This window comes from Salvelinus namaycush, chromosome 22, assembly GCF_016432855.1.
Source record: "Salvelinus namaycush isolate Seneca chromosome 22, SaNama_1.0, whole genome shotgun sequence".
Lineage (NCBI taxonomy): Eukaryota > Metazoa > Chordata > Actinopteri > Salmoniformes > Salmonidae > Salvelinus > Salvelinus namaycush.
This window is the reverse complement of record NC_052328.1, coordinates 7326736-7470914: the sequence shown is the minus strand read 5'-3', so window position 1 is coordinate 7470914 and position 144179 is coordinate 7326736. Positions and strand designations below refer to the sequence as shown.

General features: G+C 42.4%; 4 protein-coding genes across 4 annotated transcripts in view; 3 read left to right on the top strand and 1 right to left on the bottom strand.

The window, feature by feature from the left end:
- Nucleotides 1-81123: 81123 nt before the first annotated feature.
- Nucleotides 81124-91807, top strand: LOC120017378 (growth/differentiation factor 10-like). Its single transcript, XM_038960128.1, has 3 exons — nt 81124-81208; nt 89685-90790; nt 91616-91807. The coding sequence occupies exons 1-3, from the start codon at nt 81124-81126 to the stop codon at nt 91805-91807; spliced, it is 1383 nt and encodes a 460-aa protein (XP_038816056.1).
- Nucleotides 91808-106789: 14982 nt separating this feature from the next.
- Nucleotides 106790-108887, top strand: LOC120017377 (pyruvate dehydrogenase E1 component subunit alpha, somatic form, mitochondrial-like). The gene is made up of 7 exons (XM_038960127.1): nt 106790-106797; nt 107256-107331; nt 107413-107586; nt 107631-107702; nt 108111-108178; nt 108513-108619; nt 108730-108887. Exons 1-7 carry the CDS (start codon nt 106790-106792, stop codon nt 108885-108887), a joined length of 663 nt encoding a protein of 220 aa, XP_038816055.1.
- Nucleotides 108888-119711: 10824 nt separating this feature from the next.
- On the bottom strand, nt 119712-121998 carry prdm8 (PR domain containing 8). Its single transcript, XM_038960126.1, has 3 exons — nt 121783-121998; nt 121165-121396; nt 119712-120829 (listed from the first exon to the last, which is right to left on the bottom strand). The coding sequence occupies exons 1-3, from the start codon at nt 121996-121998 to the stop codon at nt 119712-119714; spliced, it is 1566 nt and encodes a 521-aa protein (XP_038816054.1).
- Nucleotides 121999-125474: 3476 nt separating this feature from the next.
- The window catches only part of LOC120017504 (anthrax toxin receptor 1-like), a 55538-nt gene continuing 36833 nt past the window's right edge, over nt 125475-144179 (top strand). Inside the window, exons 1-11 of the mRNA XM_038960296.1 lie at nt 125475-125845; nt 129340-129411; nt 129571-129642; nt 129815-129896; nt 130000-130030; nt 130172-130245; nt 131036-131104; nt 131344-131424; nt 131618-131678; nt 142035-142133; nt 143121-143190. Of these exons, the coding sequence (XP_038816224.1) occupies nt 125649-125845; nt 129340-129411; nt 129571-129642; nt 129815-129896; nt 130000-130030; nt 130172-130245; nt 131036-131104; nt 131344-131424; nt 131618-131678; nt 142035-142133; nt 143121-143190 (908 nt within the window). The 5' untranslated portion in view covers nt 125475-125648. The remainder of the gene's footprint in view (nt 125846-129339; nt 129412-129570; nt 129643-129814; nt 129897-129999; nt 130031-130171; nt 130246-131035; nt 131105-131343; nt 131425-131617; nt 131679-142034; nt 142134-143120; nt 143191-144179) is intronic.

Below are 144179 nucleotides of genomic sequence, written 5' to 3'. Positions count from 1 at the left end.
AACATGGTGGGTTATTAACCCTAGGTTCCGGAGACTCGGAAGACCAGGAAGTAGCTGGTGGCACGAGACGAAGACTCTGAAACTGTCCTGAGAGATCGGAGACATGAGCGGCCAGGGTCTCAACGGCATGACGAGCAGCAGACAATTCCTGCTCGTGTCTGCCGAGCATTGCTCCCTGGATCTCGACGGCAGTGTTGCGAGAATCCGTAGTCGCTGGGTCCATTCTTGGTCGGATTCTTCTGTTATGCAGGTGAATGAGGACCCAAAAGCGACGTAATAGAAACAGAGTCTTTATTCCAGTCTTAAACAAACAATGATTCTCCTGGATATTATCAAAGGTAAATCCAAAACAGGAAACTGAAATCCTCTCGTCAGTAGAGAGGAACGACTGGAGACGCGACCACAGACTGCAGGTCGCTTCAGGAAGGCACAGGCCGTAGCTGACATAGACACCTGCTCACACGCAGCATCTGAAGAAGGCAAAAACACGACAGGGCGGAACAAGGACACAGAACAGCAAACATCAAACAAGAATCCGACAAGGACAGAAGCGGAAAACAGAGGGAGAAATAGGGACTCTAATCAGAGGGCAAAATAGGGGACAGGTGTGAAAGAGTAAATGAGGTCGTTAGGAGAATGAGAAACAGCTGGGAGCAGGAACGGAACGATAGAGAGAGAGAGCGGGAGAGGGAGAGAGGGAGGAGGAGAGAGAGGGATAGAAAGAGGGAAAGAACCTAATAAGACCAGCAGAGGGAAGCACAGGGACAAGACATGATGATCAAAGACAAAACATGACACCATTTTTCATTTTCCATTGGTTTTGTCTTATCTTCCTTCACACCTGGTTCCAATCCCATCAATTACATGTTGTGTATTTAACCCTCTGTTTTCCCTCATGTCCTTGTCGGAGATTGTTTGTTTGTATGTGATGTGTATATATTATGTTGGTGTGCGACGGGTTTTGTATCCACTTTTGTTATTTTGTAAATTTTGTTTTTTTGGAGTTTTATCAGCATTTATTAAATAACTCAGTTTTTACCAAGTTCGTGCCTGACTTCCCTGCCTGACTTCCCTGTGCCTGACTTCCCTGCCACCAACACGCACCCTTTACACAGGGTTTCTCTATCAGACCACCAGAGGCAGCCGGCACTTTTCTGACAGAGGTCCGTTACTGGGCCGCTGGTTCATAATAAGTATTTGTTGGCGGTCCACGGTCGGTCCACCGTTCATATTATCAGTATCTTTCCACACAGTAATGAATCCAAAATAATGTACACCACTCTCAATAATTGTTGCAAATTTATTGTAAAACACATTACAATATAAAAATATCTACATTGAATACATGGTCATGAGGAATATGCATTGTATTAAAAAAAATATATAAGTATTATACAATTAGTAATAATAATAAAAAATAATAATAATAACTAATATATATATATATATGCTTTCTAATTGTTATTGCAGAAAATCATGTCCTGTACTACAAAATAATTAATATGTACAGTACAATAGAATATACACAAACAATATACCCACTTCTCTGTCAGCAGCTCCCTTCAGAAATTTCACGACCACCTCTTGGAGGTTCCCCTCTGTTGCCTCTTTTGTAGAGGGGTTCTTTCTTATCGCTCCTGAAACCACAGAACAATTCTTATCAATATATTTGTTCTTCATGAACGAACAAGGTCAAGAACTAATTAAACACACGTTTCAGATTTAAAACTGTCTCCAGGTTTAATCAAAGATTATGTTAATTCATAGACTAATGAAAACGTATTGTGAACAATGCTTTTTAAAGCTAGCTGCCTGAAAGAGATCTTATGTCACAAGCCGGTCCAGTTACAAAGCCTGGACAGGTCGTTGGAGAAAAGTCATCCTCCTCACTGACTCTTTGACAGACTTGCCCCCTTTAGCAGCCAAAAACCTCACCTGTAAAATGTATTGTCCATAGAGTAGTGAACCATGCAGAAACTAAAGGTCTAAAGTCCCTCCAAAGAAAAGCAGTGGGGAGCTCTTCCGAGTCACAGACTTCATAAGCACCCAATTACTTAACATGTACACCATCCCAAGAGTTCTCTCTTTATTTAATCCCATAGACAGAGCCCTAATGATGATAAAGAAGTGTCGCTGTCCAAAAACCTCTGGTGTTAACTGTATGTAGTGTTATACCATGTCTTGCCAATTACCAATTTCTCCTGAAGCTCCTCATTCCCAGCAAGCTGATGTTCAAGCTCCTCCAGCATCAGCCTGTCCTTCAGAGGAAACACAATGTCTTCTGGTAGAACCATGTCCCCATGAGACCCATTGGTCAGTTGCATTAAGAGGTTCCTGTTTACTGTGGTCTGGTATTGCAACTCTCTGACATCTTCTGCCAATTTCCTCAGGTGCTGAAGAATCTGCCTGTGGAAATCTTAACATATGAAGTGGGCAAGCTATAAACTTTGGAAACCTATTCCTTTCGAATAACAAGATGAACGCTCTATGAAAACAGGTTTGATTCTGAGTTATGGAACGCAAGGGCCAAACGTGCACAACCAATGCTGACACTGTAAGCCTGTGTAAGCCACTGTCATTTACAGTAAATGTAAATGACATCTTTTTGTAAAAGATCAACATCGTATAACATTCCACTCTATGTTATTATGGAGCCCCTCACACTATAACTAAGTAGCACATATTGCAGTTACCTTCAGACTGATGAGCGGCAGGGCCCAGTGATTAGGATTGAGCTGTTTGAGATGAGAATTTTCAAAATAACTACCTAAGAATGCAGCTCATAAGAATTATAATTTTTATTTAAACGTGTACAGAATTGCTGCTGGTAGTAGCCAGACTTTTCTAATGGACTGTATGCATTAACAAGTGTACATTGGAATACTTTAAATGACCGTGGACTGCTGCCAGAAAATCTTCTGACAAAGAGACTCCTCAGTCGGTCTGATCAAATTTAGGATTTTGAAAGACGGCAAGCATGAAGTTTTTCAAGTAGTAGTGTAGTGTTTCGATTCCTTTTATTTCAAACAGTAAATATTACTTTCTTTTTCTTTGGGGAGATTCTGGCTCTGTTTCCAGGCTTTAGCCTTTTTCTGCCCAAACCAGGCACTCATGGGCTTTTTCATATGAATCTGAAAACATCACAAAACAGGAGCTTATCAGTTCATCTGTAAATGTCTGCAAACGAGACATTTAGTATCTTAATATAGAGTTAAAGTACTCACTCTTTGTCTTCAGTAATTTAATTGAATATACTTCCCATGTATCAAGGTCCGGCTGTTCGTGCGACATCACTGCCTTCCTTAACCTCTCTTGGCTCTTGTATGGAGGCCAATAACATTTGTCCTTGGTGCACCAGGTTTTTGAGACGACAGGTAAAATGTCATCTTCATTGGGGAAATTAACCACAGCAAACATGGTACTGTGAACAAAAAAGCAAATATGGGCACTCAATTAGATTAGTTTACTCAAACATTTCTCAATAGTAACATCTAATTGTAGGAGTTTAAGAAAATCCCTTCATGTAAACAATACATTTTCTGTAATGTTTTTTACTGACAATTTAACTTGAAAAGAGATAACGAGAAAACAGAAAAATTATATTGGTGCTTTGCATCCTACAAATGGTATCCCAGCAAAGCCCTCTTTGCACGGGGGTAGAACAAACTTCCGTAGCACATTTGTGGCTCGAGTGAAAAGAAGTTCATCCTTCAATCCAGAGAGATGAAAAATATCAAGCAGTGATGATGGCAAAAACATTGTTCCTAAATGTTTTGTACACAATCAAAGTGTCTCCATGTTCCTCCACCAGCAGGTTTTACACTAGGACAACCTTGTTCCTCAACTGGACATAGTTATTCCCAGTGGACATCTGCACGGAGAAGTGAGTAAACTGCAATTTTTTATACTGCTCCTTCACTGTTAGACCATTTGGTACTAGTCCATTGTCATGCTGCTTATCTATTGTTTATCTGCATCTTACTCTGTTGCTTTCATGGCCTCTCATTCTGACAGCCTCCGTATAACCTGCTCTAAAAGGCTTGTTTGGTTTTCTTATCATTCTTTTTTAACTGGCCAAGAACATTCTCGAAGGGGAAGGAAGAGATATTGTCAGGAACACCAAATGCTTGTGCTTCATGACTGAGCTGGGTTAGGCAATACATGTTATATGTTATGTTTCCCTTCCCATACAGGCAGCTGCATTGGTCCACAAACAAAACCAGGAGGTTTACGGCATAGTCTGCATGGTCTGCACACAAGAATACACTTAGGACGATGGTCATGGCAACTGCAAGAAACATGAAGGTTTCATATATCACCTTTGGAATATTCCCTTTTAAACAGACAGGCCCAGTGTACAAGAGACATTTATGGAACTCAGTTGCCTTCCAACAGTCGGCCTCATTCAGTGATCTGGGTTTTGCTGTTGGAGTGTGAGGTCAGTCAGCTGTGAAGATACGTTTAGGTCCAGCTGTTGTCAGAAATGTGTTTCCAGTGGACCTCTCTGCCATAGAGTTATCAGTTTCCGGGTAACTCCCAAACATCCCAGGTGCATGTAGTCAAGAGGAAATGGTGTCACCAAACCAATATACAATGATCCTGAAGGTGTTGTCCCACTGTGATGAGTCATCAATCAAGTCATCAAAAGTGTCACGTTTGGATCTCAGAGAGGCTGTTGTTTCTGGGAAGGTCATCTGATTCAGGTAGTGGACTCACTTTTGACGGCATTTGTCACAGCCATTGTAACCTTCTGCATTTCTGACAACGGCCCTTGCTGGTGTTTAAAGAATTGGACACTTTCAGTTTCCAGCTGCTGCATTTCCTCAAAGAAGTCGTGCATGAAATCGAGACTGGTTGGTTTCTTCTCCCCAAAGAACATCCCAATGACAAATGGTGACTTGTTTGTCTGGACCACGCCTTTGTAGATTTCTAGTAGCCCCAAGATAGGCCAGAATTGAGCATTTGAACTCTTGTATAGAGGACGGACATCAATATTAATTTGGAGTGACACTGACTCAGACAACATTGTATGAATAGATGTTGTAAGATGGGACAGCACACCATGTTTAATGCCAGCGTGCAAATAAGTTCCCCCAGAGACTTCTTCAGTTTCCACCACTGGTTTTGTTTTCAACAAAGTCCGTGAATCTTTTGGTAGGCCTAATTTGGGTATTTCCGTGAATAGAATTTTGAGTAGTTCAGTTAATGACGAATGTGGAATTTGTTTCGTAATAGCCCGATCCAAAAGTTACTTTCTGATATCATCCTCCTCGTCTGAACTTTCATCAGTGCTCTCCTCTACCACTACCACTTAGTGTGCAAACATCAGCTGGCTCAATCCTACTATTTGACTCCTATGTTGGAAGAGCCACTTGCACAAAATTGCTTATGCCATAAGAATCATGCCTCTCTTCCCTTTCCACAGATCTTGACTTTAGTTTTTGCAGATCTTGTGCAACTGCCCTCTTAAATGTTCTATGTTTACTCCAGTAACTGGACATTTTACCTGGAAACTTTCGATATATAGACTGGATATCTGCAAAGAAAATTAAATGATACAATCAATGCTGGAATGTTCAACATCACTTTAAGTCAACAACAAAACAATGCAAGATTGGTCACTGGTTATCTAAGAAGGGCAACAACAGGGAAATGTAAAATAATGTAGTTTACACCAATCTCCATGGTATGTTTCTTTGTGTGTGTGTGTGTGTGTGTGTGTGTGTGTGTGTGTGTGTGTGTGTGTGTGTGTGTGTGTGTGTGTGTGTGTGTGTGTGTGTGTGTGTGTGTGTGTGTGTGTGTGTGTGTGTGTGTGTGTGTGTGTGTGTGTGTGTGTGTGTGTTTCTAAGGATGGTGGACAATTTTTACTCTGTGCATGCAGAGAATACGACACTGAAAGTATGGCACCAGTACTAGACTGATGTAGTCCTAATTAATAACTAAATATAGAATTGAAGACAGTATAATTACTTTAGTCAGTATATTCACTATTGTTGTATAAACTTGTCAATTGTAAACAAATGACAATGCATCAGCATATTTCGTGGACACAATAGTTGCACATCAATTAATCAAATACTGTGTGTAGGTTAGACCTGATGTCACTTGTTTAGTGCATTTTCTCCAAATATGATGTTCCCTCAGCTTTGTGGAGCTAAAAATATATATTTGACGAGCTGGCTGATCGCAGAACAGTGTTAAAAATATGTACAGTTAATTATATTGGTGCGTAAACCAGTGAAATGGTGATTATGATTGGTGCTCATTGTTGTTGACCAAAGGACCTTTCACCCAGTATTTAAATATGCGTGTCTCTGCTCTAAGCTCTAAGCTCTAAGTTAAAGCGACAACAAAGAGCTATGCTAGACGTGATGAGGACGCCTCTGTGCAGCTAGATGAGAACTACAGCTAGCTTAGAGGTAAGTTAGATAAATTAAGGTACATTTGGTGAGTGACAAGGGCTAGCTAATTAATGTAGCAATAATTTTGAGTAACCTAGCTTTAAGGTTGCTCTTTACAATTTAGCCGAGCTATCGTTACAACAAGGCAGTTCCAACGGCCACTCACGAGACCCCTGCAGCTTGTTAGTTTGTTCTGAAGAACATCTTGCGACCCTGATTGACCGTTGAATAGCTAGTGTAGCTAGCTAACTAAGCAAATATTTTTTATTGTTTTTAAACTTTTAGCTGGTTACTGTTTGTAACTTGATAATGTTAACTTTATGGCTCCCTTTATTGTTCATGTTACCGGACAACTGTAGAGCACTTTTATCGTCCATGTAATGTTAGTTGGCCAAACCTAAAGTTGTCTGGCAACTTAGTTAACTATTTAACAAGGACCATAGGAACTGTCATGTGTAAATAATACCTTCAGGGTTAACGTTAAGGACTTCAAGTTTGTTGACGGACGCTAACGTTAGACTAGCTAATGTAACGTAACGTTAGCTAGTCTAACGTTAGCATCCGTCAACTAACTTGAAGTCCTTAACGTTAACACTTAAGGCATTATTGACTTATTCACACAAGACAGTTCCTAGGGTCCTTGTTAACATTAACCTTAGCCATACTGTTTGTCATGATATAGCATATCAAACAATAACCATAACTTACATTTCTCTTAACTTACATACATTTTTAGGTAACATCAACTCACCTTAGCTTTCTACTGGAACCACAAAGACACCCTCTGGGTTTTTATAGAGACAGATGCACAAGCAAGGTGATCCAGATGATGAGCTGTTCTCTCCAGAGGATTCCACAGGACAACGCAGGTAAGGGGCGCCTTTTAATGGTGATTCGCAAACCACACAGAGGGTAAGAGCGCCTATTATCGGTTATTCATAACCTTTTGAGATTTAGGGTGCAGGTCCGCAATCGAAGACCAATCTCCGAATTATATATCGGAACGACTATAAGGCTTGACATGAATTTCACATGAAGTTTTACAATGTTTACACTTCTATATTCTTGGAAACAAGCAGTAAAAGGTACTCATACCAACTGTATACAACACCATAATTCTCAAAAGGTTATGAATCACCATTAAAAGGCGTCCTTTTCCTTCTGTGTGGTTTGCAGATCTCCATTCAAAGGCGCCCCTTACCTGCTGTGTGGTATCACATATCCCCATATGAATGGCATGATTGGTACACCCTTTTGGACCATTTCTTATTGCATTTGGCAATGGTTCACTGACTTTTGACTTCCTATGATAGCATATTGCAAATGGACAAAACATATGCCTTATCGACAACTCAATAAAATATGACAAAGGTATGTTCATACAGTTCTTATACATGTACAATTGACAAAAAAAAATCTAAAGAATCTCAAAAAATGGTCCAGAAAGCACTTTTTTAGAGGGTGATACATTTTTTGATTTTTTTTCTTCAATTTTTCTAAATTTGACACTTGGGTCTTGACTTTATGTCCATTTGCAATATGAAAATTTACGGTGGAGCGCGCTCGCCATCTTTGGGATTTTTGCTGTTTGACACTTGGCATTTGCAATATGACATTTGCCAGAACCTTTGAATGAATTGCCGGCATTTGAGTGGTATTTGCAATTGTGTATATGTTTCACCCAATGGCAATAAGATGCCATTCATTTTTGTCCATTTCATGGCGGTCTTCCCTTACCAATGTAGATACCCAGCCTTTTTTGGGGTGGCATGCCGTAGACCATCGGCGACCTGATAGTAGGCAATTGCTCATCGGTCCACTAGCGTTTCTTGAGCGGCAAGCCACTATGCTAGGTGGAGGTCTGACCTTCAGTGGAGGAACTTCGACATGTCAATATTTGGACCTGTGCATGCGACCTGCTCTAACACCTTCTCATAAATTGAATAAGTACTGCTACTATTGCTGAAAACATTATCAATATTTTTTTTATATAAACCACACGGATTTGACAAGAATTTAACTGTACCATTCAGCTTTGTCTGGAAAATGGCCATTGTATGAAGTTCCACATTTTGTAATTGCATAATGCAATTTCAATGTAATAGCAAGTTCCACTACTATGTGTTCTTACAAGTGTCAGGATTTGGCCAGGACTGTTCAGGTTTTGGTCACTGGATGTCCCCATTGCACCTTTTTGAACCTTTTGTTTTTTCCTTGCTCTAATTATTGTTTGCACCTGTGTGTCGTTTCTTTGTTGGTATTTAAACCCTGTGTGTTCCTCAGTTCTTTGCTCTGTGTTTGTATGTTAGCACCCAGCCCCAGCCCAAGCCTTGCTGTGAACATATATTTCTCTTGTTGGATTTTCCAGAGGTTCTCTGGTTTAGTTCTTGTTTATTTTTGATTAGTCTTTTGAGGTTTGTTTGTTCCCTGCTGTTTTTACCACTTTGTGGAGTTTCTTTGTATTTTGGAGGATATCCATTTTTGCCTCTTGGCTTTATTTGGAAGTTGTGGATTTTTATTCTTTGCCTAAAGAGCTTTTTCTTTTATTAAACCACCATCTCTAGTACTGCTGAGTCTGCCTCATCTTCTGGGTTCTGCCGACTATTAGTGACTGTTTCTCACACCGGGTCCTGACAACAAGTACACCACATTTAACATGGTCTTGTGTAACAACCTTTAGAACAAACCTCAGTGTAATGTATTTACATAGATGTTACAGACTTACAAACAGTGCAGGCTCTAGACTTAAGAGGCCCCTAGGCAATATTTTCTGTAAAGTCTTCCTTAGTTTTCAGTTTCAATTAAGTAAGGTTATAATGTTCTAAACATTTTTTTTTTAAAGATACATTTCTCTCAATCACATTTCTCTCAATCTTTGGGGGAATAACTTGATCAGAGATGATGAGTCAGTAAAATGTTCTAACTGAAGATTCATGCCAACCAGGGAATGCATTCAAACTGAATATGGGCACAGCCAACACTACGTGTCTATGGGGATACCATTGTGTGTGTTGCTTAGGGTATTGAAGATGGACAGGAGGGTTTCATGTCTAATGTTGTGTGGCGCATGTGCTAGTGGAGCTTGAGGGTGAGTGATGTCATCAACATCTTTCAGGAACCAGACAGCAGAGAGAAGTCCTGTTGAGGAAATGCTACAATTATCACAATTATTGTTTACGTATGAATTTCCCCCTTCTCCCCTTCTCCCCCCATCATGATATTCTAAGAAATTTAAAGATGACAGGTAATGTTAACCTGTTTGGGCTGCAAGGGGCAGTATTGAGTAGCCAGATAAAAGGTGCCCATTTCAAACGGCCTCGTACTCAATTCTTGCTCGTACAATATGCATATTATTATTACTATTGGATAGAAAACACTCTCTAGTTTCTAAAACTGTTTGAATTATTTCTCTGAGTGAAACAGAACTCATTCTGCAGCACTCATACACCTTCCCCTGGGTGTCAAGAGGCTGTGAGAGAAGAAATGAGGTGATTATCTTGGTCTGAGATAGAACACATCATCTTGGAATGACGTGTCCCCCATTTTCGGTACTCTGAAGAGCGCGAGGTGGACAGTGGGATTGCCTTTTGTTTAGCTGCCGTTATAGGCGACTACAATCTCCGGCTTTGATTTTATTTGATACATGTCACCATATCATCGTAAAGTATGTTTTTTCAATATAGTTTCATCAGATTATTGAAATTTTTTCGGGAGTTTTGCCGTGTTCCGTTCTCTTCCGTTTGTTGACATGGAGAGCTTTGTGCCACTAGGCTAGCGCGCTTGCTAAATGAAGAGGGAAAGTTGCCGTTCTAAATCCAAACAACGATTTTTCTGGACAAAGGACACCTTGTCCAACATTCTGATGGAAGATCAGCAAAAGTAAGAAACATTTTATGATACTATTTCATATATCTGTCATAGTCGTCGGCGCCCAAGTGTTTCTGGCTATTGTGGTAAGCTAATATAACGATACATTTTTTTTCCGCTGTAAAACACTTAATAAATCGGAAATATTGTCTGGAATCACAAGATGCCTGTCTTTCATTTGCTGTACACTATGTATTTTTCAGAAATGTTTTATGATGAGTAATTAGGTATTTGACGTTGGTGCCTGTAATTATTATGGCTGCTTTCGGTGCAATTTCTGATTTGTAGCTGCAATGTAAACTATGATTTATACCTGAAATATGCACATTTTTCTAACAAAACATATGCTATACAATAAATATGTTATCAGACTGTCATCTGATGAAGTTGTTTCTTGGTTAGTGGCTATTTATATCTTTATTTGGTCGAATTTGTGATAGCTACTGATGTAGTAAAAAACTGGTGGAGTAAAAAAAGTGGTGTCTTTTGCTAACGTGGTTAGCTAATAGATTTACATATTGTGTCTTCCCTGTAAAACATTTTAAAAATCGGACATGTTGGCTGGATTCACAAGATGTGTACCTTTCATATGCTGTATTGGACTTGTTAATGTGTGAAAGTTAAATATTTAAAAATATATCTTTTGAATTTCGCGCCCTGCACTTGAAGTGGCTGTTGTCATAAGTGTACCGACGCCGGGCTGCAGCCATAAGAAGTTAAACACAATATGTAGTGTTGATTTGACACTTTACATACCAATTCAGTTTGTAATTTGTACTTATGGTTAGAACCTGCTTGACAACAAAGCAACAGCTTTCAATGAAAAATCTTAATTTTTGTTCCTGGGCTGTCCTCTCCTGCCCTTCCTCACCGCAAGATATCTATCTCTAAAATAATTCATCCTAGTTGTCATTCCTGAGCCTTGAGCCTGAGGAACAAGGACAAGAGTCCACAAATTCAAGCTTACACTAACCCTACACCAGATCAAAACACCCCAAAATGTACTGTCCATTTGCAATATGTTTCAATGGGCATTTACCATCACGAATTTGACATGCTCAAAAATACTGCAGAAATGCAAAATTGACTGGCCCGATGAACTCGGGATGGCCGGGCAGTGATAGTGGTTCCTCTCCATCGCTCGTTGTGATGGTTTTTCACTGTTTAAACTTATTGCAAATGTACAAAAGTCAGCCAGCAAGTCAGCATCCATTAGTCAATAAGATATCGTTCTGACACCAAACTGATACAAACTGACACCAAACCCACTTTGTCCAACCCGGTTAGAAGCCAACTATCACATATTTCAGGGCAGGCCCAAATTTCACAGCACCTTCTGTTTAAACCATAATAAAAACATTAAAAACTTAGTTACGTTCTAGCTGCGGGTCCAGTTCTGACACTATGTGTAAGCCTAGCTAAGGCGTCCCCGAATCCCGAGTTTCGGCTCAATAGGTTATTCGGAGCCCGAGCAGCGACCTTAATTTGTGCTGAAAATCCACTTTTTCAGGGCATTGTTACCGGGTCCTTGAATGAGCTATTGGACAGAAACGTTAGGGTCCATCTCTATGGGACGAGGCGGTTTCAATGCACCTAGTCTTGCGACTCTGGGACTTTTCTAATTTCATCATTTTCGCGGTGGTCAAAATTAATTGAAGTTATTGCAAATGTATGAGGCTGTTTCACGGTCTGAGAACCATCTAGAGCCACATAACTCACCGTGCACTATCTACTTGAGCTCTAGAAAAGGTTTCTAAAGTTTCAGAGCTCTAGGTCTGACGGTTCTATGATAGTTTGAACGAAGGAAACTATTGCAGGCTCTGTGTGTCTGTAAGCCCCACACTGTGTCACTCCATCCTTGCTGTGTGTGTGTGAGTTTTTCTTGGAAATTTGAAGGGAGAAATGACTGATTTACAGGTCATGAGGGTTGTTTAATCACACATATGAAGTTTTGGAAAGATCTGACCTTTTTAACCCTTCGAAACAGCCCCTATGACCCCAATTTAAGGCACCTCCGGTTGGCACAGGAAGCTGAAAGTAAACACAAATCCTCATACGGGTAGGCTTTTACAGAATCCAGAGTTTAAAGTCTTTACGTTAAGAACTGACTGTTTTACAGAGGCTTGAATGCAATGTTTTTCACAAACTGCAGGTTGGGCATACCAAAACACCTTTAGGGTGAATTTAACCATTTCCGGTTTCTCCAGGAAGCTTAGAACCAAGACAGGTAGACCTCATAGTGGCCTGATGAATTGTCATCAAAGACAGGTTCATAAGGCATTCATAACCCACTTAGGCTTCAGGTTGAATTTGGGGGAGCAGGCAATGTATTCCTATGGGGAGAGAAGCCATTGCAAACTGTTTGATGTAAACACCCTGTTTTCACTGTTAAGGGTTAATGCCACATGGTCAATGTTAGGCTTGCACATATCGGGAGGACCTTAGGAACGTTCCTGTGGTTGAATTGTCCTTCTAACCCTAACGGTTCTACAACTGTCATCCAAAAGTTTATCTGCTTGTGAACCTTCTAGAGCCACATAACTCACTGTGCACGATCGAGTTAAGCTCTAGAACATGTATATAAAGTTTCAGAGCTCTAGGTCTGACGGTTCTTTGATAGTTTGAACGCAGGTAACTATTGCAGGCTCTGCGTGTCTTTAACTTTCACACATTAACAAGTCCAATACAGCATATGAAAGGTACACATCTTGTGAATCCAGCCAACATGTCCGATTTTTAAAATGTTTTACAGGGAAGACACAATATGTTAATCTATTAGCTAACCACGTTAGCAAAAGACACCACTTTTTTTACTCCAACAGTTTTTTACTCCATCAGTAGCTATCACAAATTCGACCAAATAAAGATATAAATAGCCACTAACCAAGAAACAACTTCATCAGATGACAGTCTGATAACATATTTATTGTATAGCATATGTTTTGTTAGAAAAATGTGCATAGTTCAGGTATAAATCATAGTTTACATTGCAGCTACAGTCAGAAATTGCACCGAAAGCAGCCATAAAACTTACAGACACCAACGTCAAATACCTAATTACTCATCATAAAACATTTCTGAAAAATACATAGTGTACAGCAAATGAAAGACAGGCATCTTGTGATTCCAACTAATATTTCCGATTTATTAAGTGTTTTACAGCGGAAAAAAAATGTAGCGTTATATTAGCTTAGCACAATAGCCAGAAACACTTGCGACTACGACAGATATATGAAATAACATCATAAAATGTTTCTTACTTTTGCTGATCTTCCATCAGAATGTTGGACAAGGTGTCCTTTGTCCAGAACAGTCGTTGTTTGGATTCAGAACGGACACTTTCCCTCTTCATTTAGCAAGCGCGCTAGCCTAGTGGCACAAAACTCTCCATGTCAACAAACGGAAGAGAACGGAACACGGCAAAACTCCCGAAAAAATTTCAATAATCTGATGAAACCATATTGAAAAAGCATACTTTACGATGATATGGTGACATGTATCAAATAAAATCAAAGCCGGAGATTGTAGTCGCCTATAACGGCAGCTAAACAAAAGGCAATCCGACTGTCCAGCTCGCGCTCTTCAGAGTACCGAAAATGGTGGACACGTCATTCCAAGATGATGTGTTCCATCTCAGACCAAGATAATCAACTCATTTCTTCTCTCACAGCCTCTTGACACCCAGAGGAAGGTGTATGATGTGCATGTATACTAATAAGTCTTGTGCCCATTTATAGGCAGGAAGAACAGAGCATCGATTTCAGGCTTTCCACTTCCTGGTCAGGTAATGTGCTGCAGAATGAGTTCTGTTTCACTCAGAGAAATAATTCAAACGGTTTTAGAAACTAGAGAGTGTTTTCTATCCAATAGTAATAATAATATGCATATTGTACGAGCAAGAATTGAGTACGAGGCCGTTTGAAATGGGCACATTTTATCTGGCTACTCAATACTGCCCCTTGCAGCCCAAACAGGTTAAACCACTTCACACACCAGCCTCACTCGGCATGTTTTGGTCTAATGTACATTTTGTTGGAAGTGGGTTTTATACTTTTAGTAAAAAGGTGGGTGTTCCATGATGCCGATGTAAATGTCTGATGTCACGGGGTGTGGTCACTGACTAGTTAAAACTGTATATGAAAACCAATACTCTCATTTAGAAGGCTAACATCACATTTCATCTTTTCAAAAGTATTCCTATACTCAATCATTTATTTTATACAACATTCAGATGCAAACCTCATAACTGAGAAGTGTATACAAACAAAGAAACACCAAATGAAACAAACTCGACATGGCTGTTCCTTAAGTGTCCACGGACCACTCCAACAGCTTGGAATACAGAAATAATGTTAAATTACTCAACCTTTCGATGTTACCATACTGCAAAGTCTTTCTCTGTGGGAACAAAGAGATTCTCAACCTTTATTTTGGCCGAGTGGGGTAAAGAGTTTTAGGTATTTATGACCGTGGTAAACCTGTGGTGGGAGAGAAAGAGAGAGAGAGGGCTATGATCCTCACCCAAAAAGGGCACGTCGCGACACAAGCCTCACACCTAAGCATTCTAAATTGGGTTCCTGCGGTACTATCATAATAGCTGACACTTTCACTTATCCTTTCTCTTGCTTTATGCTTATATTTATTCACGCTCGACCCTGCTCTGCTCTGCTCCTCATCATTCATTCTCTTTTCATCCATCCTACTCAACCCTCTGTTTCACTCATCTCCTTTCTTAAGTTATATAAAGGGTCTATCTTTCCCCTCTATGCTACACTGGTCTTACATTTCAGAACTGGAGCAGTAACCACGGCAGCTACATTAAGTAGAGTTGAAGTCGGAAGTTTACATACACTTAGGTTGGAGTCATTAAAACTCATTTTTCAACCACTATACACAAATTTCTTGTTAACAAACCATAGTTTTGGCATGTCGGTTAGGACATCTACTTTGTGCATGACACAAGTAATTTTTCCAACAATTGTTTACAGACAGATTATTTCACTTATAATTCACTGTATCACAATTCCAGTGGGTCAGAGGTTTGCATACATTAAGTTGACTGTGCCTTTTAAACAGCTTGGAAAATTCCAGAAAATGGTGTCATGGCTTTAGAAGCTTCTGATAGGCTAATTGACATAATTTGAGTCAATTGGAGGTGTACCTATGGATGTATTTCAAGGCCTACCTCCAAACTCAGTGCCTCTTTGCTTGACATCATGGAGAAATCTAAAGAAATCAGCCAAGATCTCAGAAAAAACATTGTAGACCTCCACAAGTCTGGTTCATTCTTGGGAGCAATTTCCAAACACCTGAAGGTACCACATTCATCTGTACAAACAATAGTACGCAAGTATAAACACCATGGGACCACGCAGCCATCATGCCGCTCAAGAAGAAAATATAACTGTTATGTTTGGCGGAAAAAGGGGGAGGCTTCCAAGCCGAAGAATACCATCCCAACCGTGAAGCACGAGGGTGGCAGCATCATGTTGTTGGGGTGCTTTGCTGCAAGAGGGACTGGTGCACTTCACAAAATAGATGGCATTATGAGGAAGTACAATTATGTGGATATATTGAAGCAACATCTCAAGACATCAGTCAGGAAGTTAAAGCTTGTTCGCAAATGGGTCTTCCAAATGGACAATGACCCCAAGCATACTTCCAAAGTTGTGGCAAAATGGCTTAAGGACAACAAAGTCAAGATATTGGAGTGGCCATCACAAAGCCCTGACCTCAGAATTGAAAAAGCGTGTGAGCAAGGAGACCTACAAACCTGACTCAGTTACACCAGCTTTGTCAGGAGGAATGGGCCAAAATTCACCCAACTTATTGTGGGTAGCTTGTGGAAGGCTACCCGACACGTTTGACAAAAGTTAAACAATTTAAAGGCAATGCTACCAAATACTAATTGAGTGTATGTAAACTTCTGACCCACTGGGAATGTGATGAAAGAAATAAAAGCTGAAATAAATCACTCTCTCTACTTATATTCTGACATTTCACCTTCTCAAAATAAAGTGGTGATCCTAACTGACATAAGACAAGTCATTTTTACTAGGATTAAATGTCCGGAATTGTGAAAAACAGAGTTTAAATGTATTTGGCTAAGGTGTATGTTAACTTCCGACTTCAACTGTATAATTCCACCATCACTCTCCAGCAACTAGGTCACTGGCTTTGCTCTGCTACACCTCACTTGTTTGGCCCAATCTATTTGACCTCTTCTCAGCAATTGCTCCTTACCGTAGCTATCAATAGCTAATTTATTTGGTTTCCGATGATATGCATGTATGTGGCCGTCATTCATTTTACACCCGGCTCTTGTTTACTGCATGCATGACTGGGTTTGAAGCAGCAAACATCTCATATTTGACAAATCACATTACAGCATGTGTGTTTGGGTGCTACGTAACATTTCTTCTCAATAAATCAGCGTAAGACAAGGCAAGTGACAGGTCAGCATTGGGCCGGGACTCGGGCAGGTGCCCATATCTTCCCGCATTTCAATGTGCACTGTTGTGTCTAATGCTCAGTTAGCGTTTCATGTCAATCACACATATAGCATTACGACATACACTGTCGGGTTCAACGCTCGGTTAGCGTTTCATGTTAATCATGCATATCTCTTACGGCATGCGTGGCTGGGTAGACATACACACAGATGTCTCATTTCAACCAAAAACATTCCATATGATACTTTCCATTACAGCATAATTGAGCTTTTGTTCTATTCTTCTCATGCATCTCTTTTACATCTATTTATCTTGTCTTCAACCTTTAGATCCAACCATTGCTCCACCGTGTCCCTTCTCCCTGGTGAGTAACTTATTTATTTTGGGTGTTTCGATGCCAGCTGCCCAGTATACGGTAACCTGTCGTCAACATCTGGCTCTGAAGAGAATTTCTCATAGACGAGGCCTACCCCAAACTATTCAATAAAATTCCTCATTATATTCTGTCTCGGTTGACATTCAGTTAAGCCTGTACTTGACTGAAAAGAAAGGAGAGAGAAGAGAGAGTAGTTTAGGGGATGCTCCAATCACAGGAGGGTGGTTAAAAAGTTCATAGTGGGTGGATTCGATTATGCTGAGCCGTGGGACTCCGGGCAAAGGCCCGTCATGTCATCAGACAGTAAGTAGCGAGGAAGGAGGAGCGCCATTCTCAAATCAAACAGTAATTTGTGCTGCATTTTGTCAACAAGGCAGCATGGTGCATCGTCCAGAGACATACATCTCTTTTCCATAAAATAAACGTTTGAATTGTCTAACTATTTTTCATTGGGAAGGCATATAAAGCGGTTTTATCCTCAGCAATCACTTTTGCATGGGGAAACATAATCCTACTAATTACTACACGTGCTAAATTACGTCACTTTTGTTTCGAGCCGACTTCACCGTGGGCTTTGAGTGAGGCACCTGGCAAATCGAATGCAATCAGCTTTCAGCCGGTGCAAAACACACCTACATGGGTATTTATATGTACATATTCTTATTCCATCCCTTTAGATTAGTGTGTATTAGGTAGTTGTTGTGGAATTGTTAGATTACTTGCTAGATATTACGGCCCTGTCGGAACTAGAAGCACAAGCATTTTGCTACACTGGCATTAACATCTGCTAACCGTGTGTATGTGAACAATTAAACTTGATTTGATTTGATGGATGACTATTTCCTGTTTACATTCTAAATGGGTCCACGTATGCACCTGAACTTGACTGGTCCACAGTGATTGTTTGGAAAACTGTTAAATGGTCCTACTTACACTCACTGTCAACATAACTAATGGTGATTGAGCTGGAAGTTAACTGTTATGAAGTTTTTGTCTCATAAGAGAAAATGTTTCTATTCTACATATGGCTTATAGCCTCTCATGTTCTAGGTTTTATTTCAGGACAGTTTGGCATTGATACAGATGCATATTGACAAGCCATCTGTAGCTCTGTGTGTGTGTGTGTGTGTGTGTGTGTGTGTGTGTGTGTGTGTGTGTGTGTGTGTGTGTGTGTGTGTGTGTGTGTGTGTGTGTGTGTGTGTGTGTGTGTGTGTGTGTGTGTGTGTGTGTGTGTGTGTGTGTGTGTGTGTGTGAGAGAAAGATTAAAAGCACTATTTGCGCGGGACTAGTACTACTATAGAATGTCGGTTACGTAATTATTACCCCCAGCATGTCTGTTTATCCCATGGGCGATTCGGACGGGATTAGTTTTACCAAACTGCCCCCATAATATATATGTTTTCTCATTGAAAATGTACCGTTATGACGGAAGCCTGGAGGCTGTTCTAGGCGTGAAGATATTTCAACTTCTCTAGGGATATAGGCTAATATTGTCTTTCAGTTCGAAGAAAGACAAAATAATATCATTAAGAAACATGAACTGTATGCAGACATTTAGTGAAGTGACGTATTTGGCAATTTATCAATTCATTGGCAAAATATCATCAACTTAATCTTTTAAAAGAGAAATAGGCACTGGGAAATATATGACATAACAGATCATTCATCTGTAGGCTACATACATAGCACGTTGTTTTAAGCATCAATTTGTTCCCGTGTTCTTACTCAAACTGTGTGCAGCATCTGTTCAACTCTGTAATATCCCTTAAAACGCAGGGATGTTGATACACACAGGATAAGAATATCCTGGGAGTTTGCCGAAAAACGGTACGTTTTTGGGGCTGGAATAATACACTCCCTGTTATGGGTCCGGATCCGGTTCGCTTTCCGCCAGTTGAGTATGGAGGATGTGGGCCCTCTTATATATAGGCTATACCCAGCACTTCATTCAATTTATCTTTGGAGTTTGCCAAAAAACAGCAGGTTATTCTGTCTGGAATTGTTACTCGCCTGCCATGTAAAAATTACTGACATGGCAGATTCGGACAGGAATGAAATTACAAATGTTGTGTTTTGTGCTCATACACATAATTACATTACCCGACCTCCCCCAGTAAAACTAATCCCGTCCAAATAGGGCTAAAGAGTGAGTGAGTTACTGGCCTCCCTGGTGTTTGTCCGAGCCTGTCCAGGTTTTTTCTTGGCAAGGTTGCGAATGGAGAGAAACACGATCAGCCTGCAGTGCTGTTCTCTCTCTCTCCGTCCATCTCTCTCTCCTCATACCTCCCCCCTCACATTATCCCTATAACTCCATCCATCTCTCTCCCCCTTTTCCCTTCTCTCTCTTTCTCTCTCTCTTTCTCCCTCTCCCTTTCTCCTCCTCTCTTGATCTATATCTCTGTACCCCACTCTCTCTCTATCTCTCCACTCCCCTCTCCATTACAGCTCTCCTTCACTGTCTTTCCCCTCTGTCGGTCCATCACATCAAGGGCTTTTCCTTTTCCTTCCTTATGCATAGCTCTTGGCGTCAGGGTTAGTTTTACGGCTCCAAGGGCCGCAAAACCTTCAATGGACAGACCTCTGTGCCAGCTAGACCTTACAATACTGATTGCCTAGGATTTGACTTTTCCTATGATTACTTTGACTAGATGTAGTTTTCTCGGTGAAGTTCTGTTACTATGGCTCAACATTGGAATGTCTGTTTGCCTAAAACATCAGAAATGAATGTTCCCCTTCAATTTGCATTCCCTTTCAAGTGATTCACTCAAAAGCCCTTATTCCCTTGTCGTTTTATACACCTAGAATACTGATCATCTAGCCTGGTCCCAGATCTGTATGTGCTGTCTGATTCCTCACTAGAGAGGTCAAAATTGGCAAACTTCAGTTGGTGTTTATATCAAGCTCAATTTATCTCCTCAAATACAGCAGTCTTACTCAGGTCAACCAATATCAGGTTCTACAACAGTCTTCAAACATGTTGCACAACTGTTTCTTGGGAAAAGTTTGTGTTAGTGCCTCTCTTTTCCCCTTAATCCTTCTCTCTTTACAGTAGAATGAAAGAGGTAAAGGTAGAGTCTATGTGCAAGCGTTCAGGCCAAGCATAGGGTTTTCCATGGCTGTGTAAGTCATCCAGCTTAGCATAGGTAGCTGGGGAGGAAACTATGATTTCAGGATATACAGTCCCTATAGAAAGTCTAAACCCCTTTGAAATGTTTTAATATTTTGCCGCCTTAAAATTAAATATATTTTCTTACAGATCTACACAACCTGTTCCACATTTTCAAAGTGAAAGAAAGTTACATAAAATGGAAATATCATAATTGGACAAGCCTCTACCCACCTGAGTTTATACTTGGTGGAAACAACTTTGGCAGCTATTACAGCTGTGATTCATTTTTATTAAGATTCTGACAACTTTGTTCAACTCTTAGGGTGACATATATCCATCGTTTTTGTCAGAATTGCTCAGGCTCAGTAAATTTGGTTGGGGATCATTGATGGACAGTGATATTTACTTGTCTTTATTTTATGCAGATTTACAGTTGAAGTTGGAAGTTTACATACACTTTAGTCAAACACATTTAAACTCAGTTTTTCACAATTCCTGACATTTAATCCCAGTAGTTTTAGGTCAGTTAGGAGTGCTTCACGATTGGGGTGGTGGTCTTCGGCTTGCAAGCCTCCCCCTTTTCCCTCCAAACATAATGATGGTCATTATGGCCAAACAGTTCTATTTTTGTTTCATCAGACCAGAGGACACTTCTCCAAAAAGTGTTAGATCTTTGTCCCCATGTGAAGTTGCAAACTGTAGTCTAGCATTTTTATTGCGGTTTTGGAGCAGTGGCTTCTTCCTTGCTCAGCGGCCTTTCAGGCTATATCGATATAGGACTTGTTTTACTGTGGATATAGATACTTTTGTACCTGTTTCCTCCCGTATCTTCACAAGGTCCTTTGCTGTTGTTCTGGGATTGATTTGCACATTTTGCACCATATTACGTTCATCTCTAGGAGACAGAACGCGTCTCCTTCCTGAGCGGTATGATTGCTGCGTGGTCCCATGGTGTTTATACTTGCATACTATTGTTTGTACAGATGAATGTGGTACCTTCAGGCGTTTGGAAATTGCTCCCAAGGAGGAACCAGACTTGTGGAGCTCTACAATTGTTTTGCTGATTTCTTTTGATTTTCCCATGATGTCAAGCAAGGAGGTACTGAGTTTGAAGGTAGGCCTTGAAATACATCCACAGGTACACCTCCAATTGACTTAAATTATGTAAATTAGCCTATCAGAAGCTTTTAAAGCCATGGCATCATTTTCTGGAATTTTCCAAGCTGTTTAAAGGCACAGTCAACTTAGTGTATGTAAACTTCTGACCCACTGGAATTGTGATACAGTGAATTATAAGTGAAATAATCTGTCTGTGAATAATTGTTGAAAAGTACTTGTGTCATTCACAAAGTAGATGTCCTAACCAACTTGCCAAAACTATAGTTTGTTAGCAAGAAAATTGTGGAGTGGTTGAAAAACAAGTTTTAATGACTCCAACCTAAATGTATGTAAACTTCCGACTTCAACTGTATGTTAGGACTGAGACTATACCACTCAGGAACACTCAACACCTCTTGGAAAGCCATGCTGTTGTGTCTTTTGCATAATGTGTGTAATTGTCCCACCGAAAAAAATATATAAAACCCTATCCCAGGGTTTTCAGATGACTGAGGTAGGTTTTCCTCTAACTTTTTACCTGGGCTTTGCTCCTTAGAGTCTTCTCAGTAGAGTCTACTGACGCACCTGTTAGCAGTTGATGTTACTCTTCAATAACACAGACCCCAAAGCAAATCAGGGTGAGAAACGTAGGTTTAAATAAAGAGGACAAATCATAGATGTTATGCTGAGAGGTAGATGTTCATTCTCCCCTGTCATCAGTGGTTCTCTCCACAGAACAAAGAGACAGGACGTAGTTTTTATAACCTAACCCTAGCCTGTGATTGACCAATTAGAATTTCTTGCAATAAAACTGAGCCAATGGCCAAATGGCCAATAGAAAATAAGTATTTGGTCAATAACAAAAGTTTATCTCAATACTTTGTTATATACCCTTTGTTGGCAATGACAGAGGTCAAACGTTTTCTGTAAGTCTTCACAAGGTTTTCATACTTATTTTCCACCATAATTTGCAAATAAATTCATTAAAAATCCTACAATGTGATTTTCTGGATTTTTTTTCTCATTTTGTCTGTCATAGTTGAAGTGTACCTATGATGACAGGCCTCTCTCATCTTTTTAAGTGGGAGAACTTGCACAATTGGTGGCTGACTAAATACTTTTTTGCCCCACTGTATTTTCTTGAGACCTCATGGGGTCCTAACATTCAAAATCAAATAGCTAAATGATCCATGGTATGACCAACTTAAAACTCACTGAGCCATGTGACTGAGGCCCACTGGGGCCTATAGAAGGCTAGAGATAATGAAATGAAGAGATAATTGAATGATGGGATGATTTAGCCCTGGTGGAGGGCTGCAGCAGTGATAATCTGGCAGTAGTGCTGGTGGACTGCAGCAGAGAGTCTATTGTCCCTCTCAGGGGAGAGACAGCTGATAAAGCCAATAAAGTTCACCCATGCTGTCTGCTCCCTGGCCTAGACCCAGCCCTATCTACCAGATTCATAGTCTTTTCGCACTACTGAGCCAAACCAACCCGAACCAAGCCAAGCTATGCTGTGCTGTCCTGGTTAAGGAGCCGCCATATTTACACTGGAGCTGTGCTGGAAAATACTATGTTAAAAAATAAAATGTCAGAGCCAGCACAGTACGGTTTGGGTCACCATGATAGTGTAAAGAAAATTATCAGATCAAGAACCAGAGCCAGACCCAGAGTCAAGACCCAGCGCTGCACTCTGTCTACCTCACCCCTCTCCCCCTGGCTCCTTCCCCTCCATGCTGGGTTCAGGAATGGCCAGGACCAGCTTTGATCTGGGACTGGCAGTCACTCAGCGTTAGTCACCCCCAGGAGAAGAAGCCATCCTTGGGCACAGGAGCAAGTCTTGAGGGGTCCAACCCTGGAACAAGCAGGCCTCTATGTGTGATACTAGAAATCTTGATGTCTGTGTCTAGACTCTCTCTCTTGGCCTGCTAATCTCGCGGGTTCCATATGTCTCACTGTGACGCTGTCACTGTCAACAAGCCAATCAGCCTTCACTTCACAGCTCTATCTGTCTACCCTATGTCTAAATCTAAGAGGAGACACATGGCATATGCACAGATAAAGCTTTTTACCATTGGCCCTTTAAAACTAAAGTGGGGATTTTAGCCTTGAATAAACGTGATTTTGTCTTTTTAAATATCTCAGACGTGTGTGCTATACTATAGTATTACAGTATATAGCGTGTAGACTTAACTGTGAGTCCCAACAAAATTAGCTAATTCGCCATTTCCTTCTAATGACTGGTTGGAGAGAATATTGTTTTTGCTCCAGGCCTTTCCTCACTGCCAAACATGATATCACCAGTCTCAAATTCAAAACTCTGTCTGTCTATCTTAGGTCTGATAGACCTCTCGCTAATGTGTGAGCAGTGTGGTGGGGAGTCTGTGTTAAGTTGGTGTGTGTTAAAGGCTCAAACCTTTTTTAGGTGCTGTTAAAGAGGAGAGAGACAGACAAACACACACACACACACACACACACACACATACACACACACACACACACACACTGTCATCTGATACGGCTAGCCCTCTCTTCCCAATGTGTCAGAGGAACGTCCATTCATTTCAGAAAAACTCCTGGACACTGCATTTCGATTGGTGTTCAGTTTATAAGCCAACAGGAAGGGTTAACAGCCTGTGTGTCACGCCCTGGCTATAGCGAGGCTTTTTATTCTCTATTTTGGTTAGGCCAGGCTGTGACTAGGGTGGGCAGTCTATGTTCTTTTTTCTATGTTTTTGGCCTGATGTGGTTCCCAATCAGAGTCAGCTGTCAATCGTTGTCTCTGATTGGGAGCCATACTTAGGTAGCCTGTTCCCACCTGTGTTTGTGGGTAGGTGTTTTTTTTGTTTCGTATCTGTAACAGACAGAACTGTTTCGGTTATTCTTTTTGTCATTTTTCTATTTAGTGTTTGGTTGCTATTAAATTAAATATGAACACGCACCACGCACCACGCTGCACCTTGGTCCTCGTCTTCTTCTCTTGAATGCCGTTACACTGTGTCTGCTACATACAATGAGCAACAACAGCTCAGCCGCGAAGTGGTAGGCCGCACAAGCTCACAGTGTTCTGAAGCGCATAAAGCGTAAAAAAATCATCTGTCCTTCGCTTGCAACACTCACTACCGAGTCCCAAACTGCCTCTGGAGGCAAAGTCAGCACAAGAACTGTTCGTCAGGAGCTCCATAAAATGGGTTTCTATGGACAAACAGCCGCACACAAGCCTAAGATCACCAATGCGCAATGCCAAGCCTCGACTGGAGTGGTGTAAAGCTTGCTGCCATTGGACTCTGGAGCAGTGGAAACTCGTTCTCTGGAGTGATGAATCACGCTTCACCATCTGGCAGTCCGACAGACGAATCTGGGTTTGGCGGATGCCAGGAGAACACTACCTGCCCCAATGCATAGTGCATGTGCATGTGTAAAGTTTGGTGGAGGAGGAATAATGGTCTGGGGCTGTTTTTCATGGTTCGGGCAAGGCCCTTAAGTTTCAATGAAGGGAAATGTTTACGCTACAGCATACAATGTCATTCTAGACTATTCTGTGCTTCCAACTTTGTGGCAACAGTTTGGGGAAGGCCCTTTCCTTGTTTCAGCATGACAATGTCTCTGTGCAAAAAGTGAGGTCCAGAATTGGTTTGTCGAGATTGGAATAACTTGGCCGGTATGCACAGAGTTCAGACCTCAACCCCATCGAACACCTTTGGGATGAATTAGAACGCTGACAGCAAGCCAGGCCTAATTGCCCAACATCAGTGCTCGACCTCACTAATGCTCTTGTGGCTCAATGGAATGGAAATTCCCGCAATATTCCAACATCTGGTGGACAGCCTTCACAGCAGCAAAGGTGGGACCAACTCCATATTAATGCCCATAATTACAGAATGAGATGTTCGACAAGCAGGTGTCCACATACTTTTGGTCATGTTGTGTATGTGCCTCATCACAATTCTGTCTCGGAGATCTATGGACTTGGACTTCACGGTATTATTTCGGCTCTGACATGCACTGTCAACTGTGGGACCTTATATAGACAGGTGTGTTTCTTTCTAAATCATGTCCAATATATTGAATTGGTCATAGGTGGGCTCCATTCAAGTTGTAGTGACATCTTAAGGATGATCAAATGAAATTGGATACACCTGAGATCACTTTGTCATTATTGGGTATTTTGTGCAGATTATTATTATTTTGAATATGTTATATATTTTGAATTCAGGCTATAACAAGGTGTATGAATAGTTTCTGAAGGCACTGGTAGGGGTAAAGTGACTAGGCAACAGGATAGATAATAGATAGATGTGTGTGTGAAATCAGTATGCATTTGTGCTTTTGTTTTGTGTGTGTGAGCATATGTGGTGTGTGTTAGCATGTCAGTGTGAATATGTGTGAGTGTATCGTTAGAGTCCAGTGTGTGTGTCAGTGCAAGAGTTAGTGCAAAGAAGGGTCAATGCAGGTAGTCCGGGTAGCCATTTGATGAGCAATTTAGCAGTCTTGTTTAGCAGTCTTATGGCTTGGGGGTAGAATCTGTTCAGGGCCCCGTTGGTTCCAGACTTGGAGCAATGGTACCGCTTGCTGTGCGGTAGCAGAGAGAACAGTCTATGTCTTGGGTGGCTGGAGTCTTTGAAACATTGTGGGGCCTTTCCCTGACACCGTTTGTTATAGAGGTCCTGGATGGCAGGGAGCTCGACCCCAGTGATGTACTGGGCCGTACTCACCACCCTCTGTAGCGCCCTGCAGTTTCCGTACCAAGTGGTGATGCAGCCAATCTCTCAATGATGCAGCTGTAGAACTTTTTGAGGATCTGAGGGCCCATGCCAAATCCTTTAAGGCTTCTGAGGGGGAACAGGTGCTGTCGTAACCTCTTCACACCGGTGTGGGTGTGTGTGGATAATGTTAATTCCTTAGTGATGTGAACACAAGAAACTTAACCTCGGCCCGCTCCACTACAGCCCCATCGATGTGGATGGGGGCGTGCTCACCCCTCTGTTTCCTGTAATCCACGATCAGCTCCTTTATCTTGCTGACATTGAGGTAAAGGTTGTTTTCCTGGCACAACACTGCCAGGTCTCTGACCACCTCCCTATAGGCTGCCTCATCATCAGCGGTGATCAGTCCTATAAACGCCTTGTCATCAGCAAACTTGATGATGGTGTTGGAGTCGTGCGTGGCGATGCAGTCGTGCGTGGCGATGCAGTCGTGCGTGATCAGGGAGTACAGTAGGGGACTAAGCACACACCCCTGAGGGACCCCCGTGTTGATGGTCAGCAGGGCAGATGTGTTGTTGCCTACCGTCACCGCCTGGGGGCAGCCCATCAGGATGTCCAGGATCCAGTTGCAGAAGAAGGTGTTCAGTCCCAACACTGAACTTAGTGATGAGCTTGGAGAGGAGTATGGAGTTGCATGCTGGGCTGTAGTCAATGAACAGCATTCTTGCATAGGTATTCCTTTTGTCCAGGAGGGTGGAGTGCAATAGAGATCATCTGTGGATCTGTTGGTGCTGTATGCGAACTAAAGTGGGTTGATGGTGTTGATGTAAGCCATGACCAGCCTTTCAAAACATTTCATGGCTATACTGTAGATGTTGGTGCTGGGGGGCAATAGTCATTAAGGCAGGTTACCTTGGCGTTCTTGGGCACGGGGACTATGCTGGTCTACTTGAAACAAATTGGTATTACAGACTGGGTCAGGGATAGGTTGAACATGTCAGTGAAGGCACTTGCCAGCTGATCAGCGCTTGCTCTGAGTACACATCCTAAAATCCAGTCTGGCCCCGCGGCCTTGCGAATGTTAAACTGTTTCTTCTCCACGATGGTGTAGCAGTCGGACGTGTGTCTTTGTCTTGTCCCGTCCTGTCCCATGTATATATCGTTTTCTTCGTGTATATTTTAATCTCACTTCCCATCTACGGACTGAATATACTCTCCTGCAATCCGCCTCACCCAATGTGGTACGGATCTGCTTTTTTTATACTTTAGAAGCGAACCCCCTTCAGGAGCTAGCCAGCTCACTAGCTAGTAGTCAGTTAGCCACTGTTAGCGGTCCTCACCGTTAACTCGGACATCAGCCAGCCTCAACCCGGTCGATTCCTGCTAGTCTGCACTATGCGATATCAACCCAGAGCATATCAGACAATTTTTTCTCTACCACATCTCCGGATTGCTACCGCAAGCTCTAAACCTTTACACCGGAACATCGCAGCTAGCTAGCTGCTATCCGAGTGGCTACTCCTGGCTAACGTCTCTGTCCCGAAGCAAGCACCATTTAGCCTGGCGCTAGCCTCAAGCTAGGCCCATCTCCTGGCTAGCCAAAGAGGTCAACCAGCCAATTCTAGGGTTACAATGCCTCTTTTGCCAATTGGCTTGGACCCTTTATTGCCGACACGGAGCCCCGCCGATCCATCTGTCACGCCCTGACCATAGTTTGCTTTGTATGTTTCTATGTTTTGTTTGGTCAGGGTGTGATGTGAGTGGGCATTCTATGTTGTATGTCTAGTTTGTCTGTTTCTATGTGTTTGGCCTGATATGGTTCTCAATCAGAGGCAGGTGTCAGTCGTTGTCTCTGATTGGGAGCCATATTTAGGTAGCCTGTTTTGTCATTGTGGGTTGTGGGTGATTGTTCCTGTGTCTATGTTTTACCATACGGGACTGTTTCGTTTTCATTCGTTCACTTTGTTGTTTTTGTTTCAGTGTTCTATTTTCTTTATTAAAATATGGACACTTACCACGCTGCGCATTGGTCCTCCGATCCTTCCTACTATTCCTCCTCAGAAGAGGAGGAAGACGAGCGTTACACCATCACGACTGGTCTGCCGACATAACCGTCCGAGGTGGTCTCAACACTGGATGCCCATCTGCTAGCCCCGGCCCGCTAGCTGTCTGAATTGCTGTGTCTCCAGCTCGCCTAGCGTAGCAGCGACTACGGAATTGGCTCCCTGACTCATCTAGTGCTAATCAGTGGACCCTATGATCACCCGGCTACACATGCCTCTCCCTAATGTCAATATGCCTTGTCTATTGCTGTTTTGGTTAGTGATTATTGTCTTATTTCACTGTAGAGCCCCTAGGCCTGACCAATATGCCTTAGATAGCCCTGTTCTTCCACCCCCCACACATGCGGTGTCCTCACCTGACTTAACTGGTGCCTCTAGAGACAAAACCTCTCTCATCGACACTCAATGCCTAAGTTTACCTCTACTGTACTCACATCCTACAATACCCTGTCTGTATATTATGCCTTGAATCTATTCTGCTGCGCCCAGAAATCTGCTCCTTTTACTCTCTGTTCTGAACGCACTAGACGACCAGTTCTTATAGCCTTTAGCCGTACCCTTATCCTACTTCTCCTCTGTTCCTCTGGTGATGTAGAGGTTAACCCTAGGCCCTGCAGACCCCAGCACCACTCCCATTCCCCAGGTGCTTTCATTTGTTGACTTCTGTAACCGTAAAAGCCTTGGTTTCATGCATGTTAACTTCTTCTGGCTGCAAGCCCGAAGCCGGGCACAATATGACAACAGCCACTTCAAGTGCAGGGCGCGAAATTCAAAATATATTTTTTTGAAATATTTAACTTTCACACATTAACAAGTCCAATACAGCATTTGAAAGATAAACATCTTGTGAATCCAGCCAACATGTTCGATTTTTAAAATGTTTTACAGCGAAAACACCACGTATATTTATGTTAGCTCACCACCAAATACAAAAAAGGACAGACATTTTTCACAGCACAGGTAGCATGCACAAAGCCAACCTAACTAACCAAGAACCAACCAAACTAACCAAGAAACAACTTCATCAGATGACAGTCTTATAACATGTTATACAATAAATGTATGTTTTGTTCGAAAAATGTGCATATTTGAGCTATAAATCAGTTTTACATTGCAGCTACCATCACAGCTACCGTCAGAAATGGCACCGAAGCAGCCAGAGTAATTACAGACACCAACGTGAAATACCTAAATACTCATCATAAAACATTTCTGAAAAGTACAGCAAATGAAAGACAGGCATCTTGTGATTCCAGCCAATATTTCCGATTTCTTAAGTGTTTTACAGCGAAAACACAATATAGCATTATATTAGCTTACCACAATAGCCAGAAACACAAGCCATTCCCCAGCAGCAAAAGTTAGCGATCGTAACAAACCAGCAAAAGATATATAATTTTTGACTAACCTTGATAAGCTTCATCAGATGACAGTCCTATAACATCAGGTTATACATACACTTATGTTTTGTTCGACAATGTGCATATTTAGAGCTGAAATCAGTGGTTATACATTGTGCTAACGTAGCATCTTTTTCCCACAACGTCCGGATATTTTTCTGACACTCACATATTCTGACCAAATAACTATTCATAAACATAACTAAAAAATACATGTTGTATAGGAAATGATAGATACACTAGTTCTTAATGCAATCGCCGTGTTAGAATTCTAAAAATAACTTCATTACGATATGCAGTTTACGTTATGGCGAGAGCGTGCCCAAAACCTGGCCGCAAACTACTAGTACAACATGTTCGACAGATATATGAAATAACATCATAAAATGGGTCCTACTTTTGACGATCTTCCATCAGAATGTTGTACAAGGGGTCCTTTGTCGGGAACAATCGTTGTTTGGATTTAGAATGTCCTCTTCTCCAGTCAATTAGCACGGAAAGCTAGCAAAGTGGCGCGAAGCTCTCCTTCCTGAACAAACGCAGACAAAGCAACACGCCTAACGTCCCGAAAAAAATTCAATAATCTAATAAAACTATATTGAAAAAACATACTTTACGATGATATTGTCACATGTATCAAATAAAATCAAAGCCGGAGATATTAGTCGTCTATAACGACAGCTGTACAGAAGGCAAAACCAGGTCCCTTCACGCGCTCTCCAGAAAACAGGAAACTGGTGACACGTCATACAAAGAGCATTTATTCGACCCCAGATCAAGTTATACACTCCATTTCTTCTCTCACTGCCTGTCGACATCTAGTGGAAGACGTATGAAGTGCATGTATAGTGATATATATCAAGGACATTTATAGGCAGGCCCTAGAACAGAGCATCGATTTCAGATTTTCCACTTCCTGTCAGGAAGTTTGCTGCAAAATGAGTTCTGTTTTACTCACAGATATAATTCAAACGGTTTTAGAAACTAGAGAGTGTTTTCTATCCAATAGTAATAATAATATGCATATTGTACGAGCAAGAATTGAGTACGAGGCCGTTTGAAATGGGCACCTTTTATCCGGCTACTCAATACTGCCCCTGCAGCCCAAACAGGTTAACATTAGAAGCCTGCTCCCGAAGTTTGTTTTATTCACTGCTTTAGCACACTCTGCCAAACATGATGTCCTAGCCGTGTCTGAATCATGGCTTAGGAAAGCCACCAAACATCCTGAAATTTCCGTCCCTAACTATAACATCTTCCGACAAGATAGAACTGCCAAAGGCGGAGTTACAATCTACTGCAGAGATAGCCTGCAGAGTTCTGTCATACTATCCAGGTCTGTGCCCAAACAATTCGAGTTTCTACTTTTAAAAATCCACCTTCCAGAAACAAGTCTCTCACTGTTGCCACTTGTTATAGATCCCCTTCAGCCCCCAGCTGTGCCCTGGACACCATATGTGAATTGATTGTCCCCCATCTATCTTCAGAGTTCGTACTGTTAGGTTACCTAAACTGGGATATGCTTAACACCCCGGCTGTCCTACAATCTAAGCTAGATGCCCTCAATCACACACAAATTATTAAGGAACCTACAAGGTACAACCCTAAATCCGTAACCATGGACACCCTCTTACATATCATCCTGACCAACTTGCCCTCTAAATACGCATCTGCTGTCTTCAACCAGGATCTCAGCGATCACTGCCTCATTGCCTGCTTGCGTGATGGGTCCGCGGTCAAACGACCACCTCTCATCACTGTCAAACGCTCCCTAAAACACTTCAGCGAGCAGGCCTTTCTAATCGACCTGGCCCGGGTATCCTGGAAGGATATTGACCTCATCCCATCAGTAGAGGATGCCTGGTTGCTCTTTCCTCGTCATCTTAAATAAGCATGTCCCATTCAAAAAATGTAGAACTAAGAACAGATATTGCCCTTGGTTCACCACATACTGGACTGCCCTTGAGTAGCACAAAAACATCCTGTGGTGGTCTGCATTAGCATCGAATAGCCCCCGCGATATGCAACTTTTCAGGAAAGTCAGGAACCAATATACATAGTCAGTTAGGAAAGCTAAGGCTAGCTTTTTCAAACAGAAATTTGCATCCTGTAGCACTAATTCCAAAAAATGTTGGGGCACTGTAAAGTCCATGGAGAATAAGAGCACCTCCTCCCACCACTGACTAGCATCACTACTCTGGACGGTTCTGACTTAGAATATGTGGACAACTACAAATACCTAGGTGTCTGGTTAGACTGTAAACTCTCCTTCCAGACTCACATTAAGCATCTCCAATCCAAAATTAAATCTAGAATCGGCTTCCTATTTCGCAACAAAGCCTCCTTCACTCGTGTTGCCAAACATACCCTCGTAAAACTGACTATCCTGCCGATCCTTGGCTTCGGCGATGTCATTTACAAAATAACCTCCAACACTCTACTCAGCAAATTGGATGCAGTCTATCACAGTGCCATCCGTTTTGTCACCAAAGCCCCATATACTACCCACCACTGAGACCTGTATGCTCTCGTTGGCTGGCCCTCTCTTCATTTTCGTCGCCAAACCCACTGGCTCCAGGTCATCTGTAAGTCTTTGCTAGGTAAAGCCTCGCCTTATATCAGCTCACTGGTCACCATAGCAGCACCCACCCGTAGCACGCGCTCCAGCAGGTATATTTCACTGGTCACCCCCAAAGCCAATTCCTCCTTTGGCCGCTTTTCCTTCCAGTTCTCTGATGCCAATGACTGGAACGAACTGCAAAAATCACTGAAGCTGGAGACTCATATCTCCCTCACTAGCTTTAAGTACCAGCTGTCAGAGCAGCTCACAGATCACTGCACCTGTACATAGCCTATCTGTAAATAGCCCATCCAACTACCTCATCCCCATACTGTTATCTATTTTATTTATTTTTGCTCCTTTGCACCCCAGTATCTCTACTTGTACACTCATCTTCTGCACATCTATCACTCCAGTGTTTAATTGCTATATTGTAATTATTTCGCCACCTGTGGCCTATTTATTTCCTTACCTCCCTTATCTTACCTCATTTGCACACACTGTATATAGACTTTTTTTCTACTGTATTATTGACTGTATGTTTGTTTATTCCATGTGTAACTCTGTGTTCTTGTTTGTGTCACACTGCTTTACTTTATCTTGGCCAGGTCGCAGTTGTAAATGAGAACTTGTTCAGGACAATGAACCAACACACCTCCAGGCTGTGTAAGGGATATTTGACCAAATGAGAGTGATGGAGTGCTGCATCAGATGACTTGGCCTCCACAATCACCTGACCTCAACCAAATTGAGATGGTTTGGGATGAGTTGGACCGCAGAGTGAAGAAAAAGCAGCCAACAAGTGCTCAGCATATGTGGGAACTCCTTCAAGACTGTAGGAAAAGCATTCCAGGTGAAGCTGGTTCAGAGAATGCCAAGAGTGTGCAAAGCTATCATCAAGGCAAAGGGTGGCTACTTTGAAGAATCTGTTTAACACTTGCTTGGTTACTACATGATTCCATATGTGTTATTTCATAGTTAGATGTCTTCACTGTTTTTCTACAATGTAGAAAATAGTTTTTTTTTTATTAAAAAACTTGAATGAGTAGGTGTGTCCAAACTTTTGACTGGTACTGTAAATATTTTTGTTTAATATCAACTCCATCAGAGTGCTGAAAGATCTGACAGAATGGTTATGTTTTGGGGGGGTGATTTTTCAAATGAATAATTTTCCATGTTTTACAAATGTTTGTATTGAACTTTTATTTTTAGAGGCAAAAACATGTCTGTTTTGAGTATCTGAAAAAAAGTATTGTAATCACTGTTCTGCAGCATGTGCAATTTAAGCATTTTCTGTGCTAGACCTAAGGGAAAATGTTTGCCTTTTAAATGTTTTTTTTATGTTCTAAATCTGGAAACGAAATTTGCCCTGGAGCATCAAAAAGTGCTATAAAGCAACTATAATATGTTTGGAGATTTGTATTACATATTTGAATAATCTATTGACATAAATCAAGTTAGTTGCATTTTATGAAAGAGGGGAGATAGCTGATACCTTGGTCTATCAAAATCTTTATTTCAAATTGTGTTAACATTACGACCCTGAGCTCTTAAACAGCAATTTTTTGTCTCTGACCCATGGCAAAATAATAATCATATTTTTTTGTTGGGGGATGGGCCTTGCTCGAACCTTGCGGGGTAGGGGGGAGGGGGGGGCAGCTGCTAAACTGCGTTACGCCACTGGGCAAATTAACACACACACACACACACACTGGCCAGCAAAGAAATTGGAGACTCGAGCGATGTAGACCGAAGGTCATTCAGATAGACATATCTATCCAGTTATGAGAAGAACTTGACAGATTATCCCTAACACATATTCTATATTTGCTGTTCTTAGGGAGCCAAAGCCGTGGGATTTTGGCATTTGGGGAACCTGGAGGCAGTCAGGTTGGAGTCATAACAGCCAGACAGAAACAATGCCTGGGTAAATCTCTACAGGATATTGTGTTGAATGTGTGTTGGCATATCACACGTTGGTACACACACATATGCAGACGTACACAAACACACATGAACACACAATTCACATATCATATTCTAGTAAAACACACTCTTCTCTCTGCGTCCTCCTCACTCGTCAGAAACCAAAGTTGTAAAAACATGAGAGAAGTGGAGAGAGCAGAGGAAGTGACAAATCTCTGGTGTTTGATGCCTTTTACAGTAAAACATTAAAACGCAATACCATGTGTTTAATTTCTGTTTTCTGTCAATATTATGAAATACTCATTTTTTGTTTAATCTAGAAAACATGAGGTCCTATAGTGAAGTCAGTGGAGATGTTTTTGGGGGGTGTTATCAAACATTTCTGTATTCTTAGTTTGGCTGAGACAGTCACTCTGGCCCTGTTGTGAAATCCAAATAATTAAAAGATTTAGCCAATCAATCTCCTGTGTAAATTCCTCCTTCTTGGCTGTAGCCCGATGGGGTTTGAGGGTGAAGGTCACGAGCCTATGGGACGAGTTCAGGAAGTGTCTCAGCCTGTAATGAATATCACGGCCGTCAGTGTCAACGCAATACCACCAGTCACGGGAATAATTTTGTTTGGGAGTCTGTGGTGTCATTTAACATGAGAAAAAACATGTTAAAATAAAGTAAAAAACATATTTGTGCTGCATACCCAAATAATTTGAGAGACTAGGCCATGTGTATCAGTTTGTACACCAGAGGTTTTAACCTGTTTGGCGTGCAAGCCCGACGTCGGTACACTTATGACAACAGCCAGCTCAAAGTGCAGGGCGCGAAATTCAAAATATATTTTTTTTAAATATTTAACTTTCACACATTAACAAGTCCAATACAGCATATGAAAGGTACACATCTTGTGAATCAAGCCAACATGTCCGATTTTTAAAATGTTTTACAGGGAAGACACAATATGTAAATATATTAGCTAACCACGTTAGCAAAAGACACCACTTTTTTTACTCCACCACTTTTTTACTCCATCAGTAGCTATCACAAATTCGACCAAATAAAGATATAAATAGCCACTAACCAAGAAACAACTTCATCAGATGACAGTCTGATAACATATTTATTGTATAGCATATGTTTTGTTAGAAAAATGTGCATATTTCAGGTATAAATCATAGTTTACATTGCAGCTACAGTCAGAAATTGCACCGAAAGCAGACAGAAAAATTACAGACACCAACGCCAAATAACTAAATACTCATCATAAAACATTTCTGAAAAATACATAGTGTACAGCAATTGAAAGACAGGCATCTTGTGATTCCAGACAATATTTCCGATTTATCAAGTGTTTTACAGCGAAAACACAATATAGCGTTATATTAGCTTAGCACAATAGCAAACATAACAACAGCATTGATTCAAGGCAAAAATAGCGATAACGTAGAAACCACCAAAATATATTAATTTTTTCACTAACCTTCTAGGAATTCTTCAGATGACAGTCCTGTAACATCATATTACACAACGCATATAGAGTTTGTTCGAAAATGTGCATATTTAGCGGCACAAATCGTGCTTATACAATGAAAATAGTGTCCAAATACTCAAGCAATCTGTCCGGCGCCATCTTGGAAAGGCCCCTATTCTTATCGAAAACTATTCATAAACTTGACTAAAAAAATACAGGTTGGACAGCAATTGAAAGACAAATTAGTTCTTAATGCAATCGCTGAATTACATTTTTTAAATTAACGTTACTGCGCAATGCAGGGTGCTACACTGCAAGTAATGGCGTCTTATGCATTTTACTTTTTCCAACAGAACAATGAATTATCAGCATAAATAGTTCTTACTTTTGGATGAACTCCCATCAGAATCTTGGGAAAGGTGTCCTTTGTCCAAAATAATCGTTGCTAGGTTGGAGAACGTTGTCTTCAACGTTGCAATTAGCAGTAAACAATAGCCATGTGGGCCAGAGATACCCAACTTCCTACAACGTCACGAAAATAAATACCCGAAAATTGCAATATACTGACATAAACTGATATAATTCGGTTTAAAATAACAACATTACGATGTCTTTAACACCTATATCGAATAAAAACAGAGCCGGATATAACTAGGAGCTAAAACAAGAGCTTCTAACATGACATGCCAAGACCCTCCCTGCGTCCGAGCGAAGAGTGGAAAGATGGGATACCTCGATTCCAAGCAATTTATAACCTTTGGGAACTACGTAGAAACTCCATTTCAAGTCTCCCTATTCGCTGACACCCAGGGGAAGGCGTATGCAGTGCATCTCAACCAATAGAGGACAGGCAAATTAATACACAGGTCTCAGAACAGCCAGCAAAATTCTGCATTCTGACATACACATAGGAAAATTGCTCTAAGTCGAGTTCTGTTTCACCCACAGATATAATTCAAACGGTTTTAGAAACTAGAGAGTGTTTTCTATCCAATAGTAATAATAATATGCATATTGTACGAGCAAGAATTGAGTACGAGGCCTTTTTGAAATGGGCACCTTTTATCTGCCTACTCAATACTGCCCCTTGAGCCCAAAGAGGTTACCCCCTAAAGTCTAGCTCACTCAAAATACTAAAGATATTTGAGACCAACTCGGTCAGTCGGAGACATGAAGCACAAGTGTGTGTGTGTGCGTGCATACGTGCATTCATGCGTGCATATGTGTGTGCTCGTGTAACATAAAGCAAAATAAGAGTCTTTATTCTTTAACCGTTTTCTGGCCAGGGCCGGAATACCGAATGGGCATCCAGGGCACAATATGTAGGATTGCAGGAAATTGGCTTTAAAACTGAAACAAAAATGATCTGCCTCTTGACAAAATGTGTAGAATACCATTATAAAACTGCAAATTCTTCTCTCTGCACCATGAGAAAATGTGTTGAAATGCAGTAAGCTGATTTCCAGCTCCAGGGGTAGGGGCCCCCGAATGTCGTAGCCCCAGGGCCCCAAATGCAGTAGTCAGGCCCTGTCTCTGGCCAATATAGACAGAATTGAACCATGAACAAACAGAACAATTACAGACACACCAATTAAGCAAGATAATGTTAAAGGCCAACCTATGTGGAATCAATTTGAGTTAGAAACATTCATTGTGGTATCAAAATTGATTACAAAGTGTAAATGCATACATTTTTAAAGTCAGTCTCATCCCGAAACAGAGTTTCATGACTTCGTCACGACTTACTGAAGGGTTGGGTATGAATTACAATCATGCCCACTTGCCCAGTGCCCACTACCACGAGAAAAGCAGGTGTGCTGATTGCGCTCTATCAGCTTTGCACACTCTAACCAATCATAGCAGCCAGAACCTCCAGACAGTGAGGAAAAACCTGCCCATTACGCAGTGCCTCAGACTTGTTTGACAACACGTCGCCAATGTTATGTGAAATAACCCTTGGCCCTAAGGCCTTTTTGGAGTCGCCACTTGATGATGTGTTTGATAGTGTCAATCACTCGAGTCTGCCCCTTTTTTTGGGCAAAATGAAAATTGAACCGATCAGAGCGCACTTGTATCCCAACTGCAACTTGTCAATATTCCAAAACCCATTCACGAGCATCTTGTGTCCGCCCACGACCTGATTTGTAACATGATTCCCTATGTAACACTGCCAGACAGAAGAATACTCTGGTAATAGACAGTGAGAAAAACTTAACGACACCGAAGCACACACCTCGCCACTCTCCAGCTGATTGTGGCCTTGCTGCTCAAAGTGCCTGCCAGCTACTACTTGCTAGCTTCATTGACAAACACAGAGTTGAAACTTAGCACTGATAAAGGGTGTAGCATGTGCTTTCTTTAAGATAGTTTGACATCTTGCAGATTAAGTTGTAGACATCTTATTGTTCTCAGAAATCAGTCCTGAGCGCATTGCCAGTCTTTCCCCCGACTCGATAGACTCCAATCAAATAAAATAAAATGGTATTAGTCACATGTGCCGAATACAACAGATGTAGGTAGACCTTACAGTGAAATGCTTACTTACGAGCCCCCAACCAACAATGAATGCAATTAATTAAATAGCAGCAGTAAAACCACAATAGCGAGACTATATACAGGGGGGTACCGGTACAGAGTCAATGTGTGGGGGCACCAGTTAGTCGAGGTAGTATGTACATGTAGGTAGAGTTATTGAAGTGACTATGCATAGATGACAACAACAGAGAGTAGCAGTGGTGTAAAGAGGGGGGGGGGGGGGGCAATGCGAATAGTCTGGGTAGCCATTTGATTAGATGTTCAGGATGGCTTTGGGGTAGAAGTTGTTTAGAAGACTCTTGGACCGAGACTTGCCGCTTGCCGTGCGGTAGCAGGTAGAACAGTCTATGACTAGGGTGGCTGGAGTCGTTGACCATTTTTAGGGCCTTCCTCTGACACCGCCAGGTATAGGGGTCCTGGATGGCAGAAAGCTTGGCCTCAGTGATGTACTGGGCCGTATGCACTACCCTCTGTAGTGCCTTGCGGTCGGAGGCCGAGCAGTTGCCATTCCAGGCAGTGATGCAACCAGTCAGGATGCTCTCGATTGTGCAGCTGTAGAACCTTTTGAGGATCTGAGGACCTATGCCAAATATTTTCTCCTGAGGGGGAATAGGTTTTGTCGTGCCCTCTTCACAACTATCTTGGTGTGCTTGGACCATGTTAGTTTGTTGGTGATGTGGACACCATTGAACTTTGTTACGAATCCCTTTGGCCCGACAGTCTAGGGGGGATGGTAATGGGACCCGTAACACAACTCATGCAAATTATAGTAGTGGAAACGTAACAGTGAGAACAAATAACAGACAACTTAATTACCGTCAAACACTAAATGTTTATTTATAAACACACGGTAAATGGGGGGGGGGAGCAGGAAAAGGGGCTGAGCGGGACCCAAGGAATGAAAGAATAATAATTCAAAAACACCCCTAAGCTAGACTAGCCTACTTCACAAACAGCTAACTAACTAACCAAAAATACAGGGGGTGGTCCGCCCAGTTCTAACTAGTGTTTTTAACAATGTTTAACTACGGGTAGTGTAGCCCAAGGGCAACTTGTCTGGTTACCCCCTTTTCCCACCATCAAACAAACACTCAAACACCATAACCTAAACAATACTCACAGGTGGGGACAAAGTGACATGTAGCTGCAAAACACACAAGCGATCTACAGACAGAAGGCATGTTACAAAGAGATTGAGCTGGGGAGACAACAACTGACAGGGGTTTTAAACCAAGGGAAAGGGACTGTGATTGGGTAAGGGAAAAGGAGCAGGTGTCTTCCGATTAGCGACTGATTGATGACTGATTGGGGAATGATTATTGTCACCTGTGAGTAGGGGAGAAGGAGAGAAAAGAAATACACACAGGATACACACAGAACACTTGTATCCGTAACACTCCCACCCTTAAAAGCGCAACCCTAGGGATTGCGAACACATTTACAAAACATACAAACATCATTATTTTTACACACGTGACAAAGCATCTGCTAATACATTTTCTGAACCCTTTTTGTGGCGGATCTCCAAATTATAATTTTGCACAATCAGGGCCCAACGCATTAGGCGCTGGTTCTGATTGTACATACGGTGGAGAAACACTAAGGGGTTGTGGTCCGTATATACAATCACTGGTAGGGCACTGGAACCAATGTACACCTCAAAGTACTGCAGAGCCAACAACAAAGCAAGAGCTTCCTGTTCTATTGTGGCATAACTTGTCTGACATTTGTTAAACTTCTGAGAAAAATAACACACTGGATGATCCACTCCACTCTTGTCCTGCTGCAGTAGAACAGCACCAGCACCTCTGGCACTAGCATCTACCTCAAGTTGAAACGGTTTTTCAAAATCCGGAGCAGCAAGTACAGGGGTATTACACAAGAGGGCTTTCGCAGATTCAAAAGCTATTTTACAATCCGGAGACCACACAAATGATTTAGCCGGACTGAGCAAATCGGTCAATGGAGCAACTACCGCAGAGAAATTTTGACAGAAACTACGGTAGTAGCCAACCATCCCTAAAAAGCGGCGTAGCTGTCGTCTGGTGGTAGGTGCGGGAAATGCAGTTATAGCCAAGACCTTGGCATCAACAGGGCGCACCTGTCCATGGCCGACCTTTTTTGCCAAGATAAGTAACAGTAGCTTTTCCAAACTCGCACTTTGCCAAGTTCAGGGTTAGCGAAGCAGCTGCCAACCGTTCACATACTACCCTGAGAGAGTCAACATGATCTGACCACTCAGACGAATAAATCACCAGATCATCAAGATAAGCACTACAGTGGGGTACTCCAGCTAATACGGAGTTAACCAGTCGTTGGAAAGTGGCTGGTGCATTTCGCATCCCAAAAGCCATGACTGAGTACTGTAGGAAGTTGTCTGGGGTTACAAAGGCAGAAATCTCCGAAGCACGTGAAGTTAACGGAACCTGCCAGTAACCTTTTAAGAGGTCCAACTTAGTAACATACTTAGCAGCTCCAATAGTGTCGATACAGTCGTCCAGTCTGGGTAACGGGAACGAATCTGGCATTGTGACAGAATTAACCTTTCGATAATCCGTACATAACCTGGACGTACCATCAGGTTTAGGAACCAGAATGCAAGGAGAACTCCAAGGGCTTGAACTTGGCGTAGCCAGGTCATTCTCCAACAAATATGTCACTTCATCCCTCATTATCTTCCTTTTGGAAGCGTTGATACGATAGGGGTGTTGCTTGATAGGTGTAGCATTTCCAACATTAATGTCATGTTCCAACACGTTTGTGCGAGTAGGAACGTCATTAAAGAGACATGGAAAACTGTGTAGTAGCCTCACAACATCGTCGGCCTGTCCGTCCGTTAAATGAACCAGACCTGACTGGATAGACAGCAGCATTTCTGAGTTGGGCAATCTAACGCACTGCTGCTGAGTATTGCGCAACTCTAATCCATCCCTCTCAACATTATCAATATGACAGTCCACTATCATAGCAGTAGAAGCAGCGGAGACAGCCGTACCTTCCTCTGTTTTTGAACTATCCACTTGGGTGATGGGTCGGGTGTGGTATGCTTTTAACATGTTAATGTGGCACACACGAGATTGGCGTTTTCTATCAGGCGTTTGAAGCACATAATCAGTTTCACTTAATTTCTTCTCAATGAAATAAGGACCAGAGAAACGAGCTGACAGTGAAGATCCTGGAACAGGCAATAACACCAGTACTTGGTCACCTGGCTGTAGTGGACGAGAAACAGCCTCTTTATCATAGTGTCTTTTCATGCTCCTTTGGGAGGAAGACAGAGCTTCCTTTGCAAGAGCACAGGCTTGGTGTAGGCGCTCCCGAAAGCGACTAACGTAGTCCAACACATTTTCATCTCCTGTACACAACTCTTGGGACAAAAACTGTTCTTTAAGAACTTTCATTGGTCCTCTCACTGTGTGACCAAACACTAGTTCAGCCGGGCTGAAACCTAGGGACTCCTGTACAGTTTCACGAGCAGCAAACAAAACTAGAGGAACTCCCTCATCCCAATCTTTCTCAGATTCCAAACAATATTTACGTAGCATAGACTTCAATGTCTGATGCCAACGTTCAAGCGCACCCTGAGACTCTGGGTGATAGGCGCATGACACACGGTGCGTAATTGACAAGGATTTTAACACCTGCTTGAAAAGCTTGGACAGGAAATTGGTACCTTGATCACTTTGTACCACCTTAGGTAATCCGAATGTCGTGAAGAATTTAATTAAGGCTTTACTCACTACCGGGGCTGTAATCCTTCGCAGAGGAATGGCCTCGGGGTATCTTGTTGCCATACACATAATTGTCAACAGAAACTGGTTACCCGATTTTGTCTTCGGTAACGGTCCAACACAATCAACCACCACATGTTCGAATGGTTCACCTATGACAGGTATTGGACAAAGAGGAGCGGGAGGAATAACCTGATTTGGTTTTCCTGTTATCTGATGTGTGGCATGTACGACAGTACTGAGCCACATCTTGTTTTAAACCTGGCCAAAAGAAATGGCGAAGAATCCGATCATACGTTTTTGTGATTCCTAAATGACCAGACCACTGGTGATCATGAGCAAGGGATAACACATTTTGTCGAAAGGCTGTAGGAATCACTATTTGGTAAACAGCATTCCAATCTCCGTCCGCGTCATCATGGGATGTCCATTTACGCATGAGGAGATTACCATCAATGAAGTAAGCCACGTTTTTCTTCTTTACCTCTTCCAATGAGACAACACTAGAAAGACATTTAGCAAGCTTGGTGTCAACCTTTTGGTTAGCAACCAGCTGCTCACGAGTGACTGGTAACTGTATTGCATCAGCAATAAGTTCAACATTCTTCGCTTCTTTCCTGGGCTGTTTGTCAGAGGTGATCAGCTTCCCAGAGGTAGCGCACAACCCATCCTCTTGATCACACTCTTTGAACAGAACAGTGTTCGACAAATCTATCACGTCACTCTCTTGTCGTGCCTGAGCACGAGTGACAGCACAAGCAGGGAACACATGTGGATAACTCTGTGCCAGCTCATTGGAGAGAGAGTGGTCACTTTTATCCAATACTTCCAATACGGGTACTACCTTTCCTCCGGCAATATCGTTACCCATTATAAAGGTCACACCTTTTACTGGCAACATAGGACGTACCCCCACTCTGAATATTCCACTGATTAACTCAGAGTGTACTTTCACAAAGTGCAATGGCACTGGGACAAAACCCATTTCTATACCCTGAACTAACACACTGGAACCACAGTATGTATCGTCGGATAAGGGCAACACATCAGACAATATAAACGACTGCGCCGCACCAGTATCTCTAAGGATTTTAACCGGACGCTGAGACGCTTCGTCATTCGCTAGGGACACAAACCCCTCGAAAATGAACGGTTCATAACTACGGTCGGGAACTGGGTCTTTCAAAATACATTTACCCTTAGGCACCTGTTTCGTTTCAGACCTCACAACCGTACGAATTAGACCAACACCTGTTGGTGGCTTGGCACGAAGAGGCATCCCTTGTTTACGTTTTAGCAGGAAGCAATCATTAATCATATGTCCCACCTTATGACAATAGAAACAGGGACGCTCATTTTTCTGGCGTGCTTGATATACTGCTGGCCGACTAGGGCTATAAGTAGGCAATTCTGTAACTCTACTCTCAGTATGAGCCGAAAACACACTCTTGTGCGTCAACACAAACTCGTCTGCCAACACAGACGCTTCTGACAGGGAGGATACTTTCTGTTCGTTTAGGTACACTACAATGCGTTCAGGTAAGCAATTTTTAAACTCTTCCAACAAAATTAACTCCCGGAGAGAGTTAAAATCAGTTACCTTGCTAGCAGCATGCCATTTACCAAACAGATTTCCCTTCTCTCTAGCAAATTCCACATAAGTCTTACTAGAAGACTTCTTATGAGACCTAAATCTCTGTCGGTATGCCTCAGGCACAAGCTCATAGGCGCGAAGAACAGTAGCTTTGACCACTTCATAATTTAAACTGTCTTCAAGAGGTAGCGCTGACAAAACCTCTTGGGCTTTACCAGTTAATTTACACTGAAGTAATAGGCACCATACCTCTTTAGGCCATTTCAAGGCTACAGCTATACGTTCAAATACACAAAAATAGGAGTCAACCTCTGACTCTCTGAACAAAGGTACCAAGGCAATCTGCCTACTAATGTCAAAAGTGTTGGGAGCTCTAGTTGGTGAGGACGGCTCACTAACAGTCACTGCAGGAACGAAGGCTAGCCTCGCTGTCTCTGCCTCCAGTTCCATCTGGCGCATTTTTAACTCCATCTGCCGCTGTTCTCGTTCTGCCTCAATTTTACACATCTCCAAATTTAACTGCCGCTGTTCTCGTTCTGCCTCAATTTTACACATCTCCAACTGGAGAGTCTCTCGCCTAATTTGGGCTCTCTCTTCCGCCTCCAATTGGAACTGTATTGACCGGCCATCCCTCCTGGTATCACCGGTTGACTGTGGGGAGAGTGGATCAAAACGGGGCAATGTGGCTGGAGCTTTAGCCTCGCCCTCAGACACCACTGGGCTTAGAGGAGCAGCAACATCCCCTACAGGGGTAGTAGGCTCAGGCAGCGGTAATACAAGCACCTGTTCTTCCAACAAAACATTCAACACTAATTGTTTAACCTCCGCTTTAACTACATTCTGTGGAATCAATACTGAATAATGGTCAGCCACGGTCATTAAATCAACTCTACGACACCTATCAAAAACCTCCCACGAAGGGTTATCCAAAAAGGACTTCAAAACAAATGTAGCCATTTTTAAATACTACACAGAGCCAACAAATAGCAAACACTAATTCTACTTTAGCTATAACGTTCAACACTGAACTAGACCACTAAAACAATCTGCACAAGCGGTATGGGTGTCAGTAATGACAGATCCCGGATGATACACACAGAACACTTGTATCCGTAACAAACTTGAAGCTCTCAATCTGCTCCACTGCAGCCCCGTCGATGAGAATGGGGGTGTGCTCGGTCGTCTTTTTCCTGTAGTCCACAATCATCTCCTTTGTCTTGGTCACGTTGAAGGAGAGGTTGTTTTCCCGGCACCACACGGCCAGGTCTTTGACCTCCTCCCTATAAGCTGTCTCGTCGCTGTCGGTGATCAGCCCTACCACTGTTGTGTCATCGGCAAATTGAATGATGGTGTTGGAGTCGTGCCTGGCCGTGCAGTCATGAGTGAACAGGGAGTACAGGAGGGGACTGAGCACGCACCCCTGAGGTGCCCCTGTGTTGAGGATCAGCGTGGCGGATGTGTTGTTACCTACCCTTACCACCTGGGGGTGGTCGGTCAGGAAGTCCAGGATCCAGTTGCAGAGGGGGGTGTTTAGTCCCAGGGTCCTTAGCTTATTGATGAGCTTTAAGGGCACAATGGTGTTGAACGCTGAGCTATAGTCAATGAATAGCATTCTCACATAGGTGTTCCTTTTGTCCAGCTGGGAAAGGGCAGAGTGAAGTGCAATAGAGATTGCATCATCTGTGGATCTGTTGGGGCGGTATGCAAATTGGAGTGGGTCTAAGGTTTCTGGGATAATGGTGTTAATTTGAGCCATGACCAGCCTTTCAAAGCACTTCATGGCTACAGACGTGAGTCTACGGGGTGGTAGTCAATAGTATGCAGTTCACTGAAAACTTTTCATTCACATTTTTTTACTTGAGAAATACTGCACCAAACACCTTAGCTAGATGTACAATTATGTGACTAAGACCTCCTCAGCAAAAACTTCAATTAATTACAGATTACTTCATTTAACCATAGATTAATTCTGACTATTTTAAGGGGGTGACAACGTTTAGGAAGGAGCTATAATGTTGTTACGGTGTGTCACGTTCTGACCATAGTGCTTATGTGTTTTGCTTGTTTTAGTGTTGGTCAGGACGTGAGCTGGGTGGGCATTCTATGTTGTGTGTCTAGTTTGTCTGTTTCTGTGTTCAGCCTAATATGGTTCTCAATCAGAGGCAGCTGTCAATCGTTGTCCCTGATTGAGAATCATATATAGGTGGCTTGTTTTGTGTTGGGATTTTGTGGGTGGTTGTTTTCTGTGTCAGTGTTTGTGCCACACGGGACTGTGACGGTTAGTTTGTTTTGTTATTTTGTAATTGTATATTGTTTTCATGTTATTAAATCATGGAAACTTACCACGCTGTACATTGGTCCTCCGATCCTTCTCGCCTCTCCTCGTCCGATGAGGAGGACGAAATAGACTGCCGTTACACGTTGACTCAGGAGGGACAAACCACCCCCAAGACAACTCTTGTTTGGCGTCAGTTATGGCCACTAGCATTTCTTTACGAACAATCTTCAAACCGAGGCCAAATCAGGAAGTGCCGTCACCTTTAACACTGAGGTAAGGATGGGCCCCTGAGTAATCCAATGACTACGGATCTGAAGTCCATACCCAGTGGTAGACACTTTTTTTTTACCCTATCCAAAACCTTAACCCATGACTCCGGATCCTGTTCAATTCCAGTGGAAGTCACTCGTTTTTAACCCTATCCCAAACCATAACCCTTAACTTTGACGTTTGGAGAAACGTGGGAAAACGTCACAATCTGAAGTAAAATTATTAAAACTGTGAGATCTTGTTGTTTTTCCAAGGATGATAGGACATCACACATGCGCACACACACACACACACACAAGCCAGGCTATCATACGGAGAGCCCTTGTAATTGAAGTCAATCTCTGCATTTTCCCACCACACTTCAACACAAGAGGCCTTTTTCTTTGTAGGTACCATATTCTCCCACTGTGTGTGTGTGTGTGTGTGTGTGTGTGTGTGTGTGTGTGTGTGTGTGTGTGTGTGTGTGTGTGTGTGTGTGTGTGTGTGTGTGTGTGTGTGTGTGTGTGTGTGTGTGTGTGTGTGTGTGCACGCATGTGTGTGTGCATAAGTGCGTGTGTTAAATCTTATCAAGTTTATCGGTTGCTTACACAGTTTAGCAGATGTTGTAGCGGGTGCAGCAAAATGCTACTAGTTACTAGCTCCTAACAATGCAGTAAAATGTCGAACAGTACACAATAATAATATTGTCTGAACAAATACATTTTACAACCAAATAGCACTGTAACAGTAATCCAAATGCAATCTATACGTATAAACACCGGATGAATTTACACAAAATATACTAAGAATGATATGTACAGTAGATATATTATTGGGCTATGTCAAGAATCCAGTATATAAACAAAAATGGAGTGTGTAACTTAAGTGTGTGTAACTAAGTGTAACTAAAATGCAATGTACACAATGTGCAGAAAGTTTGGGAAACTCTGGGGTAGAGTACCGGGTGGTAGCTGGCTAGTGACAATGTCTAAGGTTCAGGACAGGGTACTGGGCGGAGGCTGGCTAGTGATGACTATTTAACGGTCTGATGGCCTGGAGATATAAGCTGTTTATCAGTCTCTCGGTCCCAGCTTTGATGCACCTGTACTGTCTTTGCCTTCTAGATGTTAGCGAGGTGAACAGGCCATGGCTCGGGTGGCTGTGGTCCTTAATGATCTTCTTGGCCTTTCTTGTGATACCAGGTGCTGTAAATGTCCTGGAGGGCAGGCAGTGTGCCCCCGATGATGTGTTGGGCTCAGAGCCGGATTAAGAAAACATAGGACCCGGGGCTTTGTTTTTTTATATAGCACATAATACCACACAAATGACTGAAATTACACTGACAAACTGAGATCAATCTGGTCTTGAATTCAAACGAACAATAGCCCAGACCAATGAAGCGACACACAGATTGTACAATATTAGAAGGCAATATATATACAATATACACACTGAGTATACCAAACATTATGAAACACCTTTCTAATATTGAGTCCCCCCCCCCCTCAATATTCATCGGGGTATGGACTCTATAAGGTGTCGAAAGCATTCCACAGGGATGCTGGCCCATGTTGACTCCGATGCTTCCCGCAGTTGTGTCAAGCTCTCTAGTTCTATTTTCAGCAGTAGGCATTTGCTTTCCAAACTACGTTTTTCCCTCGATTGTATTTTGAAATCTGCAAAAGCCGCAACAAACCATAGAAATGTAATACCTAGATGGCATTTCCCATTCAAGTCAGGACTGGCATCCATTGCTAGTGTACCCATGAGTTTAACAGTCAAATTGCCAGGGTTATATGTTACAAAACCCATCTATGGATTATATGTCTATGGCCACAACGCAACAAGCTGTAGCCTATATTTGGCTCACATGCTGCCCAAAATGCAGCCATCCGGACTGTAGGCATACGGTAAATGCCAACATAAAGAAAATGGTTGAGCAAACAAGGGATACAAAGTATATGTTATGGTGTGGGGTGCATTTTCTGGCATGGTTTAGGTCCACTTGTAGAATCTATGCCAAGGCTCATTAAAGCTGTTCTTGTTGCTCGTGGCGGCACAACAGCCTTTTAAGACACTATGTTGGTGTTTCCTTCATTTTGGCAGATGTGATAAAATCCACAGTTATTTTTTTATCAACTATTGATCCTGTGTGGCTAAATTATACTCTTTGGTGTATTTGTAACATTAAGATATATATTTCTTTGCCTCTTAGACCCTCTACAGGCTTGGGCCCAGTCCCTGACAAACACAATTGACCAGTCACATTTATTTAGCAGTTTATTTGTATTTTTGTATTATTTAGTTACCCAAATTCATACTGACTCTACACACATGCACACACACTCACATACAATCAGCATATACGCTGCTGCTACTCTGTTTATTATATATCCTGATGCCTAGTCACCTTACCACCTTACCCCTACCACTCCAGTATTAATGCACATTGTAAATATGGTATTGGCACTGACCCTGCACATAGCTTACTTACTTACTCAGGTTCATCTTATTTCTATTTCTTATGTGTTTTTGTTCTACTTTACTTTATAGTACTACACATATTGATTACTGCATTGTTGGTAAAGAGCTTGGAAGAAAGGCATCTGACTGTACTTGTGCAAGTGACAATAAAACACACTCAAAACTACACTCTTGGAAATAAAGGTGCTATCTAGCACCAAAAAGGGTTCTTCGGCTGTCCCCATAGGATAACCTTTTGAAGAACCCTTTTTGGTTCAAAGTAGAACCCTTTTGGTTCCAGGTAGAACCCTTTCCACAGAAGGCTCTACAAAGAACCCAAAAGACTTCTACCTGGAACCAAAAAGGGTTCTACCTGGAACCAAAAAGGGTTATTTTATGGGGACAGCCGCGGAACCAATTTGGAACCCATTTTTCTAAGAGTGTAGTCCATAATCAGCTCCTTCGTTGTGTTGATGTTAAGGGAGAGGTTATTTTCCTGGAGACACTCCGGCAAGGCTCTCACCTCCCTGTAGGCTGTCTCGTTGTTGTTGGTAATCAGGCCTACCACTGTTGTGTTGTGCAAACTTAATGATTGAGTTGGGGACATGCTTGGCCACACAGTCATGGGTGAACAGGGAGTACAGGAGGGGGTGGATTTGTTGCCTACCGTCACCACCTGGGGTCGACCATCAGGAAGTTTAGGACCCACTTGCAAAGGGAGGGGTTCAGACGCAGGGCCTTGAGCTTAGTGATGAGCTTGGAGGGCACTATGTTGTTGAAAGCGATGACCAATATTCTTACATACTGTAAGTATTAATCTTGTCCAGGTGGGATAGGGCAGTGTGCAGTGCAATAGCGATTGCGTCATCCTTGGATCTGTTGGGGTGGTATACAAATTGTGGTGGGTCTAGGGTATCGGGTAAGGTGGAGGTGATATGATCCTTAACTAGCCTCTCAAAACACTTCATGATGACAGAAGATTGAAGTGCTTTTGTTCAAAGATCGAATGTGTGTGTTTGGTTTTACTATCCTTGTGGGGACCAGAAGGATAGTAAAACAAGGACAATTTGGACAAGTGGGGACATTTAGCTAATCCCCACAAGGAAAAAGTATATTTTAGGCTTACCGTTAGGGCTAGAATTAGGGTTAGTGGTTAGGGCCTGGGTTAGACGTTAGGGTTAGGGTTAAGGTTAGATTTAGGGGTTTGGGAAAATAGGATTTTGAATGGGAATCAATTGTTTGGTCCGCACAAGGATAGTAAAACAAACGCATGTGTCTGTGTGTGATAGCTCAAGGGGGTTCATGGGTGCTCTGTCAAACACACGGTAAACCAGAGGAGAAAGAACAACTCAAACGCTGCACTATTTATTGAGACAAATTCAGAGCAGGAAGATAAATATTTGGTTAACTCAGTGGCGAACGGTCAGCGGTGCTGGGGCGAACCACGGTTGATGTGAAGGGAAACAGCCATCCCTTTGTTAGTCGACAGAATGGAACGCTCCGTGTGGTCACTGCAGGAGGCCGAACATCACAGACAGAGGAACACAGACACTCTCTCTCGTGCTTACAGTCACTGAGACATACACAGGGGAACAGAAAAGCACACATAGAAGCTCTCATGCTCACTCTCACACGCACACACAGAGAGGAAAACTATTCCTTGCCTGCTATGAATGTTTTATTAGCCATGTGAACAGGTCATAGAGCTACACACTCCACTACTCTACAGCAGTGGCACACTCACTCACACATACTCACATTTCATTGGCTTACACCTACACATACACTAATCATATGTGACTCGTTTCAGGAAACTAGGCATATGTCGCGCGTCACTACTTCACAGGAGCGCCATTTGAACTAAAACTTTTTTAGCATTTTTGGGCAGAAATAACAAACTTGTGTGCCATCTGTAAATACGAATACATTTGTTAAATTACGAGCCTTGTTGGTTTAGCCACAGAAAAATACAACAACCTTCCCGCTAGCCATGATTTGCTGAGAGATGAGTTTGGATTGGTCTGCCATGTAGCTCACTTCTGTCTACAACATGAGCTGGTCAGTATGTGTAGGTAATCCTTTTTAACACTGCTTTTTTGAAAGATATCTCGTAGTGGAACTGCCAAAGTGTTGCTCTCCACTTTCTGGAGGACCGAGTTTTGAAATCAGTGGAATTCGAGTATGATAGCTAAGGAGATGGAGAAAATACTGGCATTTGATTGCAAATATGCAGACAGAGTCAAAAAGAGAACACACAGAAGGCTATTGTATAAAACACCTGTCTCTGGATTACATCTTCAAACTAAGGGAAACCATGGCATCTGTGACAGAGAGTGAGAACTGATGAGATAGTCTAGCTAGCTACATTTTCAGATGTTACACGTTTCTAATTTTGTCAGAAAGTAGTTTTCATTTCAAGTTAAAGTGCACTGTTAGCTAGCTAGCTAACATTAGCTGAATGGCTCACTAGCTAACGTTACGTGTATGATCTGTGTAATAATATTATTTGTATCTCAGAGCCATTTGCATTGCTAGTTATAGCCTAATGTTAGCTAGCTAACATTGAACCTGGTTGGTTAGCTACCTGTAGATTCATGCAGGGTAGTAACATCATGAGTTGGGATTATGGTTCGTTGTTTAGCTAGCTAGCTAGCTATATGTCGAAACAAAAGACTCCACAATGCAAGTACCTACTTCAATAGAATGTTTATGATGTCACTGCAACAACTGTCGATAGACGTAGAGGTACATTCGCTCTGGCTATCTAGTCTGATTTCAGAGCACTCTCGCCTAAGTGTGCCGGAGCGCAGAATAACTGACACATTTACGAACACTCAACACCTGTTGAATATGGCCGGTGTCAGTAAACATGGGCAAAAAAGCAGAATTAAATTGTTGCCAACAGCACAGTTGCAGTCACAAATGCTCTGGATAATATAAAAACAGCCTAACCAGCTCTGCTAGGATGAGTAAAATGTGATCGACCGGCTCAAATGTAGCAACATTTGAAATTGTGTTTTTTACATTGGATAAAAGTAGAGACTCAGAACTACAAAATGGTATATCATAACTACATTTGAGGAACACTGGAAAGTAATTTTGCTTTGAAAGTTAACTCACTTTTGAGAAAATGACCTTTGAATGTTATGGTGCTGCTATTGGAGAGCCCTTCTTTGTCAACACCCATTCAACATTGTTCACACCCTCTTAAGCTTTAGCCCCACACATCTCTTTAAGGGTTGATCTGAATGTACTAACAACAGCAGTCAAGTCCCAAGCTATCTTGCTAGCTACTTCCGGACAGCTAAGTGAGAGAGAACTCACCCTAGCAGATCTGGTTAGGCTGTTATGCTATCCAGAGCGTTGGTGACTGCAAATGGGCTGTCAGATTGTCCGTTCGTAAATTCAGAACGTTTTGCGTTCAGAGCGCACACCAGACGCTCTGGCAGATGACTTTACTGACGTTTACTGACACTGGCCATATTTAACAGGTATTGAGCATTCGTAAATTCATCAGTTATTCTGCGCTCTCTGGCACACTCAGACGAGGGTGCTCTGAAATCGGAGTAGATGGCCAGACTGAATTTACGAACACACCCGAAATGGTTACTTGCATAGTGGAGTCTTTTGTTAAGACATGTAGCTAGCTAGCTAGCTAGATAAACAACAAACCGTAATCACAACTCATGACGTTACTACCCTGCATGAATCTGCAGGTAGTTAACCAACCAGGTTCAACGTTAGCTAGATATCATTAGGCTATAGCTAGCGAAGCAAATGGCTCTTTCTGTCAAGTTACAAACGTGTAATATCTGAAAATGTAGCTAGCTAGACTGTCTTACCTGTATACATCATTCATGGTTGGACGGGTCTCCTGTTGGATGCCATTGTTGCCCTTAGTTTGAAGACGTAATCCAGAGACAGGTGTTTTCTCCATCTCCTTAGCTATCATACTCGAATTCCACTGATTTCAAAACTCAGTCCTCCAGAAAGTGGAGAGCACTTACGCAGTTTTAATACACAATAAAAAAAACATTTAAAAGCCGCATTAGACAGAATTACCTAGACATACTGACCAGCTCAAATAGACAGAAGTGTGCTATATGGCAGACCAATCCAAACACATCTCTCTGCATTTCCAGCCTACTCATTATCTCAGTCAATCATGGCTAGCGGGAAGGTTGCTGGCTTTTTCTTTGGCTAAACACACTAGGCTTGTAATTTAACAAATGTATTCGTATTTACAGATGGCATTCAAGTTAGTTATTAAGGCACATGAAAGTTCACATGTTCGAGAAGAAATTTCTGCCAAAAAACGCATTTTGATTTAAAAAAAGTTTTAGTTCAAATGGCTCTCCTGTGAAGTAGTGACCAGCGACCTCCGCCTAGTTTCCTGAAACGAGTCACAGATGGTCAGAGTGAGCTGTTCTCTCATTTGTGTCTAGAAGTAGCTAGCAAGCTAGCCAACGTTAGCAGGTTAGCTTGGGTGCTTGACTGCTGTTGTTAGGTCAGATCAACATTACTCCTCGGCCAGAGCGTCCAGTGTGCACTCTAAATGGTCCGAGAGCGAAACGCTCTGAATTTACGAACGGACAATCTGACAACGCTCTGAGTTTCCGAACGCCTAGAGCACACTCTGGCACTCCAGATTAAATTTACGAACACACCCGTAGTATACGCCAGCCTTTAGTCTTGAAATCTTTGGTTGTTTAGTACATAGCCCCACGCGTGAATCCTGAAAGAGACGGGATGTGAACGATGCTGAATGGGTGTAGACAAAAAAGAGCTCTCCAGTAGGTACCAAATTATTTTAAGGGCCATTTTCTCAAAAGTGAGGTTACGAGTTTATCAACTTTCAAACAGAATTACTTTCCCATTGTTCCTCAACTGTAGTGTATGATATACCATTTTCTAGCTCTGAGTCTTTACTTTTATCCAATGTAAAAAACACAATTTCAAATTTCGCTACATAAGACCAAATCAAGCTGGTCGGTCACATAAACACTGTACGATGCTGCTACTCCATTTTTCATATTTCCTGAAACTTATTCACCTTACCTTATACATACTGTATCTACCTCTACCAGTCAGAGGGAGCGAGAAAGAGAGAGAGATGCCATACAGAGGTGTTAGACCAGGAGAGTTTCCAGAACCAACTCCAATATTACACGCACACACACATACTGTACAGCACACTGCACACCCATCAAACCGGGAACATTCCCAGAACATTAGCAAACATTCCCATTAAGTTCTAGATAGGGTTTTATCTAACATTAGGATGACAACGACCCAAAAATATTAAAAAAACAAAATGTTTTTGTTTTCTATGTTTAAAATGAAAGATCCTTGGAATGTTCTCCTAACATTCACTAAAATGTTCCAAGCAAACCAAAAATGGCTCTGTGAAAGTTCCCAGAACATTTGTTAGGTTGTGGCAAATGTTCTCATAAAACAAAAACTGTCCAGTTGTGCTGATGATTATACAATGTTTGTATAAAACATTAGCCTGATGTTGCAAGAACATTCCCAGAACACAATTAGTCTGTTCTTGAAAGGTTCCCAGAATGTTTCATTGGGTTGTGCGAACAGCCTTGTGTGAACTTACCAGTTGTGAGGATGATTATAGTTTATTTTAGGGTTCAGAAAACATTCACCGGATGTTACCAGAACGTTCCCAAAACACATTTTGTATGTTATTTTAAAGTTGCTAAAACATTTCTTTAGATTGCGGGAACATTGTGGGGATATGACAAGAGATAGGTTCCCAAAACACTAAAACTGTCCAGTGGTGCTGACATTCAGATAATGTTTGTATGAGGGTGCACAAAGCACCCTTTTTATGTTGCAAGAATGTTGACAGAACAGCCTTTCAGAGTTCTTTAGAGGTTCCCAGAACATTTAATAGTTATATTTGTTTTAGGTTTAACACAATACAGTGGGAAGAAAAAGTATGTGAACCCTTTAGAATTACCTGGATTTCTGCATAATTGGTCATAAAATTTGATCTGATCTTCATCTAAATCACAACAATAGACAGACACCGTCTGCTTAAACTAATAACACACAAACAATTATAATTTTTCATGTCTTTATTGAACACACCATGTAAACATTCACAGTGTAGGTTGGAAAAAGTATGTGAACCCTAGGATTTAATAACAGGTTGATGACCGTCATTTGGCAACAATAACCTCAACCAAACGTTTTCTGTAGTTGTGGATCAGCCCCCCACAACGGCCAGGAGGAATTTTGGACCATTTCTCTTTACAAAGCTGTTTCAGTTCCACAATATTCTTGGGATGTCTGGTGTAAACCACTCTCTTGAGGTCATGCCACAGCATCTCAATCGGGTTGAGGTCAGGACAGTGGCCGTCATCTTTGCAGGACGGCCACTCCAGAAGGCATATTTTCTTCTGTTCAAGCCATTCTGTCGTGGATTTACTTCTGGCTTTTGGGTTTTGGGTTGCATCACCTAACTTCTGTTGAGCTTCAATTGGAGGACAGATAGCCTTACATTCTCCTGCAAAATGTCTTGATAAACTTGGGAATTCATTTCCCCGGCGATGATAGCAAGCTGTCCAGACCCTGAGGCAGCAAAGCAGCCCCAAACCATGATGCTCTCTCCACAATAGTTTACAGTTGGGATGAGGTTTTGATGTTGGTGTGCTGTGCCTTTTTTTATGCCAGTAGCGCTGTGGAACATCCAGGTGCTCTTTTGCGAACTTCAGACGTGCAGCAATGTTTTTTTGGACAGCAGTGGCTTCTTCCATGGTGTCCTCCCATGAACATCATTCTTGTTTAGTGTTTTACATATTGTAGACTCGTCAACAGAGATGTTAGCATCTTCCAGAGATTTCAGTAAGTCTAGCTGACACTCTAGGATTCCTTTTAACCTCATTGAGCATTTAGCGCTGTGCTCTTGCAGTCATCTTTGCAGGACGGCCACTCCCAGTGAGAGTAGCAACAGTGATGACATTTCTCCGTTTATAGACAATTTGTATTACCGTGGAATTTCTTTTAGAGATACTTTTGTAACCCTTTCCAGCTTTTGGCAAGGAAACTATTCTTAATCATTGGTCTTCTGAGATCTCTTTTGTTTGAGGCATGGTTCACATCAGGCAATGCTTCTTGTGAATAGCAAACTCAATTTTTGTGAGTGTTTTTTATGGGGCAGGACAGCTCTTACCATAATCTCCAATCTTGTCTCATTGATTGTACTCCAGGTTAGTTGACTTAGTTGACTTTTGGAGAGGTCATTAGCCTAGGGGTTCACATACTGTTTCCAACCTACACTGTGAATGTTTAAATTATGCATTCAACATAGACAAGAAAAATACAATAATTTGTGTGTTATTAGTTGAAGCACACTGAGTTTGTCTATTGTTGTGATGAATGAAGATCAGATCGAATTTTGTCAAATTTGTGCAAAAATCCAGGTAATTCCAAAGGGGGGTTCACATACATTTTTCTTGCCACTATATTCCATTGATGTTCACACAATATACATTTTAGCTTGTCTTGGAGGTCCTCGGAACATTTTAAGGTCATTTAGAAAATGTTATATTTAAGTTTTACCTAATATTACCACAACATTGTCAGCATGCATATTTCTAGTTCCTTAAATAGTTTTTTTCCGGGCCTCCCGAGTGACGCAGCAGTCTAAGGCATTGCATCGCAGTGCTGGAGGTGTCACTACAGACCCGGGTTCGATCCCGGGATGTATCACAACCGACCGTGATCAGGAGTCCCATAGGGCAGCGCACAATTGGCCCAGCGTCGTCCGGGTTGGGGAAGGGTTTGGCCGGGCAGGCGTTACTGGGCTCATCTCGCTATAGCAACTCCTTGTGGCAGGCCGGGCACCTGCAGGCTGACCTCTGGTCGTCAGTTGAACTGTGTTTCCTCCGACACATTGGTGCGGCTGGTATCCTGGTTAAGCAGGCGGGTGTTAAGAAGCACAGTTTGACGGGTCATGTTTCGGAGGACGCATTACTCAAGCCCGTTTGGGAGTTGCAGCGATGAGCCAAAATCGAAATTGTGGAGAAAAAAAAGATATACAGTTGAAGTCGGAAGTTTACATACACTTAGGTTGGAGTCATTGAAACTCGTTTTTCAACCACTCCACAAATTTCTTGTTAATAAACTATAGTTTTGGCAAGTCGGTTAGGACATACATCTACTTTGTGCATGACACAAGTAATTTTTCCAACAGTTGTTTACAGACAGATTATTTCACTTATAATTCACTGTATCACAATTCCAGTGGGTCAGAAGTGTACATACACTATGTTGACTGTGCCTCTAATTTAAACAGCTTGGAAAATTCAAGAAAAATATGTCTTTAGAAGCTTCTGACATCATTTGAGTCAATTGGAGGTGTACCTGTGCATGTATTTCAAGGCCTACCTTCAAACTCAGTGCCTCTTTGCTTGACATCATGGGAAAATCAAAAGAAATCAGCAAAGAACTCATAAAAAAATTGTAGACCTCCCTCCACAAGTCTGGTACATCCTTGGAAGCAATTTCCAAATGCCTGATGGTACCATGTTCATCTGCACAAACGATAGTATGCAAGTGTTACGTACGCCTCTAGGAAGAGGGAACGCAACACCCTGCTACAACTCAACTCCCCGTGGAGTGAAAGAGGTATGGGACTGTAGGTGCGAGTAAGGATGACAAAAGGCAGAGAATTTACCGTTTACCACAAATTTATTCCTTCACACGGTAAATTTGGGGAAAAGGGGCTGAACGGAACCAAAGCAAAGAAAGTAAATGTCAAAGTCTCCTCTCCAACCTTAACTACCTACCCACTACTTACCTATCTTAGCACCACCTGGTGCGCTAGTCAAAATACAGGAGGTGGTCCGCCCAGGTCTTACCTAGTGTGTATAGACAGTAAATACTACGGGTTATGTATGCCCGCAGGCCTCTTGCCTAAGCACTCCCTAGGTGCCTTCCCCTTCCCCCCCTGGGAACAAATGAAACTGAATAATACAAACAAAGTAAACAATTTCAACAATCAAAAACACTGCGTCCTATGGGGACACACATACCTTAGAAGCAGCGGCTACAAAGTTCTTAACAAAAACCTGTCTCTCAGCAAAAACCAACACAGGACACACTAATCATCTCTCCTAAAAACAACCAACACAGGACACACTCATCTCTCATGGGACCCCGCAGCCGTCACACCGCTCAGGAAAAAGACGCGTTCTGTCTCCTAGAGATGAACGTACATTGGTGTGAGAAGTTCAAATCAATTCCAGAACAACAGCAAAGGACCTTGTGAAGATGCTGGAGGAAATAGGTACAAAAGTATCTATATCCACAGTAAAACGAGTCCTATATCGACATTACCTGAAAGGCCGCTCAGCAAGGAAGAAGCCACTGCTCCAAAACCGCCATAAAAAAGCCAGACTACAGCTTGCAACTGCACATGGGGACAAAGATTGTACTTTTTGGAGAAATATTCTCTGGTCTGATGAAACAAAAATAGAGCTGTTTGGCCATAATGACCATCATTATGTTTGGAGGAAAAAGGGGGAGGCTTGCAAGCCGAAGAAAACCATCCCAACCGTGAAGCACGAGGGTGGCAGCATCATGGTGTGGGGGTGCTTTGCTGCAGGAGGGACTGGTGCACTTCCCAAAATAGATGGCATCATGAGGGAGGAAAATTATGTGGATATATTGAAGCAATATCCCAAGACATCAGTCAGGAAGTTAAACCTTGGTCACAAATGGGTCTTCCAAATGGACAATGACCCCAAGCATACTTCCAAAGTTGTGGCAAAATGGCTTAAGGACAACAAAGTCAAGGTATTGGAGTGGCCATCACAAAGCCCTGACCTCAATCCCATAGAAAATGTGTGGGCAGAACTGAAAAAGCGTGTGCGAGCAAGGAGGCCTACAAACCTGACTCAGTTACACCAGCTCTGTCCAGAGGAATGGGCCAAAATTCACCCAACTTATTGTGGGAAGCTTGTGGAAGGCTACCCGAAACGTTTTTAAAGGCAATGCTAACAAATACTAATTGAGTGTATGTAAACTTCTGAGCCACTGGGAATGTGATGAAAGAAATAAAAGCTGAAATAAATCATTCTCTACCATTATTCTGACATTTCACATTCTTAAAATAAAGTGGTGATCCTAACTTACCTAAACAGGGAATGTTTACTCAGATTAAATGTCAAGAATTGTGAAAAACTGAGTTTAAATGTATTTGGCTAAGGTGTATGTAAATTTCCGACTGTATATGTTTTTTTCCCTCATCAATCTACACACAATTGCCCATAATGACAAAGCAAAAGCAGGTTTTTAGACATTTTTGCAAATATATTTAACATTAATAAATGCAATATTAAATTTACATAAGTATTCATACCCTTTACTCAGTTCTTTGTTGAAGCAACTTTGGCAACGATTAAAGTCTTGTCTCTCCTTGGGTATGACGCTACAATCTTGGCGCACTTGCATTTGGAGAGTTTCTCCCATTCTTCTCTGCAGATCCTCTCAATCTCTGTCAGGTTGGATGGGGAGCATCGCTGGACAGCTATTTTCAGGTCTCTCCAGAGATGTTCGATCGGGTTCAAGTACATTCAGAGACTTGTCCCGAAGCCACTCCTGCTTCGTCTTGGCTGTGTGCTTAGGGTCATTGTCCTGTTGGTAGGTGAACCTTCTCCCCAGTCTGAGGTCCTGAGCGCTGCTGAGCAGGTTTTCATCAAGGATTTCTCTGTACATTGCTCCGTTCATCTTTCCCTCGATCCTGACTAGTCTCCCAGGTCCTGCCGCTGAAAAACATCCCCACAGCATGATGCTGCCACCACCATGTTTCACTGCAGGGATGGTGCCAGGTTTCCTCCTACGCTTGGCATTCAGGCAAAATAGTTTAATCTTGGTTTCATCAGACCAGAGAATGTTGTTTCTCATGGTCTGAGTCATTTAGGTGCCTTTTGGCAAACCAAGCAGGCTGTCGTTTGACTTTTACTGAGGAGTGGCTTCTGTCTGGCCACTACCATAAAGGCCTGATTGGTGGAGTGCTGCAGAGATGGTTGTCCTTCTTCCATCTTCACAGAGGAACTCTGGAGCTCTGTCAGAGAGACCATTGGGTTCTTGGTCACCTCCCTGACCACGGCCATTCTCCCTCGATTGCTCAGTTTGGCCAGGCGGCCAGCTCTAGGAAGAATCTTGGTCGTTCCAAACTTCTTCCATTTAAGAATGATAGAGGCCACTGTGTTCTTGGGGATCTTCAATGCTGTAGAAATGTTTTTGTACCCTTCCCCAGATCTGTGCCTCGACACAATCCTGTCTTGGAGCTCGACGGACAATTCCTTTGACCTCATGGCTTGGTTTTTGCTCTGACATGCACTGTCAACTGTGGGACCTTATATATACAGGTGTGTGCCTTTCCAAATCATGTCCAATGAATTGAATTTATCACAGGTGGACTCCAATCAGTTTGTAGAAACATCTCAAGGATGATACATGGAAACAGGATGCACCTGAGTTAAATCTCAAGTCTTTTAGTAAAGGGTCTGAATACTTATGTAAATAAGGTATTTCTGTTTTTAATTTTTAATATATTTGCAAAAATTTCTAAATATCTGTTTGTGTTTGTCATTATGGTCTATTGTGTGTCAATTGATGAAAACTTTTCATTTAATCAATTTTAGAATAAGTCTGGAACTTAACAAAATGTGGAACAAGTCAAGGGGTCTGAATACTTCCCAAATACACTGTAGGTAGAGTTATATGATCAATCAGGACACATAACACTGTTTCTGAGTTATTATAATGTTCCTATCCTCTTCATATGCTGTTAACACTATATTTAATGATTTTATTTCTTCATCACGTGTTGAATACGTGTTTATAAAGCTTCCTTTGAATAACTTGTATTCCTTGAAATAACGTATCCCGGGGAAAGTGTCTGACCGGTTCAAGGCAACTGGGAACTTGGAAAATTGCTTTAAACGGTCATTCAACTCGGAATTCCAAATCGGAAACTCACGATTTGACCTGTTGATTCCCCCTGTGAGTTACCAGTTGTCTTGAAAGCACCATGAGTAAAGTGGGTGACGATGACCTGTGGGCACTGTACAGCTACAAGGGGTGGAAGGGGAAACGATCACTTGAAAGTATGAAAATATGCGATGTCATAATCTGTGAGTTGACAATGAAATGTAATAGGATTTAGTATTCAGAAATTGAAGGGAAGAACAGTACACGAGGTTGCATATTGTTTTCATAACACGTGGTCTATTTGATTTGTTAATGGTTTTAGGTGCATGCAGTCGTAATCACAGGAACGTGAAGGTCGTCGTCATCCGATCAAGATGACCCAATCACTAACTGATCGAGATTTGTTGCGTCTACACACGGCAATAAAATGTGTGTCTTATCTGCCCAACGCGTCCGTACTGTGGACCAGATTCCCGGGTTCCTCCCTGTATGTAAATGAATCAAACCTGCCTTGGATCTCCCTTATGACACAAGCTGTATAAATTGACAGAAAACAGCACGCTTTTATTGTCAATCGTTTTACACTCGTCGTTACAGCCTATATTTCTTATCCAACGGTTTAAGACTGGGCGTAATAGGCTACTGTCCCGATATCCTCGACCTGTCCACAGCCGTACAAATAAATATTATTTCATAGATCCTTCTGTTTTAAAAACAGTAAAAACGTTTCGTAGGATTAGGTGCATCGGTTGTGTTTAGGCAGGTCTTAAGAATACCAAAAGTTTTGCATTTCGAAGAACCTCTAATATGATGACCTATGACCTATAACCCATAACCTATGGCAAGATGTGTGGTCAAATTATGAAAATGGATAAAAGTGGCAATGGATAAAAAGGAGCATGCGGGTAAAGCAAATACTATGGCATTTTAAATGAATGAAGTGTAAATCTAAAAGTAGCCTAAAGAGTCCCTCGTATTGTATATCATATTGGACAGTGGCCTGGCTCATGCTTACAGAGAGCTATGCGCTTGTATGCATCGCCTTTGTTCATATTTCCATGAAAGCTGTACACGACGAGGGTACAAAGATTGTCTTAGGGTCATTTTTGACTCGGCAGTTATAAAATCATGTACACACCACAAAAACACACACACACACACACAATGAGAAATTGAGATGATGTGTGCTACTGATTGAACTCCAGACAAAACTAAAACTTTCTCGTGCGTCAGACAAAATAAACAAAATGTCAGACAAAATAAACATTTCTTGAAAGCAGTGTTTACTAATGGGGAATGCAGTCAGAGGCTATAAATGTGCTGCAGATGAGTACCCCCAGTTCTCTTTGCTGAGTGCATGTTTCAGTGCCCAACATGTCGTAGATCCGATTTTTTCAGATGTGTCCAGGAGGATGTCCAGGAGGAACAAGACAACAATGATTTAGAAGAGGAGGAGGTATTTGAAGAAGATTTTGGAAGAATACAACCCAGAGCACGATGCATCATCTTCAGATGAAGAAGAAATCCCCCAAGCTGAATGAAAGACATTTTTGTCAAGGAACATAATAATAACATGGTCCTTGTCACCATATGACAACCAGGGCAGGATGGCAGCACACAATGTCATAAGGAGGAACCCAGGGCCCACAAGACATGCAGTTGCCCATGCCCAGGACATCGCCTCAGCATTCCACATCTTCATCACACCGGCCATTGAAACAATCATCCTGGAGATGACAAATTTGGAGGGTTTCCGTAAATATGGAGACAACTGGAAGAGGATGGATGAGATTGAACTGAGTGCCTACATAGGGCTGCTAATCTTAGCGGGTGTGTATAGGTCCCGAGGCGAGGCTACATGTAGTCTCTGGGATGCAGAGGCGATTTTCCGTGCCACGATGCCACTGAAAGTCTTTCACACTTTCTCGAGAATGCTACGATTTGATAACCGCGAGTCAAGACCTGCAGGACGTGTGCGAGACAAACTGGCGGCCTTCAGAGAGGTCTGGGAGAAGTGGGTGGAGCGTCTGCCATACTTCAGGCCCAGGGTTGTAGAGGTAACAGTGGATGAGCACTTGAGTAAAGAAAACGACTATGACAGGTGTGCTGTAATAGAAACGAGTGGTGTCCACCGATTTAAGTGCCGTCTTTCTGCATTGTGAGGAGGGAAAACCCAGATATGCACAACGTTTGTGATGAATGACAGGTTGTTTCTTCATGAAAAATGAACTTGGGGTTTAAAGTTCAATTAAGCTGCTTTATTTTCGGGGTTTATTGAAGGCGGGTCATTTTTGTACCCTTAGGACAAGGGGAGTATACAGAATGTTAAGACTGCACAAGGGTTAAATAGTCCAATTCTTATTTAGTATAGCCTGAACTGTACCAAAGGGGAAAAAATGTGGCATGCTGGGAGAAGGACTGTGGTTTAGTTTCCTCCAAATCATTGAATAGTGATAACTCTTTCACTCATCGAGGGTTGATAGACTGATATACTAGCACTACAGAATTTAAACTGAACTACAAATGTATTGGAGTTGCGTGGGAGGGACTATGATGGAGTTGCAGCAGAAGACCACAATCAAGCTGGTCGGTCACATAAACACTGTACGATGCTGCTACTCCATTTTTCATATTTCCTGAAACTTATTCACCTTACCTTATACATACTGTATCTACCTCTACCAGTCAGAGGGAGCGAGAAAGAGAGAGAGATGCCATACAGAGGTGTTAGACCAGGAGAGTTTCCAGAACCAACTCCAATATTACACGCACACACACATACTGTACAGCACACTGCACACCCATCAAACCGGGAACATTCCCAGAACATTAGCAAACATTCCCATTAAGTTCTAGATAGGGTTTTATCTAACATTAGGATGACAACGACCCAAAAATATTAAAAAAACAAAATGTTTTTGTTTTCTATGTTTAAAATGAAAGATCCTTGGAATGTTCTCCTAACATTCACTAAAATGTTCCAAGCAAACCAAAAATGGCTCTGTGAAAGTTCCCAGAACATTTGTTAGGTTGTGGCAAATGTTCTCATAAAACAAAAACTGTCCAGTTGTGCTGATGATTATACAATGTTTGTATAAAACATTAGCCTGATGTTGCAAGAACATTCCCAGAACACAATTAGTCTGTTCTTGAAAGGTTCCCAGAATGTTTCATTGGGTTGTGCGAACAGCCTTGTGTGAACTTACCAGTTGTGAGGATGATTATAGTTTATTTTAGGGTTCAGAAAACATTCACCGGATGTTACCAGAACGTTCCCAAAACACATTTTGTATGTTATTTTAAAGTTGCTAAAACATTTCTTTAGATTGCGGGAACATTGTGGGGATATGACAAGAGATAGGTTCCCAAAACACTAAAACTGTCCAGTGGTGCTGACATTCAGATAATGTTTGTATGAGGGTGCACAAAGCACCCTTTTTATGTTGCAAGAATGTTGACAGAACAGCCTTTCAGAGTTCTTTAGAGGTTCCCAGAACATTTAATAGTTATATTTGTTTTAGGTTTAACACAATACAGTGGGAAGAAAAAGTATGTGAACCCTTTAGAATTACCTGGATTTCTGCATAATTGGTCATAAAATTTGATCTGATCTTCATCTAAATCACAACAATAGACAGACACCGTCTGCTTAAACTAATAACACACAAACAATTATAATTTTTCATGTCTTTATTGAACACACCATGTAAACATTCACAGTGTAGGTTGGAAAAAGTATGTGAACCCTAGGATTTAATAACAGGTTGATGACCGTCATTTGGCAACAATAACCTCAACCAAACGTTTTCTGTAGTTGTGGATCAGCCCCCCACAACGGCCAGGAGGAATTTTGGACCATTTCTCTTTACAAAGCTGTTTCAGTTCCACAATATTCTTGGGATGTCTGGTGTAAACCACTCTCTTGAGGTCATGCCACAGCATCTCAATCGGGTTGAGGTCAGGACAGTGGCCGTCATCTTTGCAGGACGGCCACTCCAGAAGGCATATTTTCTTCTGTTCAAGCCATTCTGTCGTGGATTTACTTCTGGCTTTTGGGTTTTGGGTTGCATCACCTAACTTCTGTTGAGCTTCAATTGGAGGACAGATAGCCTTACATTCTCCTGCAAAATGTCTTGATAAACTTGGGAATTCATTTCCCCGGCGATGATAGCAAGCTGTCCAGACCCTGAGGCAGCAAAGCAGCCCCAAACCATGATGCTCTCTCCACAATAGTTTACAGTTGGGATGAGGTTTTGATGTTGGTGTGCTGTGCCTTTTTTTATGCCAGTAGCGCTGTGGAACATCCAGGTGCTCTTTTGCGAACTTCAGACGTGCAGCAATGTTTTTTTGGACAGCAGTGGCTTCTTCCATGGTGTCCTCCCATGAACATCATTCTTGTTTAGTGTTTTACATATTGTAGACTCGTCAACAGAGATGTTAGCATCTTCCAGAGATTTCAGTAAGTCTAGCTGACACTCTAGGATTCCTTTTAACCTCATTGAGCATTTAGCGCTGTGCTCTTGCAGTCATCTTTGCAGGACGGCCACTCCCAGTGAGAGTAGCAACAGTGATGACATTTCTCCGTTTATAGACAATTTGTATTACCGTGGAATTTCTTTTAGAGATACTTTTGTAACCCTTTCCAGCTTTTGGCAAGGAAACTATTCTTAATCATTGGTCTTCTGAGATCTCTTTTGTTTGAGGCATGGTTCACATCAGGCAATGCTTCTTGTGAATAGCAAACTCAATTTTTGTGAGTGTTTTTTATGGGGCAGGACAGCTCTTACCATAATCTCCAATCTTGTCTCATTGATTGTACTCCAGGTTAGTTGACTTAGTTGACTTTTGGAGAGGTCATTAGCCTAGGGGTTCACATACTGTTTCCAACCTACACTGTGAATGTTTAAATTATGCATTCAACATAGACAAGAAAAATACAATAATTTGTGTGTTATTAGTTGAAGCACACTGAGTTTGTCTATTGTTGTGATGAATGAAGATCAGATCGAATTTTGTCAAATTTGTGCAAAAATCCAGGTAATTCCAAAGGGGGGTTCACATACATTTTTCTTGCCACTATATTCCATTGATGTTCACACAATATACATTTTAGCTTGTCTTGGAGGTCCTCGGAACATTTTAAGGTCATTTAGAAAATGTTATATTTAAGTTTTACCTAATATTACCACAACATTGTCAGCATGCATATTTCTAGTTCCTTAAATAGTTTTTTTCCGGGCCTCCCGAGTGACGCAGCAGTCTAAGGCATTGCATCGCAGTGCTGGAGGTGTCACTACAGACCCGGGTTCGATCCCGGGATGTATCACAACCGACCGTGATCAGGAGTCCCATAGGGCAGCGCACAATTGGCCCAGCGTCGTCCGGGTTGGGGAAGGGTTTGGCCGGGCAGGCGTTACTGGGCTCATCTCGCTATAGCAACTCCTTGTGGCAGGCCGGGCACCTGCAGGCTGACCTCTGGTCGTCAGTTGAACTGTGTTTCCTCCGACACATTGGTGCGGCTGGTATCCTGGTTAAGCAGGCGGGTGTTAAGAAGCACAGTTTGACGGGTCATGTTTCGGAGGACGCATTACTCAAGCCCGTTTGGGAGTTGCAGCGATGAGCCAAAATCGAAATTGTGGAGAAAAAAAAGAGTTTCTCCCATTCTTCTCTGCAGATCCTCTCAATCTCTGTCAGGTTGGATGGGGAGCATCGCTGGACAGCTATTTTCAGGTCTCTCCAGAGATGTTCGATCGGGTTCAAGTACATTCAGAGACTTGTCCCGAAGCCACTCCTGCTTCGTCTTGGCTGTGTGCTTAGGGTCATTGTCCTGTTGGTAGGTGAACCTTCTCCCCAGTCTGAGGTCCTGAGCGCTGCTGAGCAGGTTTTCATCAAGGATTTCTCTGTACATTGCTCCGTTCATCTTTCCCTCGATCCTGACTAGTCTCCCAGGTCCTGCCGCTGAAAAACATCCCCACAGCATGATGCTGCCACCACCATGTTTCACTGCAGGGATGGTGCCAGGTTTCCTCCTACGCTTGGCATTCAGGCAAAATAGTTTAATCTTGGTTTCATCAGACCAGAGAATGTTGTTTCTCATGGTCTGAGTCATTTAGGTGCCTTTTGGCAAACCAAGCAGGCTGTCGTTTGACTTTTACTGAGGAGTGGCTTCTGTCTGGCCACTACCATAAAGGCCTGATTGGTGGAGTGCTGCAGAGATGGTTGTCCTTCTTCCATCTTCACAGAGGAACTCTGGAGCTCTGTCAGAGAGATCATTGGGTTCTTGGTCACCTCCCTGACCACGGCCATTCTCCCTCGATTGCTCAGTTTGGCCAGGCGGCCAGCTCTAGGAAGAATCTTGGTCGTTCCAAACTTCTTCCATTTAAGAATGATAGAGGCCACTGTGTTCTTGGGGATCTTCAATGCTGTAGAAATGTTTTTGTACCCTTCCCCAGATCTGTGCCTCGACACAATCCTGTCTTGGAGCTCGACGGACAATTCCTTTGACCTCATGGCTTGGTTTTTGCTCTGACATGCACTGTCAACTGTGGGACCTTATATATACAGGTGTGTGCCTTTCCAAATCATGTCCAATGAATTGAATTTATCACAGGTGGACTCCAATCAGTTTGTAGAAACATCTCAAGGATGATACATGGAAACAGGATGCACCTGAGTTAAATCTCAAGTCTTTTAGTAAAGGGTCTGAATACTTATGTAAATAAGGTATTTCTGTTTTTAATTTTTAATATATTTGCAAAAATTTCTAAATATCTGTTTGTGTTTGTCATTATGGTCTATTGTGTGTCAATTGATGAAAACTTTTCATTTAATCAATTTTAGAATAAGTCTGGAACTTAACAAAATGTGGAACAAGTCAAGGGGTCTGAATACTTCCCAAATACACTGTAGGTAGAGTTATATGATCAATCAGGACACATAACACTGTTTCTGAGTTATTATAATGTTCCTATCCTCTTCATATGCTGTTAACACTATATTTAATGATTTTATTTCTTCATCACGTGTTGAATACGTGTTTATAAAGCTTCCTTTGAATAACTTGTATTCCTTGAAATAACGTATCCCGGGGAAAGTGTCTGACCGGTTCAAGGCAACTGGGAACTTGGAAAATTGCTTTAAACGGTCATTCAACTCGGAATTCCAAATCGGAAACTCACGATTTGACCTGTTGATTCCCCCTGTGAGTTACCAGTTGTCTTGAAAGCACCATGAGTAAAGTGGGTGACGATGACCTGTGGGCACTGTACAGCTACAAGGGGTGGAAGGGGAAACGATCACTTGAAAGTATGAAAATATGCGATGTCATAATCTGTGAGTTGACAATGAAATGTAATAGGATTTAGTATTCAGAAATTGAAGGGAAGAACAGTACACGAGGTTGCATATTGTTTTCATAACACGTGGTCTATTTGATTTGTTAATGGTTTTAGGTGCATGCAGTCGTAATCACAGGAACGTGAAGGTCGTCGTCATCCGATCAAGATGACCCAATCACTAACTGATCGAGATTTGTTGCGTCTACACACGGCAATAAAATGTGTGTCTTATCTGCCCAACGCGTCCGTACTGTGGACCAGATTCCCGGGTTCCTCCCTGTATGTAAATGAATCAAACCTGCCTTGGATCTCCCTTATGACACAAGCTGTATAAATTGACAGAAAACAGCACGCTTTTATTGTCAATCGTTTTACACTCGTCGTTACAGCCTATATTTGTTATCCAACGGTTTAAGACTGGGCGTAATAGGCTACTGTCCCGATATCCTCGACCTGTCCACAGCCGTACAAATAAATATTATTTCATAGATCCTTCTGTTTTAAAAACAGTAAAAACGTTTCGTAGGATTAGGTGCATCGGTTGTGTTTAGGCAGGTCTTAAGAATACCAAAAGTTTTGCATTTCGAAGAACCTCTAATATGATAACCTATGACCTATAACCCATAACCTATGGCAAGATGTGTGGTCAAATTATGAAAATGGATAAAAGTGGCAATGGATAAAAAGGAGCATGCGGGTAAAGCAAATACTATGGCATTTTAAATGAATGAAGTGTAAATCTAAAAGTAGCCTAAAGAGTCCCTCGTATTGTATATCATATTGGACAGTGGCCTGGCTCATGCTTACAGAGAGCTATGCGCTTGTATGCATCGCCTTTGTTCATATTTCCATGAAAGCTGTACACGACGAGGGTACAAAGATTGTCTTAGGGTCATTTTTGACTCGGCAGTTATAAAATCATGTACACACCACAAAAACACACACACACACACACAATGAGAAATTGAGATGATGTGTGCTACTGATTGAACTCCAGACAAAACTAAAACTTTCTCGTGCGTCAGACAAAATAAACAAAATGTCAGACAAAATAAACATTTCTTGAAAGCAGTGTTTACTAATGGGGAATGCAGTCAGAGGCTATAAATGTGCTGCAGATGAGTACCCCCAGTTCTCTTTGCTGAGTGCATGTTTCAGTGCCCAACATGTCGTAGATCCGATTTTTTCAGATGTGTCCAGGAGGATGTCCAGGAGGAACAAGACAACAATGATTTAGAAGAGGAGGAGGTATTTGAAGAAGATTTTGGAAGAATACAACCCAGAGCACGATGCATCATCTTCAGATGAAGAAGAAATCCCCCAAGCTGAATGAAAGACATTTTTGTCAAGGAACATAATAATAACATGGTCCTTGTCACCATATGACAACCAGGGCAGGATGGCAGCACACAATGTCATAAGGAGGAACCCAGGGCCCACAAGACATGCAGTTGCCCATGCCCAGGACATCGCCTCAGCATTCCACATCTTCATCACACCGGCCATTGAAACAATCATCCTGGAGATGACAAATTTGGAGGGTTTCCGTAAATATGGAGACAACTGGAAGAGGATGGATGAGATTGAACTGAGTGCCTACATAGGGCTGCTAATCTTAGCGGGTGTGTATAGGTCCCGAGGCGAGGCTACATGTAGTCTCTGGGATGCAGAGGCGATTTTCCGTGCCACGATGCCACTGAAAGTCTTTCACACTTTCTCGAGAATGCTACGATTTGATAACCGCGAGTCAAGACCTGCAGGACGTGTGCGAGACAAACTGGCGGCCTTCAGAGAGGTCTGGGAGAAGTGGGTGGAGCGTCTGCCATACTTCAGGCCCAGGGTTGTAGAGGTAACAGTGGATGAGCACTTGAGTAAAGAAAACGACTATGACAGGTGTGCTGTAATAGAAACGAGTGGTGTCCACCGATTTAAGTGCCGTCTTTCTGCATTGTGAGGAGGGAAAACCCAGATATGCACAACGTTTGTGATGAATGACAGGTTGTTTCTTCATGAAAAATGAACTTGGGGTTTAAAGTTCAATTAAGCTGCTTTATTTTCGGGGTTTATTGAAGGCGGGTCATTTTTGTACCCTTAGGACAAGGGGAGTATACAGAATGTTAAGACTGCACAAGGGTTAAATAGTCCAATTCTTATTTAGTATAGCCTGAACTGTACCAAAGGGGAAAAAATGTGGCATGCTGGGAGAAGGACTGTGGTTTAGTTTCCTCCAAATCATTGAATAGTGATAACTCTTTCACTCATCGAGGGTTGATAGACTGATATACTAGCACTACAGAATTTAAACTGAACTACAAATGTATTGGATTGCGTGGGAGGGACTATGATGGAGTTGCAGCAGAAGACCACAATGCATGACCAGTGTATGGCCAGGTATAATGTGAAGGCCAAATGTTCCACCTGTACCTTTAGATCTAGCCAGAGTGGTCTTTTATAACATGTCCATATGCAAGCCACTGTATCATACCGCTGTATTAGTTTCATATCTGATATAGCAACTGAATTAGACTATTCACAGTCCCCAAAAGGTTGATCAAGTGCTCAGCAGCATACCCTCAAAAATGCCACAGCACTGTCAGGAATGAACGGTGGGCGAGTGGTGAGATGGTCACCCAATACCTCCCGTTTCCACTCCTGCTATTACAGTCCTTGGCTTCTCTGTACGATTGTTTTAAATATTTGATGTTGCGCTGGCATTGGCCGTGGGAACGGGTGAATCCTTTTTATATTATTAGGGATGGTATCTCTTCATCAATATCTGTATTTCTATACGAGTGATCTAATTTCGATTGGACTGTGGCGTCCGGCCCCAGTGCCAGTAGGCACATGGTTTCTAATGAAGACCATGATCTTAATTCTGTTGTCCGTAATTACTACCTCAACTGGCCGGGGGTGATTTTTTTTGAGGGCAGGAACACTGTGTGTTTTGATTGTCTACACCTGTTGACAAATGTGGGCACAATCAGAATGTGGACAAGATCAGGACAACAGATGCATGTTCAAATGAAAACTTGTGGAGCATTGCAACTGCTTTAAATCTGCGTATTCCTCCAAAGCTCAGCTGTCCTGAGTCTGCACAACTCTGCCAGGATCTAGGATCAAGAGAGACAATTAAGTGTTTTAGTACTATATCTCTTGACACAATGATGAAAATAATCATGCTCTAAACCTTCAAGCTGCATACTGGACCCTATTCCAACTAAACTACTGAAAGAGCTGCTTCCTGTGCTTGGCCCTCCTATGTTGAACATAATAAACGGCTCTGTATCCACCGAATGTGTACCAAACTCACTAAAAGTGGCAGTAATAAAGCCTCTCTTGAAAAAGCCAAACCTTGACCCAGAAAATATAAAAAAACTTTTGGCCTATATCGAATCTTCCATTCCTCTAAAAAAAAAAATGAAAAAGCTGTTGTGCAGCAACTCACTGCCTTCCTGAAGACAAACAATGTATACAAAATGCTTCAGTCTGGTTTTAGACCCCATCATAGCACTGAGACCGCACTTGTGAAGGTGGTAAATGACCTTTTAATGGCGTCAGACCGAGACTCTGCATCTGTCCTCGTGCTCCTAGACCTTAGTGCTGCCTTTGATACCATCGATCACCACATTCTTTTGGAGAGATTGGAAACCCAAATTGGTCTACACGGACAAGTTCTGGCCTGGTTTAGATCTTATCTGTCGGAAAGATATCAGTTTGTCTCTGAATGGTTTGTCCTCTGACAAATCAACTGTACATTTCGGTGTTCCTCAAGGTTCCGTTTTAGGACCACTACTGTTTTCACTATATATTTTACCTCTTGGGGATGTCATTCGAAAACATAATGTTAACTTTCACTGCTATGCGGATGACACACAGCTGTACATTTCAATGAAACATGGTGAAGCCCCAAAATTGCCCTCGCTAGAAGCCTGTGTTTCAGACATAAGGAAGTGGATGGCTGCAAACTTTCTACTTTTAAACTCGGACAAAACAGAGATGCTTGTTCTAGGTCCCAAGAAACAAAGAGATCTTCTGTTGAATCTGACAATTAATCTTGATGGTTGTAAAGTTGTCTCAAATAAAACTGTGAAGGACCTCGGCGTTACTCTGGACCCTGATCTCTCTTTTGACGAACATATCAAGACTGTTTCAAGGACAGCTTTTTCCATCTATGTAACATTGCAAAAATCAGAAACTTTCTGTCCAAAAATGATGCAGAAAAAGTCATCCATGCTTTTGTTACTTCTAGGTTAGACTACTGCAATGCTCTACTTTCCAGCTACCCGGATAAAGCACTAAATAAATTTCAGTTAGTGCTAAATACGTCTGCTAGAATCCTGACTAGAACCAAAAAATGTGATCATATTATTCCAGTGCTAGCCTCCCTACACTGGCTTCCTGTTAAGGCAAGGACTGATTTCAAGGTTTTACTGCTAACCTACAAAACATTACATGGGCTTGCTCCTACCTATCTTTCCGATTTGGTCCTGCAGTACATACCTACACGTATGCTACAGTCAAAAGACGCAGGCCTCCTAATTGTCCCTAGAATTTCTAAGCAAACAGCTGGAGGCAGGGCTTTCTCCTATAGAGCTCAATTTTTATGGAATGGTCTACCTACCCATGTGAGAGACGCAGACTCATTCTCAACTTTTAAGTCTTTACTGAAGACTCATCTCTTCAGTGGGTCATATGATTGAGTGTAGTCTGGCCCAGGAGTGTGAAGGTGAACGGAAAGGCTCTGGAGCAACGAATCGCCCTTGCTGTCTCTGCCTGGCCGGTTCCCCTCTCTCCACTGGGATTCACTGCCTCTAACACTATTACAGGGGCTGAGTCACTGGCTTACTGGTGCTCTTTCATGCCGTCCCTAGGAGGGGTGCGTCACTTGAGTGGGTTGAGTCACTGACGTGATCTTCCTGTCTGGGTTGGCGCCCCACCTTGGGTTGTGCCGTGGCGGAGATCTTTGTGGGCTATACTCTGCCTTGTCTCAGGATGGTAAGTTGGTGGTTGAAGTATCCCTCTAGTGGTGTGGGGGCTGTGCTTTGGCAAAGTGGGTGGGGTTATATCCTTCCTGTTTGGCCCTGTCCGGGGGTATCATCGGATGGGGCCACAGTGTCTCCTGACCCCTCCTGTCTCAGCCTCCAGTATTTATGCTGCAGTAGTTTGTGTCGGCGGGCTAGGGTCAGTTTGTTATATCTGGAGTTCTTCTCCTGTCTTATCCGGTGTCCTGTGTGAATTTAAGTATGCTCTCTCTAATTCTCTCTTTCTCTCTTTCTTTCTCTTTCTCGGAGGACCTGAGCCCTAGGACCATGCCTCAGGACTACATGGCATGATGACTCCTTGCTGTCCCCAGTCCACCTGGCTGTGCTGCTGCTCCAGTTTCAACTATTCTGCCTGCGGCTATGGAACCCTGACCTGTTCACCGGACGTGCTACCTGTCCCAGACCTGCTGTTTTCAACTCTCTAGAGACAGCAAGAGCGGTAGAGATACTCTCAATGATCGGCTATGATAAGCCAACTGACATTTACTCCTGAGGTGCTGACTTGTTGCACCCTCGACAACTACTGTGATTATTGTTATTTGACCATGCTGGTCATTTATGAACATTTGAACATCTTGGCCATGTTCTGTTATAATCTCCACCCGGCACAGCCAGAAGAGGACTGGCCACCCCTCATAGCCTGGTTCCTCTCTAGGTTTCTTCCTAGGTTTTGGCCTTCCATGGGAGTTTTTCCTAGCCACCGTGCTTCTACACCTGCATTGCTTGCTGTTTGGGGTTTTAGGCTGGGTTTCTGTACAGCACTTTGAGATATCAGCTGATGTAAGAAGGGCTATATAAATTGATTTGATTTGATTGTGCAACATTGTGGGAATGTGTCACGTTCTGACCATAGTTCTTGTGTGTTGTGCTTGTTTTAGTGTTGGTCAGGACGTGAGCTGGGTGGGCATTCTATGTTGTGTGTCTAGTTTGTCTGTTTCTGTGTTCGGCCTAATATGGTTTTCAATCAGAGGCAGCTGTCAATCGTTGTCCCTGATTGGGAATCATATATAGGTGGCTTGTTTTGTGTTGGGGATTTGTGGGTGGTTGTTTCCTGTCTCTGTGTTTTCTCTGCACCAGATAGGGCTGTATCGGTTTGCCACATTTTGTTACTTTGTATTCTGTAAGTGTTCACTGTTTAATCGTCTTTATTAAATATGTTGAGCACAAGCTACGCTGCGTCTTGGTCCGATCCCTGCTACACCTCCTCTTCAGACGAAGAGGAGGAAGGCTGCCGTTACAGAATGTTCTGTGCAACTTCTTAATAAGTACAATATGTGAATCACAAGAATATTCTTGCAACATCCCAGACAACCCATAACTGAATTCATCTCTTGTCATGTCCCTACAATGTTCCCACAACCAAAACAAATGTTTGAACTTTTAAAGAAAATACAAGATGTGTTCTGAGAATGTTCTTGTAACATCAGGTGAATGTTTTTTTGCACCATAAAAGTAACATTGTAAAGTCATCTGCACAACTAGACAGTTTATCTTTTGTGATGTCCCCACAATGTTCCCACCAGACTGTTCCCACAACCTTATGAGAACATTTGCCGCAACGTAAAGAATGTTCTAGGAACTTTCACAGAACCAATATTGGTTTGCTGGGTATATACAGTACACGCCCAGCAAAGTTGCACTCTCACGATATATCTATCGGTCAGTCAGTTGGCCGATTATTTGAGCCCTGTTTGAATACTCTTGGAATTCATCCTTCTTTCCTCCCATCTTTGAAGTGGTCACTGATCTGACATGACAAAACTGGTGAAAACATTGTAATGGAGAGCCTGTTTACGACAACCCAGTTATTTTGGATCAATGATTACTTCAAGGAAGGCAGTAGAGAAGGATGCATTTGAACAGGGCTCTGGTCAGTTTGTTCCAGGATCATCAGAGATGACCCGTTATACTGATACTCCTGTTATGTCCTGGTGACAGAGTCAGGAAGTATTATGGTAGATAATGCCCCACATTAATCTTTCTGCGTCCTACTTACTGGAGGACTGCTCGCACTCAGTCCTCCATCAGGACTTTAACTCCCTGAGAGTATTCACCCTGACCCCAATAACCTGGCTTCTCATACCTCTAAACCTCTCTCTCTCTCCCACACTCTCTCTGTCCTCCACACTCTCTCTCTCACCCCTATAACCTGGCATCCCACACCTAATAATCCTCTCTCCCACACGCTCTGTCTTCCACACAATCTCTCTCTGTCTCTCTCTACATCTCTATCTATCTCTACTCTGATGTACACTCTAAGCTTGGTGTAATGGTGTTTGGGGTTAGAGCAGTGGCCTAAGCCTTTGAGAGATGATGATTTACATCCTGATAGAAAACACTAGAAAGAGTTTAGTAAATCCTGAAGAGGAGAGCTGGGATGTTCACAGTATAATGTATAATGTCATTTTTTACTGTTTTAAAATGTAGTTGAAAGTTATGATTCTCAAACAAATTCCAGAATAGGTTTGAGTAAAGACTAGTTTGTCTTTTGAAGGGGTATTGTTCCAAATAATGGGTTTTGTCAGATGGCAAAGAAATGTTTCTCTCTACCCTATATTTCTCTTTGAAAGAGTTTCAGAAAAGTCAGCAGAGAGGGGAAAAGAAAGCTGGCACTGATTGACGCAAACTCTCCATAACAGTCACTTTCATTCTCACACAAATACTCGCAGAAACAAACACACACATGTCCCCCAGAGATATGGAGTAGATTTAGGACATAATCGTCTGAGTATCCTGCAAGGCCCCTGGGACCCAGAAGAGTTATTTTGTGTGTGTGTGTGTGTGTGTGTGTGCGTGTGTGTGTGTGCGTGTGAATGTTTGGTTTTACTATCCTTGTGGGAAACAGAAGTCTTCACAAGGATAGTAAAACAAGGACAATTCAGAAGTGGGGACATTCTGCCAGTTCCCAAAAGGAAAAAGGTTATTTTAGGTTTAGGGTTTAGGTTTAGGATTACAATTAGGGTTAGGGTTAAGAGGGTTTCTGTTTGCCCCGGTATCAAAACTTGGGTTGCACGGACCTATTGCAACTTCCTGCTCTGTCTGCATATATGGCAAGTCAGTCTGGACTGGAGAAGGGCTGTATAGTATTCTTTACCATTCAAGCCAAATCGAGCGGTCTTGAGTTTGGCTATCCACCTAGATTCAGCAGCTGTTCTCTAGGCTATGGTCCAGGAGCAAAGCCGGGGGGAAGTAGGGGTGCTGAAGGGGCTGCAGTATTCCCTGATAAATTGAAATAATGTTTCCAAAATTATATAATTACTCCTGTCTGAACACTGACTGAATTTGGGCAGCGCACGCACCAAATATCGAACAGCATGTTTCATTGCGGCCATAGAAATATAGTCTATAGAACCCAGCTAGCACATAACGTTCTGAGAACCATGTTTCTTAGAGCTTGGTGAGAGTGTGGTTTTCCTATGGTTATTTCGCAGACAGCCTTCCCATAACACTTCCTACGGGTTTCTTCATGGTTCTATTTAAAGTAATGTTCTGAAATTGTTCTGAGAACGTTAAGAAAAACACTTATTTTCTGCGGGAATTTCAGTACTTCAATATTACGTTTTCTACTGGTTTACTCATGGTTCTATTTAAAGTCATGTTCTCAGAACGTTCAGAAAACATTAAGAAATAACGTTCTTCTGTTGGAATTTCAGTACTTCAGCATAACGTTTTCTACAGGTTTCCTCATGGTTCTTTTTAAAGTCATGTTCTTAGAACTTTCAGAGAACGTTCCATAACAACCACAAGAAAACATTAGTAATGTTAAAAGAGCATTCTAAGAATATTTAAAAGCATATACAGTACATTCCATTCTCAGCATCAACAAAACTCTCTCCATTCTCTATCTTGTTACATCTGTTCAGGTGTGTTGGCCGCGCCCACTAATTGGCCACACCTGATCTTAATGAGTGCTAGTTTCCTTTGAAATAGGGTCTGTTTGAATAAACTAACAAAATGTACAGCTTTGTATGAGTTAAAAAAACATAGCACGCCTGCTCCATCTAGGTGGCACAGTGGACTAATTCCATGGATAGGAAGCAGAAGATCATAGGTTTGAATCTCACTCATGCCACAATCGGACCCTTTTTTTCCTAAAACGGCATACCCAAATCTAACTGCCTATAGCTCAGGACCTGATTCAAGGATATGCATATTCTTGATACCATTTGAAAGGAAACACTTTGAAGTTTGTGGAAATGTGAAATTAATGTAGGAGAATATAACACATTAGATCTGGTAAAAGTTTTTTTTTTTAAATACAAAGAAAAAAACATGTTTTTTGTACCTTCATCTTTGAAATGCAAGAGCAAGACCATTATGTATTATTCCAGCCCAGGCACAATTTAGATTTTGGCCACTAGATGGAAGCAGTGTATGTGCAAAGTTTTAGACTGATCCAATGAACCATTGCATATCTGTTCAAAATGTTGTATTAAAACTGCCAAAACGTGCCTAATTGGTTTATTAATACATTTTCAAGTTCATAATTGTGCACTCTCCTCAAACAATTGCATGGTATTAATTCACTGTAATAGCTACTGTAAATTGGACAGTGCAGTTAGATTAACATGATTTTAAGCTTTCTGCCCATATCAGATATGACAATGTCCTGGGAAAATGTTTTGTTACTTACAACATGCTAATCACATTAGCCTACGTTAGCTTAACCATCCCGCGGGGGGGACACCGATCCTGTAGAGGATACATTTTCTTCAGGCTAGGGTCCTTTTTTCTGAATTTCCATATCCAAATCCAGCTCCCAGATTGCAATTCCTATGGCTTCCACTAGATGTCAACCGTCTTTGTTCAAGGTATCAGGCTTGTTTCTTCCAAAACGAGGAAGAATAATGAGTTTTAGTACTGGGACTCAGAGTTGGAAATCAGTTTGTGCGCACGTGCACCTGCTAATATCGCTTTCCTATTGAACATAATTCTTTCCGTATAAAATATTATAGTTTAATTCCATTTTAGGGTACCTGAGGATTAAATGAACAGCATTCTCCTATAGGTGTTCCTTTTGTCCAGGTGAGAAAGGACAGTGTGGAGTGCGATTGAGATCACGTCATCTGTGGATCTGTTGGGGCGGTATGCGAATTGGAGTGGGTCTAGGGTGTCCAGGAGGATGCTGTTGATGTGAGCCATGACCAGCCTTTCAAAGCACTTCCTGGCTACCGACTTGAGTGCCACGGGGCGGTAATCATTTAGGCAGGTTACCTTCGCTTCCTTGGGCACAGGGACTATGGTGGTCTGCTTGAAACATGTAGGTATTACAGACTCGGTCAAAAAAAATGTCAGTGAAGACACTTGACAGTTGGTCCGCGCATGCTTTGAGTACACGTCCTGGTAATCCGTCTGGCCCAGCGGCTTTGTGAATGTTGACATGTTTAAAGGTTTTGTTCACATCGGCCACCGAGAGCGTTATCACACAGTCATCCAGAACAGCTGGTGCTCTCGTGCATGCTTCAGTGTTGCTTTCCTCGAAGTGAGCATAAAAGGCATTTAGCTCGTCTGGTAGGCTCGCGTCACTCAGGTGGCGTCTGGGTTTCCCTTTGTAGTTTGTAATACTTTTCAAGCCCTGCCACATCCGACAAGCGTCAGAGCCTGGTTAGTAGGACCTATTTGAAGGTAATTAAATAATGTTCTGATAACGTGTTTTAATAAGACTTTTAATAACACTGTTAGCTTAGGTTAACTGTTTTAAACTCCAAGCACAGATAGGACACTTGGAAATGAATTTGCTTTGGCATTTTAACATCGACTGGGCTGTAGTGGAGCGGGTCGAGAGTTTAAAATTCCTTGGTGTCCACATCACCAACGAACTATCATGGTCCAAACATACCAAGACAGTCGGCACGACAAAACCTTTTCCCTCTCAGGAGACTGAAAAGATTTGTCATGGGTCCCCAGATCCTCAAAAGCTTCTACAGCTGCACCATCGAGAGCATCCTGACCGGTTGCATCACCGCCTGGTATGGCAACTGCTCCGCGTCTGACCGTAAGGTTCTACAGAGGGTAGTGCGAACGGCCCAGTACATCACTGGGGCCAAGCTTCCTGCCATCCAGGTCCTATATAATAGGCGGTGTCAGAGGAAAGCCCATAAAATTGTCAGAGACTCCAGTCACCCAAGTTATAGACTCTCTGCTACCGCACAGCAAGCGGTAGCAGACTACAAGTCTAGGACCAAAAGGCTCCTCAACAGCTTCTACCACCAAGCCATTAGACTGCTGAATAATTCATAAAAATCACCACCGGACAATTTACACTGACCCCCCCTGTACACTGCTGCTACTCGCTGTTTGTTTATTACCTAGTCACTTCACCCCCACCTACATGTACAGATTGCCTCAACTAGCCTGTACCCCTGCACACTGACTCGGTACCGGTGCCCCCTGTATATAGCCTAGTTACTGTTATTCTTATTGTGTTACACTTTATTATTACTTTTTGTTTTAGCCTACTTGGTAAATATTTTCTTCTTCTTGAACTGCACTGTTGGTTAACTGCACTGTTTCACGGTAAAGTCTACGCTTGTTGTATTCGGCGCAAGTGGCAAATAAAGTTTGATTTGATTTGAAATAACCTATAATTTCTGTTATTAGAATGTTAAAGAAAACACCCAGGAAAACTTTCACAGAACTATTGAAAAACGTTCTCAGAACCTCACTGCAACCTACAAATTTACATTCCCAAAACAGGTGAAATTATTACTTCCGTTCGCAGAACATTTAAAAAACGTTGCATTTTAACGGTCAGAAAACGCATGGCTTCATTCCCAAAACCAATGGGAAACCAAAAGCTTACATGCCTACAACTTCCAAGGTACCAAATGTGCTAGCTGGGAAGGGTTTTGGAACTTCGCCCTGGTCATTTGACTGGTAAACTCATGGGTATGCTCAAAATGGCTGTACCTTCTGCAAATGCCTACTGCTGAAAAGAGAAGACTAATTTGTCAGTAGAACACAGGAGGTTGGTGACTTCTTGATTGGGGAGGCCAGACACATGGCAATGGCCGGAACAGATTAGGTGGAAAGGTGTTAACAACATCAAACACGTGGTTTCCATTTGTTTGATGCCATTCCATTTGCTCCGTTCCAGCCATTCCAGCGGGGCTGTGTGAAAATTTGGGATAGACTGATATAGATATGATATAGGTCTGAAGTCCTGGAGTGGGGGGAATGTATGTTGTGTGTTAGGGTTACAATTAGGGTTATGGGTTAGGTTTAGGGTTAGGAATTAAGGTTAGGGTTAGGGTTTTGGGGTTACTGGTTAAGGTTAAGATTAAGGGGTAGGTTTAGAATTAGAGGTTAGGGAAAATGGGACTTTGAATGGGAATCAATTGTTTGGTTCACACAAAGATAGTACAAAAATGTGTGTGTGGGTTTGGGTGTGTGTGTGTGTGTGGTGACAGAGGGTGACCTGAGAGGCCGGGCTAGTTACAGCCTCTCTGCTGGAGACCGCCGGTCTCACAGAACTAGCATTGTTGGCATGGAGCTGCAGACAGACACACACAGAGACAGACACACACACACATACACACACAATAACACCCGAGGTGGCAAGGCCATTGGTAGAGTCATGTTCTGAATCCCATTTATAAAATGCGAGTTCCCTCCTCTCTTCTCACAGCCTCTCTGTAACACTCCACTTCTCAATAACATACTCATTATGCTCTCTTTCTCTCAGACACACACAAACACACACACAAAGACACAAAAACACCATTCATAATAAGCCCTGGTTGGTTAATACCCAGACTGTTATTGTAGGTGTAGAACACTAATAATTTGTGACTGAGCCGTAATTATTGCAGACAATGCTGTGATGCTATTTGAAACAGAAATGTTGACAACATAACTCAACAATATTTGTTATGACACATTTAACAAATATCAATAAAACACCAACAGCATATCAAACTAATTTTGTGAGTTTGAAATATTTGCTTTAAGATGGAACAATGAGAGAGAGAGAGAGAGAGAGAGAGAGAGAGAGAGAGAGAGAGAGAGAGAGAGAGAGAGAGAGAGAGAGAGAGAGAGAGAGAGAGAGAGAGAGAGAGAGAGAGAGAGAGAAATAACAAACTGGAACTGTAGTGTGTGAGTTCTCTCATTGGCTGCAGAAGTGGACGTCAGCACCTTTCACTACTCCAGTGTTACCCCTCTAACCTCTGGCTGTAAAGGAGAAACAAGTGTTAAAGTAGCTCTGAGGAGAGTAAACTAACCTCCAGCATCCACACGGCATAAAAGAGGAAGCCTTTATTACAGACACCTTTATTACAAGTCAATCCTCGGATGTGCGTTTTCTCCCTTGAGTAAAGGATTTTGTGTTTGGTTCTGAAATGGCAGTCTGGTTCGAGTTTACCGCGCACATGCTTTTTCTAATGCTAGGTTGTTGTCTCGGAGCTTTGGAGAGTCGGACCTCGAGCAGAACCCCATGGGGCTTGCAGGGACAGGGCAGCGATGGAACCGATTCTCCGTTTGACCGAGACAGAGCTAATCAGGATGTGGTCTCACAGCACATGTACAGGCTGTATGAGAAGTACAACAGAGATCTGAAACGACTCAGAGAGGGAAACACTGTCAGGAGTTTCAGAGCCAGCCAAGGTGAGTGTGGCTGTGGTGTAGCTGTCTATGATGCTGGACAGGGAAAATGAATGTCGATAAATGAGGAATATCCTCAACTATGATATGCTTCCTAATATCTTGAGATGCACATACGTTGCGGACTATTGTCTGTTCTCAGAGGGAAAGGCGCTGATGAGATAGGCATGGAGAGAAATGCAACGTGCATAGGCGGTGCCTTCACTCACCAAGTTATGATGAATTTATGGTTATATTATATAACAACCAAAAGGTCTTTATGTTTTTCAATAATATCATGTACTGATATTATGTACTGCCCCCCCCCCCCCCCCCCCACACACACCTCCCTTCTAGTAGGCAACCTAATTAATTGAAATAGCCAACAGCGGGCTGAAAAAAGCAGACGCATGTGGTCAGACACCCCAAATAGGTAGGATTGTTTTGGAACCGTCTGAGAATGCCACAGTGCTTTTTATGACGCACTTGGGCAGATCTGCATGAGTCGCCTCAGCTGTAGTGTGGTCCTGCCACAGCTCCAGCCGCAGATGCGCAAGAATGTGTGTAGAATTCGCCCCCAAGTGGAGCCCAGCTGCCGCGCTGGCCGCGACAACAATGCGGTAACTAGGAGACAGGGGGACACCAATAATGCACCATATCTATTTTCCTAAAGAGGCCACTGTATCCTGGGCTGGAGTATGAAGGCTTAGCACGCAGTGATGCCATTTTCCTGTGGTGGTTTTTTATGAACATTGACCCACATTGACTTAACATTTTGTTTAATTTATTTAACCTTTATTTTATCAGGGAGTCATACTGACCAAGGTCACTTTTACAGAGGATCCCTGAATTAAATAAATTACAGAAGATACACACATCAATGTAAATACAAAATGCAAGCAGAAAGAACATGGTCATAAAAATCGAGCAGATTCATCAGTAATAAGGTCCTCAATCAGCCTTCTGAATTGCCCCAGAGGCACCAAAACATCACATTTAAGAACATGTTGAAGATTGTTCCACAAAGTCGGTGCAAGAAAACAAAAAGCTGATTTACCTAAATCCCTGAGACCTGGTGTGGTATCTCGTGTGTTCAAAGTTTAGTAAAGATGTTGGGTACAGTGAAACTTTTTGTAAAAGGGGTTTATAAATGAAAACATAGCCATGTATCAACCTATGTGACATCAAGGAGGGCCAACCACATTTCTGGTAGAGAATGCAGGGATGAGTACACAAATTCACACTTAATTGGAATCCACTTGTGGTAAATTCAATTAATTGGACATTATTTGGAAAGACACACCAGTCCATATAACGTCCCACAGTTGACAGTGCATGTCCGATGAAAACCAAGCCATGAGGTCAAAGGAATTGTCCGTAGAGCTCCGAGACAGGATCGTGTCAAGGCACAGATTTGGGGAAGGGTATCAAACCAAATCTGCAGCATTGAAGGTCCCCAAGAAAACAGTGGCCTCCATCATTCTTAAATGGAAGAGGTTAGGAACCACCAAGACTCTTCCTAGAGATGGCCACCTGGCCAAACTGAGCAAACGGTGGAGAAGGGCCTTGGTCAGAGAGGTGACCAAGAACCCGATGGCCTCTCTGACAGAGCTCTAGAGTTCCTCTTGGAGATGGGAGAACCTTCCAGAAGGACATCCATCTCTGCAGCACACCACCAATCAGGTCTTTATGGTAGAGTGGCCAGACGGAAGCCACTCCTCAGTAAAAGGCACATGACAGCCCGCTTGGAGTTTGCCAAAAGGCACCTAAAGACTCTCAGACAATGAGAAACAAGATTCTCTGCTCTGATGAAACCAAGATTGAAATCTTTGGCCTGAATGTCAAGCGTCACGTCTGGAGGAAACCTGGCACCAGCCCTATGGTGAAGCATGGTGGTGGGAGCATCATGCTGTGGGAATGTTTTTCAATGGTAGGGACTTGGAGACTAATCAGGAACGAGGGAAAGATGAACAGAGCAAATTATAAAGCGATCCTTGATGAAACCTTCTCCAGAGCGCTCAGGACCTCAGACTGGGGTGAATTTTCACCTTCAAACAGGACAACGACCTTAAGCACACAGCCAAGACAACGCAGGGGTGACTTCGGGACAAGTCTCTGAATGTCCTTGAGTGGACCAGCCATCGCCCGGACTTGAACCCGATCTAACATCTCTGGAGAGACCTGAAAATAGCTGTGTAGCAACGCTTCCCATCCAACCTGACAGAGCTTGAGAGGATCTGCAGAGAAGAATGGTAATAACTCCCCAAATACAGGTGTTCCAAGCTTGTAGCTGTCACGTTCGTTGATGGAAGAATCAGACCAAGGTGCAGCGTGGGAAGCGTACATCATTTATTTTGATGAACATGAAAAAACAATAAACTACAACCGAACGTGAAGCTATATGCAGTGCAGAAAGCAACTAGACATAGACAAGATCCCACAAACTAAAGGTGGAAAAAAGGCTGCCTAAGTATGATCCCCAATCAGAGACAACGATAGACAGCTGCCTCTGATTGGGAACCATACCGGCCAACAAAGAAATAGAAAAACTAGAATGCCCACCCAAATCACACCCTGACCTAACCAAATAGAGAAATAAAAAGTCTCTCTAAGGTCAGGGCGTGACAAGAAACCCATTTTTATTCTCAGCTTCATAACTAACTTCATAGCTGCTTTTTAAAAGACAGCTTTTCATCTATCCAGATGCCCAGATATTTGTAAGCAGGGACACGATCATTATGGACGTATGCTTAAATCAGTTGTTTTTATGCTCTCTAGAGAACAACATATACTTCGTTTTACCTGCACTCAATACTAGTTTCAGGTCAATAAAGTTTTTCTATAGTAAAATGAAGACAAAACTGGTCAACCGTGGGGGTAATAGCATACACGACAGTATCATCAGCATACAAGTGCAGGTTAAAAAAATTTACAGACTAATTTTGTTATGTAAACAGTAAACAGTACAGGACCCAGAATGAACCCTTGAGCGACACCTTTCGTAATATCTAGGAAACCTGATTTAACACCATCAGTAGATGGTGAGGAAAGCCTCTGAATTAGCAGTGAGTGATTAACCGTATCGAAAGTCTTTGACAGGGTCAATGAAGATCAACGTTGTCTTTAATCCATACAGTTAACCACATCATTCATAACTAGGGATGTGGCCGAGAGAGTGCTATGACCTGGTCTAAAACCTGACTGATGTGCACTACATTTAAAATGCATTTCAAAGATAAGAAATATCTTAGCTGGGAATGAATCAAGGATTCTAATATTTTAGCTAGGCAAAAAAGTTTAGAAATAGAGGGATAATTATTTAGGTCACAAGGGTCACCACCTTTGTGAAGGGGGAATACATGGGCCACCTTCCAGACCTTGGGGATGGTACCAGATATAATCGTCAGGTTAAAAATATTGGTTAATTATTCAGCAATCAGGGGGGCAGAGAGCTGTAGCAAAAATGGATCAAGCATATCAGCCCCAGTGGATTTTTTTTTTTACATCAATCTTAAGCAAGGAATCTAGCACATCACAGATAGTAAATTGTTGAATTGAAAAAAAAGATTCACTGGAAGTTGACAGGTTAACCGTTGAGTCAGCTAAAGGCTGGCAGAGGGAAGAGCAGTCTATTGAATGAAAAGGGTCAATTAAAACCACTGTTTATCTCAAATAAAAAGCCTGCCGAGATGAAATGATGATTAAAAGCATCACTTATTCCACTCTTCTCAGGTATGATGCCAGAGTCAGACAGAACTTGCTTAGGCAGGGAAGAAGAGGAATTTGTACGCGTCAGTGCATTTACTGTTTTCCAAAATGTTGAATGATCACCAGCAGAGTCAGAGACAGAGCTGAAAAAGTGGCTTGATTTAGCTTTTTTAATCGAGATAGTACGTCTGTTTCTCAATTGTCTGAAAGTTTACCAGTCCACTACACAGTCAGTATTCCTTGCTTTGGCCCAGATCTGATTTCTCATCTTAATTAGCTGTGATAGCTCCGAAAGAAAACCAAGGGTTAGATCTATCTTTGACTCTGAGTTGTTTAAAAGGGGCGTGTTTATCTGCCAGAGGAATAAATGTAGAAGATAAATGTTCTAGAGCCAAAAAACGTTTTACAATGTCTCTTCTTAATTAGTTAAACAAGGATTAGTATTTTGCTGTTTCGTATCTCTAATACATACTATGGGGACAACGATCACTGAGATCATATGCAAATATTCCACTGGACAAATATTTATGGGGGTTATTAGTAAGAATTATATCAATCAATGAGGAGTTTACAGAGTTTTTCACATATAGCCATGTGGGTTTTGAGATCAATTGAGTCAGATTAAAATCAATGCATATACTCTTAAATTGATCTGAGGCTGGGGATAGACAATCCAGATTCAAATCCCCTAAAATGACCAACTAGTAAAAACACTTGGATATAGCACCAACAGCATCCGCTATGGTATATCCCAGAAACAAATAAATGTGTATTCTGGTTTATGTACACAACCAGGAGCTCAGAAATATTTAAAGATGAAATTAGATTTTACATACACTACCGGTCAAAAGTTTTAGAACACCTACTCATTCAATGTTTTTTCTTTATTTTCACTATTTTCTACATTGTAGAATAATAGTGAAGACATCAAAACTATGAAATAACACATATGGAATTATGTAGTAACCAAAAAAGTGTTTATATTTTATATTTGAGATTCTTCAAATAGCAACCCTTTGCCTTGATGACAGCTTTGCACACTCTTAGCATTCTCTGAACCAGCTTCACCTGGAATGCTTTTCCAAAAGTCGAAGGAGTTCCCACATATGGTGAGCACTTGTTGGCTGCTTTTCCTTCACTCCGCGGTCCGACTCATCCCAAACCATCTCAATTTGGTTGAGATCGGGGGATTGTGGAGGCCAGGTCATCTGATGCACTCTCCTTCTTGGTAAAATAGCCCTTACACAGCCTGGAGGTGTGTTGGGTCATTGTCCTGTTGAAAAACAAATATTAGTCCCACTAAGCACAAACCAGATGGGATGGCGTATCGCTGCAGAATGCTGTGGTAGCCATGCTGGTTAAGTGTGCCTTGAATTCTAAATAAATCACAGACAGTGTCAGCAGCAAAGCAGCCCCACACCATAAAATTTCGGATTATCTAAGCATTTGTATTTCCCACCGTAAAGTATGGAGGAGGCTCCATAGTTTACGGTGGGAAAACACATGCGGAGATCATCCGTTCACACGCACCGCGTCTCACAAAGACACGCCGGTTGGAGCCAAAAATCTCCAATTTGGACTCCACCAAATTTCCACCAGTCTGATGTCCATTGCTCGTGTTTCTTGGCCCAAGCAAGTCTCTTCTTATTAGTAGTGGTTTCTTTGCAGCAATTCGACCATGAAGGCCTGATTCACACAGTCTCCTCTGAATAGTTGATGTTGAGATGTGTGTGTTACTTGAACTCTGTGAAGTATTTATTTGGGCTGCCTTTTCTGAGGCTGGTAACTCTAATGAACTTATCCTCTGCAGCAGAGGTAACTCTGGGTCTTCCTTTCCTGTGGAGGTTCTCATGAGAGCCAGTTTCAGCATAGCGCTTGATGGTTTTTGCGACTGCAAATTTTCCGTATTGACTGACCTTAATGTCTTAAAGTAATGATGGACTGTCATTTCTCTTTGCTTATTTGAGCTGTTCTTGCCATAATATGGACTTAGTCTTTTACCAAATAGGGCTATCTTCTGTATACCACCCCTACCTTATCACAACACAACTGCTTGTCTCAAACGCATTAAGATGGAAAGAATTTCCACAAATTAACTTTTAACAAGGCCCACCTGTTAATTGAAATGCATTCCAGGTGACTACCTCATGAAGCTGGCTGAGAGAATGCCAAGAGGTTGCAAAGCTGTCATCAAGGCAAATGGTGGCTTTTTGAAGAATCTCAAATATAAAATATATTTTGATTTGTTTAACACTTTTTTGGTTACTACATGATTCCACATGTGTTATTTCATAGTTGTGATGTCTTTACTATTAAGCTACAATGTAGAAAATAGTAAAAATATAGAAAAACCCTATAGAAAAATCTCTCCTTTGGAGCAAGGTAGATATTACTGTCTTTGCAAGCGGGAAGATGGTGGAGGTCCTCTCTATCACTCCCCTTAGTGACGTGGGCACCCTCTGCTGTTTGGCACACAGGTCATTGGTCCCTGTGTGAATGATTATATGGCTTGGAGAGCTAAGCTGGGCCACAGTCAAGTGCTCCATAGCTCTCTCTGTTGTTGGGCACTTTGACACCTTTTTATTTGGGAAAGGTTTATTCTCTAATTTAATCGTTCGATTTGAGTCCAACATTAATATTATGTATGGTTTCTTGTCAGGTCTATGGAGGATGGCAGGAGTGATGGGAGTAATTACAGGCCGTGAGATGGTGATGGAGGGAGTCAGCTGGGTTGGTGCATTGGTTGGTTGGGTTGGTTGGGTTCGTTGGTGGGTTCTGATTCAGCTGTTGGCCTGATACTGGGTTTTTGTGGGATTCTTTGTAGAGTGGATGGTGGTGGCTGAGAAATTCCTGCCTTAGTTCATTAAGCTCTTTCTGCAGGTCGTGCATGTGGCTGGTGTTGACTGTGCCGGGTAGTTCCTCTTTAAGTCCGCACACTTCCATCCTGAGAGCCTAAACATCCTGACAGCCTAACTGTCCTCCTCAACATTTTCATGGCACACTGCAGCTCCCGGATCCCATCCCTATGCTGACGCACCAGGCTGATCTCCTCCGCTATAAGATGCTGTGGTACTGCAGGTGTACCGTGTGAGAGAGGCGTGCTCAGGGCTGTGTCTGCTGCAGGCAGGGGAGGGAGGGACCCTGAGGGCTACATACTGGGGCACAGATGGAGTGAGGGCTGTTGTAGGTAGTGACAGTGGAGAGGTTTTAAGTTGAGCAACAAAAGGTTTTATTTGGTCGAGCTAGTGGACCAATTGTTCCAGACTGGCCTCCGAAGCTTGAATCATCACAGTGCTGTTATTATATATATCAACGTTACATTTGGGGGTGGAATCAATATACAGTTGCCTCATTGTTCTGTTTTCTGACATTTTAAGATCATTGTTGGTCTTGTGGAGAGCTGTGTGCCAAGCATTAGGATCGTCAGAAGGTCTCCGCTGTTCGCTTTTAGGATGAAGTCTGCACTCAAAGTCTCTGGAGATTCCCCAAGCAATTTCTTTTCGATTTTCTTCAGGATACGTGATGGCAAGGTCTCTGAAATAATGCTTCAAGAATGCATCCATCTTCATCTCCATCTTGACCTCTTTAAACAATGCACGCTTCTCTAGAATGATGTGCATGTTCCCCTTGAGGAACGCACTTATTTAAACAATGCACCGATAGATAAATTGACTTTGCACTTTTAGGAACAATGAAACAACACATCGCACATAAATTAAGATACTTTCTCGATGTTCAGAAGGTTTCACCGCTTCAACCTCCTTTCCAAGTGCTCTTCTGCTTGTCTTTTTGTTCATCTGAATGCTTGTTTCCCTGTCAAGCCTGAACTATCCTCCAGAAATCCCTTGGAAATCCATCCTCTTTCTCCCTCTGTTGCTTTCGTGTTTGTTTATCTATGTCCTAATTCTTGTTGTCGTCCTTTGGTTGGGTTTATGGTCCTCCTATCCCATTCCTTCCTTGGGTTGCCTGATGATTCAGCGCTTGAGTCTTGCGAGAACCAAGTCGGTCAATCTCTCAAAATCTCTCCAAACCGTTTGCACAAACGGACGTTCCTCTACATGAGCAGAACACAGCAATGCACTAAGATAACGAAACTGTTGGCATATAATATAAACATTTCAATTTAAGGAGGAGCTCTTCTTAGGTGGTTATCAGACAGCATGTTATTTTTTAAACTGCAGAAGCCATGTAATCTAAGGAGAGACGTAAGGGAGTTTTGACAACAACAAGAGATCTGTAAAAACTTTAGGTTAGTGTCTTGGTGTGGGGTAGACAGTGTTGGCTGTATTAGTGGCTTAGGGGAAGCTTTGGGGGAAACTGAAATAAGCGCTTCCATATGCCTGAGGCTGGATACAGAGTAATGTATATCTCTTAAGTCACTCCATACATCCGCAGACGCATATACAATGGACAATACGTCTGCTGTTTGCCTAGTGTACATCATGAATATGTTACTCATGCCTCCCTCCCCCCACTCCTCTGCACCCATCTCCCTCCCTCACTCACTCCCCCTCTCCTCTCCTCTCCTCTCCTCTCCTCTCCTCTCCTCTCCTCTCCTCTCCTCTCTCCCCATCCCCCTCACCCTCTCTCTTTCCTTCCCCATCTCCCTAACTCTTCCCCTCTCCTATCCTCTCTTATAACAGCCAGAGAACGATGGGTTCTCTCTCCAGTCTGGTTCCACTCAAGGTTTCTTCCCACCTAGGGAATCAATGTGCCTCTGTCTGCTCTTTAGGTGTTAAGGCCTGGGTCACTGTGAAAGACTATCTGAAGTAACACATTTCTCCCCCTGTAGACTCGTCTGACCAGAGGACGTTTTACCATCTGAACCTGACGTCTCTCCAGGACTCGGAGCGCATCCTCTCTGCCAGGTTTCACTTCTTGTTCGACCGGTGCCCACGGCCAAGGGCCTGGTTCAGCAAACGCTACAAAATCCCGGCCTGTCGCTCTCTACACCTCCACCCTGCTCCCTCCATCCACCTCTTCCTTCACTCCAACCCCTCTGGGTCAGGGTTCAATCCAAGGTCGCAGGCGTCATTGCTAGGCAACGTGACATTTCACCCTAACCAGAGAGTGTTGTGGCAGATGCAGGACGTGACTGTGGCGATAAAGGAGGCCAGGGAAAAAGGCAGCCATTTGGTGTCGGTGGAGCTGGACTTTGGGCTGCAGTACCACAGACAGCCAGAGGACATGCTGTCGGGGGCCAGTCTACCTTATTTGTTGATGTATGCAGACGACCATGCGCTAGATGAGCCCAACAGTGTGGCACAGACTTTACAGAGGTATGGCCCTGAGGCTGAGGTGAAGGAAAATACTTCTCGCCCTTCTCTTCTTCCCCCTAAGCAGGGGTCAAAGGGTCGTGTGAGAAGGGGGGTACCATCCCGTCCAGACTCCATCCAGAACAACGAGCTACCAGAGGTGGAGTACAGGCCTAGCGGATCCAGGAAAGAGTACCTGTTTGAAACCGCCACCCTGAAACCTATCAATCCCAAGCCTGGGAGGAAGGAGAGGACGAGGAACGGCCAGGGCGGAGAGGAAGAAGTCAAAGATGGAGAGAGGGATAGAGGGAGTCAATCGCCAGTTCTGAGCTTGGACGAGAGGACCCCAACGACGAGCAGCGATGGCGGGAGTAGGTTGCAAGACAACAGTGAGGGAAGGAGTGATGGAAGAAACGATAGAGGGAAAGCAGGAGGAAGTAAGTCTCCAATGCTGAGTTTTGATGAGTGGACAATGCGTAAGGCGAAGAAGAGACAGCGGGGATCGGAGGCCCAGATTAGGAGCTGCTCTAGGAGGACACTCAGGGTGGACTTTGCCGACATCGGCTGGAGTGAGTGGGTCCTGGCGCCTAAAGCCTTCGATGCCTACTACTGCGCTGGAGCCTGTGGATTCCCCATGCCCAAGGTAAAGACTATGACTGGCTGGATTTGAACCCATGTGAAATCCAGTCTTTGGTAGCCTTCTGAGCTAAAGACTAGTCTCAATACATATGGCTAATGTTAGAGCACAGAGCAGAGCTCATGTAAGGAAGAGAGGATACCCTCACATGACTGTGGAGAATGTTTTTATGATTCCCAATTTGGAACTGCTTCATTGCTCCCAGTCTGATGATATGTCTACACCATTTATGAAATAGTATAAATCAGTAGATACATTACTGGCCAGTGCGGACACACTTACATGTATGTTATGTTTTCCTACTTGCACTTTATTAAATGAATAACCATTGTGCTTCTAAATCATAGATAGCTTTTATCAAGGCTAGTCTTCCTTCTTTAAAAAAAATGCAGAATAACCTTAATGTATTCTTTCCTGTTGAATTATTGCAGGCATTGTCAGTTTTATTACAGGCATTGCCTCTACCTACATGTTCATATTAACTCAATTGCCTCAACTAACCTGTGCCCCCCGCACATTGACTGTACGGTATATAGCCTCGATACTATCATTTTATTGTTGCTCTTTAATTATTTGTTATTTTTAAATGTTCTTATTTATTTTTTACTTCAGTTTATTTTAGTAAATACTTTCTTAGGACTTATTTTTCTTACAAATGCATTGTTGGTTAAGGGCTTGTAAGTAAGCATTTCACTGTAAGGTCTAAAGCTCTTGTATTCGGCGCACGTGACAAATCAAATTTGATTTGATTTGAAGTGACAATGCTGTAACCTCTTCTCTCTCCCTCGCCGGCCCTTCCCATTCTCTCCCCATTGCTTCTCTCTCTCCCAGGTGCTGCATCCCTCTAACCATGCAACCATCCAGAGTATAGTCCGTGCGGTTGGGATAGTTCCAGGGGTCCCAGAGCCCTGCTGTGTCCCAGAGAAGATGAGCCCTCTGGTGGTTCTCTACCAGGACGAGGGAGTGAACCTGGTGCTCAAGGTCTACCCCAGCATGTCGGTGGAGAGCTGTGCCTGCAGATAGACCCAGAGGACAGAGGGGAACAATGTTAGACAAAACAGGATGGAATGGCAGGAATTTAAAAGGACAAGAAAAGGGAAGTAAAAAAAAGACAGAGATATATTCATAAAAGGACAGATGAGTTGAGGTGTCTGTCCGTCTCTTCGTCCCTTGTATCCCTCAGGCGTTTGACACGGAGATGGTTGAACGTGAAGAAGCGTTGGAGAAGCACATTATCTGTTGTTGCAGCACCAGTCATGTCCTCCAGTAGCAGTAGACACACACCACCACAATATTCTCCACATCTACCATACCCTCGACAAAGCAGCATCACCACTTCAAGGACTACAGGTACTGAGAGAGCTCTCTCCCTCCAAACAACTTTAATTAAAATCGTTACGTTCAAAACCAGGGCTGCTTGACTGGCGCTGTGTTTAGTTTTTGTTTTTTAGGCACTGATCATGCTTACTTTAATATACCCATTTCAGACAGAAGATGTGGCATGTTACCTGTAAAAAAAATACACTGAGTGTACAAAACACCTTCCTAATACTGAGTAGCCCACCCCCTCCTCTTTTTCCATCAGAACAGCCTCAATTCCTCGTGGCATGGACTCTAGGAGTCAAAAGCGTTCCACACAGTCCAATGGTTCCCACAGTTGTGTCAAGTTGGCTGGTGGATCATTCTTGTTACCGACAGGAAACTGTTGAGCGTGAAAAACCCAGCAGCCTTTCAGTTCCATTCAACAGCACTTAAATCTTGTATCTTGCCTTGGGCATTCCACGTTTAGTCACGGTAATTAGGCCAAACGAGTATCCTACCAAACTTGTCCCTCTTATCACTCTGACATCAACGCAAATGTTATTGAAAATCATGAGTATAACCTACCTGGCTGGCATGAAAAAGAAACACAGGAAAAGCGATTTAAATTCGCGATTTAAGTGCATAGATTACATGGATTTTACATGTTTAAAGACAGGTGCATGATAATGGTCCATTCTAAATCAAAACTAATTTTACACATATATTATTTAGTATATGTAAAGACAAGATTAAATCAAGAATAGTCTGATGGGTGACAATATTAGCCTATCACGTGTGAATTATATATAATCATTTGTGAATGATGCCCAGCTTGCGACTTTTTAAAATCATAGTCTCACACCTCATGTAGGCCTATATGTTTTGATAAGGTTTGTATCACAACTAAAGTAACTTCTTAAAATGAAGCACATTAATTCGCTTCACACCGGGTGTAGAACCAAACGGACATACAAACACAACACGTGAGTTTCAAGTTTGGGGAAGATCATTTTCACCATAAAAAAATGCAACTTTATAATAAAAGTATTACATGCGTATTTCGCATTTGCGGTCAATTTTGAGAATGGTGTTTTCCCTCTAATTTATTGCATTTTGGAACGTTCGCGCTTATAGCCTGCTACCGTGTGCGCATTGCTGAGCTTATAATGTGATGAAGTAGCCTAATAGTTTATCATCATTTTAAACTAAACGTTCTGATCTGTTGCTTTTAAAAGGTTTTTTTGATGCTAGTGGTTGTTTTAATTTGGGATCTATCGCATCCCACAACTTTCCCAGACTATGTTTGGAATATTTATTTCTCGCATAGAATAGCATAGTTCAACTTTTGTACTATGTGGGATAGTAGATTGACATAGAATAGTGCAGGGATCATCAACTAGATTCAGCCATGGGCCAATTTTTTATATATTATTTCATATATATATATATACACACATATATATATAAACACTACTGGCCAAAAGTTTTAGAACAGCTATTCATTCAAGGGTTTTTCTATTTTTACTATTTTCTACATTGTATAATAATAGTGAAGACATCAAAACTATGAAATAACACATGTGGAATCATGTAGTAACCAAAAAAGTGTTAAACAAATCAAAATATATTTGAGATTTGAGATTCACCCAATAGCCACCATTTGCCTTGATGACAGCTTTGCACACTCTTGGCATTCTCTCAACCAGCTTCATGAGGTAGTCACCTGGAATGCATTTCAATTAACAGGTGGGCCTTCTTAAAAGTTAATATGTGGAATTTCTTTCCATCTTAATGCGTTTGAGCCAAGCATTTGTGTTGTGACAAGATAGGGGGGTATACAGGAGATAGCCCTATTTGGTAAAAGACCAAGTCCATATTATGGCAAGAACAGCTCAAATAAGCAAAGAGAAATGACAGTCCATCATTACTTTAAGACATGAAGGTCAGTCAATACGGAACATTTCAAGGAACTTTGAAAGTTACTTCAAGTGCAGTTGCAAAAACCATCAAGCGCTATGATGAAACTGGCTCTCATGAGGACCGCCACAGGAATGGAAGACCCAGAGTTACCTCTGCTGCAGAGGACAAGTTCATTAGAGTTACCAGCCTCAGAAATTGCAGCCAAAATAAATGCTTCACAGAGTTCAAGTAACAGACACATCTCAACATCAACTGTTCAGAGGAGACTGCGTGAATCAGGCCTTCATGGTCGAATTGCTGCAAAGAAACCACTACTAAAGGACACCAATAAGAAGAAGAGACTTGCTTGGGCCAAGAAACACGAGCAATGGACATTAGACCGGTGGCAATTTGTTCTTTGGTTTGGTGTGACTATTATTTGTTTTTCAACAGGACAATGACCCAACACACCTCCAGGCTGTGTAAGGGCTATTTGACCAAGAAGGAGAGTGATGGAGTGCTGCATCAGATGACCTGGCCTCCACAATCCCCCGACCTCAACCAATTTGAGATGGTTAGGGATGAGTCGGACCGCAGAGTGAATGAAAAGCATCCAACAAGTCCTCAGCATATGTGGGAACTCCTTCAAGACTGTTGGAAAAGCATTCCAGGTGAAGCTGGTTGAGAGAATGCCAAGAGTGTGCAAAGCTGTCATCAAGGCAAAGGGTTGCTACAATGTAGAAAATAGTAAAAATTAAGAAAAACCCTTGAATGAGTAGGTGTTCTAAAACTGTGTATATACTGCAAATTGGTCGCAAGAAGCCTAAACCGATATAATATTTGACTAAAACATAATAGTTTCACACCTTGATTACATCTGGGAACATTGTCCTGCGTTGGGTGCTGTCTTTGTATAGGACGTGAAAATGGGTGTCTGTGGCAATTAAAAATCCCATGGCGCTTATTGTAAGAGTAGGGATGTTTACCCCGGTGTCATGGCTAATTTTCCAAACTGTCCACATTCCATCATGGCCACCTAATCATCCCCCTCATTACTAATTGGCGTATATCACTCCTCACCTCTCTACCTGAAAGCTGAAGTGTGGTTAGAGTTCTGGCACAAAAATGAAAATTCAACAACAACAAAAATTTGCTCAGAAAACTTGGGAGACCAAATAAAACCACCCGCGGGCCACCAGTTGGGGAACCCCAGTGTAGGCATTACATGGATTTATTGGACTTTAAAATGTAATGTTCCAAAGGTCTGCGTCAGTGGCTTCTAGGCTATGCATGGAAGCCAGGAGATGCTAAATGTGTTACTGTTAATTAACAGTCAATTACCATGAGACCGGCAGTTATTTGCTCGACAATCACCGGCTGACAAATGTCATGACCACCACAACCCTAGCCTTGCCCATTCACCCTCTGAATGGCACACACACAATCCATGTCTCAATTGTCTCAAGGCTTAAAAATCCTTCTTTAACCTCTCTGCTCCTCCTCGTCTCCACTGATTGAAGTGGATTTAACAAGTGACATCAATAAGGGATCATATATTTCACCTGGATTCACCTGGTAAGTCTATGTCATCGAAAGAGCGGTTGTTCATTATGTTATGTACATTCAGTGTATATGGCAATATTTATATGACCCACTTTCAAACAACCCATTATTTACTACTTACTTGCAGGTATACCCCTTTTATATATATCAGTGGCTAACTGGCAAATTAGGAGGGGTGGGGGGTGTTTACATTTCAAATTAAGAAGGTATTAAACAATGGAAGTGTTGATGAATTTACCTGCAAAAAAGCAGAGAACCATTCACATAGACCTGATACCAGTATGTTGGTTACAGGGTCTGTGAAATTGCAGGAATCAGGAGTCTTTAGGTGGGATTTAATTTGCCATGTTTGTTTTTTTACCCCCATATCTATTTTCAGAAACTCAGTAAAGCTAGTATGAAAGCATGGCATGGTAAAATAGTGGGATTTTTGTCTGTATATGAAAGGGATTGGAGACAGAGTCCAGGGCCATGTTCATTAGGGCACGCCGTAGAAAAACATTTTTTCAACAGAAAATGAAAACAAGGGTTTCTTATTGGACAAGTTCAGATAGGACCCCCCCCGCTTCGCTCTGTTTCAGACAATGTTTAATGTTCCATGCCTACTGAGCAGGAACCTGGATACTCATTCACTAATACTGTACATACTGTACTGTACGTCCCTATACTTTCCCCTATCTGAACAGTGCACAAAGGGATGGAGCTTATGTTGTTTGGTGTTCATGTTTATTTTTAATTGGCCCAGACTCATTGGTCGCTCAAGCTCGAATTACGGTAAAAGACCTCGGTGTTCTATATAGGCAGCTTACAAAGTACATACATTAAATACACAGAACGCTTTAAAACAGATGCATTCTAGTGGCACTATGAGGTTAAGCATACTGTGTACGTACCATAAGTATTTGTTTGAGGGACGTTTGTGTTATGTTGTAAAAATGTTATTCTACCGTTTTTTTTCGACTACTAAAACTACTTTCAAGTGAACCATAAAGATGGCTTCTGGAATTCATTTGTCTTTTTATTCCCTCCTTAAGAATATTTTCAAGCCTGCTATGTATAAGTGGATGAAGAAAGACAGAAATATTTTCCTATATTGTATGTGAAAGTATTTTGAAATTAATTTGTCTGGGTTACCATATTATAAAAATAAAAAAATCATCGCTTTGGTGCAATTTTCACAAGTATGTGGTAGATTTTCACAACTCTTAGTAAAAGCCTCAAAACTGATCAGCCAAAGGCATTTGTTTCAAAACTCTAAGCACATTTTTATTGACCAAGAACAACACAAATTCATAGACACTTTTTACCAAATGTAATAAGTGTTTCATCTAGAAATATACTGAGCAAAAATATAAGTGCAACATGCAACGATTTCAATTATTTTACTGAGTTACAGTGCGTATAAGGAAAGAAGTCAATTGAAATTAATTTATTAGGCCCTAATCTATGGATTTCACGACTGGGCAGGGGCGCAGCCATGGGTGGGCCTGGGAGTGCATAGGTTCACCCACTTGGGAGCCACGCCCACCCACTGGGGAATCAGGCCCAGTCAGGCTCAGTTTCATCAGCTCTTCGGGTGGCTGGTCTCAGACGATCCCGCAGGTGAAGAAGCTAGATGTGGAGGACCTGGGCTGGTGTGGTTACACCTGGTCTGCAGTTGTGAGGCCGGTTGGACGTACTGCCAAATTCTCTAATATGACGTTGGAGGGGGCTTATGGTAGAGAATTTTTTTTACCCCTTTTTCGTGATATCCAATTGGCAGTCTTGTCCCATCGCTGCAACTCCCGTATGGACTCGGGAGAGGCGAAGGTCGAGAGCCATGCATCCTCCGAAACACGAAGCCGCCAAGAAGCACTGCTTCTTGACACAATGCTCGCTTAACCTGGAAGCCAGCCGCATGTGTTGGAGGAAACACCGTACACCTGGCGACTGAAGTCAGCGTGCACTGCGCCCGGCCTGGCCTGCCACAGGAGTCGCTAGAGCGCAAAGGGACAAGGACATCCCGGCCGACCAAACCATCCCCAAACCCGGACGATGCTAGACCAATTATGCGCCGCCTCCTGGGTATCCCGGTATCAGGTATGACTATGTCCTGGGAAATGTTCTTGTTACTTACAACCTCATGCTAATCGCATTAGCCTACATTAGCTTAACCGTCCCATGGAAGGGACACCGAACTCTGAAGAAGTTTTAATCAGCTTCTTAGTATGCCACACCTGTCAGGTGGATGGATTATCTTGGCAAAGGAGAAATGCTCATTAACAGGGATGTAAACAAATTTGTGCACAAAATTCAAAAGAAATAAGCTTTTTGTTCATATGGAACATTTCTGGGATATTTTATTTCAGCTCATGAAACATGGGACCAACACTACATGTTGCGTTTATATTTTTTGTGTGTTTCACTTTGCAATACATAGTCAAAGTAATTGCTTTCACAACGTAATGCTCACATTACTTTTGACATGATTCTCTTATCTTTTGTTAAAACAGATTTTAGTATTACTAAATCCAACTGCCCTTAATTGATGATTACTTTGGTAAACCTATAGATTTTACATGCAAATTGGTTTGTACAGATTTTGAGAGCGACGTGTCTGAAAAAGTAAAAAATATAAAAAGTATGATATACAGGGTATTCAGAAAATATTCAGACCACTTGACTTTTTCCACATTTTGTTATGTTACAGCCTTATTCTAAAAATACTTATCAATCTACACACAATACCTGATAATTACAAAGGGAAAACAGGTTAATCAAATTTTTGTCAAAAAAAATATTGATTTGGAAAGGCACACACCCGTCTAAATAAGGTCACACAGTTGACAGTGCAGGTCAGAGTAAAAAACAATCCACAAGGTCAAAGGAATTATCCGTAGAGCTCCGAGACAGGATTGTGTGGAGGAACAGATCTGGGGAAGGGTACCAAAACATTCTGCAGCATTGAAGGTCCCCAAAGAACACAGTGGACCTCCATCATTCTTAGAGCTGGCTGCCCGGCCAAACTGAGCAATCAGGGGAGAAGGGCCTTGGTCAGGGAGGTGACCAAAACCCGATGGTCACTCTGACAGAGCTCCAGAGTTCCTCTGTAGAGATGGGGGAACCTTCCAGAAGGACAACCCTCTCTGCAGCACTCCACCAATCAGACCTTTATGGTAGAGTGCCCAGACAGAAGCCACTACTCAGTAAAATGCACTGCTTTTCCTTCACTCTGCGGTCCAACTCATTCCAGAGTGAAGGAAAAGCAGCCAACAATTGCTCAGAAGATGTGGGAACTCCTTCAAGACTGTTGGAAAAATCATTCCTCATGAAGCTGGTTGAGAGAATGCCAAGAGTGTGCAAAGCTCTCATCAAGGCAAAGTGTGGCTACTTTGAAGAATCTGAAATATAAACTATATTTGAATTTGTTTAACAATTTTTTTGGTTAGTACATGATTCCATATGTGTTATTTCATAGTGTTGACGTCTTCACTATTGTTCTACAATGTAGAAAATAGTAAAAATTAAGAAAAACCCTTGAAGGAGTAGGTGTGTCCAAACGTTTGACTGGTACTGTATATCCATAATGATTTCAATCCAGAGCTATGTCAGGCTTGGATTCGCCTTCCCAAAAGCTATCTCCCCAGGTGCATGAACAATGAGGATATTTACGGAGATTTCGATGAGAACCTATGGCCAGATGCTTAAGATAGGCTTGATGCAAACTAGTGCCTTCTAAACATTATGTTGCTTTCATTTCTTTCATTTGTTTATGTTGTGAAAGATGCCTTCAGTGATCACACATTTGATCCACATGGGATATAAATTATGGAAATTGGATGTTTAGACAATTTTATGGGTAGTGTTTTTGTATTGCCTAGTGTGAAAACAGTGTAATGTACAATACTGTAGCATACTACATTCAAATGGCAATTTTGAAACATGTTTCAACACATTTTTTGCTATTGGATTAACTGGTTGTTAAACTAACAAAATTGAGAAGACATCGTTATGTTGTGTTTTGGTTTATTAAACAAATGTATTTGGGATCAATGGTTATGTGGTGAAAGATGTCTACAAACAAAATGAATGAAAATGAAAGGTTTTGAATGTAAGACTGGCTGCGTTACAGGTGTTACCAGTTTGGAGTTTTGTACAAAGAGTTTTGAAAATTCCACATACTTGGAAAAATAGTGCCAAAGCAATAAAAAAAGTATTATATTTTAGAAGGAGATATTTGGTTTTGTATATGTGTTTTAAATTATGAAAAAGGTGCCATTATAAGAACTAGAATAAAAAGTATTTAATCCAACTTTGTCAATGGAATATGTAATTGTTTTTAAGTCACTATGTGGTGAAGATGGTGTTGAATGGTGACAATAATGTTTTGAAGCCAGTTATAAACACAAGACAAAAAACATTAAAGCATCAAACTCTATGGCAAACATGCAAAAACTTCAAGGCCACAGACCTGGCTGGTTGCTATAACGTGCTTCAAGGAGGAGGCCATTTTTAACCAGATGCCTCCAGCTGCCCAAACGGCTCAAACTGTGTCTTAGCAAAGTACTATTTTATACCAAGATTAAATGGAGGTGGAGAGATGGTTTAATCCTTCATTGACAACGGTAAAAGGTTCCACTTATAAATCCTGTCATGTGGGTAGCAAATAATGAACATCTGGCATATTACATTTACCCAAAGCTATGAGAGGGTAAACTTCTCGTTCCAAGGTGAACCCACTTTAACACAGCTGCCGTGTGTGTGTGTGTGTGTGTGTGTGTGTGTGTGTGTGTGTGTGTGTGTGTGTGTGTGTGTGTGTGTGTGTGTGTGTGTGTGTGTGTGTGTGTGTGTGTGTGTGTGTGTGTGTGCGTGCGCGTGCGCGTGGTGTGTGATGTGACTGATGCCGCTATGGATCATTGGCGGACAGAAACAACCAGGCAGTAATTAAGATGTCATGCACTTGAATTTCAAAAGAAGGAGCATTGCACTTCCCCTCGCTACCCATCTGTGCCCCCTTCAAGAGGAGAATACGTTTGAGCGCAGGATGCTCCCCTCAATGGCCCTTTTCCCTTATGGATGATTTCACCCCTCTTGAACTGAGACTCTTGTCATTTGGATTTGGATTTATTTAGCCTAAGATAGGCTAGCCTACTTACTGTACTTTCTAATCATAGTTGTTAAATTAGTACAGATCTAACTACATGCAACCTACTGGTCATGTAGGCCTAATATAAGAGTTTAAGATTTTTCTGTATTCAACTTCAGTGTATGAAAGTGCGAGAGGTTCATTACCTTGAGATTACAAACTGTAGCCTTGACATTCCCTATGTTGACAGACTGATGAGTTCAATAAGGGTAGTAGTGAGATCGTTCAACTAGAAGGAGTCCTCTAAATACCCTGTACCCTACTTTTAAATCATGAGAATTATTTGGGCAATCATCTTTTCACACTAGACCATTTGTGCAAATACAATAATGGTAATAGCATACCATTATGCCAAATATTAGAGTTGTGGCCTACTGAGTTGAAGACAGATTCCAGGTCAGTTCGTTTTAAAAATGTCCCGTGTCTCTGAACAGCCTCGCGGTCCAGCAGCTGTGCTCTGTTTCCGGCGGTCCGACTCACTTCAGACCAGCAACGCAGGGCAGAAATTTAACCCCGACGTCAGCTGCAATCAGGATCATGCATGAAAATCCTGTCGAGCCGTCAGCTTAATATGCAAATGTGGTTCAAAGCCTCAGTTCAGTGAAGAACCACAGTATTCCTGTTTTATAAATAAAGTGCAGTTTAGCTGGGAGGGCTAAGGGCAATATTTGGGTTTCCAAATGGAGACTGAACAATTCATGGAGGATATGAAGGCAGCTATTATGAGACGACAGAGAATTTTCTGTGCTCCTCTGAAACGGGTCTTTCCGCAAGTGATTAGAACCCGAGGCGAACCGTCATTCTGTTAATTAGGAGGACTAATATTGTGTGGATTTATATAATCACATTCACATTTATTCTATAATGTCTTAAACAGAACTATGATTGTTTAACTGAATAGTCACAGTCAGAGTCTGTGCTTTCCATGGTAAATGCTATTGGGTTTGGTTACTTTGTGATTGAACTCAGAGAGGTCGAGGCCTGACTTACCCATGAACCTTCAGGGCCTGGTACCTACTTCCCGCCTCATTTACCTGCATCAGAGAGGTAATGTCTGTAGGCCAGGTTTACCCTGCAGCCTCAATTTAGGTTTAGGGTGTTTTCACCAAAAAAGTCATTATCTTTAAATAGTTTCTATACAAGGGTGAAACTGAGAACTCTGTACGGACTTAGGGTAGAGCTATTATGAAAACGAGCTGTTGACTCAAAACAAGTTATATACAGTATCTGCTGACCATATGGTGTTCAGTTCACTATGACTATCTGAAAGGACTAGACAGTCAGCAATATGGCTGAAGCTCCCCTCTAAAGACATCACTCTTCTTTCAGATCTATGAGAACACTTAGGGTAGGGGAAAGGGACTTGGGCAGGTTCAAATGGAGTTGGACCTGGTCGATCATGTGGAAAGAGCTCACTCTAGAGGTGAGTTCAATCTTAACAAGTAAAACTGAGAAGAAATGTCATCTTTCCAGCTTTATCAATGTGAGAAATTGTCAAATAGTTGACCTTGTGTGCCATTTAATACTGGGGTTTTTTGTCTTCCAGTTACAGACTAACAATGACTTTGCCCCCTATAGGCCACCGTAAACAAGCCATTATATCCAGTGATTAAAGGCAGAATCTTTAGTTACTACATACAATTTTGGACGTATTAATTAATGCAATATACCCAGTGATTCTTGAAGCATATAACTCATGAGCTTAGTTCAACTGTCGTACCAATCAGAAGCCAAAATATAGGTTTGTTTTATTCCAATGTTTGTAAACAATGCAAATGTGAACAAAAACTGTATAGCCGAAAAACATGGTTAAAACTACACTTTTGACATCACGGATGGTCAGTCCTTGGATCCATAGCTCTGTCTATGAATTTGAGAGTGGTTACATTTCTCCAGGCCTTTTGCTTTTTCAAAAGCAGAGGTGAGATGATCACTTTGTTTTTGATTAAATTAAGGATTTTTATCATCAGTGTTCAGCGTAGTTAACCAGATATTGTTCTACTCAGCAGGTTTAGGGCCAGATTCAAACAGATCCGCTTTAGCCGATATCCGTATAGCTGTTTTGTTGGAGGTGGAACTGTGATATGCCTCATTCACATTAACCATAAATAAGCACTCAGTTACACGCCGATGTCGTTCATTTGAATGGGGAACTACATATTTTTTTATGGATACAAAAACATCAAATATATTCTGAAATATATCAATTTACTTTGAATTTCCATAACCTATCTGCAATTCCATAAAAGTTTCAAACATACTGGGAAGATATCTTTGACAACCCAATATCATGGAAGCAGGTCTTCAAACTCACATACAAAACAACAATAGATACACACTCAAGAGCCTTTCAGTTAAAGATTTTTTTATTTTATTCTGTCAACAAAAATAATGCTTTGCATTTGGGGTGTTGAGCAAGACTCTAAATGCAGATTATGTCATGAAGAGGAGGAGGACATAATCCATCTGAATTGGTCATGTCCAACAATGAGCGCATTTTGGCTACAAGTTCAAGGCTGTCTTTCCCATCACTCCATCAAACTACATACTAACCCTACAATTTCCGGGACTAATTAACATAATAAAAAATCAGTCTGTTTAAGGTAGAGATATCTGTTTTTTGCATGGGCTGATCCTTGGTATGACCATCTTAAAACAATTCCATATGTTAGCTTAGAACCCCCCCTCTACCCCGGCTTAGACAGGGCTTAGAATCTAGAGGGATAACCCTCAGCTTGTCATCTTTGGTGACATCAATGTTCATAGTCCTTCAATTAACAACGCAGTACTTCTTCTAGGTAAAATATTCCTTTACAAAACACAAAATGTGACATCTCTAACATCAAACCTTTTTGAACAATTTTCTATACGTCGATTCATTTTTTTTAAAGTTACAATTGCTACTAGAAATCTGAAAATTCAACAGCATCAAAGAAAGTGGGAGAAGCTCTTTAGGCATATTTCTTTGTGTAACGCTCGTCGGAAGAAGTGGACCAAGGTGCAGCGTGGTACGTGTTCATGCTTCTTTATTAAATCCGAACACCAAACAAAACAGCAAAAGAACAACGAACGTCACGTTTCTGAAGGCTACACAGAGCTAACAAAAAACAACATCCCACAACCTAAGGTGGCAAAACAGGCTGCCTAAGTATGATTCCCAATCAGAGACAACGATAGACAGCTGTCCCTGATTGAGAACCATAACCGGCCAAAACATAGAAACACAAAACCTAGAAATAAAGAACATAGAATGCCCACCCAAATCACACCCTGACCAAACCAAATAGAGACATAAAAAGGCTCTTTAAGGTCAGGGCGTGGGGGAGGGTCTGGGTGGGCATCTATCCGCGGTGGCGCCTCTGGTGCGGGGACCCTCGTCGCCGACTCCGGAGTGGGGACCTTCTCCGCAGGCCCCGGACTGGGGACCCCCACTGGGGACCCCCATTGCGGGCACTGGACTGGGGACCCTCGTTGCCGGCCCCGGACTGGGGACCCTCGTTGCCGGCCCCGGACTGGGGACCGTCGCTGGAGGCTCCGGACTGGAGGCCGTCATTGGAGGCTTCGTGCCATGGGTCATCACTGGAGGCTTCGTGCCATGGGTCATCACTGGAGGCTTCGTGCCATGGATCATCACTGGAGGCTTCGTGCCATGGATCATCACTGGAGGCTTCGTGCCATGGATCATCACTGGAGGCTTCGTGCCATGGATCATCACTGGAGGCTTCGTGCCATGGATCATCACTGGAGGTCTGGAGAGCCGAGCTGGCACAACCCGTCCTGGCTGGATGCTCACCCTAGCCCAACAACTGCGGGGCATTGGCACAGAACGCACTGGGCTGTGAGAGCGCACCGGAGACACTGTGCGTAGAGCCGGCGCAGGATATACTGGGCAGAGGAGGTGCACTGGAGGTCTGGAGCGTAGAGCTGGCACCACCCTTCCTGGCTGAATGCTCACCCTAGCCCGGCAACTGCGGGGTGCTGGCACAGGACGTACTGGGCTGTGGACACGCACCGGAGACACAGTGCGCAGAGCCGGCGCAGGATATCCTGGACCGAAGAGACGCACTGGAGGCCAGATGCGCTTAGCCGGCACCATCCGTCCTGGCTGGATGCCCACTCTAGCCCGGCCGATGCGGGGAGCTGTAATATAGCGCACCGGGCTATGAGTGCGCACTGGAGACACACTGCGCAGAGCCGCATAACATAGGGTCTAGTCACACTCTCCCCACGGTAAGCACGAGGAGTTGGCTCAGGTCTCTAACCTGACTCAGCCAATCTCCTTGTGTGCCCCCCCTCAAAAAAAATTGGAGTGGCTTCTCGTGCTTCCGTGCTAGCCGTGTCCCCTCATAACGCTGGGCCCCCTGTCACGGCCATTAAAAGAACTGGACCAAGGTGCAGCGTGGTGAGCGTACATATTCTTTATTTAATTGAAAAGACGCCGAACAAAACAATAAACACTACAAAAACTAACCGTGAAGCTACAGGCTATGTGCCCTAAACAAAGGTCAACTTCCCACAAACACAGGTGGAAAAAAGAGCTACCTAAGTATGGTTCTCAATCAGAGACAATGATAGACAGCTGTCCCTGATTGAGAACCATACCCGGCCAAAACATAGAAATAGAAAATCATAGAAACACAAAACATAGAATGCCCACCCCAACTCACGCCCTGACCAAACCAAAATAGAGACATAAAAAGGATCTCTAAGGTCAGGGCGTGACACCCCCTTCCTAGCTGCTTCCACCTGTTCCCATGGGAGGCGATCCCTTCCTGCCAGGATCTCCTCCCACGTCCAGGATCCTTTGCCGTCCAGGATGTCCTCCCATGACCAGTCCTCCTTACCACACTACTTGGTCCGTTTGTGGTGGGATGTTCTGTAACGCTCGTCGGAAGGAGACCAAGTTGCAACGTGGTACGTGTTCATGCTTCTTTATTAAATACGAACACCTCATGCCTGAGACTTTTGAAGTAGCCTAATCAGGTTAAAACATTGTAACTGGTTGTGTTTATGCTACATATAAAATAGAATACATTTTAAACGTTAAATGATAAACATTTGGGCTATATTGAAGCTTTAGGTTCTTGTTGTGTGAGGAGTCGCTGCTCGGATGGGAGAGGAGGCAGAGCGTGCATTAAGCTTTGAATAACTAGGAGAACGAAGATCTGCAACAGAAGTATATCAGAAGTAAAAATACAGCTAGACTGGCCTGCTACTGTGCCTTTCCAGAACTTATAAACTGTCGAGAATAGACCCACAACTGATCCAAATGGAATGAAACATTCAAATCACAAGGCTTTTGCGCCGTCATTCAAATGACATTTCCACTGCAGCCTAGAGTAATATGTTGTACTCACTTGAAAGCAATAATGCAATTATTCATTGCATTGTGGTGTGGTAGGCTAGTCTAGGTAGGATCATTGTATTGTCCCTACATCAATAGGGACAACACAGCATTTTGAGCTGTGTCTTCACTGTTATTTCGTGTGCAATGATGCACCTGGCCTCTCCGCTGCCTATCAGCTGTTCCTGTTTGTTCTTGGGGGATCCTTTTGAAAATTGATGCAGCTTCGAATGCTTTTATTTGTGTTACGATTGCTATTTAGCCTATTGCAGATCTGGACAAACGATCCACCTACCACTATTGTCACTATGAATGGTGGATGGAGGACAGGATAGACAGTTAGACTGGTAGACTAAATTTACCTGTGGTATGGTAAAAGTTAGCACATGGAAAAGCGTCGTGTATAAGGGAAGTACCAAAACACCTTTATAAAGGGTGCATGCAAGCAGATTAGACAATTTGGCTAGAATGGAAGAAATGATATAGTAAAACCTGCAAAAGAGCGAATGTAAACTATGGAAAAAATGCACTACCCTCTCCTGTACCTAATAAAAAAACACACAACCCTCCCCAAAGTAAAAAATATTTGACACCCCCTATTTTGACCACCCCTACCCCAGTAAATTTCAATCTGTTCCCTAGATGAAGTTGTACACTTTCAGCTTTTTGTATTTTGTATTGGAATACCAAGACATTTGTCGTACGCATACTTCTGACAATGCTTTGATATGCGTGTGTATAGTGATAATGTTTACATCCATCACTCGGCAACATGTTATGGTACTAAAGTCGGGCACAGATCCTGAAGCTGTGCAGTGCAGGAACACAGGACTGTCCAGCTGTCCCTTTTGTGTAAAGAAGTCGTCAGCAGACTATCCAACTATTGTGACTCGTTTCCAGAGTCACAATTAAACAGTGGTGAGACATGGAGGTATGTGATCACTTTCCATCATTTGTGTAGGTGATTATGATGATGATGTGTGAAACTATGTTACTGTGTTCATTTAAAGGGACAATCCGGGATTGGTACTATCAATTTGTGGACTGTAAAATTCTTGATATATAGCCATTGATTCATGAAGAATGTAATTTCTAAATGCTTCATTAGCTTATCAATTGTCTTACCGCATCATAACCCAAAATATAAGCTTGTTCTCACAACCTGTGTGTGTGTGTGTGTGTGCGCGCGCGCACGTGCGTGCGTTTGTGTGTGTGTCTGCAGGTTCCATTTGGGGCAGGTGTGCACTAGCCTGTCAGTACCAGGGTAACAACCAGGTCTGTGTGATGCTGTACAGAGACGGAGCAGCCAACCATGTGAGACTTGTTCTATCTATCTAACGGTTGCAGTAGTCATCTTCATCATCATCATCGACTCTCCTCCTCTTGTCCAATCAGGGCCAGATCTTTGAGTCTTTCAACATGATGTCTCTATGGAAGCAGTGTATCTTCATCTGTGAGAAGAACAAGTTTGGCATGGGAGCGCATGTGGAGAGGTCTTCTGCTAGCACTGAGTACTTCAAGAAACAATATTCTTGGCCTCATGGTAGGACACACACACAATCAGTGAGTGTACAGTATCTCTGCAATATTGACCTTCCTAACTCTGGGTATAGGTGGACGGTATGGACATTCTGTGTGTGAGGGAAGCCAACAAGTTCGCTGCAGACCACTGCAGAGCCAGGAAGGTGAGCTATGATCGTTTGTAGCGCTTGAGAAGATGAGTTCTGATTGGTGCAGAGATGAGAATGTTATAAGGGGTTTAAGAGCTTGAAGAGTGCTAAGAATCACCTTGTCTCAGACAGTCTAATCTCAGAGCGATGATCAGCTTCTAGTCTCGCACCAGTGTCTCTTCCCTGACAGAGGGAGGCTATGTGACCAACTCTGAGACACTCTGTGGAAGAGACTCCGGTACAGAGCTGCAACTGGTCCCCGTTTAATCACTACTGACACTCCGTGTGTACTGCAGGGCCAAAAATCATAGATATAGGAAGATGCTGAGAAACTGCTGCTCCAATAGAAATCCCTGATCAGCAGTGTCATGGCGGTGTTGGCTACCTTGTTGAGTTTCTTGGTTTTGGAAACCTCTCTGGCAGGGTCCTATTGTCATGGAGTCGGAGACCTACTGTTACCATGGACACAGCATGAGCGACCCTGGGGTTAGGTGAGATGTGATCTCTGTCCTCTGACCCTGTGACCGTTATCTGACCCCGGGTCTCTCTCCTCCCCCTCACTCCTCCTCTACTCTTTCTCTCATCCCTTATTCTGTTCTGTTTTAGCCTGACCCACCTTCTTGTGTTGCCACTCTCCCTCACTCCCTATTTGAACCTGTCTAGACACCCATTTAGTGCGGTATTGGTTTGGGATACATCCTATTACTCTAGCACCGCTTCCTTTCCAGGGCTCTGTCGCTCTCTCTCTCATCGACCAAGGGCTGGAGCTGAACCCTGCTAATCAGGTCTAACCCCTCTGCCTGTGTGAGATTTAACTTCCTGGAGCAACCATATCCGTGACGAGATCCAGGAAGTGCGCAGTAAGAGTGACCCCATCACTATGCTGAAGGAATGCATGCTGTCCAACAACATGGCTTCTGTGAAGGAGCTCGAGGTACACACACTTTCACCAACACGCACGCACACACACAGACACACAAACACACACACACAGGTGGTCCAAGTGCTCAAATCTGATTTTTTATTCCCTCCTTCAGTCCTTAAGAAATAGATGTAAAGATCAGGAAGGTGAACAAGAACGGGGCCCAGTTTGACCCAGAGCCGCCATTGGACGAGCTCTGCAACCACATCTTCGCCAACAAACCGCCCATGGAGGTACGCCGGACCAACCCCTGGGTCAAACTAAAGTCTGTCAGCTAGACACACACACACACACATATGGACCAAACTACAGTCCATCAGGTACACATCCTCTTCAACCCTCTGCCACATCAACCCCTGGGTGAAAGTCTACTCCTCCTCTCTTCTTATCCTCCTTCTCTAATTCCCTTCTCCCACATTAGGAGATGAGATCGTGGTTAGAGTTGAGTCTGTAGCAGTATTATAAACCAGTTCATCACCTCTGACCCTGTGATGTCACTGGTATTTATTCACAATATGTACTGTGTAGTGTATAATATGTGTTCTCCTGATACTGAGGGATTGGTCTAACCAACCTGATTCAGCATATCAACCTCTCATCAAGACTTTGATACGCTGTATCATGTGTGTTAATGCTGATATGTAAGCTTGCACACCCTATAGCTCTCCAGGAACAGGGTTGTCCACCCCTGGCTTGGGGAGTGTGTGGAGGGTCTGTCTCTGTTTTTAAGAGTTTACTATTTGTACAGTACCAGTCAAAGGTTTGGACACACCTACTCATTCAAGGGGTTTTCTTTATTTTTACTATTTTCTACATTGTAGAATAATAGTGAAGGCATCAAAACTATGAAATAACACATATGGAATCATGTAGTAACCAAAAAAGTGTTATTATATGAAAATATATTTTAGATTTTAGATTCTTCAAAGTAGCCACCCTTTGCCTTGATGACAGCTTTGCAAACTCTTGGCATTCTCTCAACCAGCTTCATGAGGTAGTCACCTGGAATGCATTTCAATTAACAGGTGGGCCTTGTTAAAAGTTCATTTGTGGAATTTCTTTCCTTCTTAAAAACCTAATAGGCCTAGGCGTCCCGCTAGCGGGACAACTTCCGGTGAAACTGGAGGGCGCGCAATTCAATAAATAATCATAAAAATTATGGATATAAACATTTAGGTACATATAAGTGTCTTATATCGGTTGAAAGCTTAAATCTAACTGCACTGTCTGATTTACAGTAGCTATTACAGCGAAAACATGCCATGTGATTGTTTTAGAATGGCGCCCCACATCAAAATATTTTTCCACCTGCACAGGTTTCATAAATTCACAAACAGCGATTAAATATTCACTTACTTTTTGAAAATCTTCCTCTGATTTGTCATCCAAAGGGTTCCAGCTATAACATGTAGTGTCGTTTTGTTAGATAAAATCCTTCTTTATATCCCAAAAAGTCAGTTTAGTTGGCGCCATTGATTTGAGTAATCCACTCGTTCAACATGCAGAGAAAGGAATCCAAAAATCTACCCCTAAACTTTGTTTCAACAAATCAAAAACGTTTCTATATACTCCTCAGATACCTTAAAATGTAATCAAACTATAATATTTCTTATGGAAAGAAGTATGTTCAATAGGAAACCTATTTTAGCAGGTGCAAATTGACAAGAGTACAAATTTCCAAGACTGAATTTCCAAGACTGTGTCCCTGTACTAAACTGATATTTCTTATTTGTTTTTGAAGTTACAAGCCTGAAACCTTGAACATAGACTACTGACACCCAGTGGAAGCCATAGGAATTGCATCCAGGGAGCTAATTCTCAGTATGACCTTATACTTGCCATTCTAAGAGGATGGTCTCTCAACAACAAAAATTCTGGTTGGTTTTTCTTTGGATTTTCTCCTACCATATCTATTGTGTTATATTCTCCTACATTATTTTAACATGTCTACAAACTTCAAAGTGTTTTCTTTCTAATGGTACCAATTATATGCATATCCTGGCTTCAGGGCCTGAGCAACAGGCAGTTTACTTTGGGCACATCATTCAGACGGAAATTGAGAAAAAAGGGGCCTAGCCCTAAGAATTAATGCATTTGAGCCGATCAATGATAATCAATATTGTGTTATTGTGTTGCACCTTTAACTAATAGCCTAAAAAATTAACAACTCTTACAAATAAAGTAAAAAGACTTAACTTTGTATTGGCTTTATTAAGACATCCTCTATATCAAATTTGAGCCAGACTGCCCAGCCAGCCCGAGCTGCCTGCATGCCCGTCATAACTCAACTCTCTCCCCAAAACATCTTCCTTCTAGTCTTTTTTTTTTTTGTCTCAAGGGAAAGGTTTGGAAAAGAAAAGTTCAATAAAAACACACAAGCACGCGTACATTAACACACAGAATTAGGATCTTAGTGAAACATTCCTTATTGGTTTCAGGTGTGTTAGGCCAAGGCCAGAGTGACAACAGTACACCAGACTCCCAGGGCCAGGACTGAGCACCCCAGCAGTTAGGAATTGTCTAAATAGCTATCTCCCCTTACGTGGGCATGTTTTCAATACAGGCTCCTTTTGTTTGTATAGTAGTCCATATAAGGCATCCAGGCCTTATAAAAGTTGCACAGTATACCCTTAATCTTGTAATAAGTCAAATCTAGTGATACATAACTTGATATTTCTTCCATCCATTGTGGGAGGATAACCAACCTTCCAATTAATGGCAATGCATTTCTTAGCCGCTATAAATGCTTGGTGACATAGTTTCGTCTGATAACAGTCTCCAGTATCAACATTTCCAAGCAAACAAAAACAGGGAGAAGGGAGAATCTGTAGACATGCAGAGATAAAAGAACATACTCTTTGCCAGAATTCAGCCAGCCTTCACAAGACCATGACATATACAAATACAGTATGTCCCCTTTAGTGTTTTACACCTCCAGCAGAATAATTACATTTCTGAGTGCATGTAATTCATTTTCAGTGGCATGTAGTACGTTCTATGGATGGTTTTAGACTGCAGTCATTTATGTCAGATTATATGAACACGACTGGACATCCTAACACATCTGCATCCATTCATCATCAGTAACAGCGTCTCCCAGGTCTTCCTCACATTTTTGCGTTACATGCTTTGTGTCAAAGCCTCTATCTACCCTTGATACAGTTTGGAAATCAACTTTAGAGGTTTGTCAGACTGCCTTGAAATAGGTTCAATCTTTGAAGCGTCTTACTTGTCCAGTGTTTGCTGCACAGAGAAAATAAAATGTTCACCTCTGCACCGTCACAGACTGGTCATCCCCCTGTCAAAATCTGATCCTGCTCAGATGAGGCATGACAAAGAATTATCTTGGTGTACATTTATACATTATATTATGCAAGAATAGAATCAATGGTTCAACAATTGAAATGACCATGATTCCCAGATCCCAGACTGTAGTCTACCCATCAACTCAAGATGGAACTTTGTATCCAGTCACTGATTGTTATAATTTACTGCAAAATTCACCTGAGCTCTGTAGACTGGTCTTCCCTGGCTGTCTGAACCTGCAGGAACACCTGTCACCATCTGATCCAGCTAAGACTTGATGAGCATAGTGTTTTGTGGAGCTGTTTATACCGTGTCAGTGTGAAAAGTAGTGAATTAGCTGGGGAAACTGACAGATCAATAACGTTAAATTCCTATACTGACAAATAAAAATAAGTTCCGAATATAAGTATTCAATCGTTTGGCCGCTGGTTTCATCATTTGATTCAGGCCTAGTATGATTGAGAAAAAAATAATTGCTCAAGTTAGTGAGCTAGCTAGCTAGCTAACGTTAGCCAACTTTTGTCTGGTTCTAGCCAATGTACAATGTACATTATGTACATGATCATATTTACTTCTGTTGAAACGGGACAAAACAAAGGCTACAAAACATTTCCATACATACAACAGCTGTTAGATACTGCTACCTGACAGATAGCTAGTTAGAGGCTAGCTATCTGAACTGGCTGTGGTAGCTACTACCTAACTAGCTGCTAGTAGTTCATTCACAATGAGTCTCAGACAGTTTGCAATGGAACAAACCAGAGGGGGGCATCGTTTACTACCTAAATTATTGGGATAATCTCATTACCACCAGTATTTGGAATACATTGAGCTCATTGACAAAACAGACCATGGGACGCCTTTTCACAAGGAGATGTATTTGTCAAAGGTTTGCAGTAAGCTATGCGATTATATTGGAGACAGGTTTATAGCAGTGAATGTCATCTATTCGTTTACTGTTATAGTATTTCTAAGTACCAGCCAAATAGCAACCAGGGAAACTAATTGCTCTCACTTTATGATAGAAAATTCCGATTTTTCTGCCTGACTGTGGTGCTCTTTACCTGAATTGTAATTATCGCTTTATAATTCCTTGCAAAGATTTGAGAGCCAATATTGAGTGAGTTTTGCAACTTAAGTCCCGCCCCTGTGTCTACATCACATGTTTTCCGGTGTCCCTTTTGGTATAAACACCGAAGAGATGGACATACTTCTACTTGCTGCTACTACTTGCTATTCTACTTGCAAGGGCCCGTTTTGTGCTTTTATTTCGAGTTTTGCAATGCACAATATGTCCATGTTTCAAAGAAACATGGAGAAAGATTTGGGACCGGTGAAGGAGACCGGAATGGGGCCACTGCCGGTGTGTGTGTCCCGCCAATTGTCCGAAAACTGGATTGGCTTCGTGTTTATGTGAGACATCTTCAGACAGACACCAATATGCCAGATGTGGTATGTACTCTTGTCATGCAGCCAAATCCTTTGGTACAGTGTGTGTGTTTGTGATCGTGTGTTTAAATCAGCTCTTTTCTGGATGGGATACATTGTGAGTGGGAAATATTTGTTGCCTGTGTTATCATAATGATCAGCACTGCTAGTTCAAACATCTGAAAACAGACACTGTGGTGTATGTGTGATAATTAAATCGATATGTTTATGAAATCATTTATTTTGAATAAGTATTTTATATCAAAGGAGCCCATGGAGATTATTTCAAGATTTTTATTTCACCTTTATTTAACCCGGTAGGCTAGTTGAGAACAAGTTCTCATTTACAACTGCGACCTGGCCAAGATAAAGCAAAGCAGTGCGACACAAACAACAACACAGCGTTACACATGGAATAAACACACGTACAATCAATAACACAATAGAAAAAAAGTCTATATACAGTGTGTGCAAATGGCATGAGGAGGTAAGGCAATAAATAGGCCATAGTAGCGAAGTAATTACAATATAGCAAATTAACACTGGAGTGCTAGATGTGCAGATGATGATGACGAATATGTAGCGAGAGCCAGCCGACGAGAGCATACAGGTCACAGTGGTGGGTGGTATATGGGGCTTTGGTGATAAAACTGATGGATGGCACTGTGATAGACTGCAGTTTGCTGAGTAGAGTGTTGGAGGCTATTTTGTAGATGACATCACCAAAGTCGAGGATCGGTAGGATAGTCAGTTTTACGAGGGTATGTTTGGCAGCGTGAGTGAAGGAGGCTTTGTTGCGAAATAGGAAGCCGATTCCAGATTTAATTTTGGATTGGAGATGTTTAATATGAGTCTGGAAGGAGTTTATAGTGTTGTATGGCATTGAAGCTCGTTTGGAGGTTTGTTAACACAGTGTCCAAAGAAGGGCCAGGTGTATGCAGAATGATGTCATCTGCGTAGAGGTGGATCAGAGAATCACCCACAGCAAGAGCGACATCGTTGATATATACAGAGAAAAGAGTCGGCCCGAGAATTGAACCCTGTGGTACCCCCATAGAGACTGCCAGAGGTCCGGACAACAGGCCCTCCGATTTGACACACTGAACTTTATCTGAGAAGTAGTTGGTGAACTAGACAATGCAGTCATTTGAGAAACCAAGGCTGTTGAGTCTGCCGATAAGAATACTGTGATTGACAGAGTCGAAAGCCTTGGCCAGGTCGATGAAGACTGCTGCACAGTACTGTCTTTTATCGATGGTGGTTATGATATCGTTTAGTACCTTGAGCGTGGCTGAGGTGCACCCGTGACCAGCTCGAAAACCGTATTGCACAGAGGAGAAGATACGGTGGGATTCAAAATGGTCAAGGATTTTGTTTAACTTGGCTTTCGAAGACTTTAGAAAGGCAGGGCAGGATGGATATAGGTCTGTAACAGTTTGGGTCTAGAGTGTCACCCACTTTGAAGAGGGGGGTGATCGTGGCAGCTTTCCAATCTTTAGGGATCTTGGACGATACGAAAGAGAGGTTGAACAGACTGGTAATAGGGGTTGCAACAATGGCTGATAATTTTAGAAAGAGAGGGTCCAGATTGTCTTGCAATGTATTGGAGTGTATTTTCCATCTGCTTGTAGGTGTTGTTTTGGACAGCCCAGAGACAGAGCTGAGCCCCGAGGGCCCATCTACAGGTGGTTTATCACCCCTTGGCTCATCATCTCCCTGGACTGGTTCACCACCTCCCCGGCCTCTCTCCCCAACGCCCAGCCCCTTCTCACCAACTCCCAATGCACTGTTCAGGTGCACCCTTGCTCTCTGCCCTGCAACTCCATCAACCTCCACCCCATCTCCCGACTGAGGTCCATTTGCCAGAAGAGGAAGACACATGAGGATCCTTTGTACAATGATATTATGCAGTGGATATAAGTTAAGGAGAAGTTTTCTTTTTAACAACCAAATCTCTATTTTTTTATGTCAATGGAATGTTATAGAAGGGTCCGGAAAAAACCTGAACAAACGCTCCAAAAACACCCAAATATTGTATGTCCTTTTAGAAACGGCAAAGCTCTGAGTATAGTAATGCAGGTCTTTACATGTTGTACACATGAAATTAAGGTCTTTACATGTTGTACACATGAAATTGCGTCATTCTGAATTTTATCCGCAACTTCATATTCCATTGTGTCTGGACCCTTCTACAGAATGCCATTTATATCAAAAATAGAGATTTGGTTATAAAAAAGCGAATTCTCTTTTGAAGAAATGGCAGCGGGAGCTAGAGAAACGGCAGCAGTGTCCAGCAAAGGCCATCTACAACCTCGTGGTGCCATGGATGGTGTCTACTCCTCCTGATCCATGTCTCCCGTTTGTCAGGGACATGACGATGTACTTTCACAGGAACCATCGATCAGTGCTGTGTTATTTTCTCATTCACATGTTTCAAATGTGGTGGGTAATTTACTGGTGTTTACTTTGTGCTTTTTCTCTTATTTCCCCCTTCATCACATGAGAGCACGGTCTTCTTAATGCATCTTTTGTTTGACACGGCAAAGTGCTCTTCTTATTGGCACCCTGTGTTTTACGTCGTTTTAAATTGCAGTCACTCAGTGAACGACATGTCTGTTGATGAGGTAAATGTCTTGAGGGTCTTGCCTTATTGTCTAGAGCTGGACAGCCGTTCTCACCCATGCGCCACACATGTACCAGAGCAGGAAAGTCCTCATTGAAAGGCCACTATACACATAACACAAGGTGAGGTAAATGTCTAGACTCCCAAAAAATATCTGAAAAAATAAAACAACATAGGGATGAAGCGATTACCATAATGACAATCTTTAGTGTGGATAACATTTTCAACTCTACGGATAGTTTTGTAACAAAAACTCTGGTCTTGGCACGTGCACTCTAGCCAACAGCTGGCATATAGCCAACAGCTAGTCTATATGATGAAATTATTATGGATAAGAGCAAGAATATGTTGTATTTGTCAAACGGCAGTTAAGCATAGATCATTATCATGACACCAGAATCAGACCTTCGATATTTATTGTAAAGGAGATCACCGTGCACTTTCACCGCCCTGTGAAGTCGATCATAAAGTATTTTAATCTGTAGCCTAATAAACTGCACGGTTTCCCGAGTCGTAGTGGGAGGACCACACAACATATCATCGCATGACTCCAATTTACCTTCGATATGATGGTCATTCTATCAATATTTCCGCATAAATGCGTTCCCACCACCATTTCTCGCCCAATTAAATTTCCCGACACAAAAATATGGGTGGGGCTAGGTCTACATAAGGGTGCTATTTTTTTTTTCATTCACAAAAGCTCTGACGAAGGCCCTGAGGTCGATACGTAAGCTTATTAAAGATCAGTGATGCTATCAAGAGCAGTGTGCGGTTTCCTTTTCATTCACCGACACAAAAAGATCCCACCATGTCCCACCATGTCTGTCGGCATTTATAAACTTCCGCCTTCCATCACAGCTGTCTTGATTTTTTTTTTTATACACGGTATGACTAGTCTCATAAAAACAATAGATGGAAACGTGGTTATTGTCCCAATACTTTTGGAGCTCACTACAACAGACAGCTCAGCAAACTAAATGCTGAAAGTGGTTTCCTAGTTAAACATGCATCCAAACAAAAATAATGAATAGCAGTTTGGCTTACTATACCGACACAACTGCGAATGTGAACGAATGAATGCAAACAGAACAAAACAGCGGTACCAAGTAGGCATAGTAAACAAAATATCACATCGATAAAGGCAAGACACAATCTATATTTAGGCTAGTTACATTAACAATAAACAAACGCAATAAACAAATGGCGAATAGAGATCCAAATAACCCAAACATAGCCTACATCCGCGAGCTGCAGCCATGCACAGTTGTCTTGCCAAACAAATAGGCCTATAAGACCGCTTCAAACATGAAAAACCATGCCGCTCATGAGTACAGCAACACGTTACGATATGGCAGCTTACGATGAACACGTTTCCAATACGTACAGTTCCATTTACAACCACGAAATACCAATAGGCTACAAAGAAATAACAAAATAGAATGTATCTATTTCTATGATGAAACATACCGATATGTAGCTAGACCCAAGGGCGTAATTTGGGTTCTGACATTGGAATTATATTGAATTCTGCTTATATCATCTATACCACAAATGCCGACACAATTGAGTGCTTTTGAAAAGGAAGTGACTGGTTGCGGCGAAATCTCGACTGCGCTCTATCAGCACCATGGACAGCGCCCTACACACTAACGCAAGGCTGTTGAATAGCTTGCTTGCTATGGAAGTCATTTTGCCATTCATACTCTCGATTTTTGCTGAAATGACGCCACTGGCTATACCACCAAGATGTTGATCAAAACCAACAAGCTAGATTGTTTTTCTGAGTAATCGATCATTCCATTCTCCTCGAAATATTATTGTAACATCCCCTTCAAATGCCAGTTGGATTAGATGAGCTTTCCTCGGTTGTAGCGTGTTTCTTCTGTGCTGACTGAACACATTTGTCAAAGTGGAAAATGAGTTTTCGCATGTAGCTGTGGACGCCCCACTCATGTGCCCTATGATTTAGTTTTGAATATCGTGTGACATGCATGTGGCATTGTGAGGTATGGTGCTAAACACCTTCGCAAGTTAATTGTCTTTTCGGAGACACAGATTTTGCGCCAACCTGTCACTCAAACATTTGAACTTTTGGCTATTTTTATACAGGGACATCAAAGCAAAACTGAGGGGACACAAGTTTGGGGAACAAGTTTCAACTGGGGGGGGGGGGGGGGGGGTAATCCACAACAGTGTTTTTGGGAAGCAGCGCTTGTGGATTTGACAGCGCAGTTCCACTTCGTCAAACATCAGCTATGCGGATTTCGGGTAAAGTGGATCTGATTAAATCGGGCCCAAGTGATTAAGACTGTTCTCGCTGTCACCTTGTAAATTATGTCTTATTAGCTTGATGGTTGAAGACATGAGTCAGACTATTGTGAATGAGATTAACAAAAAAAAAAAAGTTGTTTTTTTTTACAACGTAATTAGTTGATGTTTTTCAGCACTATAATGAATTGCCTTATAACACCTTGACCAGTATTGTTGGTTTGGGTACTAGCCCCATCTGGCCTCATAGATGATTCGTTACTCACCTTTAAACAAGGTAAAAAGAACAGCAAGCATCTCGGAATGAGATTGAGGCTACTGGACTCACTGGCCTCTGCTTTGGAGGAAAATTGGTGGCTAATGCCACCTGTTGGAATAGAAGCGATTTACGGCAATGACGTCTCAAACATATGACAGACAACTTGCTAAAATGGTTCTTCAAACAGATGAATGATGTGTTTCCATATTATCACCCACTGTGTTATTTGCAGTCATTTTCATCTGTATATTTTTTATTCAGCAATACATTAAATGGGCCAAAATGAAATGGGACAAATAGTCCAGGTTGTATGTCTTGTGTCACGTATGGGTGAAGCCAGGGAATATAGTGGGTCAAGTAATACAATGTCCATGTGTTTCACACAAAATGTCTTTATGGAAGTTTAAAGAGAACACAGGGCAAGTAGAGTTTGGATTTGATGTTATTCTTTTTTTGTACATCAAAAACAGCTAAATGAATCTACACATCTCTCTCCGTACAAGCTCGGGTAATACTGTATGTCTAGTCAAACAATGTGAGTAATAGACATTGAAAACATGTTTATAACAATCAGAGGTCTATAGCAAGAGCTGCAAGCGACCTTCAGTCTCTCTCTTCAGTCCCACCCTGAGTTTCATAAGGCACGGATCAGACATACCGAGAGCTTGGGACTTTAAGGTTCTATCTGCAAAAATATGATTCTGAGATAAGTGTCTTTAAAGTTCTGAACCCTCATTGGTTTGAATGGTGTCAGTAATTTTGATTGTGTACTGTTTTGAACTTAACAACATTTTAATTGGGGTATTTAGAGTACTATATAGAACACTGAGTAGAACAAGAATGTCAATAACTAAAATTGGACAAAAATGCAGATAGAACCTTATAATCCCAATTACACACAATATTCCTATCACCCACTGTGCAGATAATAAAAATGAATATGTTGTGTATTCAATTTCGTATTCTGTGGACATCTAGTGGACACTGTGTGCAATCCTGAATGAGCACCTGCGTGCCCAAATACGCCCTAATGCGTAATGATCGATAATCACAAGTGGATGGTCCTACATTAAGATGTTAGTGACTTCAAATTGTCATTAAATGCTTAATTACTCTAAATTACTCTGTTCTACTCTTTTAATTACATACAGTATGTCCGATGTCGTTTTCTTTAAATATACGTTTTCTAATGGCTTTTCTTATGCCCAATGGGTTTTAATTGTGCGATGTCATGTGACGTGAAAGGTGGTGCCGTTCCCGGAAGAACTCGTGGCAGATAGGGCAGGTGAGTTTCTCCTCTCGCCTCCTCCTCACCTGGGACTCCGCCGCGAACTCCTTCTTGTGGTGCGAGCGCATGTGTAACACTAGGTCAGACGTCATGCGGAAGGAGAGGTTACACTTGGCGCACCAGTTTTGCACTGACACCCCAATGGAGGTAAACGTTGGTGGAAGAATTGTTAAAGACGACGTGGTTTGTAGTTGGTCTCCAATGCTCCTGGACCAGTGCTCTGGCGCGTACGGGAAAGCGTTTCCATTAACCGGTGTGGGTAGGGTCTGTGCGCGAGGTAAATCACCATTCAACATATTAGTAGCCAACAGATTGTTGTATCCCAGAACCGTCTTTGAGGTAAAAACGTCTCTCACTTCCTCTAGGCGGTTCAATGGAGCAGGTAATGTGTTGGATGGGTGCGCTGTAGAACCGTTAGAAGTCCTTTTACAGGGTTTACAGAAAGCGCTTTTCTGCTCCTCCGCTCCACTGCGCAGAACGAATGAAAAGGCACTGCTGTTGCTGTTTGCGTTTAAATCAGCACTCATCTCCCGCACTGTCTCAGAATCAGCCTCCGTAGGCTTTTCTTTCTCGTGCGTAAAACTCATTTTCGCTGCTCCAACCTCTGTAAACGCACTATTTTTACATTCCACATGGTCCTTTTTGAGCTGGTACTTCTCCGCCTTCAGTTTCAAGGCAGAGCCAGTTGACTCTGGCGCAGTGAGGTGGTCTTCTCTGGTTACCTGTGTGATGTTGTTGTTGTTCGATATGTTGGTTTTCTCAAGTAGAACAGGTTTCCTCCATCGGGGATAACCCGTCTCCTCGTGTTTCCATTTCCGCGGGGAAATCTCAGCGTCTTCACTGGCGCCGTATCTTTTATGTTCCAGATCCCTGGCGATGTTGTGGAAGTCTGTGACGCGTCGTTGCCGCTTTATCTCCATGTGTTTGTGTTCGTAGGCCTCTCTGCTCAGCGCGTCATACTTCACCTGCGCGCACAGGAAGCGGCAGTGGGCCAAATAGGGATGCTCATTCTTGAAGACCTGGTTACATGTTGCGCATTTAAGCTCTGTGAAGAGATATACAATTTGTTCGTTAATATGTACATTACAAAACACATTGGGGAAAAATTAAGTCAGACATAAACTAATCAATTAATAACAATAGTCCACATATATTCTCTCTGAAAAGTTTCAGTCGTTTCCTCTTCCTCTGTCTTTTCCAATTTGCATTACGCATTTACGCAGGCTACAACAAAACTACTGGCAAAATGCCAAAACAACCAAACAACATCGGTAACATTAGTAAGCCTATATGTTGAAATGAGGACGATGATGAAGATTCGGATGGTGACGAAGAGCTGTATTTCTATAGCGCTTTCCCAAGCGTCTATTTCTCTCTCACCTTCATTTTGTCCTCTGGTTAAGATGTCAGTGAAGCCCAGTAGATGTGACAACTCCTGGTCATACCACACCAACAGTTCCTCTTCCTGACGTATGTCCCTGGTGGTCCGGAAATACAGCTGGCCTCCCTTCAGGAACGCTTCCGTGTTCTGTTCCTCCCTGCCACACGCCGCCTGCACCAGCCGCAGCCAGGACAACACTAGAGCAGAGCTCCGCATAGCCTCGGGGTCCACCTGTTGAGAGAAATCATTCATTCATATTAATTCGTAGAGACAACATTGTCAAAATGTCAATGAGGTTCACCTCTCCCCAGTCATAGTGAAAACACTGAATTGATTAGAATTTGTAACGGTGTACATGTGACCAAATGGCATGGTCAATCATTTCCCACGGGTAGCCTATATGGATGGCTACACCAAAACACATATCTCATTGTAGAACTTGTCATTTTGTTGTTGATGTTTTTTAATAAGATTTAGATTTAGTCTATAATTAGCCCATGTTTTTATGAATGTGTGCACTCCCTTCTATATATAGAACAACGTCTAATGTGTTCCTGTGGTATCCTAGCTTGCAAGTTAAATTGTGTTATTAATCAATATTTCAAAAATGAACTTACCCTGAACACGTATGATTTGCTTCTCTTGTCGCGGGATTTGAGCGCTATGAAGGCGATGGTGTCATAGAATGTGTTCTGAAGGATGCACGGGCCGAACTGTGCCCCAGCAGGGATGTTGCGAGTGACGTGCACGCTGGTATAGAGGTCTGTCGCGTGGTGCTGGAGGAATTTACCCTCACTGTTCCAGAGGGAACGAGATAAAAAACTATGGTCCATGGTTAGCCTGTAAGTAAAGACAAAATACGTTAATAACAATGCATTGTTAAAATGAATGTTATTTTATTGACGTCTGATCCAAAGTGTAGGACATTTTAAAGGTGAGGAATAGAGAGTTTGAATATGATGCTTTTGTGAAATAATTGTGAACATGTATTGCATTCTTATATTAAAACGTGGGCCAGATCAATTTGGCTTAAACATGCAAAATCCCAAATAAGTAGCCCTATATAACTATCATTTATGCGATTCGAAAATAGTAGACTAGATCTATGAATAGTGGTTTTGATTCGATTTTCTATTTCTGAATAAATAGGCCTATTCATTTTATCGAAATATTCGTTGTTTTCCATCAGAAATCCATTTTTTAATAGAAAATAGTGCAGACTCCAGACACAATTAGACCTATAGGAAAATATGTTTTTTGGCTAATCATACAGTATCTTTATTATGCCACAATATGAATCACGTTCAATTGTATTACATATACATACTTTTCAATGTTTAAAACCACAGATTTGAGAGTTCATATCCCCGTGGCGCTGCTGTCATTTATAAGTTGTTGTTTTTTATACATTATTTGACTTTTGTATTTTATATTTTTCAACCATACTTTTGAGTGGCAAATTCTGATTTATTATATCATTCAGCTAGATTTCCTCCGATAATGTGTAGCAGGCATGTAATGGATTTGACTTCTAGCATCCTTTGTCTCATTTTTTTCAGCCGGTTTGTCCAATTGTCTCCCCATCTGCGCTGCAACTGCCTCGTTGGTCTACATGCGTCTCTGCTTCGAGTCAGTTTGGTCATATTAATATATTCATTATAGCCACACTGAGATTTGTTGTAAACAATGTCCATTCACAGGTTTTGGTCTGTTCACTTGGGCTGGACGTTGTGTCTATTTTAGTGTAGGCTATAGGCTTTTGATTAATACGGAATATTTCCTCTGGATATATCAAATACAATGCATATTAAATCAAACATTTATATAAAGATGTAGGTATTTTTCCAATAAATGTAATAGCCTAACAATGTCTGATGAGAAGGTCTTCATTCACAAACAAACACCAGTTGTGGCGTAAAGGTTTGCTAGAGATAACACTTTCCCTTTTCCAAAAAAACTACTAATCCAAGAGAACCCAAAACTGTCTGTTGCATGCGCATAGCCCACTCACCGGCTGGTCGTGGAGGTAGCGTGTGGTTCAGTATGTCCGCGAGGAGGCTGGTTATCAGCAGGTACACTGGCCGCTATAACGATTCTCCTTCCTTCGGTTGCTGTTACCGTCTGAGAACGAGAGTGATCACGACAGCGTCTGCCTCGTTACTGACTCTCTGCTCCGCTCACACACACTTAATGGCCGTGTTCGAGAGGATCACAACCGTAATGTATCATGGGTAAATTGTGACTGACTGACTGATCTACAAATATTAATGAGTGGTTATTTATGATGCAAGGTCTTTGTTGATCGGCAGTCGCCTGCAATGTCGGAACAAGCCCATTATCTCCATCAGTGACAGGAGTAGTGAGGCGTGCTGACACACACACACACACACACACACACACACACGCACACACGCACGCACACACAAGCTCTGCCTTACATCAGTCCCTCCAGGGGAACTCTGATTGGTTCTTTTCTGGTTTTACAGTCCGGATAATTAGCAACAGAGGAACTCTGAACTGGTAAAGAGTGTGTGAGAGAGAGAGAGAGAGATACCCATTTTTGCTCAAGGTTGCACAATTCATCGTTAGTATTGTTTAGTAGAGTCGAATTGTTAGTTGCAAAGAGATAACGTTATGCTTCATTTTTACCCAGACGAATTGTTATTAAGTTTTGTTATCCATCTTCTCTGGGAAAACCCATGCAAGTCATGCCGGTGTTGACAAATCGAACATGGAACTAAAATAAAAAGCTATAATTCACTCAAACGATTACTATACATTTCTAATGTTTTTGGTTAGGAGCATGGAAATGAGAAGGCTATGTAGCTATATTAACTCACCATACATGTAGCATACATCGAAATGTATGTTCAATTGCATAAGAATGCTATTCAAATCCACAGAACACTGACACAATATTTCGAAGTGGTCCTATTTCAAATTCCTTTACACCCAGCTGTATGCAGAAGTATTTCCTATGTGTCAGTGATATTTAGTGAAAAAGTATAAGCATTTCATTTTCAATCTTCAAATATCAAATAAATGTTGACATTATCCCTAAATAGTAGGCCACCAACCGAAGCTGAAACATTTCCAATAGTCCCATGGTAGTTATACTGTATTTTACAAATGTCTCAGCCTGGAAGAGATTACTCATATATTTAACCCAACTAAAACCCGTGATGCAGAATAATCCACTAAATTCTCATTAAATAAAAAATAAATCGTTTCCAGTTTAATTTGATGAATAATGCATTTGCCCAGTGGCTAGGCCGGACCCCCTGGATCAGATGGCATTTAGTAAGCTAATGCTCAATTTTACATTTAGCCCGTGAAAATGAACCAGTAGCCTATCGTTATTATCACCTCAGTGAGAGGCCAATTTGTCATTCTCTTTTCTTCAACAGAGCTAATGCTTTTCCTGAAACTCAAATACATGTACTACCAATCATTATTTAGTCCATGTCATACATTCGTTGAAATATGACGCGTGGGGACATTTATGAATTGTGTTAAATATGTATTTCTTTACTTTTTTGCCTCCACATCTCTATAATCCAGTCAATTCAGCATCCCTTGTTTTAATCAGACATTTTGGCTGAATCATATTGAGTAGACTTGTGAAGAACAGCGTTTCACCGGAAAGATGTTCTCATCTAACTAAACAATAAGATGTCAGAACACCTCTCCTCCGATACTCGATTCACCCCGACTACACTAATTGGTGGTTGGCATAAATGAAATCTGTGCCCGGGGGGGTGTGTGCCTCGCCACCGCCGCTAACTGGTATGCCCTCATCTGATACGCTCGACATCCAGACGTGGGGTGGAGTAAGAATTACAAAACATCTATTTTTTTATACGTGTAATTGCGTTTTTAAATTAACTTTATGTAATTGCAACTTTTAACAAGCATAACAATACATATTTTGCTGTTTCAATCTTAACCCCACCCCCCCCCCCCCCATCCATTCCCAAGGCGCCATGATCTCAAAGCACAACCTGTACAGCAACTAAAACAAGTGGATCTCAAGTTGAACTTTTTATGCACGGCAATTGATGTTAAAGTCCACATCTCTCATCGTCCGTCATGTTTTTGTAGGGCGGGGGAGAAAGAGGCACTTTCTTGTGCATAGTGAAATGTGAATAGTTTCCTATATCTTTGTTGCCTATTTAACTTCCCAACCTGTTATAGGGCTATCGGGATATTCATTATGATGATTTTTATCCCGGAAATGGGAAGTATTCTGGCTGATCAGTGCCTGTCTAAGAAATCTTGAGCTGAGTCCTGTCCTCCACAACACCACCAGGAAGGAGCTGCTTGAGGCGAGAAAGCCGGAGTGAAAAGGGACTTGGACTGTTTATCGCATCACCGTGGACAACCGATCTATGACCACCATATCGATACTTGCGCACCGTTAAGTTGGCCTGGAGTGAATCATTATCATCAAGACTATAATGTGAGAGACATTTCGGACTCGGTGATGTTTTGGAGTGTTAGTCTACACAACTGTCCGGGAAAGATGGCGAGAGCTTCCATTAGCGTGTCTATAGCCGTGGTGTTTTTGGGATTAGCGATTTTTACTGTCAAACTTCCCTCGGTAAAAGGAGAGATGGAAGAAGAACAGCGGGAGGAGAGGTCCTGTCAAGGTGCCTTCGATCTATACTTTGTCCTCGACAAGTAAGTGTCCGTTTTTATTTATGACTTGTTACTTTCTCCTCACTGCACATCGACATGCAACCCGCCCAGTTATTTGTCAAACCGACCGCCGCGAGTAGCAGCGCGCCGGTCTCCCAATTCTTTCTCTCATATCTTCAAAACCGCCCTGACAAGCAAGCTACGCCACCAGTACCTTTTCTGTTAATATATTTTCATTCAAATTATTTTGATGGAAAATATTTCTTCAACAATAAACAAAAAAACAGTAGTGCATGCTAAATTTTACGTCTTTACTTTTGTATTGTTTCAGATTCAATTTATTGAATAGGAGTGTCTGTTATTAACTTAATGTGGCCATTCGTTTGTATCGCCTATTTTGATGTAAACACCTCGTTCATTATGATAAATGCATAGTCCTCCCCTCCAGCCCACTGAAAGCTTGTGGGGCAAACAGTTATTCTCCCCCAGGGGATAGGCAGGGCCGGCAGGATGAAGGGATTCAGTTACAGGCTGGTGACGCCAGTAGACACTGCTGCAGCTGCCAGGCAGACCATAGGAAGCCACCCCCCTAGACACTGATCTGAGGTCAGTGTGGTGCTTTCCCCCAATGGTTAAGGATAGGATTGGGTAGACACTGCTGCAGCTGCCAGGCAGACCATAGGAAGCCATCCCCCTAGACACTGATCTGAGGTCAGTGTGGTGCTTTCCCCCAATGGTTAAGGATAGGATTGGGGAGGGTAGAACCTTCTCATAGGCACAGAACAGCAGAGTGAATGATTAACTGACAGACAGACAGTGAAAACCTTGAAGAGTTATGGTATTTTTAAAGAATATATCACCCCTAAGGTGTACAGCAGCTGTATTCCGACTGCACAAAGACCTACTGTTTGAGGCTATGTTGAAGTCTTCAGTACAGTATCCTCTCTCTCATCCTGCTATTGTTTCTTGGCTGCTGTTGGGCTTTTGTATGCAAGCACTGTGCTGTAACAAGGTAGAATTAGGTGGTGTCTTACACAGCTTACTGATGTCTAATAAACTAGTAATAATGGTTTACAAATGTGTAGCTTATCAATAAAATATGCTTTATAAATGATCTATTAGTGGCTTATAAATGAAAATGATTATGAAGTGTTACAGACTAATGTTATGTCCTGTGACTGTAGGGCCCAGAGTTTCTCCTGGTCAGGTCATTTTCAGGTAAAAACTCCTGGCCCTACCTACATCGGCTGCTGCTCTTTCAGAGTAGGCCAACAACCGCTCCTGGAATGCCATGGACGATAGTCATCATAACAACAGTAGGCTACTCTGTCTGTGTGATCGCTGCAGTCCCAGAGCAGAGGCTCGGCCATCTTAAAACATCATAACATTTCTGGCGTGTCTGATACAGATCAGAGAGGCGAGGAGAGGTTATAGAGGAGGACACAGAATAGACAGGCGTGTCCAAACATGCCGAGAACTCTGAAAACAGCAGTCATCATAAGGTGCTGGGCTAAACTGGCAATGTGTTGTACATTAGCAATTTTCTCTCCCTGAAACAGAGAGAAGTCTTGTTATAGGTCGTGTATAGACATCCAGAACATTTAACAGGTGTACGTTTTACATTTACGTCCGACTTACACGATCAATTAGGGTTAAGTGCCTTGCTCAATGGCACATCGACAGATTTTTCACCTAGTCGGCTCGGGGATTCAAACCAGTGACCTTTCGTTTACTGGCCCAACGCCCTTAACTGCTAGGTTACCTGCCACCCCAGGGTGTACAACACTGGTATTCATCACAAAGAATAAGAGTGAAAATAGACAGTTGTCTGTGTAAGACTTGTGTTAGCTCCCCGACAGTCTTGTGACATACAATTGACCCAAGTTCAAACCCCAGTTAGTCACGTCCTCAGTATCACATCAGGCTAGCTGCAGTTCCTCACACTGGTTTCAGTGTTGATCAACGTTTTTATATCTTTCCCCTGTTGTGCTTTTTTACCTTTTCTATTGTTGTGCCACTGCGAACATCTGTTAGCCAGCCTTCACACGTTACCCTTTAATCCTGAAAGTTTAAAACACGCCTGAGGTGGCTGGGCTGCCACGCATGGCCATGCCTCACTCACACACATGCACGTCTGCCAGCACGTACGCATGCACACACACACACACACACACACACACACACACACACACACACACACACACACACACACACACACACACACACACACACACACACACACACACACACACACACACACACACACACACACACACACACACACACACACACACCACCAAGCCTCTGGTAGAGTGTCTCCACATCGTTGTCTGTCTGGCTGGCTGTCTGGGGTTTTGAAATGCCAAGCAGTGACCTCAGAATAATCCTCAAGTATTAAAGTGTTTTAACTGTCTGTGATGTGTAGAAAGGCCTTTATTTGGTCCTGTTTAGGATCCTTTATGTTTCGGGCCCAGCACCTAAGTGTACTGTGATGTGTGTGTTACAATGTCACTGTCCTGTTATATACACATCATAGCAGAGGAACAGACTTAAAAGGAGTCCCAGACAGTCGGCATATTTGAGTTCACACACACACACACACACACACACACACACACACACACACACACACACACACACACACACACACACACACACACACACACAGAGCCCGTAAAGGAGACTCACACACGAATCATTTACATAAAATGACTCCCATCATTGACTGAGATTGTATATCTTTATGTAATGTCTGATGTAGACGTACTTATGAAAACGCCACTGCTCTTCGATGTTATAATTAGTGTGGTTGGTTAAATACATACAGACACACTGAACACTGCTAGAGACATAACGAGATGGAGTTTCAACATGAAGCTTATACCAATATGCCAAGAGGCAGCAATGTGTTAACGCACAAGCACACACACACACGCACACACACACACACACACACACACACACACACACACACACACTCAAAGTCTCTCTATTTATAACTTTCCCCCCCATTTATCCTTTCCCCCCACACACATACCCCTTCCCCCTGCAGAGGTGTGCCCAGTGTCCCTCCGTTGTTCATACAGCAGCCTTTTCACTCCCCGGACCCCCAATCTGTTATTAGGTTTGCCCTGCTCACTAGGACCATCTGTTCCCCCTCACACAGACAGCCATTGTGGGGGAGGAGAGGGGGAGGACACCCCACTTTCCCTGCTGGAACATCTAGCCCCCAGCCTCCTGGCATTATTAGCATTTAGCATCAGCATTATTACCAGCAATTAGCCCTCATTAGCATTATTAGCGTTAGCCCCCTGGGAAATGAGCTCATCCGACTGGCTGCTGTTGAGTCCTGGTCGTTAGCGCTCTGCACTCCCAAGTTGTGTAGCTTACATACGCTACACTTACAAGCTAACTCTTTTTCTCAATTATACCATATGCTTTACACCCGTACATGGTGGTGCAGTGGTTTAAGCGTTGCGCACAGGAATGTGGCAAGTGGACATTGTTATAGTGTTCGTTTTGTTTTGTTCCTTCAGATCTGGCAGTGTGAAACACCACTGGATCGAGATCTACTCCTTCGTCGAGCAGCTGGCTGAGAAGTTCATCAGGTAGGATCTTTCATGCTCTAGTATGGCTTGCCTCTTTCGTTTCATCTAGCCTATTTAGCTGCATCTCTGTCGTCTCAAATGGCTCCCTTTCCTTGTGTCCTCTTCTGCACGTATGTAAAGAAGCCTCTGACAGTACTGTTTAACCCCGTCTGTCTACAGCCCCATGTTACGGATGTCCTTCATCGTCTTCTCCACCCGAGGCACCACCATCATGAAACTGACAGAGGACAGGTACTGGAGTTACACACTGTCGTATATTCACAATTTCAACTGTCCATATTTTACCTTTCAAATCCCTTCAGGGGGGGGATCTCTCTCTCACTGTATCTTACCGCTGTGTGTCCCTTAGTATTCTTAGTCTTCCCCCCCACTGTATTTGATCAGCTGTCATTCCCCTTCACAGAGAGTCCATTGACAGAGGTCTGACAGCTCTGAGGAGGGAGGCACCAGGAGGAGACACCTTCATGAACCTTGGCCTGGAGAAGGTAATACTCTCGCCCTCCGATATATCACCTCTCACTAACTAACTCATAGTATCCGGTACTGTTTTAATGCTTGACATCGATACTCTACCGTTCCATTTCGCAGGCCAATGAACAGATACACTATGAGAACCATGGTACGTGTCTGTGTGCTGTGCTGAGCACGTGTGCTTTGTATGGGTGTGCATTACACAGACATCTCTATACATGGCTCTGTTAGTATGTATTTGCATGCACAGGCTGGTATTGAGGAGATATGGTGTTATCTGCTTTTAAAGGGACAGCCAGTGTGATCATTGCGCTGACTGATGGAGAACTGAATGAGTGGCAGCTTGATACTGCACAACGAGAGGTGAGTACACACGCCAGAGACAGCACTCGCAATTCAAGTTGCGAGTTCAAAAAAAAATTTTTTAGCTGATCCCCAGGATGTCGGGAGACATCTTAAAAACTGTCCACTAGGAGCCAAAATTTTTTATAATAATCAAAATAAGTACCCAGAACTGGGTTTGAACACACAGTATATGGAGTGGGAGCTCACTGCTTAGGCCACTGCACCATCCGTCCACAATGAGTTAGCAAGGCGAGTCTTAGATAATAGCTAAAATTAATCGTATAGTTGTTTTTCTGTTTTAACCCTATCCCAAACCGTAATCCTTAACATAACCAATCCGAATTAATGCCTGAATTGTTAACCAATCGAAATGAATGCCTGAGGTTAACCCTTGAGTTGTTTCTGTATCCCAAACCGTAACCCCTAACTTAACCTAGTCAGAATTAATGCCTTAGCTTGTTTCTTTGTGCCTAGTATGCCTAAAACTTCTGGAGCTCATGCAGAAGCTATATCCACTAAATACAAGGGCACCGGTAAGTACAATTACCATCAAACAGGCTTGGGTTTTGCTAAGGCGTTGTGGACGGGGGTGCTGGCTGTGCATAATCCATGAGCTCCACTTCTGAGGGTTGCGTTTTCTTTTAACTTAAAAATGGGATATTTCATCCCAAACACGTCAAAATATGACGTTTGGAGCAACATACACACACAGTTTGACACTTCATAGCGAGAGGTCAGTAGCGTCCTACTATAAAATCAAAGTTGACGTTAACAGATTGTCAAAACGGTGTGTGTTTTCTCGGTGCAGGCGCAGAGGGCACGGTCGCTTGGAGCCATAGTTTACTGTGTGGGAGTCAAAGAGTTTAATGAGACGCAGGTAACTGACACTCATAAATACACACTCAATAGTTCCATTCTGTGATCATCTGCAATGCAACAAGTTTATCTCCTCTGTGTGTGTGTGTGTGTGTGTGTGTGTGTGTGTGTGTGTGTGTGTGTGTGTGTGTGTGTGTGTGTGTGTGTGTGTGTGTGTGTGTGTGTGTGTGTGTGTGTGTGTGTGTGTGTGTGTGTGTGTGTTCTTGCATGTGTGTGTGTGTGTGTGTGTGTGTCCTGTAGCTGGCTACCATAGCAGACACCCTGGAGCATGTATTCCCTGTCTGGGGAGGTTTCCAAGCTCTCAGGGGGATCATCAACTCGGTACGTATGGTGTCTATGCCAGAATCAAAGGATCGTTTTTGGTACTTCAAGGAATTCAACACCATACCGACATGAATGCTTCAGTGGTCCATATCTAAGAACCATTTTACCATGTATTTTCTCAGTAGATCGAGTCCTATACAGTACGTCTAGCCCATAACGACCCACTGTCTTCTGTGTTTTCATCTCTCAGATCATTAAGAAGTCCTGCATTGAGATTCTAGCTGCTGAGCCGTCCAGTGTGTGTGCGGGAGGTAAGAGCTGGTAGCACCAGAGTTGGGTTACACTTCTTATGAATACCCTCTTCCTAATGCATTATAGATGCATTTGAAATGCCTCGTGGGCTGTGCCCAATGGATCTTTTACTGTCAAACTGGGCTGAAAATGTTAGTTCTGCTGCCGCTCTGAGTCTCTTAGGAAGAACTTTGAAGAACCAGATTAAGCCTACTCGTGGATTCAAATAAGTACAGTGACTTCAGAAAGTATTCATACCCCTTGACTTATTCCACATTTTGTCGTGTTGCAGCCTTTATTCAGAATTGATTCAATTGGTAATTTTTTTGGAAACACATTTATAAAAAAAAGTATTCTGAAATATCTCATTTAGATTTCACACCTGTGAGTCAATACATGTTAGAATCATCTTTGGCAGCTATTTCAGCTGTGAGTCTTCGTGGGTAAGTTTCTAAGAGCTTTTCATACCCAGATTGTACAATATTTGCACATTATTCTTTTAAAAATTCTTCAAGCTCTGTCAGGTTGGTTATTGATCATTGCTAGACAGTCATTTTCAAGTCTTGCCATCGATTTTCAAGCCGATTTAATTCAAAACTAGGCCACGGAGGAACATTCACTGTTAGCTTGGTAAGGAACTCCAGGATATATTTGGCCTTGTGTTTTAAGTTATTGTCCTGCTGAAAGGTGAATTTGTCTCCCAGTGTCTGTTGTAAAGCAGACTGAACCAGGTTTTCCTCTAGGATTTTGCCTGTGCTGAGCTCTATTACGTTTCTTTTTATCCTAAAAAAAACTCCCAGTCCTTGCCGATGACAAGCATACCCATAACATGATGCAGCCACCACCATGCTTGAAAATACGAAGAGTGGTACTCAGTGATGTGATGTGTTGGATTTGCCCCAAACATAACGCTTTGTATTCAGGACATAAAGTTAATTTCTTTGGCACATTTTTTTGCAGTTTTAATTGAGTGCCTTATTGCAAACAGGATTCTGTACAGGCTACCTTCATTTCACTCTGTCATTTAGGTTAGTAGAGTAACTACAATGTTGTCGATCCATCCTCAGTTTTCTCCTATAACAGCCATTAAACTCTGTAACTGTTTTCAAGTCACCATTGTCCTTATGGTGAAATCCCTGAGCGGTTTACTTCCTCTCCGGGAACTGAGTTAGGAAGGACGTCTGTATCTTTGTAGTGACCGGGTGATACACCACCCAAAGTGTAATGAATAACTTCACCATGCTCAAAGGGATATTCATTGTCTGCTTTTTTTAACCCATCTACCAATAGGTGCCCTTCTTTGCAAGGCATTGGAAAACCTCCCTTTGTGGTTGAATCTGTGTTTGAAATTCACTGCTCAACTGAGGGACCTTGCAGATAATTGTATGTGTGGGGTACAGAGATGTGGTAGTCATTCAAAAATCATGTTAAACACTATTATTGCACACAGAGTGAGTCCATGCAATTTATTATGTGACTTAATAAGCACATTTTTAGTCGTACCATAAAAAAGAGGTTGAATGCTTTTTGACACAAGACATTTCAGCTTTTCATTTTGTATTCATTTGTGCAAAGTTCTAGAAATCATTATTCCACCCTGACTGTATGGGGTATTGTGACACAACATCTCAATTGAATCCATTTTAAATTCAAACTGTAACACAACAACGCGTGGAAAAAGTCACATGGTATCCACCATTTCCGGTTATGGTATTTGTCAAAGACAGACACCTGACAGTGAATGTGTTCTGGCCCACTGGTCCAGCTGAGTGGTCATCAGAGTACATTATCATAATGCGGTGTGTGAGGTGAGCGCATGGCCGACCAACCATGATGACCAAGGAAGTGACAGAGAGCGTATTGTCCTGGGAAATAAGTGTGTGTGTGTGTGTGTGTCCAGGACGGTCAGAGGAAATAAGTGTGTGTGTGTGTGTGTGTGTGAGTGCGTCAGGAAATTAGCTTTGCTTCTTTAAGCCTGGCTGCCTCTCTGGCCTAGTTTGCCACGTCTGATACCTTAAGTAGCCACTCTGAAAGAAAATGTGCGTGCGTGTGTGTGTGTGTGAGAGAGTGGTCTGGTGTCTGTAGCCAGCAGGATGGATGAGGGCTGACATGACCTTATTAGGACTCACTTACCAGAGTGCTCCTACTGTTCTGTCTCTACAGCAACCAGCGGAAGGGATTAGTGTTCACCAGACATGATCAATGTTCATTATGGAATATGAGAGAATGGGGGCGGGGGGGGGGGGGGGGGGGGGGGAAAGTAGAGATACAAAAAGAGAAGACAGAGACGGCCAAGTGCAAGAGGAAAAGAGGGAAAGAGCGAGGCAGGGAGGGAGAGAGGGGGAGAGAGCGGGAGTGTGAGAGGAAGAGAGAGAGGGAAGATACAGCTGGTCTGTATAATAATATGCTAATCAGGATCAGGAACGGCACGTCCTTGCCTGGTCAGCCTGTCACTAGACATGTCCCCAAATGTCCCAAACAGCCTAATTTACTATTTGAATAATGAGAACAGTAATGGTCAGTGAACTAAGAGACAGAATAAGTAGATTTAGAGGTTAAGTTGTCAATCAAGAGTAGCAAATGTAAATGTGATGTCTTTAATACATAGATTACGGTAGATGAAACTCTGGACCTTTGTACACTTTGCAATAATCCAGGACTGTTTCAAGCACTGTCCATTAATCTGAGATGACACAGCTGTCTACGGCACTGCATCTCAATGACAGAGGCGTCACTACAGACCCTGGTTCGATTCCAGGCTGTATCACAACCGGCCGTGATTGGGAGTCCCATAGGGCGGCGCACAATTGGCCCAGCGTCGTCCAGGTTAGGGTTTGGCCAGGGTAAGCCGTCGTTGTAAATAAGAATTTGTTCTTAACTGACTTGCCTAGTTTTATTTACCATTTATTTAAAAAAATACAATATAAAAATGTAACTGTTTGAATGCATTTTCAATTAAGATATACTCTGGTATTAATTGAAAATACGTTTTCATATTACGGTGTGACAGAGTCATTCTTAACGAAGGTGGTGATTAACATGGGAAAATACTGAGGCAATATGAAAGTATTTTTCCAGGAAATGCCCTAGTCCGGATGCTGTTATGAATGATAAGATGAGGGTAGAGATGGACTGGGGCTGTTTTTCACCATGAAGCCTCACCAAAAAAGGTTATGAAATGAGATAACAAAATTGCACAGGAAATGTGAGTTAGTGCTACAGTCGCTTCAGGATTTAGATAAGATTTTACCGTCTATATGGATCTCTCCTCCTGTCATGAGCCCACCGCACAATGATGGCAGCAAACACACATACATACTAACACGCAAACACACATAGACGTTCTTCCAGTCCACACACAAGCACAACCAGACGCTCTTTTAACCAGCGTACACACACACGTCCCTCACACTGATATAAAGTGACCAGGCCACACTGCCTGCAAACAGGCCATCAGATTGGACAGTGAACGCCAGCCACGCTATCTAACCTGACAGCACTGATCACACACACACACACACACACACACACACACACACACACACACACACACACACACACACACACACACACACACACACACACACACACACACACACACACACACACACACACACAGGCCAGTGAGAGGTGGTCCTGCTATCTAACCTGACAGCAGAGATTGCTGCTTTCATTAACATCTGACCTCTCACCCCGCCTCCCCCTTGCCTCCCCCTTCTCTCCGTATTTCCCTATACCCCCAACCCCTCGTCCCCATTACTGTCCCGTCGCACTAACGTGATTGAAGTGGCCACAATCGGACATGCCAAATCCCCCTACAAACACAGACACGCACATGCAAACACACACACACACAGCCCTGGCCTATCAACACACACAGCTTTGCCCACGCGAGGCGACAAGAGCACTAGTGACAAGTCGCAAGCCCTTGACGCTCTTGTAAGATGGCATACTGAATGGCCACCGTTTTGCGAGCTCTGACCCGACTTTGCTATTTTATTTTGCCGTTTATTTGTACATTATTTTCACTAAATGTATCCGCTATCGTTTCTTATAACTGACAAGAACTTTTGAACAGCAGATCGGCAGTTATTTACCTAAATTCCGCCTTCGACTCATCTGTTCTGGGCTCTTTCTGTAATTCCGACACAATTTTTGGGTTATCCAAGAGAAAACGCTGGCGTTATAGAGGCAAGAGAGGGGGAGTACTTGCTAGATTAAGACGAAGGGAAAACTAGCCACTGCTTCCCTCCATTCCATTGGCCAATGTACAGTCACCTGATAATAAGATGGATGACCTCCGATCGCCGATTACGGGACTCTCGTAACTGCAATAGTCTCTGCTTTTCTGAAACATGGCTTTCGGACAAGATACCTGATTGTCAAATGCCTTTTCAGCTGTTACTGTGACATTCCACCTCAGGAAAAGAAAAATAACAAGATAGCACTTAACAAACTATGAGGCTATAAACAATCAGGAAAACTTGCACCCGGAGGCTGCTTTCCTTGTTGCTGGCTATTTTAATTCCGCATCATTAAGTTACGTGATGCCCAACTTCCATCAACACGTCTCCTTTGCCACTAGGGCCGAAAAAGTCCTAGACCTCTATAACTCTACCCACAAGCAAGCAAGAATACAAGGCTCTCCCTCGTCCCCCCAGTCAGCAAATCAGATCATGACTCCGTACTCCTGCTTCCTGTTTACTCGCAGAATGTCAAATGGGAAGTACCTGTGACTCGCTATGTTGAGAAATGGTAATCAGAATCAGAGATTATGCTGCAGGACTGCTTTGCTAGCGCTGATTGGAATATGTTCAGAGACTCCACCGATAACATCGACGAGCTAGCCACCTCTGCCATCATTAGAAATTAATCGGAGACGTTGTCCCCACAGTGAAGGTTTGCTGCTTCCCCAATCAAAAGCCCTGGATTAACACCAAGGATGGCGCTAAACCAAAGGACAGGGCTACCGCACACAGGGCTATCACAGACAACCCTAAGGGTACAGCTGAGGACAACAAGTACAAGAAGTCCCGCTATGACCTCCGCAGAGTCATAATATATATATTTTTTAAAGCTACCAGGCATATTCACAGTCATTTTCAACCTCTTTGAAAAGCTATGAAAAGCATCATCCCAGACCCTCTAGACCCACTCCAATTTGCATACCGCCCCGACAGATCCATAGACGACACAATCTCATTCGCACTCCACACCGCCTCTTTCACAGCTAGGTAAGAGGAATACCTACAGTTGAAGTTGAAGTTTACATACATCTTAGCCAAATACATTTTAACTCAGTTTTTCACAATTCCTGACATTTAATCCTAGTAAAAGTTAGGATCACCACTTTATTTTAAGAATGTGAAATGTCAGAATAATAGTAGAGAGAATGATTTATTACAGGTTTTTTTTCTTTCATCACATTCCCAGTGGGTCAGAAGTTTACATACACTCAATTAGTATTTGGTAGCATTGCCTTTAAATTGTTTAACTTGGGTAAAACGTTTCGGGTAGCCTTCCACAAGCTTCCCACAATAAGTTGGGTGAATTTTGGCCCATTCCTCCTGACAGAGCTGGTGTAACTGAGTCAGGTTTGTAGGCCTCCTTTCTCTCACTCGCTTTTTCAGCTCTGCCCACAAATTTTCTATAGGATTGAGGTTAGGGCTTTGTGATGCCCACTCCAATACCCTGACTTTGTTGTCCTTAAGCCATTGTGCCACAACTTTGGAAGTATGCTTGGGGTCATTGTCCATTTGGAAGACCCATTTGCGGCCAAGCTTTAACTTCCTGACTGATGTCTTGAGATGTTGCTTCAATATATCCACATAATTTTTTATGTTGTGTCATGCACAAAGTAGATGTCCTAAAGGACTTGCCAAAACTATAGTTTGTTAACAAGAAATTTGTGGAGTGGTTGAAAAACAAGTTTTAATGACTCCAACCTAAGTGTATGTTAACTTCTGACTTCAGCTGTACGTGAGAATGCTGTTCATTGACTACAGCTCAGTGTTCAACACCATTCAAAAAACCAATCCAAGGAATATTCCATATTGTTGTGTTTCTAGGAATTGATATTTGTTCTTGTAGAATACTTTACATTTTCTTCCTTTCTTGTTAATATTCTTAGGTTTATCCTCCAAAAATAGACGCAAAAAGATTCTGGGGATGAGCAAGCAAATCTTCAATATTTACCCATTGTTCCTCTTTAAAGCATTTAACTATATATCGCAAGTAATAGCCCTGGGTGGCGAAATTGACACAATCCAAGTCTGGATGGTTAAAACCACCATAAGACTGAAGAAGATGTAAATCTTTCCTTTTTATTCAGAGTTTTAATTGCCTATATATTGTCTGTTACGAGCGAGTATACTTTTTAAAGAGTGTCTTCTATGGGGTAGGTGGTATTACCGAGAGTAAGTATAAAACATTTGTGAGCCATGTCCTTCTGAAGCGGTGTATTCAATCTGTTAAATTTATGGGACGATTGATCCATTTAATTAGACCTGCTTTCATATGATTGAATAATGGGATAAAGTTATCTTTATATATTTGTTGTTCGTTGTCACTTATTAATAAGCATCCTAAATCTTTGATATTTTTTGTGGTCCATTTAAAGGATTGCTGTAAATCATCTTTTTCCTATTGCCATTATTTTGCTTCTTTTCCGCATACATTTTATATCCTGAAATGTTTAAGTATTCTGAAAATATTTTTTAGCAAGGAGGACATTGCGTTTTCAATATTGGTCAGGTATATCAGGAGATCATCCGCAAATAAGTTTAGTTTATATTCATGTTTATTAATCCTGATACCTGTTACGTTTGGGTCATGTCTAATTATTTCTCCAAGCAGTTCAATTGCTAGTGTAGACTTTTCTAAAGCAATTTCATCCGATAATGTATTATTTGTGCAAATATTTCTTTGCTTTAGGACAGTGCATTCGGAAAGTATTCAGACCCCTTGACTTTTTCCACTTTTTGTTACATTCCAGCCTTATTCTAAAATTTATTAAATAATTTTTTCCCCTCATAAATCTAAACCCAAAACCCCATAAGGACAAAGCGAAAACAGGTGTTTAGAATTTTTCGCAAATGTATTAAAATAAAATATAAAATGACTTTATTTAAGTATAAGTATTCAGACCCTTTGCTATGAGACTTGAAATAGAGCTCAGGTGCATCCTGTTTCCATTGATCATCCTTGAGATGTTTTACAACTTGATTGGAGTCTACCTGTGGTAAATTCAATTGATTGGACATGATTTGGAAAGGCACACAACTGTCTATGTACCCCACCCCCCGTCTTCTCAGACCCATTTATACCCCTCCATACAACTACTTACTTATCCATTCTCCTTCATTCACATACAATATTTACCTTAAGCTTCCGCACACCCATTCTCTCCAACCCCCCTACACTTGTTCATATTCCCCCTCCTTCACTCTACCATTCATAAAGCACAGATACATACACACATCCACTCACACCCTCTCGCCCACACATTACACACACATTCATTGAACAGTTACTGACAATTATTGACATACATGCTATATTTCCTATTTTCTACGGTCTTTTCTGTGTCTATGTATCTCATTGCCGTTGGCTAATTCTATTTTTACTTCCTAGAGAAGAACAGGTACTTGGGGACAATAGATTCAAGGTTGTGTTTGGGGGAGGGGGAAATAATATAGTCTCAACATAACATATCTTGTGCATCACTGTATGTAGCGTAGTGTGCTTATCACCTTTTTCCGCTTCTTTTTAGGGCATTGGGCTCTCTTTCACCTGGAAAGGTTTCCTGTAGCCTGTTCAGAGCTTCATCGGCACTTGTGCCCTCCATCCTCTGTGTTCCCTTCCATACCCACTGCACTGCCAGGAATCAGAGTTGAGACTTGATTTTTAACTCCAATGACTGCCTGATCAGAATAAATTGTGTGCGTTTTTTCCTCAGCTTAGCAGACAGGTCTCTTTTTCCCTTGTGCCTTCAGAATGTTGACTTTGGTTTAATAGTTCCACAGCTTAAAGATGGACACGCAAAGGTATTTATCGCTTCAGATCCTCTGGTGATACATCTACGCCAAGCTCCTCTGAAATCAGCTTGATTACGTAGCTGGAAAGGTCTCCTTTTTCCTTGTCTTCCGGGAGGGACAATATTCTCATGTTGTTTGGTCTCATTCTGTTTTCTAGCTGGTGCAGTTCATCTTCTAAAGATTGCGCATTTGCTTCCAGAAGGGCAATTTTGTTGTCCTGTTCATCCATGCGCCCCCGCCCCACTTATATGCATATCTGACACGATAGACTCTTCTTTCATTTTGAGCAAATCTACTTTTTTAACAACAGATTGTAACAGTTCATTTGTTTTGGTGAGCATTTTAGCAATTTTTTCCTGTCACACCCTGATCTGTTTCACCTGTCTTTGTGCTTGTCTCCACCCCCCTCCCGGTGTCGCCCATCTTCCTCATTATCCCCAGTGTATTTATACCTGTGTTCTCTGTTTGTCTGTTGTCAGTTCGTTTTGTTTTGTCAAGCCTACCAGCGTTTTTTCCCCGTGCTCTTGTCTGTCTCTAGTTCCTGTTTTCTAGCTTTCACGGTTTTTGACCATTCTGCCTGCCCTAACCCTGCCTGTCGTTCTGTATCTGGTCACACCACCCTGGATTACTGACCTCTGCCTGCCCTGACCCTGAGCCTGCCTGCTGTTCTGTATCTTTCGGACTCTGCTCTGGACTACTGACCTCTGCCTGCCCTTGACCTGCCTTTTGCCTGCCCCCCTGTTTTTGTAATACACTTTTGTTCCTTCGAAGCTGTCTGCATCTGGTTCTTCTCCTGAGCCTTGACATTTCCTAGATATACTTTATCTGTTCATTGCTCTAATTTGTATCTCCAAGTTGTTCTTCGTCTTTTCCTCGAAGGGAAGCTATGGCTTGTTGGGTTCGAGTCGCAGCGTCGCTTTACCCACAGATTGGTTTGTTGTTGTATACAACTGACCGCTCACGCTCTCACGTTTGCTTGGGGATATATTGAGTTATCGATTTCAGTACCTTATGTTCTTTTGAGTACTACATTGATATTTTATAACTGCATTGTTGGGTTTTGAGCTTGCAGGAAAGGCATTTCACTGTACTTGTCCATGTGACATTAAAACTTGAAACTTAAACAGCACGCGCACACACACACACACACACACACACACACACACACACACACACTAGATACAGCCAATGAATACAGCTCTCGGCATCACAGCCAAACGCAAATGTGACCAACAGTGAGAGAAAGAGCAGAACATCTTCAAATGTGGTACTAAATATCACAACACGAAGAACATGAAGGACTTCGATTTTTCATTAGTGCTGAACATGATATTCCCTTCAATACAGCAACATAACTGATTATGATGTATTGGTGGCATTTCAGCGAGAGGGACAATGTCTTACCTTAGTTGCCTTGACCTTTTTGAAACACTGTTTTTCCCTTGTGGGGAACACACACCGTGATGTTTTCATCCAGGGAATTGCACACTTTCTGTCGCTTTAAATGTTAAAGGTGTGGCGAATGTTCATTTCTATTAGAAGGGATGAGGCTCGAATATTCCACAGTGCACGTCAAAGATCACACACAAACGTGCGTGAAGGAATACACACACAGACACACCGTTGATGTCATAGGTAAGGTCAGATCTACTCTGTTTCTGCTGGTAACCCTGCAGACCGCTTTCTAAGCGAGCGTTTTCCCCCTCTCTCTACAACAAATGCTGTACACACATACACACACTGACACACACACTCACATTCCAGCATATGCTGGTTAGCTTCCATCAATGCGCTTTAGTGGTGCCTGGGGGGACCGAAAGGTCAGAGTCACACACACACATATTCCTGTCCACACACACATACAGTCACTCAAAACCCTCCCGGCTGTGCAGGCAGAGATTTGTGAACAGCAGCACTTTTAGCATTAGCACCAGTGGAGCATATGCCTGTACACACACGCACCACGCACATCAACACACACACACACAACGTTAGCACCAGTGGAGCATATGCTGGTTGTTTTTCTCCTGCTTGAGTTGAGTCTTCCTGAAAGGTTAAGCATGGAGCACATAAGAGAGCAGGCAAAGAGAGAGAGACACACACACACACACACACACACACACACACACAGGCCTCAGGCTGTGAACACTTTCTAATGTAAAACAGGGCCACATGAGACAAAGGCAGAGAAGTGGCAGAGAAGTGCTACTGCGATCCTCATGGTCATATTTTTCAAACACATTTTCACTCGACTACTTTGCTCGAAAATTATAATACATTCAAATAACGTTGAATGGTTGGAGATAAATGGTTCTTACCGTTTCTGTTTCTTTCTCTCAGAGTCGTTTCAGGTGGTAGTTCGAGGGAACGGTTTTCTCCACGCCAGAAACACCGACCAGGTCCTCTGTAGCTTCAAACTCAACGACACACACACTCTGGGTGAGACACACAAACATAGATGTTTATGTAAGAAATGGGGACATCCATTTTGTCTATAATTATATACTAAGAACATGTCTAATGAATCTCTCTCTCACACACACAAATACTCACACAGACATGTTTTCTGTATTTATTTGCAACATTAAAGCTACAGTACACAGTTGAAACAAGTGGTCACTGCTCCTCTGTTTTGGTAAAAAATAGCTGAGGGATGGCCCTGGAGAAATGTAACCACTCTCAAATTCATAGACAAAGCCATGGACTGACCATCCAATTATAGTTTAAACCATGTTTTGAGGCTATACAGTGTTTGTTTATGCAAACATTGGAGTAAAACAGGCTTATATTTTGGGTTCTGATGGGTTACGAAAGTTGAACTAAGCTCATGAGGCATTTATGATTTATATTCTTTAAGAATCAATGGGTATGGGCCTACTGACTGGCGCAGTGGTCTAAGGCGTCACTGCAAACCCGGGTCTGATCCCGCGCTGTGTCGCAGCCGGCCACGACCGGGAGACCCATGAGACGGCACACAATTGGCCCAGCGTCGTCCGGGTTAGGGAAGGGTTTGGCCAGCTGGGATGTCCTTGTCCCATTGCGCTCTAGCGACTCCTTGTGGTGGTCCGGGCGCATACACGCTGACTTCGGTCGCCAGTTGTACGGTGTTTTCTCCGACACATTGGTGTGGCTGGGTTCCGGGTTAAGCGAGCAGTGCGTCAAGAAGCAGTGCGGCTTGGCAGGGTCGTGTTTCGCATGGCTCTTGACCTTCGCCTTTCCCGAGAACCGTACAGGAGTTGCAGCGATGGGACAAGACTGTAACTACCAATTGGATATCACGAAATTGGGGTAAAAACAATCTCAAATAGTGAAGCAATGGGTATGTATCATTCATTTAGAAGTCCAAAAATGAATGTAGCAACTAAGGATTCTAGCTTTAATATGATGTTAAACCTCTTCAATTAACAGAATATCATGTTTCTTTAGATGAGAGGCCTGCTGGTGTAGAGGAAACGTTCCTGCTCTGTCCTGCTCCTGTTATAGAGGAAGTAGGAAGGTAAGTTACTCCTTTACCTACTGCAATATTCCAGTGTATTCTTCAAACCTGCACGGTCCTAGAGTGCTACAGGAAGTTAAGGCATTAGTTCCAGCCGACTATCCTGCACACTTTGTAGCGCTCTGCCACTGCTGCTGGATTGGTAGATTGGTTTAGCAGATCAGTGTCCTTGAAACGAATTAGGGCCAAAGTCGTTTGTTGCTGTGATCAATCAGTCACCGCTAACAACCTTAGACAGTAATCAGAGAGAGAAAGAGTTAGAGAAAGGGAAAGGAAAGAATAGAGGAGGAGAGATGTCGAGCCTAGGAACATGGTTTAATGAGACTTGGGGGAAAAAACGTGGGAGAAAGACAGAGTGTGTGTGCGTCGAAGTTTGCTTGTGTGCACGTGAGTGTGCGTATGAGTGTGTGTATGAACACAGTCACTACGTATGCCATGTCTAAAGCCTTCACCCCAGCATCCTCCATAGCCACCCCAAATTTGAGAGCACCTCAGGGGGCAGAGAAAGATCTACTCTGGGCTGGAAGCTGGGACAAACTGCCCCCCAGCCCAGCGGATAATTATACCGCTGTCCCCGAACCAACAGACACCTCCAGGTGATAAACTGTCTTGTTGCTGTCACTCAGAAGTCTGGGGAGGGCTTGAGATTTTCTTGACTCGCGGTTAGATCGATTCACCACCGCAACACCACTCTTAAAGACACTATTTGTTAAGCTGTAGCAAGGAGAGAGATTATATTATGTGTCTTTGTTTACTGTGACATTGGATTTAGAAGTTGGTTTGGTGAGTGTATTTTATTTCTCAATTTCTCTGTCTGTTATTAGTCAGTATATAATTAGTCTGCTTAGGGATGGATCGAAATGTACAGAATGGTTACCTGGAGGAGGGAGGGTCATGCTTTTTCGATTTCAGTCAAAGGGAGGGTTTAGTATTTGTTAAATCTAGTCCGGCGGAGGGTCAATATTTCAATATTTCTCAGTGTTTAAGAA

What these genes read in the sequence shown, in the direction of transcription:
- LOC120017378 (XM_038960128.1), top strand. Translation starts at nt 81,124, where the DNA reads ATGTACAGGCTGTATGAGAAGTACAACAGAGATCTGAAACGACTCAGA. An exon ending in GAGTTTCAGAGCCAGCCAAG is followed by an intron (nt 81,209 to 89,684) that starts GTGAGTGTGGCT and finishes CTCCCCCTGTAG; the next exon opens with ACTCGTCTGACCAGAGGACG. An exon ending in GTGGATTCCCCATGCCCAAG is followed by an intron (nt 90,791 to 91,615) that starts GTAAAGACTATG and finishes TCTCTCTCCCAG; the next exon opens with GTGCTGCATCCCTCTAACCA.
- LOC120017377 (XM_038960127.1), top strand. An exon ending in CACACACACAATCAGTGAGT is followed by an intron (nt 107,587 to 107,630) that starts GTACAGTATCTC and finishes CTCTGGGTATAG; the next exon opens with GTGGACGGTATGGACATTCT. An exon ending in GGCTTCTGTGAAGGAGCTCG is followed by an intron (nt 108,620 to 108,729) that starts AGGTACACACAC and finishes CCTTCAGTCCTT; the next exon opens with AAGAAATAGATGTAAAGATC.
- prdm8 (XM_038960126.1), bottom strand. Translation starts at nt 121,998, where the DNA reads ATGGACCATAGTTTTTTATCTCGTTCCCTCTGGAACAGTGAGGGTAAA. An exon ending in GCAAATCATACGTGTTCAGG is followed by an intron (nt 121,397 to 121,782) that starts GTAAGTTCATTT and finishes TTCTCTCAACAG; the next exon opens with GTGGACCCCGAGGCTATGCG. An exon ending in AACCAGAGGACAAAATGAAG is followed by an intron (nt 120,830 to 121,164) that starts GTGAGAGAGAAA and finishes ATCTCTTCACAG; the next exon opens with AGCTTAAATGCGCAACATGT.